Consider the following 144,179-nt stretch of genomic DNA (forward strand, 5'->3'; position numbering starts at 1 on the left):
TGTCCGGACCTCGAGATGTTCACGATGTTATTGCCGTTGGAAACAACGGTATAATGTACTATGGACATCCAAGTGGCGGCGGACATTACCATTATGAAGCCATTTCAGAGATATGCTGTGTAATAGATATCGCTATTGACGGGGAGATGGTAATTGGCGTAGGGACAGACAACCGTTTATACACGAAGGCCGGACTATCAGAATTATGGGTAGGCCCATTACCTTACAGTTGTTGCGTTTTTAGCGTTACTGTGCTACCAGATGGTACTTTAATCTTAGTTTCAGAGCACAATCGCCTGTTGACACGTGCCAGTCTCACTTCATCATACAGTGCAGCGATACCAAATAGCCAATTCGTACGTAAAGTTAGAATTGCCCCAGATGGGAATCGTATCCTGGGTATTGATTGCGAGTTTAGGGTTATCATACGTGACTCTCTTTATGATTCGTGGAAGAATCTACCAATCACCAACAGTCATGTACCAATATTGGACATTGCTGCTGCAAAAGATGGCACATATGCGCTGTTGTTCATGGAAATCGACAATACCAAACAGTTCATGTCTGCAATTGCGTATAAATCGACAACGGCAGAGGATGGACCGACTGCAGGGCCCAGTGAAGGTATGATTTGTTATTGAATACCCCTAGAATACGTGTTAATCATACATTTTTGCATGACACCACCATTAAATGTATACTCAGACGAGTATATAGGCTCGTATGTATATGCACTGGCAGTTAATTGTCTACTAGGGATGTTTGTGATATATGTTATAAATATCATTCTGTATATACCCTGGCAGTGAATTGAAAATATATTTAAATTCTGTTCAAAACATGCATTTTTATTCCAGTAACTGTGTCAGTCAACATGACATTGCTTATAACCTATTTAAGACACTCGAGTAATGTCCGCCGACTAAATAAATTATTTATGCAAATATTACAATGGAATTGTAACGACAGAAATAGAGGGTGTTATGACAAAACACATCTAACGACATTCGATTGAGGACATGGCCAGTGAAGTAACGTATGCTGTTTGTGTGTTTGGTTAAGACAATATGCCACTATTGATCGATAAAAACACAAAGCAATTAATCGCCGAGCACATGTGTACGATGTACGAGAACCTAAATTCCGGTATTTTGTGACTAACTTCATATTATTGATGTGTTGGCGAACGGTTTACTCTTCATCAATTCTTCGAATTTGAATGTTTAAATGTATATAACGATATAGCCCCGTCAGAAATGTAGCCACAGGTCGACCATCTTGAAGCGAACCACGGGGGGGGGGGGGAGATAACTGTGAAATACTTTAATTTTATCTGGAACAATTTTTCGCTGAAACGTTTTTGGCTGCTTTGCACGTAGTTTATTTTCACTGATTCATTCCTTCCTTCCATTCAAAAAATGTCGAAAATAAATTCCAGGTGGAAATAAAATAATATGACAGAACCCCACACCCTCCCCGTGGCTTTCGTTGCGTATGGAAGTTATTTTCACGAGTGATGCGGTGTATCCTGCGGCCGTACTTTCACGAGCGAAGCGAGTGAAAGTACAGCAGAATACACCGCATCTCGAGTGAAAATAACTTTCATACGCAACGAAAGCCACGGGGAGGGTGTGGGGTTCTGTTATTATTACATATGTTCCATACTTGATTATTTCGTATTAAAGAAAGAACGTGCAAACCAGGATGGAATTTAGGTCAAAGAACCCCATTGCCCATTAATATGTTCCAATATAAGTGTTACGCCCTAGCAGCGCGTGTCAGTGTAGAACGCGCCCGGAGAACGCGTGTCACTGTTTGTATGAAATTAAAATAATCAGACGTCTAATCTGAGTCACTGTCCGAATAAATAACTCGTTGACGTTTAGTTGGGAACACGACAGAACCAGAACTTGAACTGGACGACTATGATACACAGTTTATGTTGAAGTTAAAAGTTCCGCAAACATGCCGTGCAACTGCGGTACTCCACTGACGGGATGACTTTCGTCGACAGCGGTTGTCGCTGAGCTGCACGCTACAACTTCGTGTGTGATGTTGCTTGCTGGTCGTGGATTGACTGAGTCTTGATTACCGGTTAAAATGTTGCTCTTTTGGCGTTGGTAATTTTTATTTGGAACTGAGTAACGCCGCAACGTCGCCAGCAGAAACCTGGTATCTCGATGCTGATGGTTGCGGCTGCATAGTAATCGCTGATTTTACTGCGGGTGGATCTTCTGAGAGCCCTTCAAGGTTTATAAAACTCAGTTTCCAGGTGATCAATATACATTAAGTTCTCCCAATCGTAGTATTCCATGTGATGTACACCTGACATGCCAAAAATGCTGTTGAACGATTTGAACTGGATAAAAATAGCAGACGAAAATGTGTTTACAAAATAAAAATAGTTCGGTAGCCAATGAAAATACCATGTTCATTTGCATATCGACCGTGAAAATACCGAAAACATTATTGCATGGGTGATATGCAAATTAGTTTGGGCCAAAATAAGTGACTGCCTAAAAGTATCATTATTGTTGTTCAAATTTCATTTCACTCGGCAAGTATATTCATGTACCCCAAGGGGAAAATATCATACTTCTAAATATTGTTTATTTCGAAAAACTGTACTCCTGAAGGGACTACTTTGTTTGCTCTCAGACCTCATTTGCATATGGGTTGTGGAAATACCGATTTTGATTTCATGGACGAATCAAAATAAACTGCAGTACATATGTAATAATTTACAGTACGTCTTCCAGCGTTCTCACGGAACCTGTGTGTGTGTTGTCATCAGTGTTTGATTGCAATCTGTTGACATGTTCATATATCGGTATTTAACGATTGTACAACTAAAATGCTGCCAGACAATCAGATCACAAAACGAAATTAAGTAAATATATATTATAGTGTCAGTGATCATAACTTTGATCATAATTGGACATTGTGTTCCAGAGAAGCACCTAGAAATATAATGGGATATGGTGGCCGCCAGTCGTCCATTTTGGTATCGAATTTGAGACGAATTATTTGCACCTGCATTTCAATACAACTTGTCTCTTTATTTAGTTGCATGCCGTATTCAAGATGGTGGTCCCCATATAGTAAATATCGCATTTATTGTATTATCACTTGTGTGGCAGCTGGCTGTGCATGCACCAATTAATAACTATGTTCATTAATTTCATATGAACAATTTACAGAAACCAGGGTAACCACTACTAAAGCAACACTGGCATCAACAAGGAAAGTCTCAACTACCAAACATGCCCCAGAGGAACTAGAGACAGAAGAAAAGAAGTCAACTGCTGATTTTAATAACTTTATTGTAACAAGCACACAAAAGCAACGACGAACACGGGGTCGTGAACAACAAGTAACACGTGCTCGACTGAGTACACAATCTACTAGTACTCTACAAAAAGAAACGTCGAAAAGTGCCTCCAGCAGCGAGTCTCTAGAATGGAGTCAACGTTCAGGTACATGTATTATAATAGACCATTAACATGTTTCAGGTGTGTTTTCGCCTACGTCAATAACGCTACAGGCTCGTTCGTGTTTACCAAAATTGTACAAAGCGACTGCACATTTCCAGGAGTTTGCCTTCAAACACGCGGTGTTATGTCAAATGGATATTTGGAGGATCATTTTAGTTGTTTTCAAACAACTAACTGCGAACGAGGACGACAAAATGGCAGATAATTATGACGTATTCAGACAAACAATATTACGTCGACACAAAAACCTGTAAATGTGTTATTGGGACCGAATCGTAAAATCCATAAACTGAAAGTGGGCTTCCCAGGATAGATATGTTTAATAATATGAGGGGTACTTCTCGTGGGGCAAGCTGTACCGAGTAATATTAAAATCAACTGAAGTAATTTCCCGGGAGTATGCATCTGCCCGATGAAAAAGTACTGCAGACTACTAATGATAATTATCTTATTTGTTAAAGCGGGGGGAATAGTCATCTGCGCATGCAGCATACGGTCATAGCGTGTCGTTGTTTACAAACAAACAAACAAACGTCTACACAGTTTTTGCGTTTTTAGCGTGCGTTGGAACTCAATTCTCGCATGTGCGCAGGTGATGACTCTTCCGCTTTAACATACGAGATATATAGAATATTAATAATATTTCCAAAATATTTTGGGAGTTGCATTCCATAAAAAATCACCTCTCGCATATCAGCTGTTCATAAGGTGGCGTCCCGACGAGATAAAATAAATAAGTAATCTTATTCATAACATGTTTTGTTTGTTTTTTAAACGTTTGTTAAAACATGTTAAGAATGAATGTAGGGAATATGTATTTATAATAGACCATTTTCCGTTCACTGCGAGAATCACGCGTTATGCGTGAAATCGAACGTAAAAACAGAACAAACAAAGGTCATAGCGTCGTAGTGGCGTCAAACATCGCGTGGGATTCGACAAACGCGAAAGTATTTTGGGGGACATTTCCATGCTTAATAATGTGCTGTCCACATTTGATGATAGACAATTTCGATTAAGTGAAGGTATTCGGAAGCAATATTCCTCTGTCGAAGATCGGCCGGTCGATGTGAGCTACGAAATAAAGAAATTCGAGTTGAAAATCAAATCGTTCGATTTTTACAGCAGACGTTCGACGCGCGTCTTTCGTGCATCTCGCGAGATCTCGCAATTGTACGGAAAATCACCTATTCCGTTGTATTATATTATAATTAATTCGCACTCAATGATCGTCTTTCAGATAACGTTGGTCCTTACATGGCTATTCCCGTGGTGCTCGTGGCATTCATATTGATGGCTGTCTGTTGCCGAATATACTGTGGGTCTGACATAGACGACGATAATGGGAATGGTTTAACTCGGAAAGGTACAGACTCAAGATGGGACAACGTAGGGCGCCTATCTCGCTCTGGTAGCGTTTTCTCGGTGTATGGTGGTGATGACGTCAGCATGAGTTCCTATAATGACTCTGTCTCATCTGTTAGAACCACACGAAGCTACCTTGACTATGTATCTACTCATGACAATATTAACTGACCCCATGCAAACATATGACCATGGTCCCGACGCACGATTAGCAGATTTTACAGCGATTGCCCGATGATAACAACAAGAATTGATATTACTAAAACCTTTCTCACAATTTTAACAACGTAGATGCAAGTGTTAGCTGTGATTACAACTATTATAGTATAATATAGTAAAGAGGGAACTTGTGGTGAAAAGAGTATACAATCACACTGGAAAAAGATTTATTTGTCATTTCTTTTGTGTTAGGAGATATTATAAGGGTTCTTCGTATACTACAATGAGTTTCATCTAGACATGAACTTAAATATTTGCTATATAAAATAATTATAAATGTTTTAAAAATTTCAAATGACGGGTAAAAATGACTTAACCAGTCAAAAGCCGCATGAACGGATGCATGGCAGTAAATCTGTCAACGATTGAAAGAAATCCACAAAGTTCCCGGAAAAATGGGTTTTACCAAATGACAGCGTTTTTTTTTTTTTAATGAAGTATGGGGGGGGGTCTGATTTATGAATATATATATTATAAATTTATATGATAAAATATTCATCATAAAATTTATGAAATTCACAGTATAAAGTGATATATTTTGAAGCTGACTTATTATTGATTGCACAATATATTTAGTTATCTTCATATTAATGTTTATCTTCTGACGTATCATATATGTTGTTTTATTAGAGATTATATTATAACATATTGTATAATTTATATACACCTGTCATAATGTTGCTCAAGTGATAGTTGTAGACAAATCCTGTTTCACAAAAGGCGATGATCTTCAGGTTGCCGTGTAATTAGGCAGCTCACGTATGCCATGCAAATGTACATGCTCACCGTCGCCGTCACCACCGCTCGTTATAACACTTCAATCGACATGTATATGTAAATATATGCAAATGTCGTTACACTTGTGATAGTTTTTACTTTCGCCCATTCTCTCGATAAATATTTATAAACCTTTTCAATTTGGCAAATAGATTGAGATTGTAACATTTTCAAATGACGTCAAATTTCGATCTCTGATCGCTGATTGGTCAGTTGAATTCAACTGCCATTTGAATTAATGAATATTTAAAAAAAATCAAAGCAATATTTTATATTTTATGCGTGTGTTCACTATACAATCTGTGCAAACCATTGACAAACCTAGTTGATATAACTAATATTTACGTACTCTCTGTTGCAGCTTAATTATCTGACCGTTTTATGAGCACGGGTCATTTTCTTTTTATGACACCTTGTAAATTCTTCATTTGTGTATTACACGAAATATAGAGAATGAAGAATAAAATATGAAACGTGATTAAGTTGAACGTCTCTGTTATTGATATCTACAATTTAAAGCCGCGCCCACAGCTTCGTATTCGATTTTTACATGTGTCGTATAGGTTGGATGGAACCCCTATCGAATACAACGTAACGTTGGTGGCGCTTTAATGTAACACTGGGGGGAATGATGCCGAAAGTAAGGTGTGTTAGGGTATTCTCGGAGTAGACGCTTAATATGCTGAGCTATATCTGACGTCAGAGATTTGACTTGCGCATATCCATCCAGTCATTGTAGGTCACGTGGTTTCGAATTCATTTCAGATGTATTTTTTTGAGAGGCTCAGTGTGGCCAAGTGAGACGTTATGAACCTTTGCGTAAAATTCCGTTTAATTTTGAAATCTCTTCTCGAAGTTTCAATTTTTAACCACGTTAAAACAGTGTCAATTTTAGTACTTATTTTATTATTAATTTAATGTTTTGTATACTTACATGTGTGTATCTACTTGACCAATGATCCACACAAATTGAAGAAAAACAACGTGATATTACCCAAAATATAAATAGAATTTCCGTACAATAATGAAAACATTATATTGCCATGGTGTTGACGACATGACAGTGTTCCAGAACTCTGGAACTAATTACTGGTTTGGTACGCATTGGACAACTAGAGCAAAACAAATGCGTTACGTTAACGAGACTTTCGATATAACTAAGAGGTTGTTTGTCAGGAAACTGTGCAAAAGCTTAAGAATGCATGTTGGTTATATATATATATATGCTTATCGTTTAGATAGGGTATAGTAAAAATAGCAGCATACTCAATCGCCAAAGTAAACTTTTGTCAACTTTTACAAAATAAAACCTAAATAATTGTTTTCATATTTTTCTTACAATTTTGAATAAAATTATTATAGTAAATCATGTCCATTTGGTCTAAAATTATTCATAAATATATAAGAAATACAAAAATGTATATGAAAATATGCACAATATTGCACCTAAAGTTATGGTGGGAAGGATTATATAGCCCAATGGATTAAAGAGGCAAAGTAACTTTCAGCGTTTTTGAGCATATATGAATAATTTTGTTAAATATTACATCTTGATGGAAACATTAGTGTATGATTCGTCTAATGATAAAATTGCTAGTTTGCCAGTACACATATCATTATTCGCTAGCGAGAATAATAAAAAACACTAGTCCGCGTGTGCTTCGAATTATCCGTAGGCAAGGGTAAATCAGGAGCGCAAGCGTAATGGAGATTCATCTAATGGAAACTGATATGTTTGTTGCCAAAATTACTACATTGCCACTTTTACTAAATTGTTGGATATTGATAACGTCTGCCTAATTGGTAATCAGGATTTTAAAGCGCGGTGGTCGTCGCGCAGCGCATGTTGGAATTTCGTGTAAATAAACAATGTATTTCACACGCGTTGTACACGTCGCTATGAGTCCCATAACGAACAGGACGCGGCGCGACGACTGCCGCTCTTTAATCACGTTTAATTATTTAAAAAATATACTCCATGCTTCTTGTGTGCTAGTTTCTCTTATTTTTTAAGAGCGATGTCTGGTGCCTTCCAGCTGATAAAATCGTTCAATTTCAGAGTCTCATTTCTTCGCACTTGTCGCCCACGATTGGCAAAATCCGACCATGATGAATGTAGAGTTCGTATGAATAATTTTGCACCTAGGGAAAAAGTCACAAAATTAACCAGTCAAACCACCACGTGATTAAGCATATATTGATGTAGTCACTCCTTTGCGTTAAAGTTATGCGTGAAGGTCCTGAATCTCGCGCCCATTATTTTCACAACAAAATGTCTCAGAAAACAAAAACAAATCTCGTATAATCACTACGACAACATGTTTGGGACCAATGACAGTTTCGAATTGCACTACGAGCTCGAATTTACATTCTATTCATCGGACTGAAATAATTGAACAATTGGTTTAGACCTAGGGGGTCAAAATTAATGTTTAACCCGACAGACAGCAGTGTTTTCGGTGGGTTACGATAGCATCGTTTTAATATGTATATACATGTTTAAATACGATTATTGTTTCATAAAATCACTGTTTCATTTCACCCTTATGTAGAATGGACTATTCTTCTTGACCTTCAATCCCTCCTTGGAGAATGGAGTGTTCTCCTTATAGATGTGCTACTTCATACGGGGTAAGCCAAGCAGGGAAATACAATTAAATTGTTCTCTTAATCTATTTTGCACAAATATAAATTGATGTGGATTGTATTAATAACATTAAAACTTACGATTACATATCTCCTGTTCCAATATAGAAAACATGTAACCATCGTTTTGCAACTTTGCAATTTCGGGATAGTCTTTATTTTTGATATCAGCAGCGCTTCTGACCCTTGGAATTTTAGCATCTTTGAGTATCTTGACCATCCTCTGAGAAATAATGATGTCAAGGCGAAAGTATATCGATATACATGTATATGATATATCGATGTTCACAAGAATTATCGTTAACTACTATTTTTTCAGCGCTAACGTTTTTGAGTGTTTAAAAGACTTGGATAATCCTAAAGTATTATGTAATGTTACTGTTCTGTATGCGTTCCAGAAAGAATTATATTACATGACAGGCGATATAAATAAATACATATATGTAACAGGCGATATAAAAGATAAGATATATGTAACAGGTGATATAAATGAATACATATATGTAACAGGCGATATAAAGGATTAGATATATGTAACAGGTGATATAAATGAATACATATATGTAACAGGCGATATAAATGAATACATATATGTAACAGGCGATATAAAGGATTAGATATATGTAACAGGTGAATACATATATGTAACAGGCGATATAAAAGATTAGAAATATGTAACAGGTGATATAAATGAATAAATATATGTAACAGGTGATATAAATGAATACATATATGTAACAGGTGATATAAAGGATTAGATATATGTAACAGGTGATATAAATGAATACATATATGTAACAGGCGATATAAAGGATAAGATATATGTAACAGGTGATATAAATGAATACATATATGTAACAGGTGATATAAATGAATACATATATGTAACAGGTGATATAAATGAATACATATATGTAACAGGCGATATAAAAGATTAGATATATGTAACAGCTGATATAAATGAATACATATATGTAACAGGTGATATAAATGAATACATATATGTAACAGGTGATATAAATGAATACATATATGTAACAGGCGATATAAAAGATTAGATATATGTAACAGCTGATATAAATGAACACATATATGTAACAGGCGATATAAAAGATTAGATATATGTAACAGGTGATATAAATGAATACATATATGTAACAGGTGATATAAATGAATACATATATGTAACAGGTGATATAAATGAATACATATATCTAACAGGCGATATAAAGGATTAGATATATGTAACAGGCGATATAAATGATTATATATATGTAACAGGTGATATAAATGAATAAATATATGTAACAGGTGATATAAATGAATACATATATGTAACAGGTGATATAAAGGATTAGATATATGTAACAGGTGATATAAATGAATACATATATGTAACAGGTGATATAAAGGATTAGATATATGTAACAGGTGATATAAATGAATACATATATGTAACAGGTGATATAAAAGATTAGATATATGTAACAGGTGATATAAAGAATTAGATATATGTAACAGGTGATATAAATGAATACATATATGTAACAGGTGATATAAAGGATTATATATATGTAACAGGTGATATAAATGAATACATATATGTAACAGGTGTTATAAATGAATACATATATGTAACAGGCGATATAAATGATTAGATATATGTAACAGGTGATATAAATAAATACATATATGTAACAGGTGATATAAAGGATTAGATATATGTAACAGGTGATATAAATGAATAAATATATGTAACAGGTGATATAAATGAATACATATATGTAACAGGCGATATAAAGGATTAGATATATGTAACAGGTGATATAAATGAATAAATATATGTAACAGGTGATATAACTGAATACATATATGTAACAGGCGATATAAAGGATTAGATATATGTAACAGGTGATATAAATGAATACATATATGTAACAGGTGATATAAATGAATACATATATGTAACAGGCGATATAAATGATTATATATATGTAACAGGTGATATAAATGAATACATATATGTAACAGGCGATATAAAGGATTATATATATGTAACAGGTGATATAAATAAATATATATATATGTAACAGGCGATATAAAGGATTAGATATATGTAACATGTGATATAAAGGATTAGATATATGTAACAGGTGATATAAATGAATACATATATGTAACAGGCGATAAAAAGGATTAGATATATTTAACAGGCGATATAAATGAATACATATATGTAACAGGTGATATAAAGGATTAGATATATGTAACAGGCGATATAAATGAATACATATATGTAACAGGCGATATAAAGGATTAGATATATGTAACAGGTGATATAAATGAATACATATATCTAACAGGTGATATAAAGGATTAGATATATGTAACAGGCGATATAAATGAATACATATATGTAACAGGCGATATAAAGGATTAGATATATGTAACAGGTGATATAAATAAATACATATATGTAACAGGCGATATAAAGGATTAGATATATGTAACAGGTGATATAAATGAATACATATATGTAACAGACGATATAAAAGATTAGATATATGTAACAGGTGATATAAATAAATACATATATGTAACAGACGATATAAAGGATTAGATATATGTAACAGGTGATATAAATGAATACATATATGTAACAGGCGATATAAAGGATTAGATATATGTAACAGGTGATATAAATGAATACATATATGTAACAGGTGATATAAAGGATTAGATATATGTAACAGGCGATATAAATGAATACATATATGTAACAGGCGATATAAAGGATTAGATATATGTAACAGGTGATATAAATGAATACATATATGTAACAGGCGATATAAAGGATTATATATATGTAACAGGTGATATAAATGAATAAATATATGTAACAGGCGACATAAAGGATTAGATATATGTAACAGGTGATATAAATGAATACATATATGTAACAGGTGATATAAAGGATTAGATATATGTAACAGGTGATATAAATAAATACATATATGTAACAGACGATATAAAAGATTAGATATATGTAACAGGTGATATAAATGAATACATATATGTAACAGACGATATAAAAGATTAGATATATGTAACAGGTGATATAAATGAATACATATATGTAACAGGCGATATAAAAGATTAGATATATGTAACAGGTGATATAAATGAATACATATATGTAACAGGCGACATAAAGGATTAGATATATGTAACAGGCGATATAAAAGATTAGATATATGTAACAGGCGATATAAAGAATTAGATATGTATAACAAGCGATATATATGAATACATACATGCAGCAAGCGATGTAAAGCGATTTGTACTATATTAAATGAATTCAAGATTTTGATAGGCGATTTTGATATTTACAACAGGTGATACAAATGGACATATACTTACAACAGACGCTATAAATTAACAAATATTTACAACATGCGATATAAAATAATGCACATACGTAACAGAAGATATAAATGAATACATGTATACAACAGACGATATAAAGGTTTACACTGACGGTAGATATGACTATATATATATTTACAACATGCGATATCACGGATTACATTTTGGCAAAACACACGAATACATGCGATATAGCAGGCGATATCAATAAATACATAGTTGCAACAGACGACAATATATAGTAAGCTCATAATTACAGCAGACGTAACCCAACTAGCATTTCAATTAACTTACCACAGCAAAAGGGGGCACAGCAACATAAATACATGTCATGTTACGAGTATCCATTAGCTTTTTAACGTCCTTTGCAGCCACTTCGGCTGTGCGATTAATTTGTATGATTCTATAGATTGCATCGCATGGCTGGTCTGTATGACGACCACATCTGCACAATAAAATATAATAAAATATAATGCTTTGTCACTGACAGAGTGTTATTTATGGTACAAACATATGGTGTATATCTAAAACCGATTCTATGATACGTATGTGTTTAACTATTATATATGTACGGTTACTGATTTATACAAGCTGAATTACATATATAAAACGTAAAGTAAAACGAACAAAATACGTTTACTTCAAGAAACGGGGATCATGAGCAGAGACTATTCGTTGTTTGTTCATCTTTTCAAATATATCGACATCACAAAACAAATCAATTATGTTTCGTTTTCGATATTGTATATCGTATTAACATGTTGTGTAACATGTGAATTTTACACCAAATATAATTATGTTTCCTGTTTTGTTTTTCTTAAAGCGGGGGAGTCGTCACCCGCACATGCGTCAGATGGCCATAGCATGTCATTGTTTACAAACAAGCATCTACCCATGAGCCTATGCGTTCCAATGTCATTAAAAATGTACTCACATTTCTCCGGATCTATTTCTCCAATGCATCGCCACAAAGGGATCGCCGTCACACAGTTTCTTTTCCACTTCGTCAACCATTTTCATTATATTTGGCGGAGACACAATATGAGTATTAACTGTATCAAAATGCTTCGTCAGAGCAGGAAACAGCCATTTTGTATCAATACTTGGATCTAATACACCAAGACATTTTGTCTTAGGAGGATTTAACAATAGCGCTTCTGCTTCCTCACTGGATTGGGGTATGTGGGAAGGTCCCGGTAATGTAATAGCGTATCTTTTTTCTAGACCCTTTTGTTTCCACAAAAATCGCTCAAGATATTGTGCTTTTGTCCTACCACCCATTCGATGGTAAGGGTGCATAAGTAATGCATCGACCGTACTATTGCAGGCCTCCTTAAATTCATTCACACTTGCCACGTCAACAATCTCTTGAAGTTTAGCCATGTCAAAAGTCTCATTAACGTAGCGTATTTGCTTTGCTCCCGTAGTCCAATGCGTACTAAACCAGTTTTCCACAACCGTCCGGTTGTACGTTAATGCAAAGGCAACCCCAAAACGAAAAGAACTATACTGCACATTGGGACCATTGTAATCGTAGTGTAAAGGAAATAGATATGTTTTCTCCGACAAGTTTGGAGTCGTAACTTTCTGAATATGGGACTCTTTCGGTGGAACCACGTTTTTATCTGAATTCGGTAACTCCTTTCCGCCAGCATGTTTTAGTTCCGTCAGATTTCTTTCTTCTGTCATTTTAATCTTAGATGAGTTTTGTCGAATGTCGTTCTCAGTAATTGTTTTATTTGATATCGATTTGCCCTGTTGAGTTTTGGTTTTTTTTGAACCACTTTCCGACTGTTCGTGTTTATTTATTGCCTTACTTGGCGTAGTTTTTCTATATTCGGGTTGATTCGTAGCATTCTTCTGTCCGTTCACTTGGACTGATTTATGTTGTTTTAAACTCCGAGATTGGTTTCTTTCATTCTATTAAAATATAAGAATTTAACATAATGTTATATTTTATCTTAACCCCGCTATATTATGCCTCCGTTTAATAAAGCAGTGCAATACTTCTCCATATCTCAATATGTAATCAGACTTCACCTTTTACATCATGGTTGGCTGTCACAAAATACATACATCTCAATGTTAGGGGTTTTATAATATACCGCTTGGAAGACTGGAATTATAAAAATTCTAGACTATTCAATCCTCAAGTACGTGCACGATAATTTTGTTTTACCCAAAGGCGTTCGTAAACTTGCCTGGTTCAAGTTCGTTCTTTGTTCGAAGTCAGTGGAGTAAAATGCGTTCTGAATGTCGAAGCCCAGAAAATCGAGTTATGAGAAGAAGAGACATTTGTACTTTTTTAGGATTATCGGTTTCAGAAATGTCTGAAAATGCCATGAATATAACACATATCCACTTCGCTCATTATATTTGCACATTTCAACAAGAGTTAACAATTCCTACAAACAAGTGCCTGATTTCCATGGAAACGGAGATTATATATATATCTTCGCATGAACGCAGTTGCACAAGGGATAATAATAGATATCTCAAAACGCCGCTGTTCAACAGGAACTAGCGTCAGCCCGGCCCTAGTATATTTTATGATGAAATGAAATGATGACTGCACGTTTTGTAATTATAGTATGTCGTTTATTGAGCATATTCGATTTTCCCCCACAAATGAAACAAGTTGAAGCCCACTTAGCAGCGATCTTTCACAAAATAACAAGCGACTACGTATCAACTTTGGATACACATAGCAAATATTACGAGATCTAAAAACGTGATAGCAGCTTCTTACCTGATATGATCGTTGTGATACATGAACACGCTAATATTTAATGTGATATTTAATGTAATCATTTAATACTGTTCTTTACGAGTTGATATAATTGTATTTATTTATTTACTCCCTACTAGATGTGGAAGCCCCATCCCCGTACATATGGATGAATGAGTTGACAGGATCACTGCGCTGAACATAGTGTAAAGTCACTGACACCATCAAAAGTGAAGGTTAATTTCACTTACTTTATTATTCGAGTTGAGTATGGCAGTAAAATTACTCCTAGTTTTCACTCTTCCAGCGCCATGATTACTGTCATTTAGAGACGTTAGCCGGTGAGTAGTGTTAAGCCTGGCGTCGCTTGATTCTGTTCTCTCCCTATATGGATTCTCCGTATCCCCCATGCTCCGATTGGTAACAACGCCATGCCCTGCCACAGGTTTGATTGATCCAAGAACTTCAGGCAATGAACCCCACATCACATACAACTCCCAGATTGCTATGGTAAGACAGAGGCAAAGTAAAATGTTAAAAGCCCTTCTCATGCTTACAATATAAAGTGAAAAACTACGCTATTCGCAATGTCTCTACTTATCAATACATGCAGCAATCTACTGAATAGTTTCATGGTTCGCTGCACACGTCAGTTATCACAGTAGCTGTTACATGTTACTGCTCTGAACACTAAACGTTTTTTTTTTTTTAAATATACTAGTAGCTTCGCGATGAGTGGCTTTGGTAGTGAGTAGTTTATGCAGTGGGTAGAGCTTTGCCGCGATAACTGGTCCTTTCATATCGCTGTTGAGAATTAATGTTTTATGTGCTATGAGCTATTGGTGTTGATCTGTGAATACCATCCGTGGGAGCCATTCTTAACAATGTCCATTAAATTGTCCACCGAATGACAAATGTCATGCCAAACGTCGGATAGCATAGTTCAGCTTTAAACACTACTGCTAAAACCATGAAAACTAAGTTTTACACGAGCCGTTAGTTTGTCCTTATGATTTGTGCAGTTGTTCTGGCGTGAGTTCCTAAATAAGATCCATGCTCTGATATTGCCCCTAGTCTCGTAATACGACCAATGAACATTTGACCATTTATAGAATAGGCTTTGCTGCATGCATTCTTGTTATACTGCTTAGTGACATACTATAAGTAATGATCGTATTGGTGTTGCAGAAGAAGAGTTGAATATTGTTTATTGAAATTAATAATGCCCAAAACAATTGTCCTATATGTATAAATTATAGCATGCAAAAAATGTATTACTCATTCTCAGCAATGAAATAAAAAATATATATATCTGTTCTATTTTTATAGAAGAACCTTCCCAAATAATAAAAAATTCTAAAATTTAAAAATATAAGAGGTAGTCACTAAACCATGTACTTTCACACTCAAGCAAGAGAATAGACATGTTGGTGAACTAGCCTTGCACTGTGAGTGTTTTATTGTTTACACTCCAATTTTTTCACAAATAAAAAAATTAAATTAGCCATGTTTCCACAAATAAAAATACACATAATATTTCTATTTAATTTATTTTATTTAAAAAAAAAATATTTTAGAAGCATAACAATACAACGACTAGATTTGGTGTCACAGTTTGCTCCCAATTCATACTGGAATATTGCCAGCAATAATTAATAAAGCTTGTTCAGAAAACCATTTATTCCCGACATCATATTCAATGGCTAGTTCTCAGAATCTACAACAGTAAATAAATAAACAGAAATCATTTTGATGCGTGGTTTTTAGATGACACTGCCATATCGCACATATATTCAACACCACCATATCTCGAATTTGGATTTGGACCATACCATTTCAAGCTGCAGGGTGTCTAATAAACGACTCAACAAACAATAAACATCTTCCACTCACCACATAAATTTTAGCCACAATTGAACAACCAAGAAAGCAACAAATATCAGGCTGCATCTTGAAAACAACGAGATACCACATTACAACCAGTCATTACAAACATGAAATCCTCCACCCCTCCCAGTACACCCTACAGCATTAATGGTTCCTATACTCATTTGCATGCACCTGACTCATCAGACTTTTGACCAACCACTCATTCTAAATATTGTGGTGTGAGGGCGCTATTTACTAATGAGAGGAATCTTTTAAACGAATTAAACAGATATATATATATATATATATATATATATATATATATATATATATATATATATATATATATATATATATATATATATATATATTTATATTATTACTTATGTATTGTAATACAGCAAATTAAAATTGAAAGTAGTGGCAATATAAAATATCCCAGTGACACTTTAGTGCTGCGAATGTTCCCATGACATTTGCTTGAAATCAATAAAAGATTATATGAGATGAGAAAATGTGAATTTTTATAGATAAATTCAGAAATATAGCAGGACATTCCAGGTTGATTGTAACGTTCGCAGCTGTGATAGCTGTATCTCTACAGCAATTATTAGATAGGAAATCTGCTTCAAAACACTTCGCGTTATTCACGAAAATATTTGTTCACAATTTTATAAACTGTCTTGGGAATTCCCATCGCCAATAATATATAGTGTCACAGCATTTCGGCTAATTTTTACAATCCAATTTTACATTCTCGATAATTTTCGTTAGTTTGCATGTGTACTATGATTGCATTTGAGGTGTACATATTTTTATACATACACACTTAATCAAAATATTAATAAGAGAATTTATTCTATAACCTAGACAAAAGAAAGCATTATTCTTGCTTACCAAAATGATGCAGTTTTCTCTATCTGTGTAAGTAACTTCATGCGGAAATCCTAATAAAAAATATTTAAAGTTTACAACTGGTGGTTTAACAATATCAGGGAATGTCAACTTGTCTATGGGGGCTGCAGGATTATTTTTAAAAAAATTGTATTCACATTTATTTTGTACTTACATTTTCATGTATGGATGTAATTTTTGTTTTGGTCGATTATTGTCAACAACAACAAATACAAATGGTGGGTGCAGCATATGGAGCAGAGTGCCACGTGCTCAATCTTTACGACGAAACACCTGTACACCACGGGGTCAATTTGTTTCACTGATCATGTGCGGACTTAGCACCCCTTCCCTCCGTTAAGCTGGCAAAACTATGACAAATCAATTGACAAACCCAAGCCATGTCATTTGTAGATTACATAGCAGTAACGCCCGTTACCAAATTTATAGATCCGCAGTACTAAATAATTCGACTATTTTGCGTAGTGTGGTCAGTTGTTCTATTTTTTGCTATGAATTGCTTTGTCCATTTTTGGACTTGTAAATTTCCCTATGCAACTTTTATATAAAAAAAACTACGGTTTGGTGTGTTATTTGTTTCACTTTAGTGTGTTCGCAGCAACGGAAGTCATCCGTTTGACGAGATAACAATAAAAAGATTGTTTATTGTTATTAGTGGTTTGATACGAGACGACTCCTTCTAAAAACTTTCTCGGGATGACGAAATGCTTCTGTGACGTCATTGGATGACACGAAATCCGTTCAAATCGTCGAAATCGTCTTCCATCAATGTTATTGGGAGATTTTACTGTATTCTACAAAGTTTTGTCGAAAACGTCAATTCTTGAGTCAAACCGCGCCCTCAGTGTCTATCCTTCTCGAGTCCTGTTTTCAGCTGGTTGCAGACTACTCCATCCTAAAATCCAAGTGAGCACACCGTTTCCCGACTCCTGGGAACGTTGCATTCCGAAAATATATACAAGCCAATAAATAACCCAAATGGGGGTGCTGCTGGAGAAGTGTGACCTGTGTATTTTTTTGTCACGGTGCATGTGGTAAACAAATCTTCTAGACACCCCGCGAACGATTTATTCAAATACACCGTGACAATTGCTTTGATTCCTCCATAGACCCTCATACCGACGTTTTTTTTGAGAATTCTTAAATAAAGACCAAGTCCAGGGTGAGACGACAAGAAAATTTTATATACTGAGTAATTGTTTTGCATGGATGGTGAATTTGTTGAATTGTGATTGCCTAAAAATCCCATACCGGAAGTTATTAAAACACTGACTACCATAAAAAAAGATGATCAGATTTCCTTAACTTATACTTGTTTTATTTTATGATGACATTCACAGGTTTATATTGGGAATAATATATCATATTATATTTCAAAATTCCGTTCCGGTATTTATTATAAAAAAATGCTATTAAAAAAGCCTGTATAAGCTGGGTACTCTTGGTTGTCATGAATTATTGGGACATTTTGATTTCAAACGAATACAAAAATTATATTTCAAACTTTCAATTCAGTTTTCACATTACTGTTTTTTAGTACGACTTCATAAACACAATGAAATGAATTTTTCTGTGGCCACTGTAAGACTGGTTGTCGTCGGTCATTATTGTGTAGCGGTTTGGGCTGTTATTGCGTGCCAACTTCACATAAATATCGGCAGCGTGTTTTCAAGGTTCGTTTAACCTTTAACCTCTAAGCTTAAGTCGTATCACGTGGTCACAACGAGACTTTGTCATATTTAATAATTTAAGGTGGAATTCTTAAGTAGATGATGATTAATCATATTTATCCATGCATACTTCGTTCTGTGAGAGGGTATTGCGCGCCATTCTCTTTATGTTTTCATTTAGACTACCCCATGATTTCACTCCGGTATGTACGATCTCGCGAGAAGCAGCCATATTGTTATGCGGCTCACGAGGAATTGTTAGTCGGGGATCTAGACTCCTAAAAACGCTACTAAATCAGCTAATTTGATATCATTTCTGTCGTCTCTTCAACATATTCTTGTTATTTACAGTCTTATGTCGTGATTGCAGTAAAATGCAACATTATAAACTATGGACATTTACCTAGATTCCGCTTAAATGTGTGAGCGGAAAACCAGAAGTTGACGCAGTGTTCCATCGCTTCGTTTCTCCTTTATCAGCGGAGAAACCCTGCTTTTAAAATACATTATTTACATCGTTTATTGAACCGAAGATGCCTGCAATTCGGAATATCGAGGCTTTAAAAACGTGGCTGACAAAGAAACTAGAGCCTATGTAAGTAGTTTTTATAAACAAGCGTGGTGTATCACATTGTGAAAATTAGGTCGAACTACAGTATTGTACACCACAGAACTTCGTTGTAGTTTAGATTAGAATGTGGTATTTCACGAGCGTCTACTACACAGTTATTCCACACACATATCGTCAACAATTATTTTTTTTTAAATTGTAGAATATATATCATCTCATCAAACATAAGTTTACGATTTGTCCAATTCCTTTTGTGGGAATGGTATCTATATTCTCAGAAAACTGAATTTGAAAGAGTTACTGCACTTCATATGAACCGTGTGCACATGCCTGATTTTCAAACTAAAATATTTTTGAGACCTGAGAACATTGTTTTGATGTACCAGAGTGGTACGTGGTTACATCTAGCTCTGTGTACATGTCTGTGAATGTGTAGGTGCTAGTTTTCATTGTGACCTTGTCCAAGTCCTAATGTAAATACCCCCCCCCCCCCTCCAACAGTCGTGTATGGCTGTTATTACTGTAACTGCTTATTTTCCTTAGATTTCCAATTTAATATTTTCTATGTCCATATGGGGTTACAATTTTATCAGTATTTCTAACTCAATACCCCTGCCTTATCCCAGTTATACTATATCCATGAAGTTTTCAACTAGCTGCTAACATTATGGTGATAATTACATAACCATGTGTCTTTTGCAATTAAAAAATTGCATGCATATTATCTACCATGCTGTGTTGGTATATTGGCCATTATTGGTATAACAGTAAAACAATACTATTTTGTAAATAGCTACGTGTCATTTTAACAAATGTGACTCAATGCATGAATTAACAGAAACTTATTAATTTAGCTAAAGTGTCAACAATCTTATTTTGAGAGTGTATTGTTTTAAATTGGCAATATCTTAAATTAGCGAAATAAGTGTAGGAAACTAATTTCCATACCGAGGCTAACAGTGTTCTTCATGAAGGAATTTTGGTGTGCACCCGTCTTTTTGCAACAACAGATAGTATTACGATTAAATTTTCTTTTTTAATTTGATTTTCCAATTACAAGACAGCAGAATTAGTAGAGTAATGCTGCTGAAACTGAAATAAAATTGAATGAGTAACACAATTGTTGCACGACCTAATAAAAGATTGTAACTGCAATGCTGCATATGTGTTCTGTAAACATATGTCCTTTGTATTGTCTCCTTGCTAACAAAATCCTGCATAAAATACTGCTGACATGATCCATTTCAATGACTTGGATGCTCTAACTGAATTGCTTCATTGCCCCTTCAATCAGTCTAAGGCATTTTGGGAATGTAGGCCTTAAAATTGGGTGCCTTGAAAATATTGAATTCCAAGCCTTTAAAACTGCAATGGCCAGTTATGAAATTGCTAGAGGTTTCTACTGTATAAAAAGGTATGCTGAATATTGTAATATTATGTCAACTTTCTTTTTGTAGTTGCGATGCTGATCCAGCTGCTTTGGCAAAATATGTTGTTGCTTTGGTCAAAAAAGATAAACCTGAAAAGGAACTTAAAAATATATGCGTGGATCAATTAGATGTATTTTTACAAAAAGGTAAGACTGCTTCATTGTTTAGTATCAATAGACTCTGGTGCTATTCTACTTCGCATGCGCCATCCACGACAGCCAGTTTGCCTCGGTTTTTCACAAGTTGAATACACTTCCCTGAGATATCCTACAGAGGATAGCAGCTTCATTGTATGTGTTCTAATAAAAAAACATGTTTACTATATTTTAAGACGATGCTTGGTACAAAATTGAAACTAGTATAGTAAAATACCCGCATAAAACTGCATATTCCTGCTGACCAAAAGCTGTTGATCTACAACAGTTCCTTTTGCATGCATGGTAGCTAAGCAACCAAATAAATCAAAACTTCACTTTGGTTTATTACCTATTCTATTGTCATATAGAATGATACAATGTAGCTACTATTGTCAAACCTGTATTAGTGACCACCCAAGGTACCAAAAATATAATTGATTATTTAAATATGTGTGTTTTGGGACAAAAAATGTTTCATGAAAAAATACTATTGTAAACAACTTGTTTTTCACTTGGAATTTATTTTGCTGAAGAGGGTGAATCAGTGAAAATAAATTTCATACAAAACTGTCAAAATCTCTTTTCAGCGAAAAATCAATTCCAGGTAAAATGAAGTATTTTACTATACCATGTAAATACATTGGTTTTTATACACTGGCATATTTGACTAAACCAGTCCCAAAAGGGTTGGTCACCGGTCTCATCTGACAGGTGCCATTTATTTACAGGTCAGTTTACATGTAAAGTGCGTTGGGTCTGTTCTAAGCTGGTCACTTTGGACAGGTCGTCTCTAAGACAGCTTTGACTATATCAGTCAAACCTGTCTATAAAGGACAGTCAGTGGACTGAGCCAAACTGTCCTTTATAGACAGGTGGTCTTTATATGGAGGTGGCCTAATTTATTCATGTAATCATGAATATTAATTAGGGTGGGAATTTTAAGGGAGATCATCAGCAAAACAAACCTACAATGAATTGGTCTTTTGTAATAAGTCACTCATTTTCATCTGGATAATTACACAGCTTTATCTTTTTACTACAAATTATATCATGTAAATTCACTGAAACCAAGTGATTCTGCCCATGGATTCATTGGTGTATTTAATGCATAAGAACGATTGTCAACGATCGGCCGCATTGGTGTTTCAGCTCGGACTTTCACACTCTCGCCATGCAGTCTTATTCCCCAGCCCATCACAGGCGGTAATCAGTCCCATCGTTAGTATTGTCGATTGTACACTGTGACAAAATGCACAGGCAAAGTTGCCGTGTTTGAAAAAACAAACCAGCATTAAAAATGAAGAAGCATTGGTAATAAACAAAATTTACCAAACTCGTAACGATTGCTCCAACTCTCGGCGTTGAATCAGAAAGTCAAACGAACCGGAAATGAAACACTATGATCGTACACGCAATTTTACAGTTATTTGTTGCAAGCATAGACGCATCAAAACTGCCCAAACGAAATGAATTTTTCTCGAATTATTGATATTACCGTTTATAAAAAAAGAGGATCAAAATAGAAATCATTTTTCGTTGAGAATAACCCCGAGATGACCCCTCAGTTTTGCCCATGCGCTAGCTTCATTAGCATAATTTATAACGATCAACAACAAACAACATGGCGGCCAAAGTAGGTCGGATTTTGCAATCCCGCGATGAGAACGAAATAAACGAATGTTTTATTATTTTGTTCGGGTATTTCATGTCGACAGGGTAAATAAAACATCTCTCATTTAATTAATCTGGTTCATTTTTCTTGTTTTCGGGACGGGAGGAATGTGCTCTTCATGTGTGAGACAGTCCACAGAAGTAGCTATTGTCTTTTTGCTGAGACCGTCTGATGGACATGTTGGTGGTCGTTATACAAAGGTTAAAGTATGAATAGGTCTACAATAGGGTGGTCGCTGGTCGCGTTGGACAGGTGGTCGCTATATCCAGTGTCTTTAACGTGTAAATTGCGAAGGGACTGTACTGAGGTGGTCGCTATGAGCAGGTGGCCGCTCTGCACAGGTGGTCGTTAACACAGGTTTGACTGTATAACGTATTGCTTAAGTGACTAATCTTCTAAAATATCCAGTCAAATTGTGTCGAGCAGTGTTATAATGTCACAATGTTTATCCACAATGGGTTCTATATTTATTATGTTTCCAGATACTGCCATTTTTGTAGATACTTTATTTGAGACATTACAGAACAAGGCATACATGTCTTCAGCAAATTTGTCTCCAGAAACAACCAATGCCAGTGAAACTGCTTCTAAAATTGAAACAATTTCTTCTTCAAAGTTCAAGACAGATGATGTAAGTATAAAGATCTGGTGCATCCAGTGTAAATAATGTGTACTGAACAATTTTTCACAAGATTATGTACCAGTGAACATGCTAAGACAGGTAGTCACTAACTTTTAGAGCTTTTGTTTGTTTGTTTGTTTGTTTGTTCGTTCATTCTTACTGATAAAACTGCATTCATATCACATCTGGTTAGTCTTCTACCCATGCTGATCAGTGTGTTGATATTTTTCTGAATGCTAGAATAAATTTCTTTATAATCAACAGAGTTGTATCAAATATTGTGTACAGGGCTGTCAAGAATGAAGAGACATAACAATTTCTTTTATTTACTCTGTTAACTATGGAGGGCTGTTACAATCCAAGTCCTAGCATTAATAATGCAATCTCTTTGCCATCTCCATTTTCATTTTCATTCATCCAGCTACATTTTAATAATCAAATTTAAACTTTTCCACATACCAGTCACAAACATAATCTTATTTGATCCAAGCATAGTAAAGGAATTGATTGCAAGTACCGTTAAAGTCCTATTATAAACCGCGGTTTATATTACAATGTATCAATTTAAAAATTGGGATCAAAAGCTCAAGTTCGGGGTGCGGTTTCTATTACGTACATATTGCAATCACTAAATGGGCGTGGTCATTTTTTGTCCTCAACACATGCACAAAACAAACAATACACCGTACAATCTTTTGAATAGGCGTCGGGGAAGAGTGAAAGGCCTTATTTTGGTTCTAAAATAGGCGTTACGAAATGTTGAAAAATTACAGTCAATCAAAACAAAATTCTATATGATACAAAAAATACTCAGTATTTTTAACGTAATATGCATTTTTTTTTTTTAATTTTCTTGGTAACGAAAAGTATATTCTAACAGAAGTTTCAAATAAAAACACGAATGCACTGCTTAGTAGCAAATGATCACATAACGGTAGCTCGATCCGGCCATGCTGCTGGTCACAAGCACGGTTACTAGTAACCGTGTCACAAGTGAATAACTTACTTGTTTTCGAAGTGTTGATATTGGTGATTATAATTTAGTAGTGATTACAATAACGCACGAAAAATAAGTTCGTTGAATTGTTATAAAATGCAAGTAAAATTCAACTTAGTTTCCCCGTAAGCGAATGATTTCAGTCACATGTAAACAGCCGATACGATATCCGCCATGCTTTTGAATGCTCACGTGACGTTTTATTGACCGGATGGGTCAAGTCGCTAATTAACCAATCAAAATGCTGGATGGTGCCCACGTGTCTAAATTACATAGCTCATTTAAATATGTTAATGACAGTTCAGCGACCTCATGGTGAACGCAACACGGAAGAGATTTACCGATAATGTAGTGCGATCTTTTGCCTTTGATTTCCATGGGAAAACGGCATGATTTTTTTTTTAAATCAATAAATTATTTGTTTTCGAAAGATAAATTGTTCTTCAATGCTCAGTTTAACACTTTTACGGTGATAAAAGCTCATTGTCTAAAACTTACGAAACACAGACGTATTCAGAAAGAGTATTGACAGAGGTCGCCGCCAGAACAAAAGCAGTTTCATTGCGTGTCTGACATCTTATCACCGCTGAACAATAAATAGGTGTGAATATTTTAGGCACGTCTTCGAAACAGTTGAATAGGATTAGGAACAATGCCATTTTGGAACAGCTGGTTGAAACAATGAAGTCAGTCACGGTCTTGTTGAATTGGGTGTGCAGTTAGTAATAGGTACTTTTCAAGTTTTCAATTTTTGTTAAGAACTCTTTAACCCCGAAGCCGGAATTGGGGGTGCGGTTACTATTACGTATGCGGTTTATATTAGGACTTTAACGGTACCTATAATTAAAAATTATTTCTGTGTAGGTACTTGATGATGACGATAGAGATTATCGTCGTAGGAGAAAACACAATAATAGTGCAAGTAAAAGCAGAAGTCGGAGTAGAAGTCCAATTAGGCCAGATATTATTAGGTAAGTATACCATACCCTATCAAGTCCTATTCTGTATTTCTGGGAGGACAACAATATTGCTCCTATTTGATCAATTCAACAATATTCTCTGAAACAAGTTCTGAAAGTGTTGTAGCATTAACTATATATTTTACACATCATTTTTGTGAAGCTGTTGATGCTAGCCAAGAGAAATTATCATGATCTTGATGGCTATCATCTGATATGATTATTGTAGGAATAGAGATGATAGATCACGTAGACGTTCTGATGAAGACAGACGTGATAGGTACGATAGGTCTTACCATGATAGACAAAGTGGCTCAAGATGTAAGTATCATTTAAATGCTTCTATTTACGTGGCTCATTTCTCTGATGCCAATCCTCAGAAAACCCTAGAGCTTCCAGATCTTTAATTGATTAGGATTAAGATATTAATAGATGACAGCAATTCCTGAAGATATTGTTTGTTGTACATTGTAAGTGAGCTTATTGAAACAGCATGCTTTTATTTTCATGCAGCTAGAGGAAGGTCTGATAACAAAAGATTTGACGCTAAAGACTCAAGCCACGGAGATGTCGATGAAAGACACGGTGACATTGATGAGCGGGATAGGTACTCGCTACCTTCCTCGTCTACTACATCCATACCGCAGTCTACATCAGCATCCTCCATCGGTAGTACTGTGGCGGTTGTCACCCACTCTCAGCACAGTGATGTGGATTGGAGATCACAAGACAATGGAGGTTATCAAGACAGGGTTAAAAGTCATGAAAATCAGTCTCCAAAACCCCCTCCCCCTCCTCCATTGCCTCAGCGGAAGCAGCGATGTAGGGATTATGAAGGCAAGTCACTTACATTTAATGTTTTTTTGGAAGATATGGGCAACATCGTTTCCTGGGTTCTATACATTGGATGGGAATAAGGTGTATGTACATAGTTCAGGCAAGCTCTCAGTTGTAATGCTTAAAGAGCTAGTAAAAGAAACAAGGAGCCCAGACTTGTACATTTAGTCAAGTCAAAACGGGGTGTAATAATGGCAAATGAAGATTCAGAGATAACTAGCAGGTGTAATAGTGATTACCCTGTTGAAATTGATGGTAAGAAAAGCATTATAGAATGAAGATGATTATAAAAAGAAGATGATTATAAAAAGAAATTAATGTGGCAGTGATAAAATGTTAGAGAGTAATGTGGGGTTCTTGGGAAGTCATGCTTAGAGATAATTCTAGAAGGGATAAACTGCATTCAATATCACATCTGGTTAGTTTTCTACCCATGCTGATCAGTGTGTTAATATTTTTTCTGAATGCTAGAATAAAATTGCTTTATAATCAACAGAGTTGTACTAGTTTTGGTGTACAGGTCTGTCAAGAATGAAGAGACATAACAATTTTATGTTATCCTGATTTCAGTAAAAGAAGTCTTTTGGCCAAGTTGTTTGAAATTATGGTTCATTGCCCTTTGCTGAGGTTGTAAGCAGCCAACTAGTGGCCATTTTGTTTTTTCACAAGTCTTCTTCCCATAACTCTGATAAACCATTTTAATAAATCAAGACGTACTGACTTACCTGATCCTCTCGGGTTTTTGGGGGTTTTGATAAAATCTAAGAAACTGACAGCAGCTTTCATCACAAAAAATTGATAAATAAAATCGCAAAATTTGAACAGATTGTTTCTCAGGTGTTGGTAATGTTAGGTTTTATTATGTTTGTTTTTTTTACAGAGAAAGGATTTTGTATGCGAGGTGAGCTCTGTCCATTTGATCATGGCAGTGATCCTGTTGTCGTGGAGGATATTAATTTACCAAATATGCTGGCATTTCCTGCTCCACCTTCTGTTGGACGTGGAGGGCCAAGAATGCCATCTGGACCTCCACCACGACATCCACCACCACAACCCATGCAAAGAATGGGAATGAGAAGGCCACCATTACCATCATGTCCGCCTCCGCAGAGGCCACCCCCACCCCCGCCCCCTACTACAGGTCAGTTTTTTTAAATTGGTGTTTTTGACATTCACTTTGTCATGTGTTTGGGAATTACACTGTTGATTTCATCCTGTCACATTTAAAAATTTATGCATTTTGTCAAGTAACAACTACACTGTAACCTTTTTATAATTAACATCCTTAATAGTTAATTTGAGTTTGGCGTGCAAGATAGTATATACTCAATACACAAGCATACCCCAGCAATAATCTTACATTAGTTATCCTTATACCCATTGATATGTGTGAACTGTGCTACTGGTGTGACATGTTGATCTTAATCCAATTTTATTCATTTCTCTCAGGTGGCCCCCCTCCTCCTCATGGACCACCCCCCTCACAGCCGCCCCCTCCCCCTCCACCACCTCAACAACAACAACAGCAACAACCACCTCCACCGCCGCCACCGTCAACAACCACCTCCCAGGTGCAGCATATTAGGACATCAAGCAGCAGGGGGACACCCCCACCTCCTGGGACTGTGCCATCACAGCCGTTACCTTCAACAGCAGATAGGCTTGGCCATAGAGGACCTCGTTATCAACAACCTCCATCAGGTAATTTAATTAATACCTGCATACCTAATGTAGTATGCTCCTTACTCAGTAGAAAAGTTATTGGTTTTTTTATAAAAACAAAAATTAGCTTGGCATGTGTACCGTATTACCCCGGGCACGCGCCCAGGGGCCTGAACATACAAAATCGGTGAAAAATGGGGGTGGGCGCTTACCCGAGGACCACCCCAAAAAAGATTTTAAAAAGTTGTTTTTGTGATCGTATGATAAAGTCAAATAAAGGAATGCTTTCGTACACTTTGTACACGTACTTATTCCTTGATTTATGCGAGGTTTCAATAAATGTGAGCACTCGGTCAAGAACTGTGGGAACACTAAGACACGGGGTCGAATTTCGAGAATAAAACTTGTTTTATGTCAGCGAATGAAGTTGTATTACTCACTGAAATTGGCTACAAAGTATGGTAAGTATTGTAATCAATGCACGGTTACTTTTTTAGTAACCGTGATCAGTGCATGCAAGTCGAAACGGCCGGGGAAAAACTACCCCTTGTAATCCAAGATGGCGATGACCTCATTAGCATAATTTTGTTCACCCACGTATTGATACATCGCATCGTAATTACTGAAGAATAGCAGACAGGGTTATGAAACAAATAAACCTTTTATTACTGATGTGAAATGTTTACAAACTATTGTAAATACATAAACATGTCCAAATGGCGATACATAAAAAACAGACTGAAAATAAACTCTGGTCAACCTCATCAACATGATTTATTCACGCACCCACACAGTGACAAAATTACAAAAATAACGATGATGCAACAAGTTCCCATCGTCGGCATGCCTCATTATGGTTATCGTAATGAACTTGAGGTCGGCAAAATGTTTTTTCTTCAACGACAGAAAAATAATCCACATGACCGTAATGCCATAGCTGTGATGAAGGATGGAAAGAAAGTAGCAAGTTTACGTGATGTCTCAAAAGTGCTAGCTCCCGTTATGGATTGACTTTCAGCGAAATACTACGTTTTGAAACCAAGGCTAAGTGCTTCAAACCACTCACCAAGGTATGGATCGTTGCAATATTGCAATATTGGATTCATCGTGAATGAAGAGAAAGCAGAACGTGTGCGCCACATGCTGCTTGGTTCATCTTACGTCGTTAAGTTCCAATGAGTTTTTACGTAAAAACAGAAACAAAGCGGCCCTTTTCAGGGCCACCACACACTCCAAAAAGAGAACTACCGTAACAAACACACTATTTAAATAAATCGAACGCGTTCGTTTTTGACAAATTAAACTTTATTGTTAACCCCGTTCTTGGCTAAAAATCACCCTGGGCGTTTAACCGAGGATGTCCCCAACATGTAACTTTTGTGAAAACAGGGGGTGGGCGCTTGCCCAGGGAGGGGCGCGTGCCCGGGGTAATACGGTAACTTTTCAAGTTACTCAAATTAAGATCTTTTCTTACCACCAGAAACATTCAACTGTGAGCAAGTTTGAATCCAATTGCATAGCAACAGAGGAATGTTTTATTTAGTGAAAGACAAAAAACATTTTTTTTTGCAGATCATTTCCAAACAGATGGTTATAATCCTGAACATCCAGGTTTAGATGAAGGTATCAGTGGTAGATCGTACTGGGGTGGTAATACCAGACCTGTCAGATCACGAGAACTGGTTGCCATACCCTCTGCTGTAGAAGGTAACTAGCCGTTTTGTCACATGCGTCTCTGGTAATTGTTGATGTCAATTATAACTAGTTTACCAAACAGCCAACAATTATTTCTTAAATCCTGGTTAAAATAATACTGGGCATCAAGAAAAAGTAGCTGATTACATGTCTGTAGTATAAGTTTATGTACTTTATTTTGGTGTTGGGATGGAGGGTGGTGGAGCCAACACCACCAGCTTAGTGTTGTATTTGAGATGTAATTGTATCACAGCAAATTATTCCCATCATGCTCTAAGTGTCATTGTAAGAAACGTACACCTGTTAAAATTAAAGGTCTGCATTTGCCCTGTAAATAAATGTGTGTTTGGTAATTATACAACCAAATAACAAGAATAAATTCCTAAAACAGCTGTTGTTTCTTTCTTTTTCTTTCTACTAAATTGTAGTATAACAAATATTTCACTGTTCATGTTTCCATACAGGATCAATCACCATTGTAGTGCATTTCATGTATATATTGTTGTCGTAACTTTTACAGCAAAATTAAGAGAGAAAGAAAGTACAAGTGTGACTTCTAGCATATCTGATACTGCAGTGGACATAGCATCGCAGCAAACGTTGGTTACCTCATCAGATAGTGGTAGAACTGTAGTGGATACACGTAATGTTATCAATAGTGGAATGAATCGTAAACGAACATTTAACCAATCTGTAGGGGGGTACAATCGCCCATATTCACAACAACAGCATCAACAACAACAACAACAGCCACCGATGCAGGAACAACATCATCAAGGTAGATGGCAGGGTAATAAAGACTACAATCATCCTGGAGGTTTTGTAAAAAGACCTCGTTATGATCCTGATAATAGGAAATTGGAGATCAAGAAAATACCAAGGGAATTAAATAATATTGCAAAACTCAATGAACACTTTTCCAAATTTGGTACTATTACTAATTTACAGGTAAGTGTTAATTTAATTTATATTACACAATTCTTGCTTTCTTCTGAATTATCACATTTACCAACCCTCGAACAATCTCAGATAGCCAAGGTAGTGTTACCACAGTTATTTATTTGCTGTAAATGTCCTCCCAACTTATTCTAGGTGGCCTTTGATGGAGACCCAGAAGCAGCGCTATTACAGTTTTCTACCAGGGAAGAAGCCAAAAAAGCTCACAATTGTGAAGAAGCTGTCTTCAATAACAGATTCATAAAAGTATTTTGGCATCGTGAAAAAGATCAGGTGAATATTCTTCTGCTGTCTTCTTCTTTGTTTTTGAACATATTTTGTACAAATAGATATTTGATGTTATATTTTTACTGCATGTATATATGTAAATTTCTGGTGAAAACACTTCATAAACTGCAATGTTTCATGGCTGAAGTTCAGTATTCCCATTGCACCCATTTTCAAGGCCTCTCACAACCTCACTAAAAATGGTCTAGAGAGCAATTATGAAATATTTTACTACTGTAAAATCTGTATTAGAAGCCGTGGCTTCTATTAAAATGGTACAATGCAACAGAAGGGATGCGGCTTCTATTAGAGCATCTACACATATGAGAAATGATGAATTTTTGGTTCTCAATTGTACAAAAAGATTGAGTGCGACTTCTATTAGGGATGCGGCTTCTAATACAGATTTTACGGTATTTTGAAGGGCATCAATGTATTCATGGATGGTGGACCATCTAAACATTATCTTCCCTGACCTCTGAACTTCAAGCCTTGCAAATGTGAAGTTGGTGTGTTCCATTTCAATCAACCTCATTTAGTTTGTAAAGACTTCTAATACTTAAAAAAAAAAATTTTTACTATCTTCACTATTATTTCACTGGATTTAAAGTTCACAAACTTGGCAGGGAAAAAATGAAAACAGCGAATTATAAATGCTGTAATTGACCAAACTTTATAACTGAAACCCTCCCCTTTTCATTTCTGAGTTATTCTGTATTTCTGTCTTTAGGGTGGAAATCAAACTCTGTCAGATCAGTCAGGACAGGCACAACCACACATCAAACAATCCATTAAAGATCGTCTTGGGACGCTACCAACCAGAGAACAACTTACGCTGGTCAAGACCCCAGACTCTGAAAAGGTAACACTACATATTGTGATTTTCAGTTTTCTCAGATGAAGCTTTAGGTGAATCCTTCTTGCTTTGCTTTTTTAATTTTTTTTTTTTTTTTGTTTCATTATGTTGCTTTTCTGTCATGGCACATTTGCATTTTTTATATATTTATGGGCACCTGTATTATTGATAACATTCTCAAAAACTTATTTTGATGTTTTTTTATGATTTCTGTTCAATATGTCATTAAATATGTAACGTATGACTAAAACTGTGGTAAAATGCATGCAAATTTGGTGCATGGCATGAAATAGTACAGACACCACTACACTGCTTTTAGCATCACAGAATACTGTACCAGTGTTGTACCCAGGATTGCAGTGCTGATTGCCCACCACAGTGGTCTGACACTCATTGCGGTGAATATATTCAGACTGCCACAGTAGGTAATTTCCAGTGTTTTCAATAAGTATGAAAATAGGCATATATTAAATGTTTTTGATCAATAATAGACATTTGGCCCAATATTTAATTTGCTATTGATATCACTGTAAAGATATAGACAACATTAAATTGAAGTTCAAAAACATTTTGTGACAAAGTTTATTAAATGTTAATCCAGTGTGTTTAATCGCTGTTGAACATACAACTGAGATTATTCCTGCTAGCTTACCTCATTCATAGACCACAGACCATCTTGCCTCATTCATAGACCACATACCATTTCCACTGTAATGGCAATAGTGCATTCACAATAAAAAGTCATATTGTGTTTTTGGAATGGATTAAATTCTCTCTCTTCTTGTTTGGTTGCTGCCGTACAGGCGGATATGTTTCCAACCAGCCCTCGACTGTCTGTCAAAGATAGGCTGGGATACACTGGTCAAGCGGAATCAAAAAGTAACGAGGATAAGGTAACACAAAAGTCCTTGCCTGCTTGTCTTAAATTTGCAATGCTTGGCCAAAAAAAAAAACTAGTAACCTGCTGAAAATGTGGAATTTTCTTTGCATTTTGCTTAATTAAGGTATTCTTAGACTTTTGACTTGCGCTGGGTTTTGAAGTGCTTTTGAAGTGCTGTGTACAATAATTATTCCTGATACTAATCACTAATTCTAGACATAATAAAACTATTAGTATGAGTTTTAGATTTTCCCGTGGTTACCCAGTGTGCTGACTATTTTCATCATCTTTTCATTCAGGTTGTTCTACATTCAGCCGGCTTGTCAAAGACTGTTTACAACCCCTCTGCCCTGAAAGGAAAAACAGTAGCCCAAACGTCATCACAAATAGTTGCTGCCCAAGATGCCTTAAAAAAACAGCTAGAAGAGAAATCTAAGATGGCGGAGAAGAGAAAAGGCGCTATCAAGATGAAACTGGACATACAAAAACAGAAACAAGAATTACTCAATAAACAAATACAACAACAGAAGGTAAATGTTTAATTATTTATATTTGTGAAAAAAAAAAAAAAAAAATTGTGCGATGTGTTTGTTGAGTGGTACATGCAATACTTTTTTGCTAAGTAAATGATAATAAATGATTGTTTGGTGAGATTGTAGTTGAGTATAGGTCATCAAACTTGTTCAGGTAGACTTTTCATAGCTGCTAACTTAATTTTTATGACATGGCAGTCGACGATTCAACCATTTTCTGCTTTTACCACTATAATCTATTTTTGTGACCAAATGCTTTATGTTATTTCTCAGCTTATGGTGGCTAAATTGGAAAAGAGTAAGAACATGAGTGTTGAAGATAAGGCTGCGATTATGAAGTCGTTAAAAATGTTATCAGATCATATAGGCGGTATAAAAAAGGATCTAGTTACCAAGAAGACTGGCATGACCTCAAAAACCAAACAAGAGGTGAGCCTGCTATAAAAGTTAACACAAATGAATTGGCGTTGACTGATGCCAGAAATGAACGAACCATTTCTACAATGCTGCATAGATAGATTTCATACATTCATAGAACATTATGGGATTTACAAATGTACACTTTTATGCACATCTTGTTGTGTTATAGATGCACTTCTAAATTTCCAACTGACAGACATTTCATTTTTGTTTATTGCCAATTAATTTAATGCTTTATCATGACAGAGAACAAATCATTTAAAATCATAAATGCCAGTTAAGCACCAAACCCTGTTTCATACTTTAAGGTTTGAAATTATATTACAGAGTACTGTCAACCCTACCTCTTTGACTTATTCATGTTATTCTATTTTACTAGGCTGAGAAAGAATTGTTAGATACTGAACTAGAACTGATTTCCCAAGAGAGTGCAGGTCTAGACACTACTGACTTGAAAAAGCGTGTATCCGAACTTAGAATTGAAGTAAGTACCATCATTTATTTTTCTGATAGTATTTATACACAATTTCATTTGAAAAACATGGGACAAATGATTTTGTTGGACATTTGTAAATATAGCATTGCCATTTGTGAATTACTGGGAGGACAGTTGTTGCCATATGAAATTGTAGAAGTATGTCAAGATAAGTACAGTAAATACTTTTATTTTGTTGGATTGTTATGAAATGCAAGTAAAATTCAACTTAGTTTTATCAAAAGCGAATGTTTTCAGTCACTTGCAAATGCTTATGCGGGACGATATCCGCCATGTTTTTTTCTATACACGAGTTGACCTGAAACTGTTTTTTGACCTTAGAGGTCAAATCGCTAATTACCAAATCATGGTGAAACATGGAAGAGATTTATCGATGTTGTAGTACTATCTTTTGGCATTGATTTTAATGAGAAAACTGCATGATTTATTTTCTAAATCAAGAAATTAGTTGTTTTTGAAAGATATACTGAGCAGTGAAGAATTTAACACATTTTATGAAAGGAAAAGATTGAAATCTTTTAAAAATTATGTCTAAACTGGAAATTCGCACAAATGAATAATTTGATACATTTCACACTGTTGATATTATGATGCATGATATTATCAATACATCTATTCAATATAGCGAACAACTTGTCACAGCTAAAATAAATAAATCAATAGTAAAGAAAAAAAAATGAAAATTGAAAACCAAGAAATTTACATGGAAATTAAATCATAGAAAGACATGACTTTCCACATTAATATATAACTCCTTTGACTTACTGCTGTTAGACGGCTTTATCTCGGCCTCCTGCTATAAATTATAAATTACAGTTTGTAACCAAGCCTGTACAGCAAACATCTTGAACTTACTTGTCCTGTGTCCTGTCCTTTTTCTAAGTTCACTGTATGCATTTATACAATGTTTATACAATGTTTTTGTCTCTTGCAGGCACAGTCACTGGGTCTGATAGGTATGGGAAGAGGTAGAGGCCGAGGTAGAGGCCGTGGAGGATGGTCTAGAGGAAGAGGTGGTCGTGGCAGAGGGTACGCTGCCAGTGGGCTTGGCAGACCTAGAGTTGGCACAGTCTTAGATAAACGTCCGCGTAAATTGACTTTAACTGGTTATGAGGAAGACGATAAGGATGAACTCTTTTCACATTTTTCAGTAAGTAGAGCTGTGGTTGTGGGCATTTTGGCATGATTTTTTTTCAAAACTAGTTTTTTAGCTGAGTGTATTATGGCATTCATAAGAACACAATTTTTCAAAAGTTGCTGACACGTCATGTCATATTTGTAGGGCCCAATAGTTATCTTCACTGCTACACAATTTCACAAATTTGACTCGTAAAATTCACAAAAAAGGCTCTTGTAATATTAAAGCTGTCTACAGTAATACTGTGACAAATAATTAATCACTATATTTCACTGCACTCGTGACAACAACAGCACATATTAGTTTGTCACATTCTGTTATTGTTAATTTTCTTGACAGCAATTTGGTGAAATTGAGAGCATAGAACACCTTGACAAGTCAACAACTTTGAGCTTTAAAACAAGACAAGAAGCAGAAATGGTAAGTTATTTTATAGCATTTTCTTTATCCCATCATTTCCTCATTAAAATCACTTAAAATTCCTTGCCCAATTAACTCTTAGACTGCCATCTTGATCTGCCTACATTATGGTCTAAATATTTTGCAAATTTTGATGCATTTTTCTGCAATTTCTTTTATTAGTCTTATGATTTGACCTTGCGTGTATATGCGTCTGTCTTTTCTGCATCTCAGACATGCCTGAACCGATAAAGTTTAAACTGCACACTTACATTATACATCTTGGGATATGTGGGCTTGTTTTGTAATTCAATATGGCCAAAAAGCAGCCATTTCATCAAAATCAAATATTTCTGTCATTCTGGAACCAGAATAAGGTAGTGTATAGATGGATTTCACTCAGACTTTGACTTAGTGGGAGCTTGATCTCTCAGACATGTCTCAATCATTCACATTCAAACTTCACACATATATCATACTACTAATGTTACATATTCACTAGCTTTTTGACTATGTGATCCAATTCAAGATGGCTGAACAGCAGCTATTCTGGAACAAGTAAAGAACAAATAAGTTATATCTCAAATTCTGATTCAAAATAAACCATTAATATCTAGAAATTCTAAATATCAATTATATAAATCATCATTATCAGAACCGGTACTGTCTATATAAGTCTTGATCCAAATTTATGAAAAATATAAAAAAATTCTCTCTTGAAATGGTATATAGGAGTTCAAGCTCTATAACAACTACTGTTAAAGTCCTATTATAAACCGCGGTTTATATTACAATGTATCAAATAAAAAATTGGGATCAACAGCTCAAGTTCGGGGTGCGGTTTATATTAGGTACATATTGCAATCACTAAATGGGCGTGGTCATTTTTTCCCACATCACTTGCACAAAACAAACAATTCACCGTACAATCTTTTGAATATAAGCTAACTCCAATTTAGATGTCACGTCACAAAAAAAACTGTTCACATGAAAAAAAATACTCTGTATATTTAATGTTATATGTATTTATTTTTTTAATTTTCTTCGTAACGGAAAGTATATTCTGACAGGAGTTTCAAATAAAAACAAACATTAATGCATTGCTTAGTAGGAAATGATCATGGTACGGCACTAAAAAAGTACGGTACCGTGAGTACGGTAACGCAATCCGGCCATGCTTCGGCTCACAAGTGAATAACTTACTTGTTTTCGAACTGTTGAAATTGTTGATTATTACTCAGTAGTGATTATAATAACACGCGAAAAATAAATTCGTTGAATTGTTATCAAATGCAAGTAAAATTCAACTTAGTTTCACGGTAAGCGAATTATTTTGGTCACATGTAAACGATCGATGCGACACGACTTCCGCTATGTAGTTTGAATGCACACGAGACATTACTTGACCGGATAGGTCAGGTCGCTAATTAACCAATAAAAATGTTGGATGGTGCCCACGTGCCCACCTTATTTCATTTAAATGTGTTAATGACAGGTCACCGGCTTCATGGTGAACGAAACCCGGAAGAGATTTACCGATAATGTAGTACGATCTTTTGGCTTTGATTTCCATGGGAAAACGACATGACTTTTTTTTTAAATCAAGAAATTGGTTGTTTTCGAAAGATAAACTGAGCATTGAAAAAGAATTTAACAGTTTTTCGGTGAGAACAGCTCATTGTCGTAAACTTGCGACACACCGACGTTTTCATAAGGAGTATTGACAAAAGTTGTCACAAGACAAAAGCAGTTTCACTGCGTGTTTGACATCCTAACACTACTGAACAATAAGGTGTGAATATTTTTAGGCACATTGTCGAAACAAATGAATAGGATTAGGAACAATGTACCAGCTGGTTGAAACAAAGTCGGTCACGGTCTTGTTGAATTGGGGGTGCGGTTAGTAATAGGTACTTTTCATGTTTTCAATTTTTGTTGAGAACTCTTTAACACTGAAGCCGAAATCGGGGGTGCGGTTACTATTAGGTATGCGGTTTATAATAGGATTTTAACGGTATGTATTTTAGCATAAGGCCACACTGACTTAATTTTATGGATGACATCCGCGCGCGCATTAGTTTTTGCCTGTTCTAAAAAAAAAAAAAAAATCTCCGACGACGAGTCTCCACAGATCGGTTTTCTGTCCGGAACTCACATTGTTGCAAAACGCTGGCTTGTCGTAAAACTCATTTTTGACTACCTCAAAACGTGCCAATTTTGTCATACATGATCTTCTGCACATGCGCATTGCGTTGCCGGGAATTCCAACATGGCGACCGCGCCACCAAAATACGTGAGCATAAAAGTTCAGAGGAAAAACAAAGGGATTGTTGTAGACTGGTACGCAATTGACGTCGGCCAGGGGGATGTGACGTTTACACAGCTATACAAGAGATTGGTAGCGGCAAGCAAGTTTCGCCCAGACAACTTTAAGGACATATTGTCCAGAGTGGATGATCCGCATTTCTTCTGCAATGATGAGAGGAGTAGAAGTGTATGGTGACCTAAAAGTCGGTCAGGCGACAAGTCAGTTTGATTGCTTTGTTCGCAGTGAAGTCGACAAAACTGCAACGAAAGCAGCGGAAGCTCCTCGGCCGAAGTCCGCTTTCGAGGTAAAGAAACATCAACATGTGCCTCCTACAAATAAAGACTTTTTGTTGTTTTTTGATACACTGTGTTCTGTGGTTCAATTCGTAATACCAGCTTTGTATAGCAGCATTTTTTTGGGGGCAGGATTTTTTTTTTTCACCCTCTCGCATTAGTTTTGGGGTTTCCAGAGGATGTTATCCATAAAATTAAATCAGTATGGCCTAAGTCTTAAACAATAAAGTTATTTATGAGCAATGTCGCCGATTGAATAGACTTTAGACACAAATGTTGGTTTTATCTCCTAAATAGATCTCTGTAGTCATTAGCATGTATGTATATTGTCACAAATTGTTTTATTTTTAGGCTGTCACAAGAGGTGCAACATTTAAAGATAAGAAGTTATTCATGTCTTGGTATAAACCACCTACAATAGCAGTAGATGAGGCATTAGCTTTAGATGATACAGAAGATGCTGATGAAGATGTAAGTACAGCACAATATCATACCTCATTTGTTTCCTCTAAGATACACTTAGGTTAGGCTCGGCTCATTCAGATTTGTGCAATTTCAACACAGTATCTACGATTTTTGTGGATATTTTTGGCACAAACCTGATATTCTGACAATTTGCAAGCCTGATTGCTTTTATTTTAACAACATAGATTCTTTGGGGAGTTCCCAGTCAGACTTATTCATTTCGTCTGCCTGAAGGGGTTGATTTCACAACGTAAATGTTCCTTAGCTCATCAGAATGCCGGGAACCAGGGAATCCAGCAAATAACCCGCTATAACTTGAAACTCTATTATAGCACATCATGAGATTTCACGAACTTGAAGTAAAAAGTCATTTTGTTTCTTGAGAAATTTATTAAAACCATTCCTTCTACAATTATTCCTATCACTGCAGGCAACAGAAGAAATTGATGAAGAATTGTTGCTAGGATACGATGATGAAGATGAAGATGATGAATCAGAAGCCAGATCATGGAGGCGGTGATACTGACTCTCATATGTACAGCAAATTTAGGCATACAGAGAATTTTTGTTGTTCTTACCTAAAAAATTGTACAGTGAATTTTTTTTTGAGAAAGCAAAAGAATGCTTGTATAATCGTTCTTTTGATCTTAGTGTGACATAATGTAGCGGGGATACATTAGAGGAACTGTTACGCTAGAATGTATATTGGGTTTGGTTTGAGTTACTGTGAATTTGTGTGCCAGCTGCAGCTTGATACAGAATATCATGAGATACTTCATGCTGTGAAACGTACTCAGTGGTTGGCCTATAGTTTGTTAATCAATCACAGTCCATGTATTCTGTCAGTTTTGGTGATGTCATTACCATTGATGGGCAAGTGACAAGTGTTAAAGCCAATTGAATTAATGTAGAATTCTGTTTACTTAATTTCATGGTTACAACAAAGTCTAGAATGTCTTAAAAAAAAGTAATGCCTTAACAACTCTTTGAACACCAGAGTCGACTTTTGGCATCAATCACAGATTTCGTCAATATTTTTTCAAAAGTTTAAATGATGAACTCTAGCAAATGGGAAATTATGTCCATTTGTTCCAAAATTAACAAAGACCCTCAAGAAGTCTAAAATTTTGTTTTAAGGTCTTTCAAAAAACAAATTGCAGCAATTCCAAATGATATCCTCTTCATTGGAAATTCAAAACCAGTTGTTTGTTTTTACTTTGACTGTGATTCATTCTTTCCACTGTGTTTACTTGTTTCAGGCCAGGTCTACTAAGTGTGTTTTGTAAGGAATATGCTCATGCACATAATTTGTCATTTTCTTTTTTAAAATCTTAAATTCATAAATAATTGATCTTAAAAAGTCTGTAAAACAGTAAGAAATTTGATGAGATGATATGTAAGAATCTTCGGGGTTGTTGGAGAGAGGTTTTGTCTACTGAGCGAGTAGATCTGTCAAGAGTCATTGATAGGAACCAGCAATTAAAGATACAATATAGATGAACACATTTATTTTAAATATTGTTTGATACTCAATACTCTAGACTAAATCAGATTTTGATTTATTGCCAACGATATATGTTGCATTTGCAGGATACACAAGAGAATTTTTTCGCTAATATACGCATGTGCTGTGATTGTTATTGTATGTACCCAAACAAAGAGCACACACGTGTATTACAGAATTGAATTGTTTTACCGAAACAATACTCGGATATGTTGAACAGCATTTTCAGGTCATAGTCCAATGTATCTATCAATATACAGTATCCAACAATACTAAAAATTGCATGTTATCGTCTATATTCACCCTTAAGGTGCAGTCCTAGAGATGGGACAACTATTTTTGGATTTTTGAGCTTAAATAAGCTGATATTACATTTTACACTGTGTTGACGAATGCCATGACTGCAAGTTGCAGACCACATCTGGAGTGCCTAACACGTTTCCATGACAAGTGAATAACTTTTATGATATTCTGTTTTATATTAATTATTGAATTGTAAGAATAAGATTGAAGTGAAAGATTATTATTTGTGGCATGATGTTTGACAAGAACAGTGTTACATGTTTAAATGCAACCTGCAGGATATCGTGAGATTGTTTTATTCTTGAAAATGGTATATGACACTAACGGCCAGAGTTTGGTATCATGGATGAAGAGAAACGAACAAAGATGCAGTGTGTTTTGATCTTGATGTTGTCTCCTATGCCTCCTCTGACATATTTACTCGCAACTTTTTATGTATTGCTATCATATGTTTCAGATTCATTTCTCTGTATCTTTTTAAACATTTTGTAGTTCTTTTATTGTCACATGACTGAGAAGATATGAAGAGATTATGAACATAAAGTGCCCTGTGGCACAAACTGGGTTATATGATATATTGAAAGAAAAAAAATAGTACAAAAAAAAATATCAGTGAAAAAAAATGAACCCAGAAAAAAAAAAGAGAACAATGTTGAATAAAATATAGCCCAACCCCCAAAAGGTGAAAAGAGAATACCGTATACCGAAAAGTGTAACATACTTATACACGCATACATTGTACACCTGGTATTGTGCCTGGTGTAATATGCAAATTGACATCTTGTGCCTGGTGTACATTGCACTCATGCACATTACATGTAGATTAACTTGGTTTAACATGCTAGCCAGTAAACATTGACATGTGGTGGCTGGTGTAACATACAGATGTACAGTTACATTGACGTCATATGGTGCCTGCTGTCATCACTTGGATTGCACATGTGAATATCAACTTGGTTATCTGCTTTAAATGGAATTTTATCAAAAATGTTCACAGTTGAGGTAAGTGTGAATTAATTTTTACATTTCCATTACGAGAAAAGGGGTATAAGTGGCAAAGATGTTTCTGATGCAAATTTATCATTTCCTTATGAGAACTAGAATAATTTGTATCCAATCTTTCACTGGTATTGTCAGTTTCAAAATGTTTATTTTGGTAATTCTTGTAGATACAAGAAATATAGATACATTTTGTTTGTTTTTTTACTCCTGTGTGGAAGCACAAGGAGAGTCTACGTTTACCCTGTCTATCAGAGTCTCTGGTGCATTAAGCTGACTCCACCATGGATATTGTTTTAACAAGTCATTGTCAAATTGGCTGCGAGTTGGTCAAGTTGTTGAAAATTGGTCAAAAAGTGAAATTACCAAGGACACTTGAAAATAAAACCATTATGGCTTGCCAGTCAACCATTTTGAATCAAAATGAAATTACACATATTGGTAACCATGGCGTGTGGTGTCAAATACAAGTTAAAATGAAATTTACCTTGAAATTTGTTCGACATATTTGGACAGTGTTTTTTTTTTTGTAAAAAAAAATTAGTCTGACAAATGCTAACAAAAACAAATTGCATATGTATAATAAGATTTGTCCAATTTTTTTTATAAACAAAATCAGTCAGTCATGCCAGAGTACCAGTAATTGTTAAGGACACAACAAAATAAAACCAACATAACTGCCAGTTAGCTGCTTAATTCAAATTATTTTTTGATGTTAAACAAAGTTTCAATGGAAGCATGCATGAAAAATGTTTGTTGAAATATTGTGATTTCTGATTTGTTGGATGAAAATGGCTGCCAGTGAGTCAAAGGTCAAATTGACGACCATATGTTTGATCTTCGGTGAAAGTGTATCTAAATGGGGGGGGGGGGGGTGATGTGTGCATCAGTAACCTAGCATGAATGATGTAAATATTCAGTTTGAATCATGGGGTTAAAATAATAGTCCAGCCATGGACGCTACAATAGATTACATATATGGTCCGACGAAAAATTGCCACGACTGGTCTGTTTTGTCGTGGCGAATTCTACATATGGTTTTAATAGAATAGGTCAGATCAAAGGCTGCTTTCTCATTGGTCGGCAGCTTACAATCGCGTTAGTCGTAGCACAAGATTCACTAAAACGTGGCATCTCCGTTAGAGGGCGCAGCAGAATAGATCAGTCGTAATTTCGTGTTTTTTCTGTTTCACAACGTTGTTCTGGGGATCCAAATCGACCTTTAATGAATGTTTTCGAAAGCATCATGTAATTTATGTTATTAATCTTAAATAATTTTGTAGTATTGGATAATCCTATTACAACAACAATCAATTGGCCTAATATTTAAACTTGAGATACTAGTATTAGACACCGGGGGGGGGGGGTACTTGCAAAAAATACTGACAGGGGTGTGTAGCTAGTTGTTTGAAACCCCTACCCTTTGTTAGACAGAAATAAACTCAAATTGCCTACCCCTTTTCAGACAAACTGGATATTTGACAACCACACCTTTCCAGACAGTAAGCATAAATCTTCCCAAGGGAAAAGCATGTGGGCTTGAAAGATAAATTGCAAAATGCTTTGACGATCAAAATGAAGTTACAGAAAGAAAAAATCAGCTTCATTCTCCTGATTGTTGGATCACTCAAGCTGTAGAGACAGTCTTTGGAAAAAAAACGATACCCCTTTTCAGACAGACAGGGTAAAATAACATACCCCTTTTTCAGACAGACGGGGTAAAATAACATACCCCTTTTCAGACAGACAGGGTAAAATAACATACCCCTTTTCAGACAGACAGGGTAAAATAACATGCCCCTTTTCAGACAGACAGGGTAAAATAACATGCCCCTTTTCAGACAGACAGGGTAAAATAACATACCCCTTTTCAGACAGACAGGGTAAAATAACATACCCCTTTTCAGACAGACAGGGTAAAATAACATACCCCTTTTCAGACAGACAGGGTAAAATAACATACCCCTTTTCAGACAGACAGGGTAAAATAACATCCCCCTTTTCAGACAGACAGGGTAAAATAACAGCCCCCTTTTCAGACAGACAGGGTAAAATAACATCCCCCTTTTCAGACAGACAGGGTAAAATAACATACCCCTTTTCAGACAGACAGGGTAAAATAACATACCCCTTTTCAGACAGACAGGGTAAAATAACATACCCCTTTTCAGACAGACAGGGTAAAATAACATACCCCTTTTCAGACAGACAGGGTAAAATAACATACCCCTTTTCAGACAGACAGGGTAAAATAACATACCCCTTTTCAGACAGACAGGGTAAAATAACACCCCTTTTCAGACAGACAGGGTAAAATAACATACCCCTTTTCAGACAGACAGGGTAAAATAACATACCCCTTTTCAGACAGACAGGGTAAAATAACATACCCCTTTTCAGACAGACAGGGTAAAATAACATGCCCCTTTTCAGACAGACAGGGTAAAATAACATGCCCCTTTTCAGACAGACAGGGTAAAATAACATGCCCTTTCAGACAGACAGGGTAAAATAACATGCCCTTTCAGACAGACAGGGTAAAATAACATGCCCCTTTTCAGACAGACAGGGTAAAATAACATGCCCCTTTTCAGACAGACAGGGTAAAATAACATGCCCCTTTTCAGACAGACAGGGTAAAATAACATGCCCCTTTTCAGACAGACAGGGTAAAATAACATGCCCCTTTTCAGACAGACAGGGTAAAATAACATGCCCCTTTTCAGACAGACAGGGTAAAATAACATGCCCCTTTTCAGACAGACAGGGTAAAATAACATGCCCCTTTTCAGACAGACAGGGTAAAATAACATACCCCTTTTCAGACAGACAGGGTAAAATAACATACCCCTTTTCAGACAGACAGGGTAAAATAACATACCCTTTTCAGACAGACAGGGTAAAATAACATACCCCTTTTCAGACAGACAGGGTAAAATAACATACCCCTTTTCAGACAGACAGGGTAAAATAACATACCCCTTTTCAGACAGACAGGGTAAAATAACATGCCCCTTTTCAGACAGACAGGGTAAAATAACATGCCCCTTTTCAGACAGACAGGGTAAAATAACATGCCCCTTTTCAGACAGACAGGGTAAAATAACATACCCCTTTTCAGACAGACAGGGTAAAATAACATACCCCTTTTCAGACAGACAGGGTAAAATAACATACCCCTTTTCAGACAGACAGGGTAAAATAACATACCCCTTTTCAGACAGACAGGGTAAAATAACATACCCCTTTTCAGACAGACAGGGTAAAATAACATACCCCTTTTCAGACAGACAGGGTAAAATAACATACCCCTTTTCAGACAGACAGGGTAAAATAACATGCCCCTTTTCAGACAGACAGGGTAAAATAACATACCCCTTTTCAGACAGACAGGGTAAAATAACATGCCCCTTTTCAGACAGAAATGGTAAATTTAGGACCCCTTTTGGCGGCGCATATACATATAGCACTTCAATGTGAGTACCCCCCCCCCGGTATTAGATTTAATTAAATTAAAACTATAGTGTATTATTATTGACGGTAGTGCACTTCATTGTGGTTTTGAAAGCCACGTTGAACGTCAAGATATAATACAGTTGTGCTATACTCTTGAGCTTATTTTTGTCATGTGACGCCCTTTCTGCGAAATTTGAGACTTTCTCGATGTGCCGACCCGCCAATTGATAAAATGCATGATTAGAGGATAATTTAACAATTAGCTGGTCAGTCACTAATTTACAACTAATTATGGCATAATGTAATTTTGGTTTTTGTTACCAATCATTAATTACTTTAATCTAAAACTGAAAAAAACAACCTTCGATCCGAATCACTGCGTGTACAAGGATTTACTGAAATTTTCTATTATGACAAAGGCTTGTAATGCCTGCATTTCACATGTGTTGTCGTGCTTCAAGTTGTTATTTTTGTGGTTCTCGGATGTTATTGTTTTAATATTACTCTGAAAAAACAATGTATTTCAAACTCATGGCAGGCTAACATTCGTACGATCCGGTTATATTGTCTGTAATTACTAAGATACAAAATAAACGAGAACATGACACTATCACTTCTGTTCGATAATGCATTGGTTTATGAAGTGCGCATATTTTGACAACCAAATAACATAATTCTCGTATTTAGGGGGCGTTCTCTTTGTATGAACTTTTATGTTTAATATATATTAGTCCTTGTCTATTTGCTAGTTTGTCTGCACCTATATCTCAAACATGTCTGGACCGATCACATTCCCTGAACTCCGTGACTAAGATCAAGACTTTCCGTTTTCGACACTGTGATATTCTTTCGTTTTTATTAAAGTTATTTTTCATACACGAGTTGTCGACCACAATGCATAGTTTGTCGTTTCATTCAGCCCCCTCAGTCATAATTCAACTTCGAATGCAAAAATATAGAGAAAATAGCAAATTATCCTCTTTTTTTTTTTGCAATATTCTCGCGTAGTCGGTAATTATGAAAATCGTCATTTCTAGGTATATTTCGTTATGAATTATAATATATTTCAAAATCAGTTGTTTTCAGGTTCGTTCTCCAAAAAACAAAAGAATTTCACGATGTCGAAAACGGAAAGTTTTCGTCGTAGTGTTCCTGACTGACTTTATTCGCCTTCACATGTTTACATACATCCTATCAAATTATAACAACACTCGCTCTGCGATTGTCATAATAGTACTGTATTGTGTCGTATCATGTTGCATCTACAGTTTGCACAAATAAAATTTAGAAAAACAAAACAATAAAAAAAAATAATAGAAAATAAAAACAATAAATAAAAACTGTTTTCTACGCGCCTGCTTTCTGTTCTTTATATAACCTGTTTGTTCTGAGGTTGTTAATTTTGGGATTCATGTTGTTTTGATATTTTGTGATTTTAACCGGTATTGTATCACTACTGCAGCCATTAGTGGTGTCCATGCCCATTTATATGCAGATACAAAATTTGTGGAAAAAAAAGTTTTAAACTAAACATGTATGGGATTTTCGAACAATCGATTTTATTGTAAACTACCAAACCTTGTTCGTTTGCCGTCGCGGCCAATATTCAGACATGTATATCAACGGACATTTAGCATATACATACACGTGTGAGTAACATGTCTTGTGTAACATATTACGCACCAGAATTATCAACTATTTTCTCATTCATAAAACGTGAAATGTCGAGATTATTAAATATCATAATGGCGTGTTTCACAATTTAAATTGATGGTTGCATATCGTGGACACTGACTGTGTATCAATATAGAATGCGTTTTGTCTACAACCCGTCCTCAAGAGTCTGTCATGATTACGTCGTCCTTTTTCTCATAATACGTATAAGTTGTTATACATATAAAGTTGTTTCTTTCGTCGTGACTCTCCAGTATATATTGCACAAAGACGACTCAAAAACTGTCTCGAGTTACTCATCAGTTATTCATCTTCGATTGGCAAGATGTGAGTTTACTCGGCTACCATCTCACAATTTGTTGGTAGCCGTAACACAAGCTGCAACCGTGCGATTCGGACGATGTCAGACTTTTTGATACGGTTCTTTGACATTCATATTCCACCATTTGTACGGCAATGGTGTGTGCCTCTGTACTGTCACTGTGCTATCAATATCGTGGATCTCAGTGTTCCACACGTCCACAAAGTGTACCAATCGAACCACCGTCTGGGAGTGCAACTGTTCTTGGACAAAGTCTTCGAACATATCCATTCCTTTCACCACGGGACCGAACAGTCTTGGTACGACTTGTAACAAAAATACAACTATGTCAGAGATTCTATTACTTATTTACAGAATTTTCTTATCGAATTTTGATTTGATTTCCTAACTCGGTTGCTCGTAAATACAAAGCTTATATTTGCATTTTTTTGGGTGAATCCAAACGTGACACAACACAAGTTTTGTTTCGTAAGAAATATAACTGACATACACATAGAAAGCTTTCCATGTCCATGCGCAGCGAAACTGGTTGAATGCGGACAACGCGCGCAGACGATAGGATGATACGAACCCAAAACTGTGTTATTTCGATGTTTTTTTGTTCAAGGATTTGTTGTAAAATCCGAAGGAAGTGTGCTGCTATTACAACGCCTATGCAAAGTGATTCTAATGCCACGACAGTTTGTGTTTACTAAATAATTTCTTTGAATCGAACAACCTAAACGAATAATTAATCCATTACGTAATACTCAGTGACGTCATTTATGAACTGCACTGCTGTTTTCTTACCTGCGTGTTTATCCAAAATTATCATATTTACAGGGTTTGGAAAATACGGCACTGCCTTTTTTGGATTAATTTCAGATCTCATCCACATCATAGGTACTTCAAGAAAATCATTTGGTTTCAGATCCATTTTTTCTACGAGAATCCTTTTAATATCATCAATGAAGTGCTGGGAATAAAACACAAAAGACCTCTTAGTAGAATCTTAACTAGACTCGGAGTCCCTAACATCGTTGATTTTCCGCCACTGGATCCTACCCCGATATACCAAGAATAATAGTGTAGTATATCAACTGTAATGATGCAATATACTATTTATTTTAGCATATCAACTGCAGTAGCCTGGCATGTAGACGTGAGCGGCGCCCTCGCCGACCGAACGGCATGTGTTGGTTTGAAGCACCGCGGAGGGCGCAACTCACGCGACCTTGTCAGGCTACAACTGTAGTGGTGTAATATATTTGGCATCGTATATCAACTATAACGGTGTAACTATTTGGTGCAGTATATCAACTGTAATGATGTAATATATTAAATATAGTATATCAAATACAGTGTTGTAATATTTGGCATCGTACCAACTACAATGGTGTAAACATGTCTACCAGCTATGCACATAGTATTTGTGTCTCATCCTGGTATTTAGAGTAATATTAACGTAAATATTCTACCTGAAAATATTGACTGTCTTGCCAGATCCACCTGTTGTATTTCACATCCAACAGATGGTTCACTGTAATCGTGGCTGATTCTCTCCCACGAAATTTACCTGCCAAGATAGCATTACAAAATATGCGTAAGCGATCACGTGAGAATGCGTCCAAACACAGCAAAGCTAGCACGTGAAAATAAAGTACCAATCATATCATTTCTAACACGCGGCAATACGCATACCGTACGTCAAAATCAACACTTTTTATACCTTCAAAAATTCTTGTATCTCCTCTACCGCTGTCTTGTAAATGTTTGAGTATTGTAAATGCTTGTTTTGTACTTGATATAATAACCTTAAAGCCCTGTAGAAATATGACATACAATTATGATAAATATTGATATACTGCGATTTCATATCCGTGCCAGAGCGCTCCCGTCAAAAACACGTATATTGGTGAAGACAATGGCGTTTAAATCGACCGCTGTTCGTCATCACGAATATTGTAAAATCGCTCAAAAAACATAGTTTTCATTGATGGACGTCTACAGACCAATATTTTGAGCGGTCTTTGTGTCGCCATTCACATTACATGGCGTGATTTGTCAAAGGTATACCAATATTTCCCCAGAGCGGTCGAGTGTTTCGTATAAAATGCAACTGCCCGCATCACTTTTTTACCTTTTCGTGGTTTTCTCTTGGTGATTGTACAAAGTTGATTATTGATGTCATGCTTGGCTTTTTCATCCAATCCAATGGTATTTGAATAATTGGTTGCACTTTCTGTCTCCTCAGCAACTTCCTGAACCACACACCGCTTTAAATTGAGACGTGGAGCGGACAAACAGTTAGTATATAAAATCAACATATGTTGGTGAAATGATATATTGTTTCCTATGTTAGTGACATGTTATCGTATCGCTATATACTTTGGTAACGTGATATCATATCGCTGTATATGTCGGTGACGTAATATCATATCGCTGTATATGTTGGTGGCGTGATATCATATCGCTGTATATGTTGGTGGCGTGATATCATATCACTGTATATGTTGGTGGCGTGATATCATATCGCTGTATATGTTGGTGACGTGATATCATATCGCTATATATGTTGGTGACGTGATATCATATCGCTGTATGTGTTGGTGACGTGATATCGTATCGCTGTATATGTTGGTGACGTGATATCATATCGCTGTATATGTTGGTGACGTGATATCATATCGCTGTATGTGTTGGTGACGTGACATCATATCGCTGTATATGTTGGTGACGTGATATCATATCGCTATATATGTTGGTGACGTGATATCATATCGCTGTATATGTTGGTGACGTGATATCATATCGCTGTATATGTTGGTGACGTGATATCATATCGCTGTACATGTTGGTTACGTGATATCATATCGCTATATATGTTGGTGACGTGATATCATATCGCTGTATATGTTGGTGACGTGATATCATATCGCTGTATATGTTGGTGACGTGATATCATATCGCTATATATGTTGGTGACGTGATATCATATCGCTGTATATGTTGGTGACGTTATATCATATCGCTATATATGTTGGTGACGTGATATCATATCGCTATACATGTTGGTGACGTGATATCGTAGCGCCGTATATGCTGGTGACGTAATATCATATCGCCGTATATGTTGGTGACGTGATATCGTAGCGCCGTATATGCGGGTGACGTGATATCATATCGCCGTATATGTTGGTGATGTGATATCATATCGCTATAAATGTTGGTGACTGATAACACATCGCTGTATATGTTGGTGACGTGAAATCATATGGTAGCAAAACATCGTCCAATTGTAAAACATATCAGCTACTAGCAATGCTTGAAATTTCACATTTAACAATTCTTACCAATTAATTTCATCCTCTTTGATAAGTATACATCCTAGGGGATACCGGGGAGGGGTTGAAGGCATGGCAACCAATGGATGCATCGTGTTACACGCATCGTGGCAGTGACAAATTTGAGTGTCTTCCGTCTGCAAGACAACAATGAAAACAATAACTACGGTCTTCGCTTTCCAATTGCAAATACTCCTGTCATAAAATGGAATGATTGTTCAATGACTATATATTCTACGTATTTGAATATATATAATAAATGTTCGCGTGACTGGTAAATATAATTATCATCAAATGGTGGTAAGCATTTATTTATTCGTAAAACTCAGTAAAAATAAATCCCTAGTTAATGACCGATCGGAACTCTAAAATTATAATTTTAGCTTTTTTTTATTTAGACAGTGTTGACGTTACACTGCTCAAACTATACCACAAAAAGTGGTTTTAAATATCAAAACACTAACGCAAAAATGTTCTATTCTATTCTATTCTATATTGCACGAAAACAAACAAACTCACCAGATTATTCTGTATTATAGTTGAATATTTGAGTAGTTCTGCGGACGTCACAAACACTACTGGTAGTGTTTGCGTTGGAGTTTGTGTATACCCAAACAGCATATGCCCCTATTAAATATAATGTTAGCAAATAACAGTTAGAAATACTTTGTTGATATCAATCACCTACGGGTTGTCCATAATACCAATATGTTGCAATTAATGAAAGATGTCGGATTTATAGAATATATTTGCCCAATAATGTATTTGAAAATATGTGAAAAACAATGTGTACATTATATTATATTATATTATATTATATTATATTATATTATATTATATTATATTATATTATATAAATTATAAACAAAATATTTAGGTTCATAACAATATTCAGATCTCTAGCAATCGCACACATCAGTTAAAATTATGCTCTTCGAATCAAAATACAAGCACAATTTTAATGACTATTTAAAAGAAAGTTTTGAAACAAAATTGACCAGAAACTTGTTGAGGAAATAGTTTCACAACTCATTGAATTCATAATTGATGTTGATTTATTTCCATTTCGATAACTAAACTATGTAAATAAATTAGCATACCTGGAGGCTATCGTTCATTTTGTCAGAGTATTGAACGACATTAAGATCCGTTTTTCCTTCCGCGATCCTTGAAAGGGTATTAATGAGTTGTGTATTGCCTGGCCCCGTGTCAATGAATATATTAACAGCTGCTTCGGTTGATGAAGGGATGATAAATGGAGAGGCGCGAAGTTGTATGCTGTCCTTATATGCTGCGATGCCATGCTGTCAATATTAGATAAGCAGTTATGAATGGGAATACGCCTTAGTACCTTGCCCGTTGCGCCCTCTGGCGATACGGCGTTTTGGTGACGTCACAATGACATAGTTAGTTGTAAGCAATATATATGTTGCCTAAAACGACAACTCTCTTGGTAAATCTCACAAAAACATTATTTTTCTTTTGTTGACACACGACTACGAATCAAAACTTTCACCCATTACACCACAATCGGTCTTCGTCACGCGACAAAAGCGTATTTAATTACTGAATGAATATTCAGCGGGAGGGTCGTCACATGCGCACGCGCGGGAATTAAGTCCCAAGCGACGATAACAACACACGCCTAAAAACACAAAGGCCCATGGGTAGACGCTTGTTTGTAAACAGTGAAACTCTATGGCCATCTGATGCCTTCGTAGGTGACGACTCCCCCGCTTTAAGTGAAAAAAGACCAGGTGTAAAGCGAAATCAGATTAGACATACATTATCTGGTCAAATCCTGCGAGAAATATAGTATATTTCGTGCACAATGACGGGTGCAATCATGTATGACAATATAATGTGTGAAATTCTTTTGATAACGAATATTTCTTAGTACTTTCTTGAAAACAGCGTGGTTTATTTCAAAGTATTTAAAGCGGGGAGAGCCGTCACCTGCGCGTGCGCCAGACGGTCATAGCGTGTCGTAGTTTACAAATAAGCGTCTACCACACGTCTGCCGCATGCGCAAATGAGGACTGCCAGCTTTAAAGTAAAATCACTACTTGAACCCAGAAGAAGAAAAAAAAACAATGCGTATATGTTTTAATCTCACATATTTTAGTATCATATCGATAGAAAATACGCCATGTCCTTCGCCCATAGTACGCGGAAGCCCTTTAAGCCATAGAGGTATTTCGGAACGTTGTGGGAATTTGATATCTACAGTTTCCATTTTGATAATCCCTGGACCTAGAAGTCGTTCGTTTTCTTCCTGGAGTGGATTCTTTCTGTATATATAGACGCATCTCTGCGATTCCTGTGATTGGCAATAAACAGAAACGTGTGTACATAATGCCCTTCTTCGTCAAAGTGTTGTGTTTTTTGATTGATTGATTTTGTTAGCTAAGAACCATGGAATGTCGGCCAACGCACTCAGGCTTTCACTCATAATTATATATAATTGTGAAGTGTTTATATGGCACGAACAAATCGACGTTTACTTAGGGGGCTCTTTGTAAGCAATATACTATCAGGGATAATGTAGACCGTGACGTAGTGGAGTAGTACGAGCGATATGATAATACACTACTTCTAATTATCCCCAGTATACCTTCTGATTTGATTGGTGATATAGTAAAAGCGCATTGATAAAAGAGCATTCATTACCTACCCAGACAATGATAATACACACTCCAAGGGTTTCACGCGTGTATTCGCTGTTTGTGAGTAACTTGGGACTAATTAACTCGATTTTTTTCGGCGCTTTTTGCACCTATACGTATTAGGGTGGTGTGTTATTCGAACTGTCTGATCATGCGCGTTTCTTTATTTGAACTGAGTGGGAATGGCGCAATGCGTTATTTTGAGACTGTCTGTTATTGGTGCTCTGCTTTGCTTGAACTTTTGCTGAAATTGGTACAATAATTTATTCGAACTAGTTTTGTAGTTTAATTGTTTAGACTGTGTGTGAGTGCGATCCGTGTAATGATTTCGACTGGTAGCGATCATTATATTTTGGTTGGTGTTTTGTCCCTGTTCGTTTGTTTGCTCTGTATGAGATTGGTGTAATATGTTTTGAGAACGTTCCGACATTCAGCATTTCCGCCATATTCAACAGCTTATATGTAATTATAATTCGTTGAAATATCTGGATCTATTTTTGCGTTTAAGGAAGTATCGAAAATCAAATTTACCTTGTCGGGGAATGCCAGGTGTAAAGACCATCCTCCCGATGGTCTCGGACCACGTGACCTTATGAGACATTTAGTCATATATTTACGTTGACGACGTGCCTCTTGTATCTTCCTCACGCTCATTTCAGCATATGTCGTACCTGGCGGGTAATCCGGATGTTTTCGACGCGTTGAATAATGTCCGAAGTCTGTGATAACGATGGCGCCGTCATTCAAATATCCCCACTTCCACGAATTCTAAATTTTTAAGATACATTAATTTGTAAAACGTGTGTTAAAAATACATGATCACACGTGCTTTCGGAGACTGTGACGTCACAGTATACTTTGAGGATGCTAAACCTGGTTAATGTAATTATCAACGGAATCTATATTCTGAACTACTAAGCACGATTACACTTTTTAGTAACCGTGTACTAAGTACACATTTAAACGCACTGCATTTTTTTTGCCGAGGGGGAGGTTCCATAAAAACAAGAGCAGCTGAGAAATGGTGAGAACGTGTTTCCATGGAAACAATGACGCAGTGATTTCTCTCGCGGCGTTAAAGCCGTACAGGAGCATTTTGTATTGAAAACAATAGCAAACAATTCTGTTTGTCATTCACTTGTAACTCGAAAAAACTAATCAACCGTTGAAATATAATGACATTTCCTCCGTTACGTCAAGTTGCATGGGTGGAAATAAATAAGTGTTAAGACGAAGCCTATATAAACAAACCGCAGTGGCATGTGTTATGTATAGTGCTATTTAAGTTTGAGTTTACAATGTTACATTTTGAGTGGTACAACGTTGTTGTATTTGGGATATTATTTCCACATGTTGTGTTGATAACTATAGAGGTCGCCGTTCGTGGCAGTGAATACACCCTGAATATGTGTACTTGAGTATATGAAGTTATATTGACCAGTGTGGTGGAGTCTGAACAAATACTTTCTCTCTCACCTTTAAATTGCTGTCCTTTTCAATAACGCCATCGCGATCAGCGTCCACGTCAAGGGAGATAGAAATTATTCCAAGTCGCAGAACAGCTGTGGTTGATGAACGAGGATTGAACTCACTTGGTTCAAATGCCAGGCTTACCTGTGGCAATGTTGAAAAACATATATCAGATTCTTGAAATAAAATGAGTAATTTACAAAACAATATTACAATCAGAAAATATGAAATGGGATTTATATAACAAAATTTCGTTTCATGAAATGCAGCATGGAGTTTACAAAACAAAACTTATTTTTACTAATATTGCGACTCTTGGCTTGCCATAGTCAGTAGTAGTATAATATACATATAATAGTGATATCGCTGTAATATAACTATCAATAATAGCATATGATATATGTACATGTATTGGCCATGATACATGATAATTGTTTAGTAGTAATATAACAAAAAAATAACAAATATCCCAATTTAATAATGCAGTTTTCCCATTTGAATTGTATATTTTCACTGTGTCTTGATATAACATATAGTTTTCAGGCGAACTTACCGTTATGTGTCTAGGAGCGTCCCTCAATGCATCAATAAATATACGTGGACACCTTGTGATATCAAACATGACGGCCTTCCCGAATTCCACGTCGACGTCTCGTTTGTTACTCTCATCTGTATATCTTGCCTGTATATGGAATGGGTGGCTAGTGCGGAGGGTGAAACTGTGTGCCTCCTCCGGGGCCACCGCTATCAATAAAATCTCCAATGTCGTGCCGACAACGGCAACCTCTGTTATTGGTGTTCCCAGGGAAGGTGATATGGTCCTTATTCTACGGTCGTCGTCGTATTGGTGTCGTTTCGTCATTGTTTTTTTGGATGCGTCGGGTTTTATCAAACTCAGCCTGCTCAGACTGGATGACCTGCTTCTCAGGGATAACGTGGACCCACTCTGTTGAGGCAAGAAAACATCAGGTGAGTACGTGGCGCCCTCTGGAGTCCGTGGCCCGGGAATCAAGGGTTTGCATTCTCAGTTGTTCGAAACGAACGTAAAATGTATGTTATATAATGATTTATCAAAATGTAATGCGTGTGATGTTATTATATAGAAAGACTTGATTATTATTAAACTCCAATTTTGCTTTTGCAATACACACAAACACTAATGCACATGTACAGTGGTAAATTGTGTACGTACCAAACCAAACAATGCACATGCGTATTAGAATATTGCATCGTTTCATCGAACGAATAGTCAAGTTAGTTGTGTGCTACAAAAACAACGTATGATAAAGTATAAACCAATTTTATTAAACAACAATATTAAAAAATGACATTACATCTTTGAAAATAAAATAAAAAATACACTGGAATCCGGTGAAATTCCTATGGTGAAATGAAAATGATTTTTCGGAATGCTCACTTCAGGAAAATTATCTCAACTACACCTTTCTGGGGCCAGCCACTGATCTTTTATATGTTTTCCAACCCCATGCTCAGTGCAAAACAAGCAACTAACCAGGGTTTCCCTTGCCGTTTATTCGGTGTTATTTGCTTACTTTACTTCCTATGTCGACAGCAACTATGAGTTTAAAAAGGGTTTCCCTTAGACTAGAATCCCGATGTTCTTGTGTCGGTGCTTTGAACTGGGAAAGTCCTCGAATTACTTGGTTTCACATGTCTCATCGTCCATAATGAAGGTGAGTGAGATGGGATAGGGACGACTGGCGCATTAATCTCAATGCATGTAGTTACGTCGCTATGTAAAATACCAACACAGGTAGCTTTATTTACGTCACTTGTTATCTCATACCCTCGGTATGCTGAGTCGATTCAATTGGTCGTATTGCGTTGCACGTTCTGAGTAAGTTTGTTTTGTTTGGGACGTTCGATGAAAGAATGAATACCACGCTGTGTCGTAGCTATGCGATTTGGTGCCATGATCACGTGTTTGAATCACAAACCTCGTCTCATGAATTTACCGAGAAGACTTCACTAAAAATAGGCTTCCCTTTACTCTACTAATAATATTTAATATTTGTTGAATTTTATTATATATTTTCTATCATACGTGCATTATCTATTCAAAGAGGATTTATAAAGCGTATTATACTAAACAACGCCACGGTTTGTAAAAAAAACACCCCTTACCTTAAATAAGACCGTGCTGGTCTTCTTAACCGAAACTCCAGCGCCCATCTTTATTTGTTGTTGGTGCCGAGCAAAACAACTCGAGCTGCAAAACAAACGAAAGACAATAACTTGAATAGTTGAAGTGAACCCACTGGTTATTTCAATTAAATCATATCGTGGCAATAGTGATCGATCGGAATGTGTCTATTGTTGTTTGTAACCCCTCGTCTATTGTGGGTTTTTTTTCAGTCGTAGTCGATGTAATCTCGCCTCCAGCTTACTTTGTCACGTCATAGCTCATAGTGAGTCACAATCACGAAATTCGAGTCAATTCATCGAACACTTCTACCGTGAAATTACAGTAAGGTTGGAATTCAGTGAAGTATTATGTTTCTGACTATAACACACAGTGTTCTATGTAACCGTGGGGGTGATTCGGAGTAAATGTCTGATTTATGTTTTGATATTTCCAAAAGTCGATAGTAAGAGTTTATTATGTTGTCCATGAATGAGTATTTTGTTTGTTTGTTCTAAAACACCTGGCGTCGAGGGTAGATTTTGGGATAATTATACTGACCCCCATGGTTGGTAAGAGGATATAACTCCAGTAGCCACGGGTAGATCTGAACAAAAGTGGTTATGTATCTGTGAATAATTGTACTCAGTGTGTCTCATACTTGGGAATAGCTTAACTGATCTGGGCTCTGTATCCAACAATAATTCGAGTCAAAGGTCTTTGTATCTGACAATAACTCGTGTCAGAGGGGTCTATATCTGACCATAACTCGAGTCAGTGGGGTCTATATCTGACAATAACTTGTGTCAGATGGGTCTGTATCAAATAATAACTCGAGTCAGATGGGTCGCATCTCAGATTGATTATACTAACCCCAGTGTCTGGATCTGAGAATTGGCGACCATGTTCAGGATTTGAACTAAGGTATAATAATTGAAACATGATTCGTCTTCTTCTCTTATGGAGTTTCTTAATATCTGTTTTAACAATTTGCCTTGATTAATAACAGACCGGGACTGGTTGAGCACCGTGTTATGTACTGCAGCTCTCAAGGTTTCCCAAATGGCCAACACATACCAGACAATTCAATAATTTAGAAGATCGAACCTTGGTTGATTGTCGATTATGATTCTTACTTACCTCCCGTGTAAAACAGTACCAAGAGATTTAACCGTCTACTTCCTAACTTCAGGGATTTGTAGCGGGGTTAACATTTCAGCTATTACCATCTTCGCGTCAAGTTGCAAGCACGTTGTTCAGCCTGAGTTTGATATCTCAATTTGTCTCACCCTTGTCGTATTCCAATGACCGATTGACTCTTCTTTGTACTAAAATAACAACCAGTAAAACTGAAGAGCACAATACGGTATTGAGACTGTCAAGCGAGCGACTCTAGTTATATATTCATTGTACTTACATGAAAGGTGATCTGTATTATTAGGGTGAAGAGCGGCCCGGTTGTTCGAGTCATTTGCATAACAAGAAATTATGACCCGAGTGACCTCGAAGTAATCAATTGTAAAACGGTGTACTTCATTTTATGGCTATTATAGCCCACCATGACGGCTCAATTCTTGTGAAGTAAATTAAAGAAAAGTCGCCAGGCATGACGGTAAACTACACAATGCTATCCAATACTTGTATACAAAGAAGAATTGTCTGAAACACGTACGCCACGTTGGGTATTTTCGCCTCCATGGATTCCGCCAGTATCACACTCTAATTATTCGCATCGTATACTATTAACGTTCATCAAATTTGCTTACGCATAAGGTCCTATCCCGTATTAATGCGATGTTATATATAGTGGTAGGTCAGGAAAAAATCAAACTATTTATATGCGACCATTCTGGACGTGCACGGGCCCCTTTCTCCTATTCGCGTTGTTATTACTATAATTACACGCCACTGGCATCCATGCTCAGTGGGGTACTTGGGTAAAATTGGGTACTCGGCCTTGGTTTTAATTACACCCCTAAAACACGTTCTGTTGAATATAATAACACCTCTTTTCACATACAACGCACGACTCAAATCTATTGTTACGGACGCGTATAGGAATTGGAATTTTACCCCTTCAATAAACCACTTTTGCAAGTCGCGCCCTCTACAGACGAAGCGCTCCTATGACGTCAACATTCAATGTCGTCCAATTAGGTTACTGTTTAGTTGCGTATCCATTCGACATTTAAAATATAGTAAATCTATCAAAACAGTATTTTTTTTCATTTATTAATGGACGACTACAGATATACCACTTTCCCGGAAGTCTTTCATTTACGTCATGGAAGTGCTTTGTCACCAGAGGGCGAGACTGGGAATTGCGTATTGACTGTACACGTCGCGTTACGTGTATTGCCGAAATGTGTTCCCAACTTACTCGTGTTTTTTTTTTCAAGATTGTTTACCCACGTTATAGCCTATTAATGATCTGCATCGATCTTACATCAAATATACAATTTTTCGTTTATTGCGAGATCCCGTGTTATGCGTGGAATCGAAAGTTAACAAAAGACAAACAAAGGTCATAGCGTCACAGTGAGGTCAAAACAGGATTCGACAAACGCGAAAGTATTTTGGGGTAATTCTACGCTTAATAATATGTTATACATCAATTGGTGTTGGTCAATTATGATGAAATAAGGATATTTCAATGCAAAATTCCCCTCTTCAAAGATCGACATTTTGACATTCAAACACAAATTTAAATTCATAATCAAATCTATTTTCGCGGCAGACGTTCGGTCCGCGCCATACACGCAATAAGCAAGACCTCGCAGTGAACATCCATTGGAAGTACCAGAAATGAGCGTATGAAATAATACATCTAGAGTAAACTATGCTAGTGGAACTTTAAGTTATAAGTATAAAAAATTAATAGAAACTAGATTCAGATCAATCCCGGCCATAATACATGGTCATACTCACTTATTTTTTTCTTTTATTTTTTGTTTGTATTTATAAACTTTTATTGGAGTTTGTACTGAAATTAACATCTTACATACCTGGTTTATACATTACAAATTACATTTAATACGGCTGCATTGTGAAGCGGATTTGGAAACATTTTTCAAAAAATTTCCCCATTTCTTATTATGAGAAGTCAATCTATTCCGTTGGGCAGCAATGACGTACTCTATCTCCAGTATATATTTTACCTATCTTTTGTATGCCATGAACTTTTGGTTTTTATGTCTACACGAGCAAATATCAATTTTTGCTACCAGAAAGAGGAAGTTGACTAAACATGTAAACATTTTATCACAGAGCAGGAGTTGTTGTTCATACGGGAATGCCCTCAGGCCAAGCATATACATTGTTTCCCAAAAATATTGGGTACATTGACATTGGTAAAAGATTCAGAGCATGAAGAACAGAAAGTACACCGGTAAGACTCCACAATGGGAAGATTCATCTTGAATAATGTTTTGTTTGTAGTCCATGTTGTGCCCAGGCTGACAAGTGCATGTTTTTCTAAGAAAAAAAAGACGAATTGAAACAAACAAGAAAATCACGCAATTAATTTATTTAATTTCATATATTTGGTGTTAAATGTTATTTATTCATCACTCAAATCACAGCAATATCCCATAGCAACGTCTGGGCAATAGTGGGTGAAATTCGCGACTACGCCATCAACGACAAATAAAAGTATTATTATTGTAAATGTAGGTGAAAGATACATAAACGACACGCCAATGTTAGGAAAAATAAATAATACAACCCGTAAATAAACTGCACCCTCTAGTGAATATGCATCTCTGTAACGTTAATAGACGATTTTCCCGGAAGTAGCAAAACTGGGGTGCAAAAATACTCCTGCTTTGTCATGGCGGAAAATACAAACATGTCAGTTTGCTGATAGTCGATAGAAGGTAATTCTACTTTTCTGGCAACGATTGGTACACCGAGAAGCATAATATCACGCATGCAAGTTTACACCCCAAAACGACATGCGCTCGCATGCGGCGAAACGCCGTATCTTCGACTTCCGGGAAACGCCGTATCTTCGACTATGATGCAAGGCGTTCCTGATAATAACAAATCACAGTCCTTCTATAATCAGTCTATATTCTATAGAGGGACTGTGAACAAATACTATTTTGTGAGATTTGCTGTAATCCAAATACCGAACGACAACACAACCAAATTTGAGTTTTCTATTTGAACGATACACCCGTTTACGTCATTTTGACGTCACAGTAGCAAATCGTCGCTAGATGGCGCAATTAAAGACAACATGTTAATACTCCCGAACAAACAACTAGTCATTCACTGCCAAGTTAGCTTGCTACATACATGGAGTTCCAAGCTACTAACAATCCCCAGAATAACTTAAAGCGGGGTGTCGTCACCTGCGCATGCGTTAGATTGCCATGGCGTGTCATTGTTTACAAACAAGCGTCTACCCATAAGCCTTTTTAGCGTGTGTTGTTATCATCATCGCTCGGGACTCAATTTCCGCGCGTGCGCAGGTGACGACCTTCCCGCTTTAATGTACCTACCAACACAGTTCTGTACACATGCAGTAGTAATAAATGATCACATTCATGTTACATTCAAAGAATATTCGCTATAGGGAATTTAGTAAAATGTAAAATAAAGCAGAACCCACAATCTCAAATCGCCTTCCAGCCACCCTTTATCATAAACTTTTACAATTTATAAAACACGTAATACAAAGTACATGTTTCCATTCATGCGCACTAAACAGAACTAACCTTGGAAGTATTCTGATTATTTCAATGCAAAATGTTATAGTCTAGGTGAATTGTAGTTTTCTGTGACTATTAACATTTTGGTTATGTTCAAGCACCACGGTTTGAGCTCAACTCCATGTCGAAGGACAGGCGAAGAGACAAAGCATTTCACATACTGCCGTGTTTTTGAAGTAGGCAGTTAATTAATTAATTAATTAATTAACACTTAAAGGGGTTGTGCACTCAGACCAATGGAAGGTTCAGTAGTGAATGACTTGTGTGTTGGTTCATGGTATTATCATGCTGGGCTTTGCCTTTAAGTTATATGAAAAGTCTATTGTGATTTCATCAACCGAATGACCCAAACATACCCCCCCCCCCCCAGCGAGGTGCAGAACACAGCGTCAAATATCGGAATAAAGGTGGGTTTAGCTCATCTCAATTTCCCACCAAGCTGGACTCGAACCGGGTCGGCGTTGCACAAGAACGTGGCTTGACAGTGAGCTTCTGTACGATCTGGATTCGCGGCGGCTGTCAAAATATCGCTGCCAGTCGTCAACGAATTGTACATTTGCAGTGACTCTGTTTGATTTGAATTCATCTGAGGTGTATTTTTCGAATCTGTCCAACGTTTGATATTTTCTTTTCGGTCCATGAGGTTTTGGAATGACTGAAAATTAAAACAAAACCACAATTATTTATAATTGCCGGGATAACACATGTGCACCGTTATTTGTGCAGAAGGTGTAGTTTGGATATGATTTAAAGCGGGAGGGTTGTCACCTGCGCACGCCTGGGAATTGAGTCCCAAGCGACGATAACAACACATGCTAAAAACGCGAAGGCTCATGGGTAGACGCTTGTTTGTAAACAATGACACGCTATGGCCATCTGACTCATGCGCAGGTGACGACTCCCCCGCTTTAACACAAATATGCGTCATGGGGTGGGTGGGTGCTATGAATTTTTACAATCAGAAACCGTGCCCGCTCTTTTTTCAGTTCTATAGTTTTATATCCCCAAGTGTATTTTTGTGTGATTCTAGCCATGTGTAATTCTTACCGGATTAAGCGAAACACTGAATTCTACCCTCCCAGTTACATCGTCGCGCAAATATTGGTGTTTCGGCGGCGGCGGTGGACGCCGATCTTTCACCATTGTTTAAGCGGATTCAAACCTCGGGAATTTGATTGTTTCAATTCATCCTTCCTCTCAATGAGACGCTCATTTTACTCTGGCCGTCCCGTGCGCCATTGAATTTCGTGTAACCAAACACTGTATTTTACACGCGTTGTATACGTCGCATTGGCGCCTATATGGAACAGGACGCGGTGCGACGACCACCACCTTTTAAACAGAGGAACACTTATTGTTTACGTACTTATATTATCGCCAAGGCACATCATAGATGTCATATTGGGAAAGAACGGCACTGCCCGCATTTTGTCACCTTTACATCGCTGCCACAACGCCGGAAGCTCAATAAAATCGTCTGTTTGTAATCCTAACTGCCTTCGAAGAGTTTTTCTGTTGAAATCGATAAAGCTCTGCAAAAAACAATAAAATATATAAAATGTAAAAGCCAAACGAAACACTTTAAGGGTTGTCGCGGCTAAGTAATTCAGTAAGAAAATTTAAAACACGACAGATTCTTATCATATCATATTGCATATCATATTGCAGGGTGAAAGCGTTGTAAAGTTGTAGTGTCGGCAAAACTTGTATGCTCGCGTTGAAACCCCCGAAGCTCAAATCTGAAAGTTACGGAATTCATGAGTTAAACTGACAAAAACCTGACGTATCGCGCGATTTGTTCATTGTCACCACTACTATCAATCCCGTCATGCATTGCGGTTCAAACGAGTGCACACTAAATAAAAGTAACCTGGGGAGTATGTAATTTTCGAAGTTCGGGCGCAATGATAAAATTGTAAAACTAGGCACCCAGAAAACGCAAACCTCCGCAATAAGAATGCAAATTACATATCCGCACTCATACCTCTACCCTAATGATACATTTATCATATTCACAAAAGCTACTACTAGTAATTTCTTTTCGTATCTAATCCGTCTAATACTTGGTTAATGTTTGAAGGACAACTCTTGCTTAAAAACACAATATGTTTTTCATTTACTTTTTTACGAATAGTCTTTGAACACATTTTTGTTTTCATCGCATCGAGATCCAGATCTCAACCAATCTATTACTGATTGGTACCCTACTAAAAATGTCATGAAAATCTATCAATCATTCCCAAAATTGTTGTTTCCATGGCAACCAAATCCGCATTCATATCAAAATATAATCGATTGGTACTTGTATCCAAAGGAAACCCCTTCTCAAAGTTTTCGAGTTTTAAATGAAAACCACAAAATCCAACAATTTCTGTACCCATGACAACCCGCATCTCCAACATGCAATGGAAAATCCAATGAAATCCATATCTTTTGGGTGATAAATAAAAAATAATTCCCGTAATTGCCGTTTCCATGACGACCGGAGGTCAAAGGCAACCCTCTTGAAAACTACGAAAATTCATCTATTATAACTCGTTGCGCTATCCTGGTTAAAGTCAAATAAGCAGACAAACAAACAAACGTACGCAGGCAAAACATAACCTTTCTGCTTGTCGGAGGTCCTAAACGTCTATATTCTGTTATAACAGAATGGTTATTCAGGAAACAACTCCGAGTCAAAAATCTGGTGTGCATCTCAGACTAATCTTAATGGAAAATGCCTCACATCGAATTTGTAATATAGTCCACCTTCTATCGCTGAACAGATAATCCTGTGCCATACACAATTCGGCGATGACTTGACGACTCCCTAAGATGCTGAAAATTTAATCACAACTTAACCAACGGACCAGTTCGGTGATGTTCGGTTATTATGGTGCCTATTTTGAGTTAAAAATTGGCCATACAGTTGAATACATACAACTGCGATCATAATGCAAAAGTTAATCCCGATTCCTTGCTTCTGCCCTTCAAATATTAAGATTTTAAGAAAACTTGTGTCTCATAAGTGTGTTAGCCGCTTTCATCAATACAGCACCACTGTCATTGTGCAGTGCGAATTCGAATTTTATATGAACAAACAATTTCCTTTAAAATGTATACGTGTGTATATATGTGTGTCTGCCATTGTTTAAATCTGTGTTCCCAACTGGGAATGTTATGAACGTTATATAAATCCATTTTTTCTTAAATCAAAATGACAGGTAAAATTCAGAATCATGGCGAGCTCACCACGAGCTCTAATTAATATCAATGAGCTACGTATACTTCAACATCATCCAATCAGCAAGCCCTTCATTTTGAGTGGGCGGTCGCAGTTTCTATGACGCTTGTATGCTCGCGCGCGCAATTATGGTCGTAGACAATGTTGAGCTCTTGAACCAATCAATATTAAATATTTGAATTTGAATAAAAGCTGATTATCGGTGTTTACAAATTGTTATATATATATTTATAAACTAAACTAAACTAAAGTACAGGCAAGTTTAAAAGTGCAATATGAATGAAAACTTGCAGCAGTAGGACAATTGCCTTTCTTATCCATAATGCATGTTTTCATACCTACCTGAAAATGCTGGTTCATTTTCCAAAATTCTCTGTCGGCGAGAATATTAGACACTTTTATCGACGCGTCAATTCCATTCAATGTCTTGCCTGCGTGTGAATGGTAAATACAGTGTGACTCTAATGAAATAGACATGGTCACTGGTTATTTGGAAACAAAACAGAAACGAACCACACAAACAAGAAAACATCTTCCCACTATCCACACTCTAGCTTCGACTTGAGATAAAGTCTTGAACTTTGAGATCAGCCAGATGTCCGCTATCGACTAATACGGACATGCACACCGTAAAGACCCATCTGTCGACGCTCAATATGAATGGATTTTAAATCTATCACACAATCCACCAAACATCATAATTAAGGAAATTAAACATAGAACGAGAATAGAACTACACCTTCACAGAGAAATCCCTCTCCGTCTTTCCTAAAGTCCAATAGAAGGTCTCTGCATATATACATACTTGGTGTCACTGCCTTGAAACCCTGCAATTTAAAACGATGTAACAGTTGTTGTTGTGTAATAGTAGGCCATATAGAGTGGGGGTAATGATTGTGGGCAACTACAGGCGAATTGTAGGCTGAGGAGAGTGTAAAATAACTTGACGAAGAGCAGTCTAACTGAATAGAGAGCAGGCTAACCCGATGAAAAAAGGGCTGACAGGGCGAGGAGAAGATTGGATGAGTGGAGCCTGAGAGTAGTTTAACTAAGTGGGAAGTAGGCTAACTGGTCGGTGGGTCCATCTGCGGAAGAGTAGTCTGACTGGGCGAAGAGGCAAACTGGTCAAAGAGCAGGATAACTGGCGGAGAGTAGTAACTGAGTGGACAGTAAGTTAACTGGTCAGAGAGAAGGCTAACAGATTGATGGGTCTAACTGTACGAAGGCGGTCTAGCACGGCAGAGATCGGGTTAACTGATCAGAGAGCAGATAACTGGCGCAAGGTAGCCTAACTGGACAGGATGTCGGCTAACTAGATGGAACATTAGGATAACTGGGCACTAGAAGAGTAGTATAACAGGATGAGCAGAGAGTACACATAGCAATCGTATATTCCCACTCGCCTGCTCCGCAATCCCACAGATACCCAACTATTGTGTGTAGACATAACAACGCAGAAATAATGCAGCTGTACCACGCGCTCTCCTCAGCGTCCATATTGTTTTAATCTGTTGACGTCCGTCAATGAACGTTTTGACAGATTTGCCGCATTTGTTGCTTACACCCAGCTACATCACTTTGTCATCACATACGCATTTTTTCGAAAGACGGAGGGTGTGATTGTTAGGAACATAATTAGAGTGAATAACATTACCCTGGGTCCAGTAGCTGGCACAAAATTAACCACACTAGCAATGTCACCATTTGCTAACCAATCTGTGAAGACTTCCACAATAGGTTGGACTTTCTGTGAATTAATGAAATGGGTCATGGATTGTGGCAAATAACCCACGGGATAATCACCAAATTTCCAGTTTCTGAAACAAAGCGACAGGATAGTCTTTGACCGATGAGCATCAAATTACCAAACATATTCAGACAGTTCCTGACATATAATCACAGTTATTATTATTTAATCTTCACTCGCAAAAAATCACACTCTTTGTAGGTATTATGAAGAACTGTTAATTTAGCCCGTGGAAATCATGGTATCTTTAGGCGGGGCTAAAACTCTACATTGACTCCCACTAACGTATGTTACTCATCCTAGACTAACTCCACACTGACTCGCACTCGCATACATTACTAACCCTAGATTGACATACAATCACGTAGGTTACTCACCCTACCGAGATGAAATAATCCACATCGACATGCACTCACCCTAGCATTGTCCGAGTCGCATGGTTTTGCTAAGTCGGCTGGTCATTCAGGACCGGCCCAGGCTCTGGCTGAATAAATGGTCCTTGGCTGGCGAAGATGGCACCTTAGATGAACTCCACATTGACACGCACTCACCCTAGATGAACTCCGCATCGACACGCACTCACCCTAGATGAACTCCACATTGACACGCACTCATGCATGTTACTCACCCTAGATGAACTCCTAATTGACACGCACTCACCCTAGATGAACTCCACATCGACACGCACTCACCCTAGATGAACTCCACATTGACACGCACTCATGCATGTTACTCACCCTAGATGAACTCCACATTGACACACACTCACCCTAGATGAACTCCACATCGACACGCACTCACCCTAGATGAACTCCGCATCGACACGCACTCACCCTAGATGAACTCCACATTGACACGCACTCATGCATGTTACTCACCCTAGATAAACTCCTAAATGACACGCACTCACCCTAGATGAACTCCACATCGACACGCACTCACCCTAGATGAACTCCACAACGACACGCATTCACCCTAGATGAACTCCACATTGACACACACTCACGCATGTTACTCACCCTAGATGAACTCCACATTGACACGCACTCACCCTAGATGAACTCCACATCGACACGTACTCACCCTAGATGAACTCCACATCGACACACACTCACCCTAGATGAACTCCACATCGACACGCACCCACTCTAGATGAACTCCACATTGACACGCACTCGTGCATGTTACTCAACCTGGATGAACTTCTAATTGACTTGCACTCACGTACGTTACTCATTCTTGATGAACTCTACATTGTCACAAACTCACGTACATTACTCACCCTGGAGTTTCTCCACCGGGAGTCAGTGATGAAACCAGCAAGGCACCCAGTGGGAAATATGGATACATAGGCGGAGTTGCCATAATTCGATCAAAACCCCAGACCTTTCCGATAGTAAAATAGTTCAGGTGGGAACCCTGTTGAGAAAAAACAAAGACAAAACATCTCGTTTCTATATATTTGAAACCGCGATGAATTTTTCACCAATTCACAACAATTCATCACATTCGTCATTATGATAATATTGTTTTACAATTCAGTACTCCATTGGACATTACCAACACAAGATCTCTTTTGCTGTCTTCGTCTTGATGCATTGCAACAGCCACCATGGTCTGTGTTTGTTCTGTGGTCTGAGTAAACCCACATGCCATCCAAGCCTATGAAATAAACAGTAAAATGATCAACTGAATTTTTATTAAAGAGACATAAGCTGTTTTGTTTACATTTTATAATCTACGAGGGGCGTTAAATAAATAATGCCTCTGACCCACTTCCAGTTGTCTGTTCTAGATGAAATTTTGCATGTGTAATGATTTACATCTCTATGGGTTATGTTCAAAAACAGCTCTGAACTAATTGTGGTTTCTGATTTACAGGTGTTTGAACTGAGTCAGGGGTGAAATGGAGCCAGCTGGGTGTCGCGCAGTGATCCGGTTTTTGCATTTGAAAGGACGCACACCAAAAAAGACTTTTGATGAAATGAAAGAAACTTAAGGTGATGATGCCCCATCATATGAAGTCTGTGGAAACAACTCCCAGACATGGTCGTCCCTCTTCTGCCATTGATGAGGCATCTGTCCGTCAAGTTGAGGCAGCTATTTACTGCTTGCCAAATAGCCCAAGAGGTCAAGATTAGTACAGGGTCAGTGGAAACTATCATTCATGACCATTTGCATATGCATAAAGTGTCTGCCAGATGGATTCCCAGGTTGATCACACCTTTCCAAAAGCAAGAACATGTTGAATGCCCGAGGATGAATTTGGAGATGTGCCAAGAGGATGAGTCAAAGTTTTTCTGAATTACACAGGTTGAAACTTGGGTCAATCACTATGATCCAGAGACCAAAGCTCAATCAATGCAGTGGAAGCACTAGGACTCACACCTCCAAAGAAGGCAAGGGTGCAGCCCTCCGCTAGCAAGGTCATGCTCTTCTGGGACCAGGACGGAGTAGTGATGACAGATTTCCTGGCAAAGGGTACCCCAATTACGGGAGCCTATTACGCTTCACTTTTGATGAAATTAAGAGAAGTTATCAAAAACAAGAGGTGGGGCAAGATCAGCAAAGGTATCATCCTCCTGCAGGACAACGCTCCGGTCCACAAATAGCATGTCACCAGATCAGAAGCATGGGCGTGTGGCTATGAAATCCTCCTCATCCCCCTTACTCTCCTGACCTTGCCTCCTCTGACTTTCATCTTTTCCCAGCCATGAAGTTGTTTTTGAAAGGAAAACGTTTCCCAGATGATGCAGCCTTGGGTTTTCTACAAAAACGGTGTCCAGAGCTGCATCAAACGATAGAAGAAATACATAACTCTGGGTGGCTCCTATGTAGAGAAAGACTAATAACTGTACCAAGTTTCATTAATCTCCTTCTATGGGAAATGGGTCAGGGGCATTACATGCCAAATATGACGTCTGTGATACAAAATATACATACATTAGATAATATGTAGGGATGTTCATCGCATATGCAAAAATCAGCCTAGGAAATTAAATTTATATTTGTTACAACAATTCATCCACCAGGTATTTGCATGATATTATTATAAATATATACAATATCACTTGACATATCATCATCTGTGCACTCATTTGATACAAGGGTCATTTTAGCTCATTTCTGCATGGATTCAAAAATATGAAGAAAATGTCGAAACACACACATGCAATGTATGTGGGTGGTATAATGATGTTAAACCAATCTTATTGGAGGAATATATTTATACATAAACAGGTATTAACTAACCGACAGAACTTCGCCTTCTGGATGAGAGGTAACTTTGTGTCTCGGAATGGTCACTAAACTGGCACCTATCGCCTCAACTGTGTTTCTGAGATCATCTACTGTGGTTTCTGTGACACCCTCCGATTTGTCGTCCACTACATACAACGCGACTGGGGCAGCTAATGGCGAGGGCAATATCCAGGGACATACACGCAGGTATATTTTATCTTCATAAATGACTTCCTTTTTCTATGTGGATCAAACAATACTGGTATATTTGAATTGTGGTTTGATTGTTTTGGATGGTGTATTCAGGGTAAAAAAAATGACAAAAAATATACACTTCGAAGCAAAACAGAATAATGCTTATAGATATGAATGGTTTGTTGATGGAGAAATGATGTTGACCTTGCAAATTAAATTAAAGCTTAAATTAAATTCCAGTGTATACGTAACGAACACCACGGAACATCGGATACTAGTAGTTGTTTTGGGCTACGCCCTCACAACACCCCTCTGTTTTATGGTGTTTCCTACACGAATACAGTAGAGTGAAGAATATTCACTGGGTTTAATTCTGAGTGGGTTTGGCGCATTGCATGGACATTCACTATAGATTTTAAATTCAATTGTTTGTGAAAGAAATATATTGAATTATTAATTTTGCCTACTTCCTGAGTTTTAATTCAGTGCACTTATTTATCAGCTAAATACGCGAAAGTATTTGTAAAATTCTATATCTCTTGATGAAAACAATCTACGGCATTGTGATGTCACAGAAATGTTCGTCGGTAGAGGGCGTTAACATATCACGGGCGGATGTGAAGCGGAATTAGCTTCGGACCTTAGACCCTACCTTGTACAATGACAGCTTTATGGCTACAAACTCCTTAGATTGTGTAGAGCCGTCGTATAGTTGCTGCCCTTGGGCTAGAAGTTTTGTTTCAATGATATCTTCGCTCCTGGCGTTAGAGGACGGTGGCGGCCATCTTACAACTGCCTCCGTTTCGCTCGTCTCTGGTCCAATCATCTGTCTGAGCAGTCCCTCAATGGTGTATGTGTATATAGATATAGATTGCTTGCAATCCTGGGAAGACATGTAAAACGACATGTACTTCAAATAAAATGGTCTATAATATTCCTCTACATTTCATCACCACTCATTTCATTCAAGTATCCACCTGAAATGAAAAGTTATGCTGCCATTCTTTGAAGTGGTCAATGTGAATAATTTGGAGCACAATTTTGATATTGTATCTTACAATATATCGTAAAGTGAAAACATTTTTTGGCAGCAAATAGAGCGGTGTATTCAATTGATTCAATAATAAATGCTAGCTCTGTCTCTTGAAATTATGCGTACGTATCACGAGGTAAATCCGGGCGCACGTATACTAGCGTTTCCATAATGTTATCGTTTGATCAGTGTCAACGTATTGTTAAAGAGGTCGCGTTAACGCAAACATCTAGGACATAATGATTTGTGTCTTTGAAACGCACGCAGAATCACATTAACGCAGCAAACTATACTTGCGTACCAGGCACTGTGAATGCATTTATTAATATGACACGAATACGTAGATACATTCGCCTATGTGTTACATTCCTCCATCCAAAGATTTATGGGCGACCTATACAACAGTAAAATCATGCTCAGTCGATTACCCGTAATACACTGCGGCAATGATGTCACTCGGCTCGCGTGTAACCTTTATAGATGTGCGCCAAGAAAACATGTACGAGATAGATGTAACAATTTTGTTTGTGTTATTTCATCGTTAGTCTGTTTTGCTTTTGTGGTTAAAGGAATGTGCTGATAGATTGTCACAGTTGAGTATAAATAAATAAATAAATAAATAAATAAATAAATAAATAAATAAATAAATAAATAAATAAATAAATAAATAAATAAATAAATAAACAAGCAAGCAAACAAACAAACAAACAAATAAATAAATAAATAAACAAACAGACAAACAAACAAAAATATTTTAAAAAAATATGCGAATAGTTCGTTGAAAATGATGCACCGAAACTGTGTTTCTTAACGTTCTGTAGCGGTATCAAGAAACGAAATCACTAAATGCCCATTTAAATTCCGTCGGGATTTTCATTGTTATGAAACGAAAATGCTTCGCCTGGGAATTTCCAAATATTTCTGACGACGAGCTGTTTCAAGGAATTTTTATGTCACTACAATAATCACGTGACTATACCTAACCCCTCATTTATCAGCCATACGTGCAAACGACTAATACCTCTTCTAAGTGTCGCAATCATCCACGATCTATTCTCTTTATCGGTTTGTTGTTTTCTTCAGTTGGAAACAAAATCAGCGAGAAACACGGTACGCCGTCTGGATTTGAGGTGACGAACATAGTAGTCAGGTTAGTAAACCGCCACTTTATTTTGATGAACTTCCAGACATAACCATAGGTTCTGAACCATTGGTATAAATCTAGAGTCGTACTATATCCCGAGGAACATTCAAAACTAAACTTTGGTCAGATACAATTATTATATAATAATAGACTAGTATGTAATTATATAAGAACAATCAGTCCCCCCCCCCCTATAATGGGAATTTCCGCTAGTCTAGTCAGTACGTGCATGGGATTCAGTCATAGTAACACAATAACGGCCAGCACGTGATTATATTAGATGGGGTCATTGGATACGCCCATTCGCCCATTAAAAAGTACCACCGACACGCTTTGTCTTGTGACTTCCAAAAAGGTATGGCCCAAATTCGATGTATGAAAATATATTTCTGTGAAATTCAGTATGGATTCAGTGCGATTATCACACAATTAATACGTCTGGGCATTAGTATTTATTCAATAATTGGTGTCTTAATTTGAACATGCTGGAAATCCGATTGCAGGGAATTACCGTCCCGAGCGATTCCGAAGATAAGTGATGTTACTGAAAATTCATGACAAGTTGGCAAACACTGGCAGTTAGTAGGGATACCAAAGAAAACAATCTTCTTTGTCTCGGGTTGGATAGTTTTGGTCTGTTCACAGAACACAACCATAGTCACATTATTATATCGTAACACAGAGTGTATGCTTGTACAATATGCAAATGACCAAAGGCGAATGACCAGAGGCCAAACAATTAATAACAACTAAAAACACACAACTGTACGTATTCATGCCTGTTTATATATAGGTCACTGTGAATGCATTGTTTCCGTTCACTTCTATAATACAGTAACACGTGTGAATTTTTTTATTTTTTTTAAAAATCTGACCCATGTTTAGACATTTTCCAAATTAGTTGACCCATATCTAAAGAGTTTTCAGGGTAAAGTAACCAATTCATGCGTCTTATCATAAATACATTTTGCACATGAGAGTGTCCGCGCCTGAATCCACAAAAATAACTATAACACCTGTTTCCTTACAGCGCTTTTTCTCTGTGAGATCGAAAGCATCTAGTTTTGAATAGTAGTGCATGAAAGAATACAATGGCAACTAACGAAGTTCCCGTCGACATGGAAGCTTTAGCATCTGCCGATATCGAACACAGCGAAAGGATTGGGTCCGCAGAAGTACACGTATCAAGCCTTGTTACTGAATACAACAACCCCAAACTGAGTGATGTAGTATTAAAGATAGCGCACAAGAGTTTCTATGCACATAAGTTATTACTAGCCCACTTCAGCGATGTATTGTGCACCATGCTGACCGAGTCAAGATGGAATGACTCCAATTCAACGGAGATTATATTGGAGGAAACGCCGGAGTGTGCTGCTGTATTCCATAGTTTCCTGGAGTTCATGTACTGTGGTCAAATTGACATCTCGGTGTCAACTGCCCTCCCATTGCTGGTTTTGGCAGACAAGTATAACGTAGTTAATTTGAAAGAACTCTGTGAAAACTTTATGATGAGCCAGGTAACGAGCAGAGGCAGCGTAAGGGGAGCTCTGCAGTGGTGGGGACATGCTGACAGCTATAACTTGAATAATCTTGGCCAGGCATGTTTGGAGTTGATACTAACTGACTTAGACGAGGCTTTGTTGACCGAAGAATGGTTGGCATTATCCACTGATCAATTATGCCACATACTTGCGCAATCAGATGCATGGGTTATAAACGAATTTACTCTGTGTAAAGGGGTAGAACAGTGGTTGATCATATCTACTCACAGGATAAATGCGGCGGACACAATTAACCGAGTTTTGTCACTTCTCCGTTTCTGTCAGATGACACCGGCTCAATTATACACTATAGAGCAGTCGGACTTTTGCAAGACATCTCACGCTGCATTTTCCAGTCACCTATTTTATGCATATAGGTATTTGGCGATGGGAGGGGATGGGAACCCAGTTACCGATTTCGAAAAATCCGTGCCGCGGTATTACGAAATGCCAAATGAAAAGTTACGTGTGAGCATCAACTGGAATAAAATCGGCGCAACACAACAAGGCATGCCTCAATTCTCAGTCAACACGCGGGAATATAACGCCCGAACAGGCCAAACATGGCATCTTGGTATTTCCAAACAAAATATTTCTATCAATAACGATAAACGTCATAACTTATTTTTGAAATTTTCTAATTTGAAACAATATGTAGGTATGTCATATTCTGCGGCAATAAGTCTGCATGACGTATCATCTGGTTACATGTTGGCTAGATTGAGTGGTAGGGGTAACATTGGAGATACGAGTCAGCACGTATTTTATATCGGTGGGCGTGACCCTAACACCGATGCGTTACTAGACAAAGAATTCACATCACTGAGGCAGGTCACAGACCCTCAACACCTGTTGAGGGACTGTAGGCAGGTATATAATCAGAACAGAACACGTCTACCAGGTATATAATCAGAACAGAACACGTCTACCGCCCGGGCTACCGACCAGTGACCCCCATGCAGTGTTATTTGCGTTCTCTGGTATCGAAAACTGTCCCCAAACAATTGAGCTCGTCTCGCGTATCCGAGTATTCAGGCCAATCACTGTTTAGGAAATTAGGACATCTTGTGCACGTGTTTCGGCGTTTACGCTGTATAGCCAGACTGACATTAGTTTATTCACAGTCTGTGGTTTATTCCATATATTATGACACCTCATGTCGTACAGTACAGCCATATGCTAATTGCACTTTGAACGTTTGACGTCATAGGTTAATAATCTACATTGCTGTCTTATTCCCGCTTAATCTAGGGTGCCGCTACCCCAGACCATTCGTCCCGGTGTTATCGCTATCGCCACACGAGACTCCAGCTTGTCTCCTATACAATTTTCCTTCCGCCCACTTAATTGTAATATTCATATGACCTTTGCACTGACATCGATAGCCAATCGCATTCGACCGCGGACGTCACTCTAAATAAACAACTGAATAAATTAATATACCATATTTGGAAGATAGCGGGTAAATTCAACGTTGTTGGTGTGTTCCTTCGGGTTCCGAAGTCGCACGAAACGAGTTCATGTTCCGTTATCTTTCGCAAGTAAAACAGGTCCAAATGTATTAAACATGGCATTTGTTTTCTTGTTTTAACCCCCTTATTACGCAAGCTTCCGTCGAAGTGGTGTTTTTTTCGACGATTTGTGGCATGTTGCAAAACGAACGAAACATTGCGACATTCTTAGCGGTGGATAAGGGATCGACTATGTCGTCACATTTATGTCTCGTTTGAAGAAGAATAAACAACCGCTCAGAAAAATATGTTGCTAATATTTAAGTGCGGTGCCTTGAAATCGCCTGCCCGACGTCCAAATTTCAAAAGGATGTTCGATTTGCAATGACGACCGTTCATATGTACGAGGCGACGTTACTAATTACTACTAGGGTCGGTGTTTGCATTAAGAATTATAGAACAAAAGATCAGCAAAGCGGTGCTTTTGTCGGCGATTTTGTCAAAGGGAATATTGATAAAATGTTGCAAAACAGAATCGCGAGTTGGGTGAAAAATTGCGCCGGCGGCATTCTCAGCGATGGCGATACCCGAGAAACACCGTGTCACGGTGCATTCGTGCATCAGTACACCGAAGAAATACATACATATTGTTGCGGACGACTATTGTAGACTGTGTTCGTGTAGTCTTCGAGTTTGTGGACAGTTAAAGTCGTGTGTGAATTTATTCAAGCCAGGAAAAGCAGGAGGGATAACTTATGGAAATCGTCTTTCCAATTTGATCCAGTGCGACGTTGTGAAAGGAGCGACTCTGTCGTCTCATCTATGTCTAGTTTGTAAGAGAAAGATTGATAGCGCAGAAAAATCCGCCAATAATGTAAAACAGTGGCGTGAAATTGTCAGTCATTCTAATATCTCCCAACCTGTGAACAAAAGGGTTAAGCGTGCTGCCTTGAAATCACCTGCCAAAACTAAAATGTCACGTGACTTTGTTTACTAAAGATAGCGTGGGCGTTTGATTGACACTCAACTCATTAGTATTCCACCAATCACAGCTACATCTACTTTCTGGATGTGCGCAGTCAAATTGTATAGGAGACAAGCTGGAGTCTCGTGTGGCGATAGCGATAACACCGGGACGAATGGTCTGGGGTAGGGTGCCGCGAGTGTCGATAAACCGAGTTCAAAGAACGGTGCCAATGTAGAGCCTCTTCCTGTCACATTATTTGAACAAACTTTGATTTATAGCATGAGGTTACTTTAACCCTTGGACAAAGCGCTGCATCTTGTCTACGGCCGCAAAATACGACGTTGGTTTTATGGTATCAAATTTGTAACATTATCAAATGATGCAGTATTTAGTTAATAATACTCAAGCCCTTTATAGATTTATGCTACAAATCACTCTATAGATTACCATTACCCGAGTTAGTTTGTTTGTTTGCGTATAGCAATCCTTGTACACAAATCACTTGGAGCTGGATAGTCGTCACAAATAAGCGTCGACCCCAATCTGATTAAAATAAGATCCTGTTTGGCTTAATTTTTTTTTAATTTTGTTTTTATATAATTACTATAATTATTATTTATTTTAATTATTTACTATAATTATTATTATTTATTTTAATTATTTTTTAACGTTGCAATTGTTTTGCTGCAAAATTATTATTTTTATTATTATTATTATAATTATTAAAATTATTATTATTGTTCTAACAAAACCATTCTTGCAGCAAAATAATTGTAACGTCAAAAATAATTAAAATAAATAATAATTATAGTAAATAATTAAAATAAATAATAATTATAGTAATTATATAAAAAAAAAAAAAAAAAAAAAAAAAAAAAAATTAAGCCAACCAGGATCTTATTCAATAAGATTGCGTCGACCCATAAGACTTTGCGTGTTTTTTTTTGTGTACTAGTATGTTGTTATCGTTTAGGACGCAGTTTCCGCGCCTGTGCAGGTAACGACCCTTCTACTTTAACAAGTTAGATATGTGTATTTGTACAAGAGATGCCAACAGAATCAATTCTAGATCTGCGCGGCAAATGATTTTACCAATAGCTGGTTCCGACGTACGGAATAGTGTAAAGCAAGACGTCAGACAATGTCGAGTCCTAATATTTTGAAAGACAAATATCTAAAAAGTGTATAAGAAAAAATATTAACTGCTTTTTTATTGTTTCTGATTATTGTGTATTGGATGAGTAATATTTTGTGTTGTTGTAGTTACTTTTTTTTTGAGGACCACAAGAAAGATAAAGGAATACTTATTTCTTTGATTTATAAATGGTTTATTTAGTTAATATAATTTCACCACCAGTCCAATTTATGGAATACATCTGTAAATTTACTGTCAGTGTATTTATTTTAATGTCAATGATGTACATTTTATTTTCTGTAACTAAATACTGGAAAAATTGAAGTTATTAATATTTTGTCATTTGGGTATTATAGCTAAATTTTGTGAAATGTATATTATTCTCCACACATAGAGCGCCCATCCCTCCACCCAACATCCCATGCGAGAACGTGTATACTGTCTATTTATGGAGATTAATGGTGAAAAGTATCAGCACTTATTTTGACAAATAAATCGATTTGTGAATGGTTGTATTTGGTAGAAAGGACATACAGCCATTCGGAACTGGACCAAAAAGACGTTGGTGGCGCTTTTTGGTGGGGATGAGGTCTGGTTCTCTGGTACATGGAGTCTAATGTGATGATGTGAGTAAAAGTAAGAGCCTTCAAAATGCGCGACGTTCATTCATGTGTTGTTTACATGCGTACGACTACGATCCCCTCGTATATACAAACAATTTTAAAACGCTGAGGGCGCAACGAATGGACAGTGTATGATATTTCAACGTGGGAAGCACTAACCTCGTCCACTGAGACGCAAACTTGATATTCTGCTGGAGCGACATCATACATAATCAATCTGATTTTCAATATTGTGAATTCCTTTTCATCGACGCCTCGAACCACTGCATCCGACAGTTTAGGATCACCATCGGCCTTGTTCGACATCACACGCTCGTCGGAAATCGGTGAAAGGTTTCTAGTCTTAGTTGTTTTCATAGCTAACATGGGACCATATCCATCCATGCCCCATTTCCAGTAATCCTAGGTACGGAAACAAGAGAAACAGCATAAATCTACATGATAATGCGAGACAAGTAGTTAAACATCGACGAAAACAAAGCGTGTAAAACACATCGCTTGTTCATTGCATGACGACTGGGGCGCGTTTGGTTGTTACATTCACATCGTTATTGTGCCAAATTTCCATACTGAGGGCGCACTATTTGAAAAGATTTGAAGCATGGCGTTTAGCTAGAATCATGATATTAAGCAAGTTACTCATAGTTTCAGTTTTCTCTTGAATGTCCGTTTGCTGGTTATGTCAGAGCACAGGGACTGTGGTCAAAGCGTCGCAGTCGTCACGAAACACGCGTGTCTTTCACGAATCGCACATGTGGCATGGAACCTGCCTATCAAACACGATGCACGATGAGTTTTTTATTATACCGATTTTAACGATATCGATATCAAAGTATAAATTTGCCAATCCTACTGGGTATAAGTTCGTTCAGGTCAGATCTCTGACATTAGGTAGTACCACAAATTCGCAACGCATTATGGGTATGCATATATGCACGCTGTCTCGTATAAAATAGTTTACATAGTCCTAGAGTACAAAGTGTATTCACGAACCTTGGTGGCGCTGTTGTGTTCTATCTCTCCATCTCGATCACTGTCTACATCTAACGATATATATATCGCACGGAGATTCAACACAGTTGGGATGTAATGATAGTGTGGATTCAGTACGTCACTGCCGCCATGATCGATGAAGTCAAAATCAATTACTACCTGGAATAAATAAACACCGAATTAAACCAATGTGTATACTTTTCGAATTGATCAATGAGTGGCAGGTGTACGTACGTACTAGTATACAGTGACTAATTGCTAATTTCGTCGTACGACGTTTTTGACTTCAAGAGAATGCGCACTGCGACACACACGACAATATCGCTATAATTGTCGACAATATCACGCACTATGCATTTTATGTTACGAGAAGTGACATAAACTCACTCCTGTAAAGTTGTATCAACTAATCACTGTACTCACTAAGCCCGTAACAGTAAAGCAATGGCAAACACTGTTGAAATTATACCAGTATGTTGTCATCTTCAAGTTGTCATCGATGTGTTATTTCATACTCACACGTGACCTCGAATTCTCAGGTCAAGATTACACTTGTATAGATTTTTAATTTCTTTGCTAATCTTTAAAAAAAAATTGTCTTATACTGGGCGCGGATAGCTACGTAACTGTAGCGGAAAAGCGTCACCCACGTAGGTGTTACGTCACGCCAGAGAAAACCAAGTTTTTGCTATGGAGTGAGAATACCGCCAAAATTAGCTTGGTGTCATTATTTGAACATTCTTTAGTTGTTTGGTCTTTATTTGGAAACTTGTTTGGTTATTATTTGGTCATTATTCGGTTATTTAGTCTTTATTTAAACATTATTTTGTGCTTATTCCATTAGTGTGTTATTACTGCAGCATCGTATTGCTTTTGTTTCATTATTCCAACTTTATTTCTTAATTATTTCATTATTGTGTAATTGTTACAATATTATTTTGTCATTGTTTCATTCTATTACAATTGTGTCGTTATTTAGACATTATCTTGACATTCAATTGTCATAAGATTCGGTTATTTTCACGTCCAAATGTCTTGGCATTCGGTTCGCTTGACTTGCGATTACCTCAACATTCGGTTCGCTTGACTTGCGATTACCTCAACATTCGATTACCTGACCTACATTAGCTGACCCCGCTATACATGTAATATTCAATCCATTGTCCCGGGCCGCCTCCGATAAACGTTAGCGGGAATTTCTGAATGATGGCCGTTTCATCAACATCCAGGGAACTGACTGAGGTCGTCAGAACCTGTCGTGACGGAATATCAAATGCCGCAAAACTTGTTGTTGACACGACGCGCTCCTAGCGAAATTCGCGAGAGATGATCCGACTTGATCATTATATGATGATCAGAATGTGCTAAGAACCGTTCACAAGACTCGTTACCATGTCGTGAACTCGCGAAATTTGAAAGAGCAACTAATATTCTTCAAGCTGGTATTTTTTATAGATTTTATTTTTCATTCTTTTCGCCTATTTTTCCAGTTTAAAAATGTGAGCTGACTGGAGCCTTTATCTCTTGTCTATTTCTAATACACTAGATACCAGCCGATAACGCCCCCTCCCCTCGCCCATAGGTACCGCGTACAGTTTATTATAGTTCCTGGGCTTCCTGTGGTCTAAGCTCTGAAAAGTGAAATTAACAATTCGTTTCTGGTGACGAGGCAGCTTGTTGGAACTGGCGCCGGCATTACTAATGTACTACAATCAGGTGCAGCAAATGGAGCTGTTCATCGGAAAAGCTGGTCCAAGGGATTTTTGTTGAGGGCAGGGGATTTTTTCTATTTTTTGTAGGGGGCGGGAAATATCAGTACCCCCCCCCCCCGTGGGTCGGGCAGATTTCTTAAAAAAATGAACAGGGGAACATTTTTTAGTGGATAGGATACTTACAGCCAAAACAAGGTCAGCTTGGGCGTTCAGTTGCGAGACATAAAAAAAAAACGCAGCCAGCGATACATTTCGAAAATAAAAATACAAAATAAACTCAATCAGAGGCGTCGACCAACGCGTTGGAAATAAATATTACACATTGTGACACAGTCTCACCAGCCTCTTTCACTCAGGCAATATAATTATGCCATTCCCCAACGCACTTATATTTAATACCTTGACAAAAAAAACAACAACAAGAAAAATGTAAATCAGGCTTGTAATTACTAGTAACTCAACTCGAACGCAATATTCATCACTGTAAAAGTGGATAAATTTGAACCAGCCAGCTCATGACCGGAGACGTCAAGTCGTCTTCGTTGAAAACTCGCCAATTTACCATAATCGTGGTGGTGAACTGTTTAGCTGATTTTTCAAAAGATCTTATGGATATTCAATTCATATTCATCCCAACTTATTTGAATATATCCTTTCGGGAATTTGAGACATTGTTCAAACGATCCTGTACAGGTTTATGTCTGATGTCAACTAATAATACGCAATTATCCAGGCAGTACTAGAAACTATTGCTGATACTAATCATGTTTTGTAAGCTGGGAAGTTGAATACTTGAACGTGTAGTCCCCGGGCGTGTAGTAGACGAGAATAATCGTACTGTCACATGTTTTCGTCTTAGACTTGTCTTTTCGTTTTAACCGTCACAGTCCGCTTCATTCAATGTTTAGTTTGATAATTGATGAACATATATTCATTGTGAGTCTGTTGCTTTCAAGTTGTGTTAATACAAATATGATTTAAACTTGTCCCTCCGTTGCCAACGTATTCAATATATGGAAATAGCATATGTGTGTGCGTTTGCGTGAGTGATTGGGGGAAATAATAGCGAAAATTATTTCCAGCTAAAATATAATATTTTACTGTATATCAATTAGCCTGTGCGATCCCGGAATAAGATACTAGTAGTTGACCCTAAAGTACTCCTAACCTTAAGTCATAACATCTCAGACTACTATAGTAACATTGACATGCGTGCATCAGTTTTTTTTTTGTTTTTTTTATTTCATTCAAAAGATTTAGGGACACGGAAAAAACACGCAGAAATAATTCTTCCTTGTTTATACTCCACACAAAGTAATTTGTCAGTCGTGGCGAGTATGTGTAACAGTTTATTACTTCTGTGTGAATATAATAAAATTATGTAATTTTTGGTACGATATCACTCTTTTGGGAAGATAATGGTGGCTCTGAAAAAGACCGTTTAGTTTAGTTTCGTTAGAAAACGATATGAATTTACTCCAATCTATGACCGGCGTATGTGTGTGTGGGGGGGGGGGGTCGATCTTCTTAGCAGTGAAACTGAAACGGGCACGTGGAAATTACAACTCAACCTCGATTTATTCTTTAATAGCATACATACTCAGTGGCAACGGCAGCGGTAGCCCCACGAAGAAAATTTTGAGGGCCTCGCCCCTCCAAAATCAAGCGGAAACCCTTTGTGTCAGCAAAATTTCCCCCTAATGCAGGAAATAGCGTTTTAGATTGTCTAGATTTCAAATTTTTGCATCCCCCCGTACCCCCTAGAGGTTGTGAGCAGATCTCGCCCCCGATGTAAAATTTCGTGCCGCCCAATCTGAATTACAGATGTGCCAAAAACGTACAACGTTGCCATAGATCTCGTCGAGTAACAATTTTTAGGGCGGAGGCGTTCTCATTGACCTAATATAAATACGGTGTTTACTCCGATGTTCGAACAAATATTGGCCAAATTAATGCTCGGTGTGCTTACTGGTAGTTTCCTGTAGGATTACATGCATAAAATGAAATACGGAGAAAATGTATGGTTATGAAATGATGATTCTAAGAAGTATACTGTCAATAAATGTGATATGAATAAACACAAACGTACATTATACTATAAACCGTCAAAGGTTATATATAAAGATCCATAAAACGAATGAATCCCGCCCACACATACTGATATTTCTGGAAATTACGTAAATACATTGTGTGGTGATACTGAACAACAAATGTTTATAACCACAGTGTCATCTATCGAGAACCTTGTACAGCAAGCGAAATTTCACAGTTACAACTGCAACCCAGTTTATTTAGTTCATGGCGCAACTTATGAAAACCCGTTGCAACCGGGGCATGCATTTCGATGGAATTCAGCTCCCCGTCTACTAAATAGCAAATTACTAGTCAATTACAGAATTGGGTTTTGTCATCCGTCGGAATAAGCTACTTTGGCCAGTAATATATGGGGGAATTTGACGGAGGAGACATTTACAGCAATCGAATCAAAACAAAATTGAAACTGTGAAACTGCTTTGCGAGCGGAAGTCGACATTTACGAAAACCTCGAATACAGCATAACTATGATTACTGCAGATGCGAGGCATGGTTGGCGAAAAACTGTCGTGACACTGACGTGATTGCTATTTGCAATGAAACCCACAAATTCATTCAGTTGCCAATGCAGTTGTTACCAACGAAGACATCCGATTTCGTAGCGCCATGAAATGAATGGCGCGCTACAAATCAGCCGTACAAGTATATCGGCATCTTGACAATAACGGAGTGAACGTAAAAAAAATCACGCCCATAACAGGAATATGTCTGTCAATAAGTACCTGAGATAAGAGAAGCCGGGGAATGAGAATCAGAATGATACATGGTTCAACTTTTATTAAAAAAAAAAAAAAGAACCGTGGTGGCACTACCAAGTCCGCTGAAAGGCCGGTTATTGACCGTGTCAGCCGTGTCACGATCAAGTGTGTAATAATTCCTCCTCACTTCAGTCATCGCATTTGGAGAAGTAATATTCTCTAACCAACAGGCTCTGACGACCTCGGTTAGGGATTGGTCAGTTACTTCGGCCTAGGGGGGTCGGCAGATTCCATTTTGCCAGCTGTGAATCTCAGTTGACCCACCCCCTATCAAATAAAAAAAAGTGGGTGACCCCCCCCCCCACATTATATTTTAAAACTTAAAACATGTTGACCCCCCCAAAAAAACAACAAAGAAACATTAACAGTTTTGGCTCTGACATGATTACAAAATGTATTATATGTGCATTGAAAATATCATGGTTTGCCATAATTTTTACATAATCTTTAGCGTTCGCATTTAATAGACCTTAGGAGGGGAAGGGGAAGCATAATACCAAAAAATGACTACAGGAAAGGCTGCAGGAAGGAGGGAAATCTATGCTGCTAAAGATAGTAAATAAAAGCAAAGCTGTGGAGTACTTACTCGATAATCGCCCTTATAAGATAGGAAAAGAGGATTTGAATCTAGGCGGTTTGAACTCTTTGAAAACTAAGTTGGATTTAAAATATCTTTCATATCTTATAGACCAGGAAAGCTTTACACCCGAAGCACAGTCTATGCTTAGGAAAACAAAGGAAACTTTGACTTTTGCTTAAATTTGTGTTGGATTTCGGTATTTTACAGAGCAAAATATGCATTTTTAAAAGTTAAAAAAACAAAAAAACTATTTATTTAATTTTTCATCATGTATTTTAATTTATATATCAGCATTTTCACAAATTTAACTTTTTTGATTTGCTGAACAAAAACTGTCACTGCTCTTTGTACTAATTGCTGTGTTGTCTTTCCGTCTCCTGTTATGATGAGATAAATCCAGTAAATATCTTATACAATAGTGACTTCAGACTTTAAATAAAATAATCTGATATCAGCAGCACATGGACTTGGGATGTGTTTAAAACTTAACTGTATAATTGGGGTTCTAGCCGCATTGCATAATCTGTTAGTTATTTGGCAACTTTAATCTCAAAATATTTTGCCTATAACACTTTTTGCATCAACAAATTTATAGGCAATATAGGTAATAGTTATTATTAAGAACACATTTGTACGATTAACTTCTTTATCGTTTGTTCTGAAATACATTTTTTTTAAATATGTGCATGAGCGCGTGTGTGAATTCTGGAAAACATGATATCAAAAACAGGGTGACCCCCCCCTATTCGAAAAATCAAAAACAGGGTAAACCCCACCCCCACCCCCTACTGATCCACCGACCTTCGGCGGGGGTTATTGCTTAAATAATGTTTAAATAAAGACCAAATAACCGAATAATGACCAAATAATAACCAAACAAGGTTCCAAATAAAGACCAAACAACTAATAAAGAATGTTCAAATAATGACACCAAGCTATTTTTGGCGGTACTCTCACCCCATATTTCACCTCGTCACGCGTGAGAAAACGCAGGTGTTAGGTCACGCAGGAGATATGTACGTGTTACGACACGACAGAGAAAATATCGGTGTTAGGTTACGCTGGATATATGCAGATATGTAGACACTTATCGATGCCACGTGATCCAACTTGCCTCCTACTAACATTTAAAACAAACAAGAAGTTTTCTTTCCTTTTGAAATTATATATGCTTACGAAATCTTCATGATGAAGCATAAAATGCAATATGCATTTAATAATTGATTTAAAAAAATATTCTACAGTCGGCCATCTTGTGTCGAATCGCAACATAACGTTGTCCAAATGAAATATCTGCCATTGTTGTTCAGAGTACCGGTTATTATATAAGAAACAATCAACACGATTTAAGAAACGGCCGCTTGTAGGCCATGACATTCACATGCAATCGAGCATATGGATTAAGTTAATAGACCAAAATATTTCTTTTTTCCGTATTTTGTTTTCCAACAAATATTAATCATGATTTGTGCCTAATAGGAAATTGTTTCTATTTTGTTCCAAATTAAGAAAACAATATTTTACAATGTGCATAATTTCAATATTTTGACGTGAAAATTTATAGCTTTCAGAGCGTTAATAAATGCTACAAATTAAAAGTGAAAATGTCAGTGACGTTAAACGAATAAACACTCGTTTCTGGTGACGAGGCAGCTTGTTGGAACTGGCGCCGGCATTACTAATGTACTACAATCAGGTGCAGCAAATGGAGCTGTTCATCGGAAAAGCTGGTCCAAGGGAATTTTGTTGAGGGCAGAGGATTTTTTCTATTTTTTGTAGGGGCGGGAAATATCAGTACCCCTCCGCGTGGGTCAGGCAGATTTCTTACAAAAATGAACAGGGGAACATTTTTTAGTGGATAGGATACTTACAGCCAAGACAAGGTCAGCTTGGGCGTTCAGTTGCGAGACATAAAAACAAATAGCAGCCAGCGATACATTTCGAAAATAAAAATACAAAATAAACTCAATCAGAGGCGTCGACCAACGCGTTGGAAATACATATTACACATTGTGACACAGTCTCACCAGCCTCTTTCACTCAGGCAATATAATTATGCCATTCCCCAACGCACTTATATTTAATACCTTGACAAAAAAAAAAACAAGAAAAATGTAAATCAGGCTTGTAATTACTAGTAACTCAACTCGAACGCAATATTCATCACTGTAAAAGTGGATAAATTTGAACCAGCCAGCTCATGACCGGAGACGTCAAGTCGTCTTCGTTGAAAACTCGCCAATTTACCATAATCGTGGTGGTGAACTGTTTAGCTGATTTTTCAAAAGATCTTATGGATATTCAATTCATATTCATCCCAACTTATTTGAATATATCCTTTCGGAAATTTGTGACATTGTTCAAACGATCCTGTACAGGTTTATGTCTGATGTCAACTAATAATACGCAATTATCCAGGCAGTACTAGAAACTATTGCTGATACTAATCATGTTTTGTAAGCTGGGAAGTTGAATACTTGAACGTGTAGTTCCCGGGCGTGTAGTAGACGAGAATAATCGTATTGTCACATATTTTCGTCTTAGACTTGTCTTTTCGTTTTAACCGTCACAGTCCGCTTCATTCAATGTTTAGTTTGATAATTGATGAACATATATTCATTGTGAGTCTGTTGCTTTCAAGTTGTGTTAATACAAATATGATTTAAACTTGTCCCTCCGTTGCCAACGTATTCAATATATGGAAATAGCATATGTGTGTGAGTTTGCGTGAGTGATTGGGGGAAATAACAGCGAAAATTGTTTCCAGCTAAAATATAATATTTTACTGTATATCAATTAGCCTGTGCGATCCCGGAATAAGATACTAGTAGTTGACCCTAAAGTACTCCTAACCTTAAGTCATAACATCTCAGACTACTATAGTAACATTGACATGCGTGCATCAGTTTTTTTTTTATTATTATTTCATTCAAAAGATTTAGGGACACGGAAAAAACACGCAGAAATAATTTTTCCTTATAATACTCCACACAAAGTAATTTGTCAGTCGTGGCGAGTATGTGTGACAGTTTATTACTTCTGTGTGAATATAATAAAATTATGTAATTTTTGGTACGATATCACTCTTTTGGGAAGATAATGGTGGCTCTGAAAAGGACCGTTTAGTTTAGTTTCGTTTGAAAACAATATGAATTTACTCCAATCCATGACCCGCGTATGTGTGTGTGGGGGGGGGGTCGATCTTCTTAGCAGTGAAACTGAAACGGGCACGTGAAAATTACAACTCAACCTCGATTTATTCTTCAATAGCATACATACTCAGTGGCAGCGGCAGCGGTCGCCCCACGAAGAAAATTTTGAGGGCCTCGCCCCTCCAAAATCAAGCGGAAACCCTTTGTGTCAGCAAAATTTCCCCCTAATGCAGGAAATAGCGTTTTAGATTGTCTAGATTTCAAATTTTTGCATGCCCCCGGACCCCCTAGAGGTTGTGAGCAGATTTCGCCCCCGATGTAAAATTTCGTGCCGCCCAATCTGAATTACAGATGTACCAAAAACGCACAACGTTGCAGCCATAGATCTCGTCGAGTAACAATTTTTAGGGCAGAGGCGTTCTCATTGACCTAATATAAATACGGTGTTTACTCCGATGTTCGAACAAATATTGGCCAAATTAATGCTCGGTGTGCTTATTGGTAGTTTCCTGTAGGATTACATGCATAAAATGAAATACGGAGAAAACATATGGTTATGAAATGATGATTCTAAGAAGTATACTGTCAATAAATGTGATATGAATAAACACAAACGTACATTATACTATAAACCGTTAAAGGTTATATAGAAAGATCCATAAAACGAATGAATCCCGCCCACACATACTGATATTTCTGGAAATTACGTAAATACATTGTGTGGTGATACTGAACAACAAATGTTTATAACCACAGTGTCATCTATCGAGAACCTTGTACAGCAAGCGAAATTTCACAGTTACAACTGTGCAACCCAGTTTATTTAGTTCATGGCGCAACTTATGAAAACCCGTTGCAACCAGGGCATGCATTTCGATGGAATTCAGCTCCCCGCCTACTAAATAGCAAATTACTAGTCAATTACAGAATTGGGTTTTGTCATCCGTCGGAATAAGCTACTTTGGTCAGTAATATATGGGGCAATTTGACGGAGGAGACATTCACAGCAATCGAATCAAAACAAAATTGAAACTGTGAAACTGCTTTGCGAGCGGAAGTCGACATTTACGAAAACCTCGAATACAGCATAACTATGATTACTGCAGATGCGAGGCATGGTTGGCGAAAAACTGTTGAGACACTGACGTGATTGCTATTGGCAATGAAACCCACAAATTCATTGCCAATGCAGTTATTACCAACGAAGACATCCGATTTCGTAGCGCCATGAAATGAATGGCGCGCTACAAATCAGCCGTACAAGTATTTCGGCATCTTGACAATAACGGAGTGAACGTAAAAAAAATCACGCCCATAACAGGAATGTGTCTGTCAATAAGTACCTGAGATAAGACAGGCCGGGGAATGAGAATCAGAATGATACATGGTTCAACTTTTACTAAAAAAAAAGAACCGTGGTGGCACTACCAAGTCCGCTGAAAGGCCGGTTATTGACCGTGTCAGCCGTGTCACGATCAAGTGTGTAATAATTCCTCCTCACTTCAGTCATCGCATTTGGAGAAGTAATATTCTCTAACCAACAGGCTCTGACGACCTCGGTTAGGGATTGGTCAGTTACTTCGGTCTAGGGGGGTCGGCAGATTCCATTTTGCCAGCTGTAAATCTCAGTTGACCCACCCCCTATCAAATAAAAAAAAGTGGGTGACCCCCCCACATTATATTTTAAAACTTAAAACATGTTGACCCCCCCAAAAAAAAACAACAAAGAAACATTAACAGTTTTGGCTCTGACATGATTACAAAATGTATTATATGTGCATTGAAAATATCATGGTTTGCCATAATTTTTACATACTCTTTAGCGTTTGCATTTAATAGACCTTAGGAGGGGAAGGGGAAGCATAATACCAAAAAATGACTACAGAAAAGGCTGCAGGAAGGAGGGAAATCTATTCTGCTAAAGATAGTAAATAAAAGCAAAGCTGTGGAGTACTTACTCGATAATCGCCCTTATAAGATAGGAAAAGAGGATTTGAATCTAGGCGGTTTGAACTCTTTGAAAACTAAGTTGGATTTAAAATATCTTTCATATCTTATAGACTAGGAAAGCTTTACACCCGAAGCACAGTCTATGCTTAGGAAAACAAAGGAAACTTTGACTTTTGCTTTAATTTGTGTTGGATTTCGGTATTTTACAGAGCAAAATATGCATTTTTAAAAGTTAAAAAAACAAAAAAACTATTTATTTATTTTTTCATCATGTATTTTAATTTATATATCAGCATTTTCACAAATTTAACTTTTTTGATTTGCTGAACAAAAACTGTCACTGCTCTTTGTACTAATTGCTGTGTTGTCTTTCCGTCTCCTGTTATGATGAGATAAATCCAGTAAATATCTTATACAATAGTGACTTCAGACTTTAAATAAAATAATCTGATATCAGCAGCACATGGACTTGGGATGTGTTTAAAACTTAACTGTATAATTGGGGTTCTAGCCGCATTGCATAATCTGTTAGTTATTTGGCAACTTTAACCTCAAAATATTTTGCCTATAACACTTTTTGCATCAACAAATTTATAGGCAATATAGGTAATAGTTATTATTAAGAACACATTTGTACGATTAACTTCTTGATCGTTTGTTCTGAAATACATTTTTTTTAAATATGTGCATGAGCGCGTGTGTGAATTCTGGAAAACATGATATCAAAAACAGGGTGACCCCCCCCCCTATTCGAAAAATCAAAAACAGGGTAAACCCCACCCCCACCCCCTACTGATCCACCGACCTTCGGCGGGGGTTATTGCTTAAATAATGTTTAAATAAAGACCAAATAACCGAATAATGACCAAATAATAACCAAACAAGGTTCCAAATAAAGACCAAACAACTAATAAAGAATGTTCAAATAATGACACCAAGCTATTTTTGGCGGTACTCTCACCCCATATTTCACCTCGTCACGCGTGAGAAAACGCAGGTGTTAGGTCACGCAGGAGATATGTACGTGTTACGACACGACAGAGAAAATATCGGTGTTAGGTTACGCTGGATATATGCAGATATGTAGACACTTATCGATGCCACGTGATCCAACTTGCCTCCTACTAACATTTAAAACAAACAAGAAGTTTTCTTTCCTTTTGAAATTATATATGCTTACGAAATCTTCATGATGAAGCATAAAATGCAATATGCATTTAATAATTGATTTAAAAAAATATTCTACAGTCGGCCATCTTGTGTCGAATCGCAACATAACGTTGTTCAAATGAAATATCTGCCATTGTTGTTCAGAGTACCGGTTATTATATAAGAAACAATCAACATGATTTAAGAAACGGCCGCTTGTAGGCCATGACATTCACATGCAATCGAGCATATGGATTAAGTTAATAGACCAAAATATTTCTTTTTTCCGTATTTTGTTTTCCAACAAATATTAATCATGATTTGTGCCTAATAGGAAATTGTTTCTGTTTTGTTCCAAATTAAGAAAACAATATTTTACAATGTGCATAATTTCAATATTTTGACGTGAAAATTTATAGCTTTCAGAGCGTTAATAAATGCTACAAATTAAAAGTGAAAATGTCAGTGACGTTGAACGAATAAACACTCGTTTTTGGTGACGAGGCAGCTTGTTGGAACTGGCGCCGGCATTACTAATGTATTACAATCAGGTGCAGCAAATGGAGCTGTTCATCGGAAAAGCTGGTCCAAGGGATTTTTGTTGAGGGCAGGGGATTTTTTCTATTTTTTGTAGGGGCGGGAAATATCAGTACCCCTCCGCGTGGGTCAGGCAGATTTCTTACAAAAATGAACAGGGGAACATTTTTTAGTGGATAGGATACTTACAGCCAAGACAAGGTCAGCTTGGGCGTTCAGTTGCGAGACATAAAAACAAAAGGCAGCCAGCGATACACTTCGAAAATAAAAATACAAAATAAACTCAATCAGAGGCGTCGACCAACGCGTTGGAAATACATATTACACATTGTGACACAGTCTCACCAGCCTCTTTCACTCAGGCAATATAATTATGCCATTCCCCAACGCACTTATATTTAATACCTTGACAAAAAAAAAACAAGAAAAATGTAAATCAGGCTTGTAATTACTAGTAACTCAACTCGAACGCAATATTCATCACTGTAAAAGTGGATAAATTTGAACCAGCCAGCTCATGACCGGAGACGTCAAGTCGTCTTCGTTGAAAACTCGCCAATTTACCATAATCGTGGTGGTGAACTGTTTAGCTGATTTTTCAAAAGATCTTATGGATATTCAATTCATATTCATCCCAACTTATTTGAATATATCCTTTCGGAAATTTGTGACATTGTTCAAACGATCCTGTACAGGTTTATGTCTGATGTCAACTAATAATACGCAATTATCCAGGCAGTACTAGAAACTATTGCTGATACTAATCATGTTTTGTAAGCTGGGAAGTTGAATACTTGAACGTGTAGTCCCCGGGCGTGTAGTAGACGAGAATAATCGTATTGTCACATGTTTTCGTCTTAGACTTGTCTTTTCGTTTTAACCGTCACAGTCCGCTTCATTCAATGTTTAGTTTGATAATTGATGAACATATATTCATTGTGAGTCTGTTGCTTTCAAGTTGTGTTAATACAAATATGATTTAAACTTGTCCCTCCATTGCCAACGTATTCAATATATGGAAATAGCATATGTGTGTGAGTTTGCGTGAGTGATTGGGGGAAATAACAGCGAAAATTGTTTCCAGCTAAAATATAATATTTTACTGTATATCAATTAGCCTGTGCGATCCCGGAATAAGATACTAGTTGTTGACCCTAAAGTACTCCTAACCTTAAGTCATAACATCTCAGACTACTATAGTAACATTGACATGCGTGCATCAGTTTTTTTTTATTATTATTTCATTCAAAAGATTTAGGGACACGGAAAAAACACGCAGAAATAATTTTTCCTTGTTTATACTCCACACAAAGTAATTTGTCAGTCGTGGCGAGTATGTGTGACAGTTTATTACTTCTGTGTGAATATAATAAAATTATGTAATTTTTGGTACGATATCACTCTTTTGGGAAGATAATGGTGGCTCTGAAAAGGACCGTTTAGTTTAGTTTCGTTTGAAAACAATATGAATTTACTCCAATCCATGACCCGCGTATGTGTGTGTGTGTGGGGGGGGGGGCGATCTTCTTAGCAGTGAAACTGAAACGGGCACGTGAAAATTACAACTCAACCTCGAATTATTCTTCAATAGCATACATACTCAGTGGCAGCGGCAGCGGTCGCCCCACGAAGAAAATTTTGAGGGCCTCGCCCCTCCAAAATCAAGCGGAAACCCTTTGTGTCAGCAAAATTTCCCCCTAATGCAGGAAATAGCGTTTTAGATTGTCTAGATTTCAAATTTTTGCATGCCCCCGGACCCCCTAGAGGTTGTGAGCAGATTTCGCCCCCGATGTAAAATTTCGTGCCGCCCAATCTGAATTACAGATGTACCAAAAACGCACAACGTTGCAGCCATAGATCTCGTCGAGTAACAATTTTTAGGGCAGAGGCGTTCTCATTGACCTAATATAAATACGGTGTTTACTCCGATGTTCGAACAAATATTGGCCAAATTAATGCTCGGTGTGCTTATTGGTAGTTTCCTGTAGGATTACATGCATAAAATGAAATACGGAGAAAACATATGGTTATGAAATGATGATTCTAAGAAGTATACTGTCAATAAATGTGATATGAATAAACACAAACGTACATTATACTATAAACCGTCAAAGGTTATATAGAAAGATCCATAAAACGAATGAATCCCGCCCACACATACTGATATTTCTGGAAATTACGTAAATACATTGTGTGGTGATACTGAACAACAAATGTTTATAACCACAGTGTCATCTATCGAGAACCTTGTACAACAAGCGAAATTTCACAGTTACAACTGTGCAACCCAGTTTATTTAGTTCATGGCGCAACTTATGAAAACCCGTTGCAACCAGGGCATGCATTTCGATGGAATTCAGCTCCCCGCCTACTAAATAGCAAATTACTAGTCAATTACAGAATTGGGTTTTGTCATCCGTCGGAATAAGCTACTTTGGCCAGTAATATATGGGGCAATTTGACGGAGGAGACATTCACAGCAATCGAATCAAAACAAAATTGAAACTGTGAAACTGCTTTGCGAGCGGAAGTCGACATTTACGAAAACCTCGAATACAGCATAACTATGATTACTGCAGATGCGAGGCATGGTTGGCGAAAAACTGTTGTGACACTGACGTGATTGCTATTGGCAATGAAACCCACAAATTCATTGCCAATGCAGTTGTTACCAACGAAGACATCAGATTTCGTAGCGCCATGAAATGAATGGCGCGCTACAAATCAGCCGTACAAGTATTTCGGCATCTTGACAATAACGGAGTGAACGTAAAAAAAATCACGCCCATAACAGGAATGTGTCTGTCAATAAGTACCTGAGATAAGACAGGCCGGGGAATGAGAATCAGAATGATACATGGTTCAACTTTTACTAAAAAAAAGAACCGTGGTGGCACTACCAAGTCCGCTGAAAGGCCGGTTATTGACCGTGTCAGCCGTGTCACGATCAAGTGTGTAATAATTCCTCCTCACTTCAGTCATCGCATTTGGAGAAGTAATATTCTCTAACCAACAGGCTCTGACGACCTCGGTTAGGGATTGGTCAGTTACTTCGGCCTAGGGGGGTCGGCAGATTCCATTTTGCCAGCTGTGAATCTCAGTTGACCCACCCCCTATCAAATAAAAAAAGTGGGTGACCCCCCCACATTATATTTTAAAACTTAAAACATGTTGACCCCCCCCCCAAAAAAAACAAAAAAACAAAAACAAAAACAAAAAAAAGAAACATTAACAGTTTTGGCTCTGACATGATTACAAAATGTATTATATGTGCATTGAAAATATCATGGTTTGCCGTAATTTTTACATACTCTTTAGTGTTTGCATTTAATAGACCTTAGGAGGGGAAGGGGAAGCATAATACCAAAAAATGACTACAGAAAAGGCTGCAGGAAGGAGGGAAATCTATTCTGCTAAAGATAGTAAATAAAAGCAAAGCTGTGGAGTACTTACTCGATAATCGCCCTTATAAGATAGGAAAAGAGGATTTGAATCTAGGCGGTTTGAACTCTTTGAAAACTAAGTTGGATTTAAAATATCTTTCATATCTTATAGACCAGGAAAGCTTTACACCCGAAGCACAGTCTATGCTTATGAAAACAAAGGAAACTTGATTTTTGCTTAAATTTGTGTTGGATTTCGGTATTTTACAGAGCAAAATATGCATTTTTAAAAGTTAAAAAAACAAAAAAACTATTTATTTATTTTTTCATCATGTATTTTAATTTATATATCAGCATTTTCACAAATTTAACTTTTTTGATTTGCTGAACAAAAACTGTCACTGCTCTTTGTACTAATTGCTGTGTTGTCTTTCCGTCTCCTGTTATGATGAGATAAATCCAGTAAATATCTTATACAATAGTGACTTCAGACTTTAAATAAAATAATCTGATATCAGCAGCACATGGACTTGGGATGTGTTTAAAACTTAACTGTATAATTGGGGTTCTAGCCGCATTGCATAATCTGTTAGTTATTTGGCAACTTTAACCTCAAAATATTTTGCCTATAACACTTTTTGCATCAACAAATTTATAGGCAATATAGGTAATAGTTATTATTAAGAACACATTTGTACGATTAACTTCTTGATCGTTTGTTCTGAAATACATTTTTTTTAAATATGTGCATGAGCGCGTGTGTGAATTCTGGAAAACATGATATCAAAAACAGGGTGACCCCCCCCTATTCGAAAAATCAAAAACAGGGTAAACCCCACCCCCACCCCCTACTGATCCACCGACCTTCGGCGGGGGTTATTGCTTAAATAATGTTTAAATAAAGACCAAATAACCGAATAATGACCAAATAATAACCAAACAAGGTTCCAAATAAAGACCAAACAACTAATAAAGAATGTTCAAATAATGACACCAAGCTATTTTTGGCGGTACTCTCACCCCATATTTCACCTCGTCACGCGTGAGAAAACGCAGGTGTTAGGTCACGCAGGAGATATGTACGTGTTACGACACGACAGAGAAAATATCGGTGTTAGGTTACGCTGGATATATGCAGATATGTAGACACTTATCGATGCCACGTGATCCAACTTGCCTCCTACTAACATTTAAAACAAACAAGAAGTTTTCTTTCCTTTTGAAATTATATATGCTTACGAAATCTTCATGATGAAGCATAAAATGCAATATGCATTTAATAATTGATTTAAAAAAATATTCTACAGTCGGCCATCTTGTGTCGAATCGCAACATAACGTTGTCCAAATGAAATATCTGCCATTGTTGTTCAGAGTACCGGTTATTATATAAGAAACAATCAACATGATTTAAGAAACGGCCGCTTGTAGGCCATGACATTCACATGCAATCGAGCATATGGATTAAGTTAATAGACCAAAATATTTCTTTTTTCCGTATTTTGTTTTCCAACAAATATTAATCATGATTTGTGCCTAATAGGAAATTGTTTCTGTTTTGTTCCAAATTAAGAAAACAATATTTTACAATGTGCATAATTTCAATATTTTGACGTGAAAATTTATAGCTTTCAGAGCGTTAATAAATGCTACAAATTAAAAGTGAAAATGTCAGTGACGTTAAACGAATAAACACTCGTTTCTGGTGACGAGGCAGCTTGTTGGAACTGGCGCCGGCATTACTAATGTATTACAATCAGGTGCAGCAAATGGAGCTGTTCATCGGAAAAGCTGGTCCAAGGGATTTTTGTTGAGGGCAGGGGATTTTTTCTATTTTTTGTAGGGGCGGGAAATATCAGTACCCCTCCGCGTGGGTCAGGCAGATTTCTTACAAAAATGAACAGGGGAACATTTTTTAGTGGATAGGATACTTACAGCCAAGACAAGGTCAGCTTGGGCGTTCAGTTGCGAGACATAAAAACAAAAGGCAGCCAGCGATACACTTCGAAAATAAAAATACAAAATAAACTCAATCAGAGGCGTCGACCAACGCGTTGGAAATACATATTACACATTGTGACACAGTCTCACCAGCCTCTTTCACTCAGGCAATATAATTATGCCATTCCCCAACGCACTTATATTTAATACCTTGACAAAAAAAAACAAGAAAAATGTAAATCAGGCTTGTAATTACTAGTAACTCAACTCGAACGCAATATTCATCACTGTAAAAGTGGATAAATTTGAACCAGCCAGCTCATGACCGGAGACGTCAAGTCGTCTTCGTTGAAAACTCGCCAATTTACCATAATCGTGGTGGTGAACTGTTTAGCTGATTTTTCAAAAGATCTTATGGATATTCAATTCATATTCATCCCAACTTATTTGAATATATCCTTTCGGAAATTTGTGACATTGTTCAAACGATCCTGTACAGGTTTATGTCTGATGTCAACTAATAATACGCAATTATCCAGGCAGTACTAGAAACTATTGCTGATACTAATCATGTTTTGTAAGCTGGGAAGTTGAATACTTGAACGTGTAGTCCCCGGGCGTGTAGTAGACGAGAATAATCGTATTGTCACATGTTTTCGTCTTAGACTTGTCTTTTCGTTTTAACCGTCACAGTCCGCTTCATTCAATGTTTAGTTTGATAATTGATGAACATATATTCATTGTGAGTCTGTTGCTTTCAAGTTGTGTTAATACAAATATGATTTAAACTTGTCCCTCCATTGCCAACGTATTCAATATATGGAAATAGCATATGTGTGTGAGTTTGCGTGAGTGATTGGGGGAAATAACAGCGAAAATTGTTTCCAGCTAAAATATAATATTTTACTGTATATCAATTAGCCTGTGCGATCCCGAAATACGATACTAGTTGTTGACCCTAAAGTACTCCTAACCTTAAGTCATAACATCTCAGACTACTATAGTAACATTGACATGCGTGCATCAGTTTTTTTTTATTATTATTTCATTCAAAAGATTTAGGGACACGGAAAAAACACGCAGAAATAATTTTTCCTTGTTTATACTCCACACAAAGTAATTTGTCAGTCGTGGCGAGTATGTGTGACAGTTTATTACTTCTGTGTGAATATAATAAAATTATGTAATTTTTGGTACGATATCACTCTTTTGGGAAGATAATGGTGGCTCTGAAAAGGACCGTTTAGTTTAGTTTCGTTTGAAAACAATATGAATTTACTCCAATCCATGACCCGCGTATGTGTGTGTGTGGGGGGGGGGCGATCTTCTTAGCAGTGAAACTGAAACGGGCACGTGAAAATTACAACTCAACCTCGATTTATTCTTCAATAGCATACATACTCAGTGGCAGCGGCAGCGGTCGCCCCACGAAGAAAATTTTGAGGGCCTCGCCCCTCCAAAATCAAGCGGAAACCCTTTGTGTCAGCAAAATTTCCCCCTAATGCAGGAAATAGCGTTTTAGATTGTCTAGATTTCAAATTTTTGCATGCCCCCGGACCCCCTAGAGGTTGTGAGCAGATTTCGCCCCCGATGTAAAATTTCGTGCCGCCCAATCTGAATTACAGATGTACCAAAAACGCACAACGTTGCAGCCATAGATCTCGTCGAGTAACAATTTTTAGGGCAGAGGCGTTCTCATTGACCTAATATAAATACGGTGTTTACTCCGATGTTCGAACAAATATTGGCCAAATTAATGCTCGGTGTGCTTATTGGTAGTTTCCTGTAGGATTACATGCATAAAATGAAATACGGAGAAAACATATGGTTATGAAATGATGATTCTAAGAAGTATACTGTCAATAAATGTGATATGAATAAACACAAACGTACATTATACTATAAACCGTCAAAGGTTATATAGAAAGATCCATAAAACGAATGAATCCCGCCCACACATACTGATATTTCTGGAAATTACGTAAATACATTGTGTGGTGATACTGAACAACAAATGTTTATAACCACAGTGTCATCTATCGAGAACCTTGTACAACAAGCGAAATTTCACAGTTACAACTGTGCAACCCAGTTTATTTAGTTCATGGCGCAACTTATGAAAACCCGTTGCAACCAGGGCATGCATTTCGATGGAATTCAGCTCCCCGCCTACTAAATAGCAAATTACTAGTCAATTACAGAATTGGGTTTTGTCATCCGTCGGAATAAGCTACTTTGGCCAGTAATATATGGGGCAATTTGACGGAGGAGACATTCACAGCAATCGAATCAAAACAAAATTGAAACTGTGAAACTGCTTTGCGAGCGGAAGTCGACATTTACGAAAACCTCGAATACAGCATAACTATGATTACTGCAGATGCGAGGCATGGTTGGCGAAAAACTGTTGTGACACTGACGTGATTGCTATTGGCAATGAAACCCACAAATTCATTGCCAATGCAGTTGTTACCAACGAAGACATCAGATTTCGTAGCGCCATGAAATGAATGGCGCGCTACAAATCAGCCGTACAAGTATTTCGGCATCTTGACAATAACGGAGTGAACGTAAAAAAAATCACGCCCATAACAGGAATGTGTCTGTCAATAAGTACCTGAGATAAGACAGGCCGGGGAATGAGAATCAGAATGATACATGGTTCAACTTTTACTAAAAAAAAGAACCGTGGTGGCACTACCAAGTCCGCTGAAAGGCCGGTTATTGACCGTGTCAGCCGTGTCACGATCAAGTGTGTAATAATTCCTCCTCACTTCAGTCATCGCATTTGGAGAAGTAATATTCTCTAACCAACAGGCTCTGACGACCTCGGTTAGGGATTGGTCAGTTACTTCGGCCTAGGGGGGTCGGCAGATTCCATTTTGCCAGCTGTGAATCTGATCAGTTGACCCACCCCCTATCAAATAAAAAAAGTGGGTGACCCCCCCCCCCACATTATATTTTAAAACTTAAAACATGTTGACCCCCCCCCAAAAAAAAACAAAAAACAAAAACAAAAACAAAAAAAAGAAACATTAACAGTTTTGGCTCTGACATGATTACAAAATGTATTATATGTGCATTGAAAATATCATGGTTTGCCGTAATTTTTACATACTCTTTAGTGTTTGCATTTAATAGACCTTAGGAGGGGAAGGGGAAGCATAATACCAAAAAATGACTACAGAAAAGGCTGCAGGAAGGAGGGAAATCTATTCTGCTAAAGATAGTAAATAAAAGCAAAGCTGTGGAGTACTTACTCGATAATCGCCCTTATAAGATAGGAAAAGAGGATTTGAATCTAGGCGGTTTGAACTCTTTGAAAACTAAGTTGGATTTAAAATATCTTTCATATCTTATAGACCAGGAAAGCTTTACACCCGAAGCACAGTCTATGCTTATGAAAACAAAGGAAACTTGATTTTTGCTTAAATTTGTGTTGGATTTCGGTATTTTACAGAGCAAAATATGCATTTTTAAAAGTTAAAAAAACAAACAAAACTATTTATTTATTTTTTCATCATGTATTTTAATTTATATATCAGCATTTTCACAAATTTAACTTTTTTGATTTGCTGAACAAAAACTGTCACTGCTCTTTGTACTAATTGCTGTGTTGTCTTTCCGTCTCCTGTTATGATGAGATAAATCCAGTAAATATCTTATACAATAGTGACTTCAGACTTTAAATAAAATAATCTGATATCAGCAGCACATGGACTTGGGATGTGTTTAAAACTTAACTGTATAATTGGGGTTCTAGCCGCATTGCATAATCTGTTAGTTATTTGGCAACTTTAACCTCAAAATATTTAGCCTATAACACTTTTTGCATCAACAAATTTATAGGCAATATAGGTAATAGTTATTATTAAGAACACATTTGTACGATTAACTTCTTTATCGTTTGTTCTGAAATACATTTTTTTTAAATATGTGCATGAGCGCGTGTGTGAATTCTGGAAAACATGATATCAAAAACAGGGTGACCCCCCCCCTATTCGAAAAATCAAAAACAGGGTAAACCCCACCTCCACCCCCTACTGATCCACCGACCTTCGGCGGGGGTTATTGCTTAAATAATGTTTAAATAAAGACCAAATAACCGAATAATGACCAAATAATAACCAAACAAGGTTCCAAATAAAGACCAAACAACTAATAAAGAATGTTCAAATAATGACACCAAGCTATTTTTGGCGGTATTCTCACCCCATATTTCACCTCGTCACGCGTGAGAAAACGCAGGTGTTAGGTCACGCAGGAGATATGTACGTGTTACGACACGACAGAGAAAATATCGGTGTTAGGTTACGCTGGATATATGCAGATATGTAGACACTTATCGATGCCACGTGATCCAACTTGCCTCCTACTAACATTTAAAACAAACAAGAAGTTTTCTTTCCTTTTGAAATTATATATGCTTACGAAATCTTCATGATGAAACATAAAATGCAATATGCATTTAATAATTGATTTAAAAAAATATTCTACAGTCGGCCATCTTGTGTCGAATCGCAACATAACGTTGTCCAAATGAAATATCTGCCATTGTTGTTCAGAGTACCGGTTATTATACAAGAAACAATCAACATGATTTAAGAAACGGCCGCTTGTAGGCCATGACATTCACATGCAATCGAGCATATGGATTAAGTTAATAGACCAAAATATTTCTTTTTTCCGTATTTTGTTTTCCAACAAATATTAATCATGATTTGTACCTAATAGGAAATTGTTTCTATTTTGTTCGAAATTAAGAAAACAATATTTTACAATGTGCATAATTTCAATATTTTGACGTGAAAATTTATAGCTTTCAGAGCGTTAATAAATGCTACAAATTAAAAGTGAAAATGTCAGTGACGTTGAACGAATAAACACTCGTTTCTGGTGACGAGGCAGCTTGTTGGAACTGGCGCCGGCATTACTAATGTATTACAATCAGGTGCAGCAAATGGAGTTGTTCATCGGAAAAGCTGGTCCAAGGGATTTTTGTTGAGGGCAGGGGATTTTTTCTATTTTTTGTAGGGGCGGGAAATATCAGTACCCCTCCCCGTGGGTCGGGCAGATTTCTTAAAAAAATGAACAGGGGAACATTTTTTAGTGGATAGGATACTTACAGCCAAAACAAGGTCAGCTTGGGCGTTCAGTTGCAAGACATAAAAAAAACGCAGCCAGCGATACATTTCGAAAATAAAAATACAAAATAAACTCAATCAGAGGCGTCGACCAACGCGTTGGAAATACATATTACACATTGTGACACAGTCTCGCCAGCCTCTTTCACTCAGGCAATATAATTATGCCATTCCCCAACGCACTTATATTTAATACCTTGACAAAAAAAAACAAGAAAAATGTAAATCAGGCTTGTAATTACTAGTAACTCAACTCGAACGCAATATTCATCACTGTAAAAGTGGATAAATTTGAACCAGCCAGCTCATGACCGGAGACGTCAAGTCGTCTTCGTTGAAAACTCGCCAATTTACCATAATCGTGGTGGTGAACTGTTTAGCTGATTTTTCAAAAGATCTTATGGATATTCAATTCATATTCATCCCAACTTATTTGAATATATCCTTTCGGAAATTTGAGACATTGTTCAAACGATCCTGTACAGGTTTATGTCTGATGTCAACTAATAATACGCAATTATCCAGGCAGTACTAGAAACTATTGCTGATACTAATCATGTTTTGTAAGCTGGGAAGTTGAATACTTGAACGTGTAGTCCCCGGGCGTGTAGTAGACGAGAATAATCGTACTGTCACATGTTTTCGTCTTAGACTTGTCTTTTCGTTTTAACCGTCACAGTCCGCTTCATTGAATGTTTAGTTTGATAATTGATGAACATATATTCATTGTGAGTCTGTTGCTTTCAAGTTGTGTTAATACAAATATGATGTAAACTTGTCCCTCCGTTGCCAACGTATTCAATATATGGAAATAGCATATGTGTGTGAGTTTGCGTGAGTGATTGGGGGAAATAACAGCGAAAATTGTTTCCAGCTAAAATATAATATTTTACTGTATATCAATTAGCCTGTGCGATCCCGGAATAAGATACTAGTAGTTGACCCTAAAGTACTCCTAACCTTAAGTCATAACATCTCAGACTACTATAGTAACATTGACATGCGTGCATCAGTTTTTTTTTATTATTATTTCATTCAAAAGATTTAGGGACACGGAAAAAACACGCAGAAATAATTTTTCCTTGTTTATACTCCACACAAAGTAATTTGTCAGTCGTGGCGAGTATGTGTGACAGTTTATTACTTCTGTGTGAATATAATAAAATTATGTAATTTTTGGTACGATATCACTCTTTTGGGAAGATAATGGTGGCTCTGAAAAGGACCGTTTAGTTTAGTTTCGTTTGAAAACAATATGAATTTACTCCAATCTATGACCCGCGTATGTGTGTGTGTGTGGGGGGGGGGGGCGATCTTCTTAGCAGTGAAACTGAAACGGGCACGTGGAAATTACAACTCAACCTCGAATTATTCTTCAATAGCATACATACTCAGTGGCAGCGGCAGCGGTCGCCCCACGAAGAAAATTTTGAGGGCCTCGCCCCTCCAAAATCAAGCGGAAACCCTTTGTGTCAGCAAAATTTCCCCCTAATGCAGGAAATAGCGTTTTAGATTGTCTAGATTTCAAATTTTTGCATGCCCCCGGACCCCCTAGAGGTTGTGAGCAGATTTCGCCCCCGATGTAAAATTTCGTGCCGCCCAATCTGAATTACAGATGTACCAAAAACGCACAACGTTGCAGCCATAGATCTCGTCGAGTAACAATTTTTAGGGCAGAGGCGTTCTCATTGACCTAATATAAATACGGTGTTTACTCCGATGTTCGAACAAATATTGGCCAAATTAATGCTCGGTGTGCTTATTGGTAGTTTCCTGTAGGATTACATGCATAAAATGAAATACGGAGAAAACATATGGTTATGAAATGATGATTCTAAGAAGTATACTGTCAATAAATGTGATATGAATAAACACAAACGTACATTATACTATAAACCGTTAAAGGTTATATAGAAAGATCCATAAAACGAATGAATCCCGCCCACACATACTGATATTTCTGGAAATTACGTAAATACATTGTGTGGTGATACTGAACAACAAATGTTTATAACCACAGTGTCATCTATCGAGAACCTTGTACAGCAAGCGAAATTTCACAGTTACAACTGTGCAACCCAGTTTATTTAGTTCATGGCGCAACTTATGAAAACCCGTTGCAACCAGGGCATGCATTTCGATGGAATTCAGCTCCCCGCCTACTAAATAGCAAATTACTAGTCAATTACAGAATTGGGTTTTGTCATCCGTCGGAATAAGCTACTTTGGTCAGTAATATATGGGGCAATTTGACGGAGGAGACATTCACAGCAATCGAATCAAAACAAAATTGAAACTGTGAAACTGCTTTGCGAGCGGAAGTCGACATTTACGAAAACCTCGAATACAGCATAACTATGATTACTGCAGATGCGAGGCATGGTTGGCGAAAAACTGTTGTGACACTGACGTGATTGCTATTGGCAATGAAACCCACAAATTCATTGCCAATGCAGTTATTACCAACGAAGACATCCGATTTCGTAGCGCCATGAAATGAATGGCGCGCTACAAATCAGCCGTACAAGTATTTCGGCATCTTGACAATAACGGAGTGAACGTAAAAAAAATCACGCCCATAACAGGAATGTGTCTGTCAATAAGTACCTGAGATAAGACAGGCCGGGGAATGAGAATCAGAATGATACATGGTTCAACTTTTACTAAAAAAAAAGAACCGTGGTGGCACTACCAAGTCCGCTGAAAGGCCGGTTATTGACCGTGTCAGCCGTGTCACGATCAAGTGTGTAATAATTCCTCCTCACTTCAGTCATCGCATTTGGAGAAGTAATATTCTCTAACCAACAGGCTCTGACGACCTCGGTTAGGGATTGGTCAGTTACTTCGGTCTAGGGGGGTCGGCAGATTCCATTTTGCCAGCTGTAAATCTCAGTTGACCCACCCCCTATCAAATAAAAAAAAGTGGGTGACCCCCCCACATTATATTTTAAAACTTAAAACATGTTGACCCCCCCAAAAAAAAACAACAAAGAAACATTAACAGTTTTGGCTCTGACATGATTACAAAATGTATTATATGTGCATTGAAAATATCATGGTTTGCCATAATTTTTACATACTCTTTAGCGTTTGCATTTAATAGACCTTAGGAGGGGAAGGGGAAGCATAATACCAAAAAATGACTACAGAAAAGGCTGCAGGAAGGAGGGAAATCTATTCTGCTAAAGATAGTAAATAAAAGCAAAGCTGTGGAGTACTTACTCGATAATCGCCCTTATAAGATAGGAAAAGAGGATTTGAATCTAGGCGGTTTGAACTCTTTGAAAACTAAGTTGGATTTAAAATATCTTTCATATCTTATAGACTAGGAAAGCTTTACACCCGAAGCACAGTCTATGCTTAGGAAAACAAAGGAAACTTTGACTTTTGCTTTAATTTGTGTTGGATTTCGGTATTTTACAGAGCAAAATATGCATTTTTAAAAGTTAAAAAAACAAAAAAACTATTTATTTATTTTTTCATCATGTATTTTAATTTATATATCAGCATTTTCACAAATTTAACTTTTTTGATTTGCTGAACAAAAACTGTCACTGCTCTTTGTACTAATTGCTGTGTTGTCTTTCCGTCTCCTGTTATGATGAGATAAATCCAGTAAATATCTTATACAATAGTGACTTCAGACTTTAAATAAAATAATCTGATATCAGCAGCACATGGACTTGGGATGTGTTTAAAACTTAACTGTATAATTGGGGTTCTAGCCGCATTGCATAATCTGTTAGTTATTTGGCAACTTTAACCTCAAAATATTTTGCCTATAACACTTTTTGCATCAACAAATTTATAGGCAATATAGGTAATAGTTATTATTAAGAACACATTTGTACGATTAACTTCTTGATCGTTTGTTCTGAAATACATTTTTTTTAAATATGTGCATGAGCGCGTGTGTGAATTCTGGAAAACATGATATCAAAAACAGGGTGACCCCCCCCTATTCGAAAAATCAAAAACAGGGTAAACCCCACCCCCACCCCCTACTGATCCACCGACCTTCGGCGGGGGTTATTGCTTAAATAATGTTTAAATAAAGACCAAATAACCGAATAATGACCAAATAATAACCAAACAAGGTTCCAAATAAAGACCAAACAACTAATAAAGAATGTTCAAATAATGACACCAAGCTATTTTTGGCGGTACTCTCACCCCATATTTCACCTCGTCACGCGTGAGAAAACGCAGGTGTTAGGTCACGCAGGAGATATGTACGTGTTACGACACGACAGAGAAAATATCGGTGTTAGGTTACGCTGGATATATGCAGATATGTAGACACTTATCGATGCCACGTGATCCAACTTGCCTCCTACTAACATTTAAAACAAACAAGAAGTTTTCTTTCCTTTTGAAATTATATATGCTTACGAAATCTTCATGATGAAGCATAAAATGCAATATGCATTTAATAATTGATTTAAAAAAATATTCTACAGTCGGCCATCTTGTGTCGAATCGCAACATAACGTTGTCCAAATGAAATATCTGCCATTGTTGTTCAGAGTACCGGTTATTATATAAGAAACAATCAACATGATTTAAGAAACGGCCGCTTGTAGGCCATGACATTCACATGCAATCGAGCATATGGATTAAGTTAATAGACCAAAATATTTCTTTTTTCCGTATTTTGTTTTCCAACAAATATTAATCATGATTTGTGCCTAATAGGAAATTGTTTCTGTTTTGTTCCAAATTAAGAAAACAATATTTTACAATGTGCATAATTTCAATATTTTGACGTGAAAATTTATAGCTTTCAGAGCGTTAATAAATGCTACAAATTAAAAGTGAAAATGTCAGTGACGTTGAACGAATAAACACTCGTTTTTGGTGACGAGGCAGCTTGTTGGAACTGGCGCCGGCATTACTAATGTATTACAATCAGGTGCAGCAAATGGAGCTGTTCATCGGAAAAGCTGGTCCAAGGGATTTTTGTTGAGGGCAGGGGATTTTTTCTATTTTTTGTAGGGGCGGGAAATATCAGTACCCCTCCGCGTGGGTCAGGCAGATTTCTTACAAAAATGAACAGGGGAACATTTTTTAGTGGATAGGATACTTACAGCCAAGACAAGGTCAGCTTGGGCGTTCAGTTGCGAGACATAAAAACAAAAGGCAGCCAGCGATACACTTCGAAAATAAAAATACAAAATAAACTCAATCAGAGGCGTCGACCAACGCGTTGGAAATACATATTACACATTGTGACACAGTCTCACCAGCCTCTTTCACTCAGGCAATATAATTATGCCATTCCCCAACGCACTTATATTTAATACCTTGACAAAAAAAACACAAGAAAATGTAAATCAGGCTTGTAATTACTAGTAACTCAACTCGAACGCAATATTCATCACTGTAAAAGTGGATAAATTTGAACCAGCCAGCTCATGACCGGAGACGTCAAGTCGTCTTCGTTGAAAACTCGCCAATTTACCATAATCGTGGTGGTGAACTGTTTAGCTGATTTTTCAAAAGATCTTATGGATATTCAATTCATATTCATCCCAACTTATTTGAATATATCCTTTCGGAAATTTGTGACATTGTTCAAACGATCCTGTACAGGTTTATGTCTGATGTCAACTAATAATACGCAATTATCCAGGCAGTACTAGAAACTATTGCTGATACTAATCATGTTTTGTAAGCTGGGAAGTTGAATACTTGAACGTGTAGTCCCCGGGCGTGTAGTAGACGAGAATAATCGTATTGTCACATGTTTTCGTCTTAGACTTGTCTTTTCGTTTTAACCGTCACAGTCCGCTTCATTCAATGTTTAGTTTGATAATTGATGAACATATATTCATTGTGAGTCTGTTGCTTTCAAGTTGTGTTAATACAAATATGATTTAAACTTGTCCCTCCATTGCCAACGTATTCAATATATGGAAATAGCATATGTGTGTGAGTTTGCGTGAGTGATTGGGGGAAATAACAGCGAAAATTGTTTCCAGCTAAAATATAATATTTTACTGTATATCAATTAGCCTGTGCGATCCCGGAATAAGATACTAGTTGTTGACCCTAAAGTACTCCTAACCTTAAGTCATAACATCTCAGACTACTATAGTAACATTGACATGCGTGCATCAGTTTTTTTTTATTATTATTTCATTCAAAAGATTTAGGGACACGGAAAAAACACGCAGAAATAATTTTTCCTTGTTTATACTCCACACAAAGTAATTTGTCAGTCGTGGCGAGTATGTGTGACAGTTTATTACTTCTGTGTGAATATAATAAAATTATGTAATTTTTGGTACGATATCACTCTTTTGGGAAGATAATGGTGGCTCTGAAAAGGACCGTTTAGTTTAGTTTCGTTTGAAAACAATATGAATTTACTCCAATCCATGACCCGCGTATGTGTGTGTGTGTGGGGGGGGGGGCGATCTTCTTAGCAGTGAAACTGAAACGGGCACGTGAAAATTACAACTCAACCTCGATTTATTCTTCAATAGCATACATACTCAGTGGCAGCGGCAGCGGTCGCCCCACGAAGAAAATTTTGAGGGCCTCGCCCCTCCAAAATCAAGCGGAAACCCTTTGTGTCAGCAAAATTTCCCCCTAATGCAGGAAATAGCGTTTTAGATTGTCTAGATTTCAAATTTTTGCATGCCCCCGGACCCCCTAGAGGTTGTGAGCAGATTTCGCCCCCGATGTAAAATTTCGTGCCGCCCAATCTGAATTACAGATGTACCAAAAACGCACAACGTTGCAGCCATAGATCTCGTCGAGTAACAATTTTTAGGGCAGAGGCGTTCTCATTGACCTAATATAAATACGGTGTTTACTCCGATGTTCGAACAAATATTGGCCAAATTAATGCTCGGTGTGCTTATTGGTAGTTTCCTGTAGGATTACATGCATAAAATGAAATACGGAGAAAACATATGGTTATGAAATGATGATTCTAAGAAGTATACTGTCAATAAATGTGATATGAATAAACACAAACGTACATTATACTATAAACCGTCAAAGGTTATATAGAAAGATCCATAAAACGAATGAATCCCGCCCACACATACTGATATTTCTGGAAATTACGTAAATACATTGTGTGGTGATACTGAACAACAAATGTTTATAACCACAGTGTCATCTATCGAGAACCTTGTACAACAAGCGAAATTTCACAGTTACAACTGTGCAACCCAGTTTATTTAGTTCATGGCGCAACTTATGAAAACCCGTTGCAACCAGGGCATGCATTTCGATGGAATTCAGCTCCCCGCCTACTAAATAGCAAATTACTAGTCAATTACAGAATTGGGTTTTGTCATCCGTCGGAATAAGCTACTTTGGCCAGTAATATATGGGGCAATTTGACGGAGGAGACATTCACAGCAATCGAATCAAAACAAAATTGAAACTGTGAAACTGCTTTGCGAGCGGAAGTCGACATTTACGAAAACCTCGAATACAGCATAACTATGATTACTGCAGATGCGAGGCATGGTTGGCGAAAAACTGTTGTGACACTGACGTGATTGCTATTGGCAATGAAACCCACAAATTCATTGCCAATGCAGTTGTTACCAACGAAGACATCAGATTTCGTAGCGCCATGAAATGAATGGCGCGCTACAAATCAGCCGTACAAGTATTTCGGCATCTTGACAATAACGGAGTGAACGTAAAAAAAATCACGCCCATAACAGGAATGTGTCTGTCAATAAGTACCTGAGATAAGACAGGCCGGGGAATGAGAATCAGAATGATACATGGTTCAACTTTTACTAAAAAAAAGAACCGTGGTGGCACTACCAAGTCCGCTGAAAGGCCGGTTATTGACCGTGTCAGCCGTGTCACGAACAAGTGTGTAATAATTCCTCCTCACTTCAGTCATCGCATTTGGAGAAGTAATATTCTCTAACCAACAGGCTCTGACGACCTCGGTTAGGGATTGGTCAGTTACTTCGGCCTAGGGGGGTCGGCAGATTCCATTTTGCCAGCTGTGAATCTCAGTTGACCCACCCCCTATCAAATAAAAAAAGTGGGTGACCCCCCCCCCCACATTATATTTTAAAACTTAAAACATGTTGACCCCCCCAAAAAAAAAAACAAAAAAACAAAAACAAAAACAAAAAAAAGAAACATTAACAGTTTTGGCTCTGACATGATTACAAAATGTATTATATGTGCATTGAAAATATCATGGTTTGCCGTAATTTTTACATACTCTTTAGTGTTTGCATTTAATAGACCTTAGGAGGGGAAGGGGAAGCATAATACCAAAAAATGACTACAGAAAAGGCTGCAGGAAGGAGGGAAATCTATTCTGCTAAAGATAGTAAATAAAAGCAAAGCTGTGGAGTACTTACTCGATAATCGCCCTTATAAGATAGGAAAAGAGGATTTGAATCTAGGCGGTTTGAACTCTTTGAAAACTAAGTTGGATTTAAAATATCTTTCATATCTTATAGACCAGGAAAGCTTTACACCCGAAGCACAGTCTATGCTTATGAAAACAAAGGAAACTTGATTTTTGCTTAAATTTGTGTTGGATTTCGGTATTTTACAGAGCAAAATATGCATTTTTAAAAGTTAAAAAAACAAAAAAACTATTTATTTATTTTTTCATCATGTATTTTAATTTATATATCAGCATTTTCACAAATTTAACTTTTTTGATTTGCTGAACAAAAACTGTCACTGCTCTTTGTACTAATTGCTGTGTTGTCTTTCCGTCTCCTGTTATGATGAGATAAATCCAGTAAATATCTTATACAATAGTGACTTCAGACTTTAAATAAAATAATCTGATATCAGCAGCACATGGACTTGGGATGTGTTTAAAACTTAACTGTATAATTGGGGTTCTAGCCGCATTGCATAATCTGTTAGTTATTTGGCAACTTTAACCTCAAAATATTTTGCCTATAACACTTTTTGCATCAACAAATTTATAGGCAATATAGGTAATAGTTATTATTAAGAACACATTTGTACGATTAACTTCTTGATCGTTTGTTCTGAAATACATTTTTTTTAAATATGTGCATGAGCGCGTGTGTGAATTCTGGAAAACATGATATCAAAAACAGGGTGACCCCCCCCCCCCCCCTATTCGAAAAATCAAAAACAGGGTAAACCCCACCCCCACCCCCTACTGATCCACCGACCTTCGGCGGGGGTTATTGCTTAAATAATGTTTAAATAAAGACCAAATAACCGAATAATGACCAAATAATAACCAAACAAGGTTCCAAATAAAGACCAAACAACTAATAAAGAATGTTCAAATAATGACACCAAGCTATTTTTGGCGGTACTCTCACCCCATATTTCACCTCGTCACGCGTGGGAAAACGCAGGTGTTAGGTCACGCAGGAGATATGTACGTGTTACGACACGACAGAGAAAATATCGGTGTTAGGTTACGCTGGATATATGCAGATATGTAGACACTTATCGATGCCACGTGATCCAACTTGCCTCCTACTAACATTTAAAACAAACAAGAAGTTTTCTTTCCTTTTGAAATTATATATGCTTACGAAATCTTCATGATGAAGCATAAAATGCAATATGCATTTAATAATTGATTTAAAAAAATATTCTACAGTCGGCCATCTTGTGTCGAATCGCAACATAACGTTGTCCAAATGAAATATCTGCCATTGTTGTTCAGAGTACCGGTTATTATATAAGAAACAATCAACATGATTTAAGAAACGGCCGCTTGTAGGCCATGACATTCACATGCAATCGAGCATATGGATTAAGTTAATAGACCAAAATATTTCTTTTTTCCGTATTTTGTTTTCCAACAAATATTAATCATGATTTGTGCCTAATAGGAAATTGTTTCTGTTTTGTTCCAAATTAAGAAAACAATATTTTACAATGTGCATAATTTCAATATTTTGACGTGAAAATTTATAGCTTTCAGAGCGTTAATAAATGCTACAAATTAAAAGTGAAAATGTCAGTGACGTTGAACGAATAAACACTCGTTTCTGGTGACGAGGCAGCTTGTTGGAACTGGCGCCGGCATTACTAATGTATTACAATCAGGTGCAGCAAATGGAGCTGTTCATCGGAAAAGCTGGTCCAAGGGATTTTTGTTGAGGGCAGAGGATTTTTTCTATTTTTTGTAGGGGCGGGAAATATCAGTACCCCTCCGCGTGGGTCAGGCAGATTTCTTACAAAAATGAACAGGGGAACATTTTTTAGTGGATAGGATACTTACAGCCAAGACAAGGTCAGCTTGGGCGTTCAGTTGCGAGACATAAAAACAAAAGGCAGCCAGCGATACACTTCGAAAATAAAAATACAAAATAAACTCAATCAGAGGCGTCGACCAACGCGTTGGAAATACATATTACACATTGTGACACAGTCTCACCAGCCTCTTTCACTCAGGCAATATAATTATGCCATTCCCAACGCACTTATATTTAATACCTTGACAAAAAAAAACAAGAAAAATGTAAATCAGGCTTGTAATTACTAGTAACTCAACTCGAACGCAATATTCATCACTGTAAAAGTGGATAAATTTGAACCAGCCAGCTCATGACCGGAGACGTCAAGTCGTCTTCGTTGAAAACTCGCCAATTTACCATAATCGTGGTGGTGAACTGTTTAGCTGATTTTTCAAAAGATCTTATGGATATTCAATTCATATTCATCCCAACTTATTTGAATATATCCTTTCGGAAATTTGTGACATTGTTCAAACGATCCTGTACAGGTTTATGTCTGATGTCAACTAATAATACGCAATTATCCAGGCAGTACTAGAAACTATTGCTGATACTAATCATGTTTTGTAAGCTGGGAAGTTGAATACTTGAACGTGTAGTCCCCGGGCGTGTAGTAGACGAGAATAATCGTATTGTCACATGTTTTCGTCTTAGACTTGTCTTTTCGTTTTAACCGTCACAGTCCGCTTCATTCAATGTTTAGTTTGATAATTGATGAACATATATTCATTGTGAGTCTGTTGCTTTCAAGTTGTGTTAATACAAATATGATTTAAACTTGTCCCTCCATTGCCAACGTATTCAATATATGGAAATAGCATATGTGTGTGAGTTTGCGTGAGTGATTGGGGGAAATAACAGCGAAAATTGTTTCCAGCTAAAATATAATATTTTACTGTATATCAATTAGCCTGTGCGATCCCGGAATAAGATACTAGTTGTTGACCCTAAAGTACTCCTAACCTTAAGTCATAACATCTCAGACTACTATAGTAACATTGACATGCGTGCATCAGTTTTTTTTTATTATTATTTCATTCAAAAGATTTAGGGACACGGAAAAAACACGCAGAAATAATTTTTCCTTGTTTATACTCCACACAAAGTAATTTGTCAGTCGTGGCGAGTATGTGTGACAGTTTATTACTTCTGTGTGAATATAATAAAATTATGTAATTTTTGGTACGATATCACTCTTTTGGGAAGATAATGGTGGCTCTGAAAAGGACCGTTTAGTTTAGTTTCGTTTGAAAACAATATGAATTTACTCCAATCCATGACCCGCGTATGTGTGTGTGTGTGGGGGGGGGGGGGGCGATCTTCTTAGCAGTGAAACTGAAACGGGCACGTGAAAATTACAACTCAACCTCGATTTATTCTTCAATAGCATACATACTCAGTGGCAGCGGCAGCGGTCGCCCCACGAAGAAAATTTTGAGGGCCTCGCCCCTCCAAAATCAAGGGGAAACCCTTTGTGTCAGCAAAATTTCCCCCTAATGCAGGAAATAGCGTTTTAGATTGTCTAGATTTCAAATTTTTGCATGCCCCCGGACCCCCTAGAGGTTGTGAGCAGATTTCGCCCCCGATGTAAAATTTCGTGCCGCCCAATCTGAATTACAGATGTGCCAAAAACGCACAACGTTGCAGCCATAGATCTCGTCGAGTAACAATTTTTAGGGCAGAGGCGTTCTCATTGACCTAATATAAATACGGTGTTTACTCCGATGTTCGAACAAATATTGGCCAAATTAATGCTCGGTGTGCTTACTGGTAGTTTCCTGTAGGATTACATGCATAAAATGAAATAGGGAGAAAACATATGGTTATGAAATGATGATTCTAAGAAGTATACTGTCAATAAATGTGATATGAATAAACACAAACGTACATTATACTATAAACCGTCAAAGGTTATATAGAAAGATCCATAAAACGAATGAATCCCGCCCACACATACTGATATTTCTGGAAATTACGTAAATACATTGTGTGGTGATACTGAACAACAAATGTTTATAACCACAGTGTCATCTATCGAGAACCTTGTACAGCAAGCGAAATTTCACAGTTACAACTGTGCAACCCAGTTTATTTAGTTCATGGCGCAACTTATGAAAACCCGTTGCAACCGGGGCATGCATTTCGATGGAATTCAGCTCCCCGCCTACTAAATAGCAAATTACTAGTCAATTACAGAATTGGGTTTTGTCATCCGTCGGAATAAGCTACTTTGGCCAGTAATATATGGGGGAATTTGACGGAGGAGACATTCACAGCACGGTTACTAAAAAGATACGGTTACTAAAAAAGATTTTTTAGTAACCGTGTTCACAGCAATCGAATCAAAACAAAATTGAAACTGTGAAACTGCTTTGCGAGCGGAAGTCGACATTTACGAAAACCTTGAATACAGCATAACTATGATTACTGCAGATGCGAGGCATGGTTGGCGAAACGACCATTATTTAGAAATTCCCGATAACTTTTACAAAGGCCGCATTGCCATCTTGAGCAATGCTTTATCGGAGGCGGCCCGGGACTATGGATTGAATACTACATGCATAGCGGGGTCAGCTAATGTAGGTCAGGTAATCGAATGTTGAGGTAATCGCAAGTCAAGCGAACCGAATGTCGAGGTAATCGCAAGTTAAGTGAACCGAATATCAAGACATTTGGACGTGAAAATAACCGAATCTTATGACAATTGAATGTCAAGATAATTTCTAAATAACGACACAATTGTAACATTAAGAAAGAATGACAAAATGATATTGTAGCAATTACACAATAATGAAATAATTAAGAAATAAAGTTGAAATAATGAAACAATAGCAATACGATGCTGCAGTAATAACACAATTATAATGGAATAAGCGCAATTTATATTATACCAGTATATTGATGGTGTTAATTCATTGATTTGATTGGTCCAAACACAAAATTTGCATATGCAATCCATGGTATCCTCGGGGGGGGGGGGGGGGCGGAGCTACGTCACAGACGTTCTACGTTGCTAAGACGCGCACCACTGTACCACGTATTTCTATGGGCTCTGTGCGCGCTGCTGTGGAACGCCGGTGGAGCCCGTAAAAACTCGAGAAAACAACACAAACTCAACTTTGAAGTAATCCTGAACAACCAAATTCATATATGTTACACACGTAGGGCTAATCTTGTTACGCTGTTCAGGGGACTCTCAACAACCATCGCAAAGTACCGTTTTCTGCGAGTTTTTGGTCTTTGTTTTCACCGCGAGGGTTGCCAGACGGTAGAAAATGCCCGGATGTCCGCCCGAGGATATTGGCTGATAATGCACGGCTAAACCAAGTGGCCCTGGAACATGAATTGACTATAGGTTTAATACGGAAATACTCAAAACCGGTATTATTTGATTTTTAGGGAAATATAGAGGTTGAATTTTGAAAGCATATTGAAAAAATACTGAATTAAAAACATCTGAAAAGTTATATAACTATAATATTGCTTTTTGTTAATGGTGGGATCCAAGTTGTGAGCGTCGGTCGTTGGGTGATTGTCGTTCGCCACACAAACCTAAACCACCGTCCCTCAACACCGTGAGGTGCCAACACGAACGCCAGAACGCTGTGTTCTCAGTGTTGTTACTTTGAGATGGATTGCGAACTTCCAACAAAGAAAACATGATCTTTAAGTACAAGATATAATTGAGGGATTTAATGACAAAAAAATGCAAAAAAACTATGAGTCACAGGCAAAAATGTATGCTACCAACTCCACCAATAACAACCGGTGTCCGGTAGCGGCAGCTGACAAAATTGCAGTGCACCCGGGTAATTGCCATCTGTTTCAAAAAACACGGGACAACGCAGGATTTGACGACGATATATGGTATTGTAATTCTCCACTATGGGTAAATAAATTACAGGAGATGATGAAGGTAATTTCGAAAGCTACAGATTTGTGCCGAGTGTACACCAACCACTGTATTAGAGCGACGGCGTGCAAAGTCTTTCGGCCGGAGTTGAGACAAGGCATATCATGTACGTGTCACAAAAACGATGCGAAAATCCGATCTTACACCATCAAACTTACCCCAGAACAACGACAAAACTTGTCAGTCACACTGTCACAAAACTTTGGTTATACCAAAGGTATCCAGGTCAGATGTTGGAACTGAGGTCGCTGTGCCGGTCGCCGTACGTGATACACCGCGTCCCGCCGCGTCTCAAATTTCGGTCGAACCAAGTACCGCTGAACGTCAAATATCCACAGTTACAAGTAGTATGATGAGTCACAAAACCGGTTTATTTCACAACTGTACTTTCAATGGGCAAATTACAATCCAAATTGTACAAAAACCGGAATGAAAACGTGGAAAATCCGTTGTTTAAATCACGGTTACTAAACCCTGTTTAAATGATCCAAACTGTACACGACCCTGTATTTCAAATCGCGTTGTGCGTCAGTAAAAGGTCAGAAAGGTCATCCTTTGTTATGCTAATTTGTGTGTTTACGCTGCTCTATTCAACGTGGATATGTTTCTTTTTCATGTGGAATAAAAATTAGTTTGTATTCAATTTGAACTGTGTTGCTCATGTAATTTGTGTATGTATTCAGCGTACAACTACATACTATTCTTATAAATATTCATGTTCAAGGCCCATAATCATGATCTTTTAGTAGATGAAAGTAAACTCTTTTTTTACTAGTTTTATCGAATTGTCAATATACTGGTATAATATAATAGCAATACCCCCCCCCCCCGCCGAAGTTGGGTATACCACTTGATATTGCACAATATTGCATGCAGCTCGTGCATATATGTCGTGAATTGTGCAATATCTCGTGGTATACCCGCCTTCGGCGGGGGTTATTGCTTAAATAATGTTTAAATAAAGACCAAATAACCGAATAATGACCAAATAATAACCAAACAAGGTTCCAAATAAAGACCAAACAACTAAAGAATGATCAAATAATGACACCAAGCTAATTTTGGCGGTATTCTCACCCCATATTTCACCCCGTGAGAAAACGCAGGTGTTAGGTCACGCAGGAGATATGTACGTGTTACGCCACGACAGAGAAAACATAGGTGTTAGGTTACGCTGGATATATGCAGGCATGCCTTCAGAGGAAAGAATTTGTAATTTGTGTGAAGACAAGGCTATTGGTGATGAAATACATGCATTATTGGTTTGTAAGAACCAAAGGTTAATAACTAGTCGTACACAATTTATTAATACTTTGTCATTGTATAATGATAGTCTACTAACATTATCAGAACAAAACATGTTCAAACAAATTTTAAGTTCAAATGATGGTTTCATTACCAACAGCCTGGGAAAATTCATCAATGATATTTTAACAGAAAACAAAAATTAAACTTTTAATATTTAACATTTTTTTTTCTTTTTTTTTCTAACATTTATTTTATATTTTTACAGTGTTTGTTTATTTGTTATTTGTTTGTGTGTTTATAAAGTAATGTATATTGGCCATAGATTATGTATTTTCCATGCATTTTTTTGTGTCAAATAAAAAATATACTAATATGCAGGTGTTACGTCACGCAAGAGATATGCAGACACTTATCGATGCCACGTGATCCAAAGTGTTCGTAGTTATTGCGTCAGTGAATTAATTTGCATATTTGGACATAGGTAAGGGCTCACCTGCTGTGATAGTTTCGAGACAAAATTATATTTTCTTAGAATGGCCCTTACATATAATCCGCATCTCTGGTTAGTTTGGGTGTAGGATATGAGATTAGTGTAGGGTAGTTGAAAACCCGAGGGTGTTCACTTTGATTTTGGGTGGTAGTGCTCCGCTGCCAGTTGAAAACTGAACCCCAATAAGATCTCGACATTGGGGGTGCTTTTTGGTATGGGGTTGGACAGGACAGTCACACAACAGAGGGGTTAAATATGGGTTTGGCCTGGAGTATGCACAGTCTGCACACTATTCATTTACACTGAGTGGATACAACGCAAACGACACCATGTGACATTACTCACCTGTATCTCTGTGATTCCCGGCCTTAATATGTCAATAAGAAGACGGCTATCGGTTGCTAACGAGTGGAAAGACTGGGATGCAACATCTGAGATGGTGTCGTCATGGAGACACCTGACATCAATATGATACGGATGAGTAGTTTCAACGATAAATGATCTTGCCTCTGTCGGTGCAATTTTGTTCAAGGGTATCTCAAGAGTCGTTCCGACCACACAAAGGTCGAAGTTCACGGCCTCTCTCTTGAGATGTACAACTCTTGATACATCGTGGGCTGCCTTGTATCGCTTCAATGGATATCTTCCTTCCTTGGGCTGCAATACCAACATGAGTCAATTGGTTATTACTTTGTTTCAAATTAGAATTTTCCAAATATCTTTCAAAGGTTGTATTAAATGTTTATAGTCAAAGAATAAAAAAATTAATGTAAAATAAAAAATATACATAGATCATTTAAGATTACACAAGTGAGTCTGGTTGCAAATGAATTCGTGTATGGTAAGATTTCTTCCTCAGAAGCATTTTACAACTCATGTCGCTCCAAGTTGTTACTTTAAAACATACATTGTATGTAAGCCAGTTGACACACATTCGTGTTCGACTTAGGCTTCATTCTCATTAAATTGTAAAGTGCCATAATTTTCCGCCATGAAACATTGTTAGAAAAACTGCCACTGGGTAACGCCATAAATAATAAGCTGACACATGCTTACGATAATGATGGTGAAATGCACTTTACTTTTAATACAAAGAATTGCATAAATATCAGACATATAAGTTTGCAACCACATATTAGATTACACATTTATTCATTTAATAATTGTTTGATATTAGATTAGTCTTTTATTCAATCTCAATTACTGACCACACACTAAAAATTTATTCAGAAACAAATTGCCTGGTCACATGACCAGTTATTTACATATTCAATGCAGCAAAGCACATCTTGCAGCCAGCAGACTTGCAGCCATCTTGCCGTTTTTGCTAGATTATTTATCTTATGCACAAATAACATTTCCCCTAATTTCAAGGGGACTATGTGATTTACATTGAATTGTTGAATAAAAAATTATATATTCCTTCTGGCTTGACTAAGTATATCTTGAACACAATTTATTCCGTCGTTTTTTCACTAAATATAATTTTAATTTATTTAATAAAATATCACAATTATACCAAAATAACAGTTATTTTTCAAGTACCTTTGATTCCAAATGTTGAGCAACTACGTTCGTTTACTATTATTATCTGGTCTGTGATACTTACCTTATTCATATAATTTCTCTTTTCTAGATTAAATAAATAATTTGCATGTGTTTCCTCGTACCCCCCCCACTTAGCCCGTAATCGGGTTATTATTGCATCTAAATGTTCCTTCCTCAGGACGTTCCACTCATTTTACTCATCCAATTGTGCAATTACTTGAAGACTATGATCGAAACTTGTCAGCTCTTCTAATCTTTCAATGTCAATGTTACTATTTTCCCTTGTTTATTTTTTGTGTGAAAAACATTATGCATTAGACCAGTTTCTGTTCGCTGCTATTTCCTCGTTATGCGCAAAAATCGAACGTAACAATAGGATTCGACAAATGAGAAAGTATCTTGTACTATACGCATTAAATACCTATTGACCAAAATTCCTCCAGCCCCCTCCCTCCCGATTTCTATTAGGTCACCCCAAACGTTGTCGTTGTTCGTACTCGTCAGAGCTTATTTCCGCTTTAGGACTCTTATAACGACGTGAAGCTGCGCATGCCTTGGCTTTACGACGTTGTGGTTGGTCAACACGGGCACTATATCTCAGATGTTAGATTTGATGGGACGGATAGTGAGTTAACTCAACTGTGTATTATATTATAACTATACAGAGGATCAAATGAAGATTTGTATTGAGCTGAAAGCGTATAAGTGATTATTAAGATAGCAGTCGATTTCATTGACATGGAGCAAAACAAAAACGGTTCGTTATCATAAACAATATACACTATAATATGACGATCATGTGATATCTCTGAACTTAAGACGAGTTATATAGCTTTCCATATAGATATGAATTTTCGATCTGTCCTGCATTACGCCGTACTGTGGGGATATGCACGCTATACATGTGAATAGGCATCATAAATCCAACTCTGTGATAGTCACGGGGGAATAACAATTCCACGATAAATTTCCAAAATTAATGATTATTTGAAAAAAAACACCATACCACACATATGACCCGTCATTCAAGCACAATGCCAAAATGATCTCCATGTGCTTCAGTTTTAAGCCTAATTATATTCCTACCTTGAAATCGGATAGAACGTTGTCTATTCCCCCTGGTAACGAGACGCCAGATCCCATTGTGATATATCAGAATACGACTATACAAAGAGAAACAACCGGTTATTACGTGACTTGTATTCATTCGAGAATGTCGTGTAATATACTCGTACGTTTTTAACAGCTTTCAGAGTTGAATCTTTTATATACAAGCATACAGAGTTCAAGTTCGGCCATTTATTATACGATTATGAAATACACGTTTGGTCGTGCTTTTATTGTGTATTTAATTGTATCGTTCAAACACGATTGCTTTAATGGACTGCTGTGTATGCATAACTAGAACATCAATATCACAAAAGTAACACACATTGATCATAACACTGCGACATCTGTCATTAACTGCAGGTAGACCCCGCAGATGATAGCCGCATGCTTCCTAATAATATGTGTTTTTGTACATTATAGGCCCCCAAGAGGTCATAGCAGGACGTTAACCCCATAATGTATACAGAATATATCTATATGATTCGTATACTATACAATGATCTATTATATGTACCGAGAATCAAGAAGTATTGTTCCTATTTTAGGACAGAATATCTTCTGTTCAGTAGATATATTATATGACATGTACTGTTGACTTACCTGTGCGACCACAAGGCGTCTTGTCATGCCAGGCTATCGCTCTACCTTCATAAACAATGACATTAAATTTGGAACATCGAATAACTACGGTAACAGACTTGGTATATAGTTGAGTGTTAAGACGTCAGCGTAACTGCTACGTCGGTGTGTGTTATTCGTTGGTGTCGTGAAAGGGCCTCGGGTCAAAATGGACCACGGCGATAAAACACAATACCAGTGGCCACAATAGATTGAGAGCTTTTTACGGTTTTAACAAAGATTTACTGTTTAGTTCGATAAACAATGCGACGCCACCTCAATAAAGAAGAATCACTTGTTCTGCGTCACAGATAACGTGTACTTAATTGGGACAAGATGGCGCACTGTGTAAGGGAATACAAGAATTTTATTGTTCGACGTTATTATTTTTTTTTGCTAATCCAGGAACACAGTAGCATTCCATGATACTGATACTTGGTTGTTAAATCTATTTCTATTTCGCGCGTATATATTTGTGTATTCAATATACGGGTTGTTCAAACACGAGAATATATTTCCTATTGAGAAAACATGTTCGTTATTCATGTATATAAAGTGCCAATTCGGTACATTTATGCAAGTTACTTTGTATTAATCTTAATAAATATTAGAAGTAAATAACAGTTCACTTTTTGTTTTTATTTTTGGTTTCTCCACGCACCCTCATTTCGTACTATGGCTGGTATTGTTCAAATATACTGTAGTGATCAGTCAATCGATCACTAATACAAAATTATAAATAATTGTACATGTTTAGTTAAACGCAAGTAATGTTTTCAGTGTCGCTACTTTGTAAATGTGCCTTGTACTAATTATCATTGGCCTGTTGTACTGTATACTAGTACATATACCAGATGCAGTTGATAAGATACGAAGATTACGTATATACATCGTACGTCACTCATATCTGACCGACGTATAGTCTATAGTGTACAGTGCGAGCCGACTTCATGATATGTAAATATGACTTTCATCGAAAATGATAACGATAGTGATAAGGTTCCCCATATGGTTAACATCGCCAATTATTACGTCACACGGTGGACGCAATCAAACGCAAGCGGTGCACTTTACCCTGGGGAATTTTAACATCAATGCATCACAGACACTATAAATGAGAAGAGTTTTGCAGATTTTTCTCAATCCGATTTCACCGCTGGTACCTGTCTAGTAGCACCTGAATCCCACTTTGTTTCACTCGGTAAGTTTCAACTTGTTGTGATTTGTGTACCGGGTCGAGAAGGATACAATGCGATTTACGAGGCAATAGTTATGTATTTGCTCTCTGTATCATGTTAACAGTATATGATATACGAAACATGCAAGCGGTATTTGATATATGTAACATGCTAGCAGTATGTGATATATGCAACATGCTAGCAGTATTTGATACATGTAACATGCTTGCAGTATTTGATATATGCAACATGCTAGAAGTATTTGACATACGAAACATGCTAGCAGTTTTTGATACATGTAACATGCTAGCAGTATTTGATATATGCAACATTCTAGCAGTATTTGATACATGTAACATGCTAGCAGTATTTGATACATGTAACATGCTAGCAGTATTTGATATATGCAACATTCTAGCAGTATTTGGTACATGTAACATTCTAGCAGTATTTGATATATGCAACATGCTAGAAGTATTTGACATACAAAACATGCTAACAGTATTTGACATACGAAACATGCTATAGAAGTATTTGACATACGAAAAGTGCTAGCGGTATGTGATACATGTAACATGTCAGCAGTATTTGATATATGCAACATGATAGCAGTATTTGATATATGCAACATGATAGCAGTATTTGATACATGTAACATGCTAGCAGTATTTGGTACATGTAACATTCTAGCAGTATTTGATACATGTAACATGTCAGCAGTATTTGATACATGTAACATGCTAGCAGTATGTGATATATGCAACATGCTAGCAGTATTTGATACATGTAACATGCTAGCAGTATTTGATATATGCAACATGCTAGCAGTATTTGATACATGTAACATGCTAGCAGTATTTGATATATGCAACATGCTAGCAGTATTTGGTACATGTAACATTCTAGCAGTATTTGATATATGCAACATGCTGGAAGTATTTGACATACGAAACATGCTAACAGTATTTGACATACGAAACGTGCTAGCAGTATTTTATATATGCAACATGCTGGAAGTATTTGACATACGAAACATGCTAGCAGTATTTGACATACGAAACATGCTAGCAGTATTTGACATACGAACATGCAAGCAGTATTTGACATACGAAACATGCTACCAGTATTTGACATACAAAACATGCTAACAGTATTTGACATACGAAACATGCTAGCAGTATTTGACATACGAAACATGCTAGCAGTATTTGACATACAAAACATACAAGCAGTATTTGACATACGAAACATGCTAGCAGTATTTGACATACGAAAATGCTAACAGTATTTGACATACAAAACATGCAAGCAGTATTTGACATACGAAACATGCTAGCAGTATTTGACATACGAAAATGATAACAGTATTTGACATACGAAACATGCTAGCAGTATTTGACATACGAAACATGCTAGCAGTATTTGACATACGAAAATGCTAACAGTATTTGATTGAATAATAACATGCATGTGAAACAACATGTTGACAAAGTGTGTAATTTCAACCAGGTTAAAGCTCATGTTAAATATATGCCACGGGAAATATATGTAACATAAGCAGCGTCGCTACATCCATCCAATATGCCCATGGACCACGTGACTAACTAGCGTTTATCACTACTATACTTTACGTGGTGTCCATATCACAAACATGTTTTTCTTTCACCGCAGCTACTTGATTTCATCATTGTATCGTCATCATGGTACACGTGACATCCACGTATTCGCTTCTTTTGTTTACATTTGTAAATGGTAAGTATTTTTTTTATTTCTCTGACGCTCATCATAAGTCGCGCCCTCAAGAGGCAAAGCGCTTCTGTGACGAAAATAAGATTCGGTGAGGCTTTGATTTGAAAACAATTTGACGAGGCACTGCCACTCGAAGTCATAACATCGACCCTTGGAACAAATCACACACAAAAACACGCCATTTGAGGGGATGAAAAGGGTAGGTTTGGTAAAAATTACATCGTTTTCGGATTTTTCTTTCGAAATTTAGTCTAAATTTGCATATTGTTGTTACTTTTCCGAAATGTTCAGATATATATTTCTCGAAAAAAGTTGACCCATATGAAGGAAATGTTCAGAGAAAATTAGGCCATTTTGTGCTGTAGGTCACGCATTCCTTTCTTAAGGTGGGTGATAAAGTATAGAATATATGAAATCTCTAAAAACAGTACTTTTATTATTGACAACGATCACAGATCAAAACAAAACAATAGTAACGCTGTGATCACATGAATTTGTATTTGTATTGCTTCGTCGCTTGAGGTCGCTGCTCTGGTACTCAATATGGCATTCAATTGCTTGTGTTTCTACCTCTACAGCTGTGGGTTGTTCAGTGTTGTAATTAATATATATACAAATTTATTTATTACCACTGATTAGTCTATCCATGATATGATGTGATTTATCACGTATATTCGGTATTAACCTCCACTCTGTCTATTGTAATTATTTGAAGACTGTAAACGCTTTCTACCATACTAAACCGGTCATCAAATTTAACAAGTGCTTTCTCGTTTTACAATGAAATCTAAATGAGCTACGGCAAGCCGAAATAGGTCTCAATGATTGTATACAGCGCCACCAGTGGCAGTTCCCGGCTCCTTGCGTCAAGTTAACATATATAGATATTGTTATACCATATTAACTGGACAGCTAGCTACAGCTACATAATGAATATATATTATAGTTTTAGACAACAATAGGTGAAATAGACCATTTTCCGTTCACTGCGAGAATCACGCGTTATGCGTGAAATCGAACGTAAAAACAGGACAAACAAAGGTCATAGCGTCGTAGTGGCGTCAAACATCGCGTGGGATTCGACAAACGCGAAAGTATTTCGGGGACATTTCCATGCTTAATAATGTGCTGTCCACATTTGATGATAGGCAATTTCGATTAAGTAAGGGTATTCGGAAGCAATATTCCTCTGTCGAAGATCGGCCAGTCAATGTAAGCTACGAAATAAAGAAATTCTAGTTCAAAATCAAATCGTTCGATTTTTGCGGCAGACGTTCGACGCGCGTCTTTCATGCATCTCGCGAGATCTCGCAATTGTACGGAAAATCACCTATTTCACATGTCTCTGTGCCGATTCCTCACTCGAATACAACAGTGACGTCTGTGAAATTTATTGTTATAGGGCGGTGGTCGTCGTGCCGCCGTAGCGACGTACACAACGCGTGTAAAATACATTGAAATTCAACACGCACTGTGCGACGACCACCGCCCTTTTTACGTCCGCCGTGGTGCAGCGTTAATTTTCTATGTTCCCAAGGTGTTATTAGTTTTTCTCATCCTATACAATGGAGGCGGAGGGTCTCTCCCATAAATTCAGAAACATACTCAGTAGTACGATATTTTAATTTGACTCAATCATGCCATGCAGCTCATCTTTGTTATAACACAGCTGAAGTTGGTTGATATTACCCTTCCTTTTATATTACTCCAGGCGTTGCCGTTCTCACTCAACAAACTACTTGTAATTGGGGTCAGTTCTCATGTGGTGATGGTCAGTGCATTCCGGACAGCAACGTTTGCGATCAGGTGACGCAATGCAATAATGGAGCCGACGAAAGCGCAATATGCCGTAAGTATCGCCATACATTTTTTTGCTGAACGGAAAATACATGGTCACAAATTTCAAAACTGGTTAGAACGAGCAATTATATCATCATAAACTTGAATGCTGAACCTCATCATAAGCATTGTCAGGAGGGATTTTTTTATAAGAAAGTAGGAGAAGACAATGCTAAGACATCTGTTTACACATAACGCCATCCATTCGTGCTTGACAGTGGATTTACCTTACTATAATTATTGCTTACTTGTCAGTTTCATGGTGTTAAAACATATCAGCTTGATATATAGGCATGGTTATTTATATTTTACTGACAAACTTATCTCATTATTCCTCAGACCAGACGTTAAGTGGGTGGAATAAACTGCTTAGCGATAAGCTCAGTGCATTGGTTGACCCACGTCTTCTTCTGAGTAAACTGACAGCCAAGGAAAAGTGTTGTAAGTAACTTCATGTCTGTCGATTATCGCCCTTGTTAAACCACGTTAAGTTGACAGTCATTAACATTACTGGCAGCTAGTTGACATACGTTAACAGTGTCATCACCGTTTTTACGTTGTCGTTTGTTTTATGTTTTTTGATCTGTAAACTTTGATATTTTTTGACTTGACATATTTCAGCTCTAGATTCAGTTCCACATGGCTGTACCTGTAAATGGAACACCAAAGTTACGTGTACAAGTTTAAATCTAACAGAGATCCCAAAACATATATCCAGAGAGACAACTTCCCTGTGAGTACTCTCAAATTAATAGGCATTTGCGCGTCCCTTAGAAAACCAAGTTCGTATGAACCAGGTCATATTTGTTGCCTGAGAACTTTTGTTTTTCTAATAAAATTTGACTCGTAGTATATTTAAGACTGATAAAAATTACATGAGGCTTTCATTCGGGAATCAAATTTGTGTAATTATCATAGGTTTCTTGGAAATACGATGTCTAGTGTGTGTGTGTTCATAGAATTGAAAGAAAATATTCATCTAGCGGGTATTCGATAATGTCTATCAGTAGGCAGCTTCCATTTCTGTTTTGGGGTTTATTTGTGTCCGCCCGACATTTGGACATGCCTACCGGATTGTGTTCAATGTTTGTACAAGTACAAAGCAAGTCCGAATGTGAAATATATTCACGTCAATTATTTTTGTTGTTGCATGGAGCTTTGACCGACTCAATCATTTAACCCCCCCCCCCCAAATACTATTTGGTCATGTCATCAACCGTTCTACAGGCATGCCTGAACCGATGTAATTCATAATCGGCATTGGCATGCCCATAGCGGGTTACTAATACATCAATTTGTGTCGTGATTCGAAATGGAAGAATGGCGGCCATCTCTTTTATTGCAATTGTTCTTACCAATTTGAACATATCATCGCCTAGGCCGATTTTATTAAAACTTGGCGTGGACATCACACATAGTGGTTTACTGATGAACGTCCTTTTGTTTATTGATTCGATACATAATGGCCGACTTGCTGGTGTTCGTTAGTTTTATTTTTCATGTGACCTTAACCATTTTTTGGAACATGCGTTGATTTTGTTGAATGTGGGTACATGGAGAAGACATAATGCTCTACACTAACGCGTGTTGATTTTCTTCTAATTACATAATTAAATCGACTGGTGGCCATTTGCTCTTCAAAACAAAATGAAATGTATCATTGTCTGCTGCTCGGGCATTTTATTCAAACTCACATGATAGTTTTAATGCACGACGGCTTGCTCTGTGGTTTGGCCCAAAATGGCTAACTAGTGGCTATGTAAGCTATGTTTGTTTTACCATTTTTCAAACACAATTTGACCGATTTTGTTTAGAAAGTTTTTTTTACTAAGAAGGTAAGCACACTAATATGCTGAATTCCAACGTCACAATCCAATTTTTTTCATTGGTTGTTATAATTCACACAGTTACTGAAACTGAACAGAGACTATATATTGACAATGACTTTGACTTGACTGTTTCATGTGGGGAATATGATCACGAGTGTATAGTAGTAAAATAAGACGTAGAAATTATTGTTTCGTACAAAAAATAAAATGTATCAACTGCAAAGCATGCTGGGAAAATGTTCGTTCATTTCTTTTTCAAAAAGTAATCTTCCCTCTTTCAACTCCTAAATGCAGAAATAACGCAGCAAAATGAATATATATATATATAAAGTTACTTTTTAATGTACTACTATGATATTTATGGTTTAGTAATGCTTTTTAGACGTTGTTTGTTCCTAATGTTTTACCCTTTGTTGAATATGGGTCTTTTATTTTTTTCTCTACAATACAAAAGGTACATAACAAGTTACATTATTAAAAAAAAATCACAAAGTTACAAAAAAAAGAAGAAGTGATTTATTCAAAATATAAAATACATGGTCGCCATTTTTTAACAGATTTATCAAATGCAAAAATATGCAAGATCCCGCCTTCATGGATATTCGAGCATCATGGCCGGACTCTGGTTCACTACAGTTGGATTCCCAGTATTAACCCACAGGACATCCTAGTTACAGGTCATAGTAGTCAAAGGTCACGCAGGGTATCATGTGCATTATAATCGGTTGTGGCCGCATGAGAGCTAGTCAGATTAAGTTTGACACAAGTATACTGTGTGTCGAAACATAGGGGTGTCGGAACACAGGGGTGTCGGAACATAGGGTTATCGGAACATAGTGCAAGAATTCTGGAGCCATAATTCTAATATTTGGAGAATTTAACCAATGCTAAAAATTACATTACATCGTCAATAATTTGTATACCATTGTTGTATTCTAGGTACTTGGCAGGAAACGAGATAGAGCATATTAATCACGAAAGACTGGCAATGTTTGACAGACTCCGGGTCCTGTAAGTATGAAATAATGACTCTTGATTATATACTACTCAAATCAAATGTCCTCGGGGGAAAAGCAGATAATATTAATTATTAATATATTTGTATCATTAAGAGATTATGTATTGTATCGCTATTAATGAAAGAAAATAAATTAGAAATTCAGATCCTGGTTTGTTACAGCGGGGGAGTCGATACCTGCGCATGCGTCAGATAGCCATATCGTTTCATTGTTTACAAAAAAAGCATCTACCCATGACCCTTTGCGTTTTTAACGTGTGTTGTTATCGTCGCTTGGGACTAAATTCCCGCGCGTGCGCAGGTGACGACCCTCTCGCTTTAATGTCGAAGACTAGTGTGATCGTGCCTTATCTCGACTGTAGAAATACTTGTCGTGCTCGCGCGCTAAGGGTGCTCTGTTACGTTTCGTGTACGTGTTGACCGCGGGAACGCTCGTCGAGCACGCACGTCGGGGGTATTATCTTGTTTGTTGTACCTGCGACAATTGCGATTAACGTCTTGCTCACTCAGCACTGCCATCGCGATAAATATTGACAGTTAATAACAATACACATTGTGTATTGAACATACTCGCATTGAGCACGTCATTCGGTCTTCGCTATTACAGCCGAAGAAAAAACAGTTCGTCCATTGCACAACTTGATAGGGCGGCAGTCGTCGTGCCGCTTTCTGTTCGATATAGGACTCATATATAAAATATATACATTGTTTATTTACATGAAATTCGAACACGCGCTGCGCGATGACCACCGCGCTTGAATGTGCCGAGTCTTTTATCAAATTATCAATACTGTTTCTTGTGTTAATATACAAGGTTTAAATCACAACTATCGCAGATACAACAAATAATACTGCACCCTTAGCACAAGTGCATGATAAGAGTTTTTACAATCAGTGTGTACAATAAATTATCACGCTATATTGTCTTCAGTTATAGTAACTGACAAATTACTTATTTCGTTGAGTCGCTTTATTTAACTATCTATTGAATATGGATGTATACATACTAAACCACCCAGATGAAATGCATTTATGTTTCTAGTGTCGTGAATAATTGATCATATAACACGAATTTCTGGGTGTGATCGGTTTTTAAAAAGCAGGCGCCCGCGGCACTAGAAAGCGACGCGAAGACGAAACTCTGTTCTTGCCGGTTAAGGAATATAATACATAAAAAAAAAATTCATGTAAACATTTACTTCGAGGTAAGTGCGCTATGGACACTCGGTAAACAAGTAAGTTATATCTCAAGGAAATTTGTGCCGAAGTGAAAAAATTATATTTTTGAACTGGTTGCTATCGTAACATCTTGAAACTTTGTTCGGTGATATGAGATGGAAAAACATACACTATTACAATCCTAATTTGTTAAAACATTCAAAACATTTGATTTAATTTCCCGTTTTATAATAGTTTTCCATTATAAACATTATGATTAGAACAAACCACCATAGCTCGTAGTTCCTTACATGAAACGGTTTTATTGTGCAAATTATACTATATGCACTGGCATCACTTGCATTTTGCACATACACACTACTACTACAACTGGTCGGGGTGTGACTTCGAAAGCAAAGAAAGTCGAACACAGTCACGTGGTCAATATATCGGTATAACACAATTAAGTCAAGACACACTGTTATTTAATGATTAGTATAAGGTCTGTAGCGCTGACAGTTCAAGTGAGTTCTATATTCACAACAATTTGAGTTCAGTGTGATAAACTATTGTACTTATCTTGATTGATTTTAGGAGTCTTCAAGATAATCTCTTGTCCAACCTGACGTACAATACGTTTACATCGCTGGATAGACTAAGAAAACTGTGAGTGAAACCACGAGTACACATTGATGGTTGGTCATTTGTTTAGGCTAGTATCGATTAAATTACAAACCGATCCACGAAAGCAAGTCAGTTGCCTTGCATTGATTGATTGATTGATTGATTGATTACAGGTACCTAGGCAGCAACCGAATAAATACAATTCGTATTGCGGCATTCAGGGATTTAGAAAATCTTGAATGGATGTGAGTAACAAGTATAATATCACTAATATTACACGAAGTACAATATCACTAATATTACACGAAGTACAATATCACTAATATATTTCACAGAGTACATTGTCACATATAACGATATATTGCACAATAAAAACATACCACTCTCTCTATATATATATACATAACTATATAAATTTAGTGTTAGTCCTGGGTGCTTCATGATGCCATGTCATTGCCTCTGTTGTTTCAAAGTGTAATGTACCGGCATATATTATCTATTTTAGGATACTTGATAACAATCAATTACATAATATTAAAGAAGGCTTATTTGTTGGAATGAAATTGCTGTATTTTCTGTAAGTATCATCAACTTATCCACACAGCGTTCTGCTTGAATAAATAGGGGGGATGTGCTAATAACTGTATACTCAACCACCCTATCATAATATAATATAGCCAATGGTCATATTACCAGGCATCCAAACATGAATAAAACATTACTCTTTTTTAAAATTCCAATTCTGTGTTGTTAGCCCACACATGCATTTATAAAATTATCTAAAATATTAATATAAACCAAATATGAAATATGACCAACTACTTAATAGTAGTACAATATTGTTATTACATTATTACAGGTTTGTATTACTAAATATGGTATTATTACAGGGGTTGTAACACCAAATATGCACTGTACCCGATTGTATACTGGTATTAAAACACACCTAGAGCTTCTTGACCAATCAGAATGCTCCATTGCGGAACTGTATATACACTAAATGTCCCGTGTTCGATTTTGACTTGTGTTTTCTAGTCAAATCTTTGTTCTCATAAATTTTCTTAGAAGAACTTGTATACGTCCTATGTTCTCATACATTGTATAGAACATTTACATAGACGAGGTAACATAAGCGACGTAACATTGACCAAGTTTACTGAGCCAACAAGAAACCACAATGGTTGAGTTCGAAATTTGAGTTCACACAGCGTTCGATCTGACAGACACGTTGAGCTATTTTGAACCTTTAGCATTGGCTTTTGGAGTAATTCATTGTGTGATTTTCCGCGAGGCCTGCGGCTTCAACATTTTATCTCTGGTCGGACTTTATATCCCAGAGTCCTCGTAGTATTAGTAGTAGTAGTAGTATCCTATACATAAAACATAGTAAACTGACTGATTAGACTGAACAGATTAGTATTTTGACTCCAAATATTTTATTTTGTAGGCGTCAGTTGTATTTTTAATGGTAACTACATGCATATGTTTTTGTCTACATGTTTACATATTATTGTATATTGCAGAGATCTCAGCTCCAATCTGATTGAACAAATAGAAAACACCGCTTTCGAGCCTCTCGTTTCCCTTGAATGGTTGTAAGTTGAAATCTTCCATTGTATTTATATGGCTAATTTTAAATCAGCTACAATACGTCATGTCGTCGTACCAATCTTTTGCTTGGCGTTTTTTTTTATCTTTACGAATATTTTACCGATGTTTGTTGAAAGGGATGCCACATTCACGGTGTGTCACCTAATAGCATAATGACCATAACATGTTTAATGGCGGAAGGGGTGCCAAAAATATAATTTTTTTTCATATTTCTATTGTTGGGGGTTTAACTTTCCTAACAGTATAAGTGACCTGATTGTATATTAGTTCGTAAAAAGTTTTAAAAAAAGGTCCCAAAAATAGTCACATGCCTCATTAAGTAAACTTCTCACAAAAAAACGTATATTCTTCAATATTATTACAAAGATCTATTGGTTGTATGGAACCGTTCCATTCACTCTGTGGTGACTGGATACGGCTCCCGTTCAACGCGAAATTAAAAAAAATACAAGAATAATTAAAAATCTAAAAAATTGTTTCAGGAGTTTGGCTGATAACCAAATAACACAAGTCGACGATTGGTTTCCAGACAACTGTCGCCTACAAACTCTGTAAGTATATAGAACTTCGCTTTCTGAGTCAATGCGATGCAAGGTTGTGTTTGATTGTACATATGCTTCAACTCAACTGCGCATGCGCCTTAACGCACACTGTCTCGCTTGGAATTGATTTCTCGTTCTAGTATGTTGCTCCACAGTCCCTCAACAAGGAGGGGCTGTGATTGCACTAATTGTGCTATGTTGTATGCAATAAGAAAAAAATACCCAGTTTTGCATATTTCATTTTGACAATTAAAAAAAATGGTTCGATTGAAATAAAATGAATTAACCAAGATCTCAACTAATAATTCATGTTTTGATTATAGCTTTAATTAACATAATTAACTTCTGTATGCGCAAATATCCTCTTTCATCTGAAAAAAATAAGACGTTCGATTAGCTCTGTATTAGCCGGCAATGTGAGGGCGCTTACACTGATGGCAAGTCTGTTGAGATTTCGCGGTCACATGACTTTCGCGTTCACCCCTCGTTTACGCAATTTATATTTATACTTCGAATTCTTTGTGTGGAGTCCGGTCAAACCCTGGGGACTGCCATGTTTGTTTGTTTTATTATTATAAATTATTATTTTAAAAAGTGTACGTTTTCGTTTATATTGCATCTTTAATCACATAAACTAATATAATAATAATAAAACGATTACTAAGAAACGCATGACATTGTTCTAATGGTGTATATTATGTTGTTTTTTTTTCAAGAAATCTTAAACAAAATAAAATTTCATGGATAGACCAAGATGCATTTAGAAATGTTGAAAAATTGGTTGATTTGTAAGTACTCGATATTAACAAAATGTCTCGGTTCTTTTTGAATAATATTTTTAGAATGAATGAATTTGGCTCGTTATTTCAATACCAATTAATTAATTTATTGACAACAAACATGAATGATACGTGATGTAATCATTGTGTGTAGTCTGTCATACGACTGCAAATATTACTCACACAACAACAACTGCAACATATATATAATATATGCATATATTTATAAGATAATGTTTTATGAAATATATTTATATTTTAGAGACCTGTCAAAAAATAATCTATCTTCGTTGCAACCGGGAATATTCAATAACTTGGTTCATTTAACAGACTTGTAAGTACCCTTATATATTGAATTAACGTGCTGAGAGAGGTAGACGTGCATTATTTAAAAAGCGGCAGTCGTCGTGCCGCGTCCTGTTCGATATGGGACTCATAGTGACGTACACAACGCGTGTAAAATACTAGTACATTGTTTATTGACATGAAATTCGAACACGCGCTGCGCGACGACCACCACGCTTTAACCCCCTTGCCAAGAACCTTTTCAGGGAACAACGCGATATCAAAGTAGACTTGTTTCCATTGAAATCAAAAACATTTTTATATTTATTTAAATTTCGCGGTGATGTGGGGCTTTCAAATTATCTCCATTCTCTGTGACTTATCGTAACGCGTTGAACTCTTACAGAAATTCAGCTACACGCATGCGTTTGGAGGAGTATGAACAAATCGTTTTCTTATCCAATTATGTTAATCTTCTTGTAAATATTGTTTTTGTAGATCATTAGCAGGAAATCCATTGGAAACGCTCTCGGTAGATATCTTTACAGATGTGATAGAATTAATAAACCTGTAAGTATATACCAGGTTCATGAACCCCAGATCGCAGATTAAAGGGCGGCAGTCGTCATACCGCGTCCTGTTCGATATGGGACTCGTAGCGACCTATACAACGCGTGTAAAATACATTGTTTATTTACATGAAATTCGAACACACGCTGCGCGATGACCAGCGCGCTTTAAAAACTAATGTGTCAGATGAAGATGAGTTTTCTGCTTGAGATTCACCATTCTTTTTTCTCTTTTCAGGGACTTAACAGGGATTGAGATAGCGAATATAGATGAGCGCATGTTTCGTCATTTACATAAATTACGTCATATGTAAGTAATCGATACTCGTTTTGTTTCCCCATCCCTTATCTTAAAAATCAATTGATTCAGTATCCTGACTAACGTCTGGGTTGTGCCATAGTTCAAATCCCATATAAAAACCTTATCCCACGAATACATTAAGTAATACAAATATAGTATTCAATCATAAACAGTAAAGTAGAGTATATGATTCAATAGACCATTTTCCTTTTACTGCGAGATCCCGAGTTATGCGTGAAATCGTACTAAAACAGAACAAAGGTCATAGCGTCGCAGCAACGTCAAAACATCGCGTGGTATTCGACAAACGCGACAGTGCTTTTTTTTAATTAATTAATACACGTTTGATGGTGGCTAATGAAATGAGGGCATCTCAACGCAATATTTGAAGATCAGCATTTCGACATTGAGCTATAAATAAATTCAAAAGCAAATCGTTCGATTTTCGCGGCATATGTTCGGTCCGCAACTTTCACGCAATATGCGAGATCTCGTAGTGAACAGAAAATCACGTATTCAAACAATGTATAGGTAAATGTAACAATAATTATGATTTGCGAAAGTTACAGTTACAATTACGATCGTATTCTAACAGTTGCTTGGTGAGAATCCTTGTAAATAATAGAATGTTAACAAATTGTTACACAGGGAAACTATTAAAATTACGTGCAGTTATGTTTGCAAAAAAACATTTTAGAAGAATTGCTTTCATGGTTAGATTCCGCATTTGTATGGATGCCTGGAATTGTTTTGGTGTACGGATTAAAATACAAAACAAATCTTACCTGAGATATTATATTTCCGTGTAGTATTTTGTAACACATGTTTAACCTTTAACTTCCCATCGATCGATCAAGCAAATTTAAAGTGGAGCATATTTCTTTGCATATCGAACATATCGAAATCTTTTTCAGTTTCCCATTCCCTTATATTTTTATGGTGGCCATTTTGTTTTGCACACATATACTTTTGTAATTAAACTGGAAAAAAAACGGACGGGGACTGTGTTACCACGGACAGGGACTGTGTCACCACGGACGGGAACTGTGTTACCACGCGCGGATTTAGAGGGAGGCGAAAACAAAATTGACAAATCAATTGACAACCCCAGCCCACCGGAGGTCTACTTCGGCTACGTCAAGCGCCCCCTCTTACCGATATTCTGGATCCGCCAGTGGTTAGTATAAATTAAATATTCATTTTTTTGACTTGCATTTATAATGTGTTTATTTTTCTGACTTACAGTTTTGTAAAATACCAAGCGTATTGCTGCCATGTTCCTCATTTCTACTATTGTCACGTTGACGGTGAAGACACACCCTTAAATAAAGAACAAGTGAACACACTATGTAGTAATGCTAACGACTATTAAATAATATTGGCAATATTTTAGTGACAGAAGAAGGGCTACGCCATATATGACGTGATCGACGCATACTGCACCATTCACTTTTCCACGAACGTTTTTCTTTTCTGCGTTTTATTACATTTCGCTCATCGTTTTCGACATGTCAAATAACATAGAATAGCGACTGGTTCTTTCGTGTAGTATGTTTCACTTAAGTCGCGGATTGAAAATATTTACTAGCGGTCGGTAGCAGCAACATGTTGTTTGACGGAGTTAGAGGATGATCTGCTAAACGTTACGGAACAGAATGACGCGCGTGGAACTCTGTGGAAAGGTGAAACGTAACATGTGTTGCTCATTTCATTATTACAGTTAAAACATTTAAGTGAAAATTATAGAGAACCAAACTGAATTGTACATTTCATATTTAGTCCTTGGTTCTACAAATTGTTCTTAGGAATTGTTTCTGTAATTTTAGAATCTTTATGATATGTTTCATTAGTGATTAGACAAGTTCAACTATATCTTAGTATATTGAATGTATATGTAAATTATTTTTATTTGTATGCACAATTAATATCATGTTTCGTCAGTGATCAGATGAGTCCATTAATATGCTCGTATATTGAATATATATATATGTAAATTACACTTATGTTTATGCACAATTAATGTTATGTTCCATCAGTGATCAGACAAGTTTAATGCAATACTAATATATATGTAAATTACTTTATTTGTATGCACAATTGATTGTATATTTTATTAGTGACCAGACAAATTCAATGATACACTAACTAGTATTACATGTATATGTAAATTAATTTATTGGTATGCACAATTGATTGTATATTTTATTAGTGACCAGACAAATTCAATGATACACTAACTAGTATTACATGTATATGTAAATTAATTTATTTGTATGCACAATTGATTGTATATTTTATTGGTGATCAGACAAGTTCAATGGTACACTAACTGGTATTACATGTATATGTAAATTAATTTATTGGTATGCACAATTGATTGTATATTTTATTAGTGACCAGACAAGTTCAATGATACACTAACTGTTATTACATGTATATGTAAATTACTTTATTGGTATGCACAATTGATTGTATATTTTATTAGTGACCAGACAAGTTCAATGATACACTAACTAGTATTACATGTATATGTAAATTAATTTATTTGTATGCACAATAAATATGTTTCCATCAGTGATTAGACAATTTCAACGATATACACATGTACTAGTATATCAAATGTTTTAATTACTTTATTTGTGCGCATAATTAATATATGTTTCATCGGTGAGTAAGAATGTCTGATGTTTTGGATTCAATACATGGCTATTTACAATGTTGTTCGTGATTGGTCACCCAACGCCAAAACTTTACAATCAGTCAAATCAATTTGTCTGTTCTATTTTTGTAGATATACTTCGACTCAGTTGCAGTTCTATGGTTAAGGGCATTCTAATTGCTCGTTTAAAGTGAAAAGTGTCGTTTTTCATTAATCATCCTCCCTATCCCACGGTCCCGTTTCTTCAACATATAGGCCTCTACACGATAGAGGCTTGGCCGAATAAACTTCGACCTTGGCTAGCGAAGATGTTCATTAATATGTTATTCCGTTTTGTACTATAATAGTCAGGTAGAGGGAAAATAGGTAAGAGGAAAAAATGTCAAAATGATCGGACATAGTGGAACATTAAAATTCGTCTGTGTACAGTACACTCACTCTACACTACGTAGTAACATTTCCTATTATGAAATGTCTAACGTCTTCTTACCATGTGTTGTTATTATTATTATAAATATGACCTTATGACTTGGGTATTAAATGTGTATGTCCACGCTGCGTGATCTGCAGGGAACCTCCTACTGACCCCTATAAGCATAAAAAGAAATTTGGATTTTGTTCAGTTCGTAAGAAATCTTATCCAATGGAATCCTGCAATCGGATTTCGAAGTACCACATAAATAAAAGCGAAATTTGAAAAAAACAAACTGTGTTTGAGTTGGTTAGCTCCGACTAGTGCTCCAACATTAGAGGATTTGTTGCCAAAACAACTAATTTTATAATTGCCTTTATGGTATTCACAATAATCAGTGAGACCATATATCGCAGACTGGGCGTGCAATTTAGATTAACGGATTTTAAGCGGACAAAAAAATAAATGAGAATGATCTGAACTTTGTCCCATAACTGAAATGACACATGAACAATAGAATGCTGAGTAAAAAAATAATTTCCTGGAAAAAATAGCAGTATATATGGGCAAATCGTTTTTGTTTCGGATTCTAAGTCGATCAAGAGCTGTAAGAATTGTATTCCTAACATTACTGACATTCTTGGGGGTTTAGTATATTTGTCAACCAATATTCCATACATGATGAGTTGATGTGTTCCAGTGACGTGTAAAACATAAGTTCGAATGAAAATTACATTTCTATAATTTTATTCGGTGAAAATACTCAACGCCTTGTTGGCCATTTTGAAGCCAACCACAAAATAAACATGATGTGTATCAATATATCAAGCAATCAGTATGTCAAACGTCAACAAAACAATTACCAACTTTGACCCAAATCAGTCCAGAATTATTCAAGAAATGGCGAATGGGTTCTCATGAGTTTGGAAAGACAGACTGAAGAGACCCAAAGAAATATTTTTCAACATGTACAACACCTAAACTATGACTCAACTTTACACTTACCTAATAGTACCATCCAATGACCCTGTACAGACAATATCATCAGTTACTTTGACCATACAATCAATAGAAGTTGGATGTCCTGGAAACCGATCACTTAAATTGCCCCATTCTGACCAATTAAAAAGATTCAATGCTCCATCGCCCATTCCACAGACAATTTTTTGGCCACGCTTCCAGATCAATAAAAAACAATTGGCATGTTTCATACACACTCAAGATTTGAATGAAGTCTTCCACGGTATATAAATATTTTACCTTACAGTCAGCCAATTGCAAACAGTCTTAATTTCACATAAAAACAATCAACCAATGAGATTCACTGTTATACTGACCAGTAGTAATGTAATTGGTTACCTTACAGACAGCCAATGCCAACATCTCACTATCCATAGTTTCAGACTGCAAATCAAATCTATGTCTACGAATATTGAAAACAGATAGAGTACCATCTCCACTAACAAAAAAAGCAATAAACAAGGTTTCAAAGTAACGGCAGATAAAAAAGAAAAGTAAACATCTGTAGATACATAGAATCATCTATATTATTACTGGACATTAAAATGTTTTTCTCAGAAGATTTCATGACCATTTAAAAATACCAGCCCATTATTCATCTATCCATATGCAAATTAGTGTTAATCTTTGTTCTAAAATTTACATCAAAATGACCAATCAAGTAAGTACAACTCAGCAGGCACTGATAAGATTTCTTCAATTTTCCCAAAGCTGTGGTATATTTGAACAGCAATTATTGATAATTTTAAAATTCAAAAGATTTTGCTATCCGAATGTGGAAAAGAACCCAATAGTCCAGTAAAAACAATGATTTACTAGTATACTTTTTAAAAAAAGAGGTATTTAGAAATAGTTGTTTAGTTTATATTCTGCTGCACTGTTCTACAATTTTTGAAGAGCAATTTTTATTTTTATCCCTCTTAATTTTTTCACTTTATTTGTTCGAAAAACAGAGGATTTATTTAGCAATCATGTGAAATAAAGGTAGTATCTATGGTAACATTGATTGTTGATTAGATGGACGTATACATGTTCTATTGTGGAATCTTTTAGTGATTCCATTTTATAGTTATTGTATGTGTTCTGTCATTCTTTACGTTTGAACATTTTCTTATATACCATCGATAAAAAGACATTGCTCAAAATGTCTAGATGTTTTTGCATGGTTACTTAGGACAACAATTACCAAATATTATCTACTATTCATCATATTTATTTATTTAAAATTCTAATAAATCATCAAAATATTACAAATTATAATAACAGAAACACCTCTGTAATTTACATGGGCTTCTACTAGAGAAATGATCCCTGTATTTAGATACAAACACCCATATTCAATCAGTAACATATAGAAATATGTGTTTGGGTTTACTTACCATGTTGCAAGAAGTGTTTTTTGCTTATCGTCTATGGCTAAAGCACTAATGAAATCTTCATTTTCTCTCATTTCCATGATCACTTTTTCTTTTCTAGAATCCCAAAGCTAGATAATTTCATAATATACTGAGAATTAGAAATCACACTTCATTCATACTTTTCCGTGATATGCTCTGAAACTAAACTGAAACCATGTTATTTGTTCTATGGATATGGAATAGTCGTGTAATCAAACCCTCACATGTTTTGTATGTTATTTGTTCTATGGAATAGTCCTGTAACCAAACCCCCACATGTTTTGTATGTTATTTGTTCTATGGATATGGAATAGTCCTGTAACCAAACCCCCACATGTTTCGTATGTTATTTGTTCTATGGAATAGTCCTGTAACCAAACCCCCACATGTTTTGTATGTTATTTGTTCTATGGACATGGAATAGTCCTGTAACCAAACCCCCACATATTTTGTATGTTATTTGTTCTATGGATATGGAATAGTCCTGTAACCAAACCCCCACATGTTTTGTATGTTATTTGTTCTATGGATATGGAATAGTCCTGTAACCAAACCCCCACATGTTTTGTATGTTATTTGTTCTATGGATATGAAATAGTCCTGTAACCAAACCCCCACATGTTTTGTATGTTATTTGTTCTATGGATATGGAATAGTCCTGTAACCAAACCCCCACATATTTTGTATGTTATTTGTTCTATGGATATGGAAGAGTCCTGTAACCAAACCCCCACATGTTTTGTATGTTATTTGTTCTATGGATATGGAATAGTCCTGTAACAAAACCCCCACATGTTTTGTATGTTATTTGTTCCATGGATATGAAATAGTCCTGTAATCAAACCCCCACATGTTTTGTATGTTATTTGTTCTATGGATACAGCAACACAATAATAGTTTTGTGGCCAAAATAACAAAACAATAGCAAAGAACTTTTATGTACAAACTAAATTAAGAAAATAATTTTCAATTAACTTACTTTAATAAATCCATCATCATCCCCTGTTGCTAAAATATTTTCATCGATGACAAGTAACGAATAAATTGGACAAGTATGGGCATTTAGAAATTTCTGTTTAACTTTACCAGTAGTGACATCTACAAGTTGAATAGATTTATCTTTGGAAGCACTAAAAAAATCTGATGGGAAAATGAGCGAGAGCAGCATTACAACCATATATATTGTTTGTTTCAATGACAAGAACCTTCATAGTACCGGTAAACCACATTAATTTTGTGAATGACAAATTTCAGATTTTCACAAATCAGTGAAATCTTGTAGCAATGAAGAAAGTGTCAGTGACTTTTGCAGAATTTAGTCTTCCGGAATGCCATGAAATCATCAAATTGTTACAACTCCTAGAACCTCAAATTAAGAGGTTTATAGTTTTTCAAAAGAACTCAGATTGTAATTGTTGTCCATGGAAAAGAAGATACGTTTGTTTTTCCTCTTGAATGGTAAAGTAATAAAAAATTATTTATTAAAAGTTGATTCATGTCATATTGGTAACATATCCCTCCATAACTTTTGATTCACTGTTCTTAAAATTTTGATGTCATGATTGTAAAAGACAGAACTTACGATCCCCACTTTTTGTAAATGAGATGACCCTACAGGACTTCTTGTGATGAGACAGATTTAAAAGTACTTTATTCTCATCATTTGAAAAAGAAAATCTGAAAATGAAAACACAAAATTCTATGCATCATTCAATACACACTAAATAACTAAAGATTCAAGAAAGTGCTCCCATGTGTAGTGAAAAGTCTTTGATGCTTACCAAGATTTTAAATCATTCTGAATAATTAGTCAGTATGAAAATTAGGTAATTAACACATGCAGATTAATTACAGAGTAGTGTTCAACATTCAACTACAAAAACATAAAGCATGTACCAAGTTTCAACCTATTTAAGCAAACAGTTGTAGGATATCAACAAAACAAGTTTTTAATCAGTATGCAAATTAGGTAATTAATATGCACAGATTTGTTCGAACATCTAATCAGGTCTGGAGTTCATCACAAAGTATATGTGTACCACATTTCATCCCAATCCACCCAGTGGTTTTACAGACGTTGGTGGAACAAGATTTGACACATTCACACATCCTTTCACAGACAGACATTGGTATGATATTAGTCTCTTTTTTGCTCTGCACACAGGAGCTAAAAACAAACTAAAATCATTTCTTGCATACTGTAGAAAAGTTATAGGTCATCATAATCTGTGAAGGTCATAGGTCACCACTTTAGGAAGCTTCCTTTTGATTGGTACTTAAAATGCACCGCTTTGCAACATAATTCGTCATCTTTAGCTATGACCATATTTTATTTAAATGAATTATTTTGAGATAACAATAGAACAAATTTTGTTCACACATCACGCAAATACATCAGCACCCACGAGTACTTGAAATACATGAGCTTTCAAAATTGATTGAACTGGTGAAATGTAATTGCAAACACTATCAAAACTTACATATTGATTTCACCGTCTGATTTGCCAGCTGCAAAAATGTTTTCTGATGGATGACTACTCAAACTGATAACAGTCTATTGCCATGGGAACTCTTATTACCTAATAAGAGAAAATAAACATAGTTGAACTCTGGTGACCTTGCCCTTTGTTATATAATATAATTCCCTTTATCATAGTTTGTTCAATATAAATATGCATTTTCATAATTAATTTTGAATACAAACAAGTTTTGGGGTTGAACCAACAGTGGGGAATCAGTCTACCGAATGTCCTTAAAAGATGTAAATATCTTACAAAAACATTGGTGCCTTATTTGTTTAATTATTTTAAGGGACATAATTTCCAGCTTTATTCAAAGTAATTCAGATATTTTAGTATAAAAACAAATGTCTCATTGAAAAAAAAGTGCTGCATTTAGATGTGAATAGATTCATAAAACATGCAAGATAACAGAAAATTTTAGCTGGCTTTAGTCCAAGTATTTTGTACAGGTGTCTGTCAAAAATTAATGATTTACTGAGACAACTATGAACTGCCTCATTGTGTGACTACTGTATTATATGAAAAGTAAAAAAACACCCTTTATGAATAGCTATCATGTTGCAAGCTCTGCTTTGTATGCAAATCAACTTAAATAATTAGTTGGTGTCCAGTGGAGGGAGAAGTCAACAGTACTGTTGCCTCCTGAGAATCTACATCTTCAAACACTGCAATCTTTGAAGTGCGTTTTTAAACTAGTATTATAAAAACTCTATCATTCTGTTCTAATAGCTGAAACATATTCCTGTGAGTTTTCATTTGTCGAATGAACTGTTTGTCAAATACAGAATACATATATTTTAGAATAATTTTCTTTTTAAAATGTGGATGAAAAGTTTTGCTTTTAATGTATTTTTTATGTATTGTTTTTGATTTGATAACTTTGAACTAAACAGATTTTCTATTAGCTTCAGATCTTGATCAAAGTTTGGCACCCAGTTCATAGGAGTGCTTATATTGATTTTCTGACATCTTGTTTTCTGTAAAGATTTTATTGGTAGGTTTGCAAATGTGTATCACACTGTGCAATCTCTCCATGAGTTGGTTTTGAAACCCAGTATGGGATTCTGAGGATATTAATACAAGATAAATCATTTGCTTCATTGAACACATACAACAATGCATATTTCCACTGAGATCAGTGACCTTTGATGTGACCAGTGATCAGTCAAGTAGAAACAGTCAAAATATTTTATCAGATTTTCTCAATTTTTGCATGATATTTTCATACAGGACGACTGTTGTTCAAACTCAGGGAAGACTTTATAATGATGAATAAGGTGACCAAGTTTGATAAAGTTTGGAATAGAATTAGTAAAGTTATTATGCATACAATAACAATTATTAACGACGACAACAACAACGACGACAACGCCGGACAAAATTTTTCCCTTAATATACCTTTCCCTTCCATCTTTGATGGTACGGGCAAGGTAAAAATTGTTCTTCGTTGCCAGAATAAATAAATATTTGCAGTACTGTAAAAGCATTTATTTACACCTAACCATTTCACCACCGGTTTTCCTTGTCCAAATTTGTATGCACAGTTTCCTTATAGTCTTCAATTTCTGCAAATGAACACTAATTCTGGAGCCAACAGACAAAATTTGCATCAATTTCCAGTTTCCCCAATTTTCAACTATTTTTGTCCCAATCTTCTGATGGAATGTGCAGGACTATTTTGTTAATTTGTGATGAAAACAAGAAACTGGTGGTGAAAAGGTTAACTGGCAATTTAACTATTTATAGATTCTGCTCATATTCGCTGGGATTAAAATTCACACATTTTCGACAACACAATACTGGATTCTATTGAAATTTAGTAGATTTACCTTATATGCAAAATAAAAAAACAAAGTGAAAAAAGAAGTGTATTAACAGTATCAGCAAAATTAAAGATTAATGCACAGTAAATGAAATCTTTAAAAAATACTGAAAGCTGAAAATAAACGTGCTCATGCATGCTGTGACCCCATGTATTTATAAACTGTAAAAACATGTCTTTTTCGTGAGCATGTCTTTTTAGCGAATTTAGCGAGAGATCTGATTCGCTAATTCAAGATTTCGCTAATGATTTTATTATAAATTCAAAATTGTGTAAACAACACAAAAAAAATGTACTGACATGATAGATATACTTTATTGAAAAGTAAATTAACACAAAAAAATGAACGTATTCATTGTGTTCATTATTTCAATGAAAATAAATAAATGAAGTGATACTGATATATTATTTCGGAAATTAGTAGTACTTGAGTCCCAATATAAAAGGTCAATATTCTGAATGTAACGCAGCAACGATACCCGCTTTTTCAAATCCCTGTTGAATCACTTGACAGTTTTCACAGAGGTGATAACTGCGCATTTGTTTTGACGCGCGACAGACAAGTATTGTGAAAATAGGAAATCAAACATGACAAGGGGATTCGCTAAATTAACATTTCGCTATTACGTCATTTTACCCCAATTCGCTAAAATTGCATGTCGCTTTTTCAACATGTTTTATAGTATGTACTTACATATATATGTAGATTACTAATTAGTAAA

At 36.7% G+C, this 144,179-nt stretch overlaps 7 protein-coding genes across 11 annotated transcripts in view; 2 read left to right on the forward strand and 5 right to left on the reverse strand.

The window, feature by feature from the left end:
- Positions 1–6,117: 6,117 nt before the first annotated feature.
- Positions 6,118–15,307, reverse strand: LOC102801126 (uncharacterized). The gene is made up of 5 exons (XM_085497735.1): positions 14,907–15,307; positions 12,862–13,847; positions 12,222–12,372; positions 8,583–8,724; positions 6,118–7,997 (listed from the first exon to the last, which is right to left on the reverse strand). Exons 1-5 carry the CDS (start codon positions 15,204–15,206, stop codon positions 7,858–7,860), a joined length of 1,719 nt encoding a protein of 572 aa, XP_085353861.1. The 5' UTR covers positions 15,207–15,307; the 3' UTR covers positions 6,118–7,857.
- Positions 15,308–19,348: 4,041 nt separating this feature from the next.
- Positions 19,349–41,191, forward strand: LOC100373971 (RNA-binding protein 26-like). 2 transcript variants are annotated; one of them, XM_078010936.2, is made up of 20 exons: positions 19,349–19,704; positions 21,138–21,256; positions 23,402–23,550; positions 25,403–25,509; positions 25,727–25,818; positions 26,011–26,334; positions 27,215–27,475; positions 27,784–28,035; positions 29,569–29,703; positions 30,212–30,639; positions 30,784–30,921; positions 31,646–31,777; positions 32,575–32,664; positions 32,951–33,181; positions 33,458–33,613; positions 33,984–34,088; positions 35,035–35,250; positions 35,578–35,658; positions 38,590–38,709; positions 39,134–41,191. In XM_078010936.2, the coding sequence occupies exons 1-20, from the start codon at positions 19,643–19,645 to the stop codon at positions 39,221–39,223; spliced, it is 3,288 nt and encodes a 1,095-aa protein (XP_077867062.1). In that variant the 5' UTR covers positions 19,349–19,642; the 3' UTR covers positions 39,224–41,191. The 2 variants fall into 2 exon arrangements, with proteins under 2 accessions (XP_077867062.1, XP_085353862.1); XM_085497736.1 differs by lacking the exon at positions 32,575–32,664.
- A 5,311-nt stretch (positions 41,192–46,502) lies between these two features.
- Positions 46,503–58,022, reverse strand: LOC100373818 (protein-arginine deiminase type-2-like). Of its 4 annotated transcripts, XM_078010934.2 has the most exons (14): positions 57,704–58,021; positions 56,566–56,650; positions 54,974–55,366; positions 54,427–54,564; positions 53,482–53,718; positions 52,401–52,604; positions 51,385–51,588; positions 50,804–50,911; positions 50,294–50,421; positions 49,081–49,216; positions 48,670–48,763; positions 48,419–48,516; positions 47,751–47,916; positions 46,503–47,266 (listed from the first exon to the last, which is right to left on the reverse strand). In XM_078010934.2, exons 2-14 carry the CDS (start codon positions 56,611–56,613, stop codon positions 47,043–47,045), a joined length of 2,178 nt encoding a protein of 725 aa, XP_077867060.2. In that variant the 5' UTR covers positions 56,614–56,650; positions 57,704–58,021; the 3' UTR covers positions 46,503–47,042. The 4 variants fall into 4 exon arrangements, with proteins under 4 accessions (XP_077867060.2, XP_085353864.1, XP_085353863.1 ...); XM_085497738.1 differs by lacking the exon at positions 53,482–53,718; XM_085497737.1 differs by lacking the exons at positions 48,419–48,516; positions 48,670–48,763 and having other exon boundaries at positions 57,704–58,022.
- Positions 58,023–60,070: 2,048 nt separating this feature from the next.
- LOC102800549 (protein-arginine deiminase type-2) lies at positions 60,071–120,336 on the reverse strand. Its single transcript, XM_085497740.1, has 14 exons — positions 120,126–120,336; positions 119,502–119,578; positions 117,213–117,524; positions 78,577–78,735; positions 77,743–77,985; positions 70,339–70,569; positions 69,504–69,731; positions 67,812–67,913; positions 67,534–67,670; positions 66,159–66,321; positions 65,244–65,331; positions 64,847–64,935; positions 62,645–62,810; positions 60,071–61,933 (listed from the first exon to the last, which is right to left on the reverse strand). The coding sequence occupies exons 2-14, from the start codon at positions 119,556–119,558 to the stop codon at positions 61,692–61,694; spliced, it is 2,217 nt and encodes a 738-aa protein (XP_085353866.1). The 5' UTR covers positions 119,559–119,578; positions 120,126–120,336; the 3' UTR covers positions 60,071–61,691.
- On the forward strand, positions 72,955–74,316 carry LOC102800776 (BTB/POZ domain-containing protein 17-like). Its single transcript, XM_006818920.3, has one exon. It carries the CDS (start codon positions 72,955–72,957, stop codon positions 74,314–74,316), a length of 1,362 nt encoding a protein of 453 aa, XP_006818983.2.
- A 16,526-nt stretch (positions 120,337–136,862) lies between the features above and the next one.
- Positions 136,863–139,172, reverse strand: LOC146746610 (WD repeat-containing protein 55-like). The gene is made up of 4 exons (XM_085498232.1): positions 139,096–139,172; positions 138,056–138,155; positions 137,702–137,871; positions 136,863–136,872 (listed from the first exon to the last, which is right to left on the reverse strand). Exons 1-4 carry the CDS (start codon positions 139,170–139,172, stop codon positions 136,863–136,865), a joined length of 357 nt encoding a protein of 118 aa, XP_085354358.1.
- Positions 139,173–139,174: 2 nt separating this feature from the next.
- The window catches only part of LOC144363127 (WD repeat-containing protein 55-like), a 5,490-nt gene continuing 485 nt past the window's right edge, over positions 139,175–144,179 (reverse strand). The window contains exons 2-5 of the mRNA XM_085498233.1: positions 141,594–141,667; positions 140,696–140,790; positions 140,093–140,253; positions 139,175–139,222 (exon numbers count right to left, since the gene is read on the reverse strand). Coding sequence (XP_085354359.1) covers positions 139,175–139,222; positions 140,093–140,253; positions 140,696–140,790; positions 141,594–141,667 — 378 coding nt within the window. The remainder of the gene's footprint in view (positions 139,223–140,092; positions 140,254–140,695; positions 140,791–141,593; positions 141,668–144,179) is intronic.

Source organism: Saccoglossus kowalevskii, chromosome 4 (assembly GCF_978046115.1).
Source record: "Saccoglossus kowalevskii chromosome 4, keSacKowa6.1, whole genome shotgun sequence".
NCBI classification, from domain to species: Eukaryota; Metazoa; Hemichordata; class Enteropneusta; family Harrimaniidae; genus Saccoglossus; species Saccoglossus kowalevskii.

What these genes read in the sequence shown, in the direction of transcription:
- LOC102801126 (XM_085497735.1), bottom strand. Translation starts at nt 15,206, where the DNA reads ATGAGAAGGGCTTTTAACATTTTACTTTGCCTCTGTCTTACCATAGCA. An exon ending in TACTCAACTCGAATAATAAA is followed by an intron (nt 13,848 to 14,906) that starts GTAAGTGAAATT and finishes ATATTTTAATAG; the next exon opens with AATGAAAGAAACCAATCTCG. An exon ending in CTGTGCCCCCTTTTGCTGTG is followed by an intron (nt 8,725 to 12,221) that starts GTAAGTTAATTG and finishes ATTATTTCTCAG; the next exon opens with AGGATGGTCAAGATACTCAA.
- LOC100373971 (XM_078010936.2), top strand. Translation starts at nt 19,643, where the DNA reads ATGCCTGCAATTCGGAATATCGAGGCTTTAAAAACGTGGCTGACAAAG. An exon ending in AGATGTATTTTTACAAAAAG is followed by an intron (nt 21,257 to 23,401) that starts GTAAGACTGCTT and finishes TTATGTTTCCAG; the next exon opens with ATACTGCCATTTTTGTAGAT. An exon ending in AACTCTTTTCACATTTTTCA is followed by an intron (nt 35,251 to 35,577) that starts GTAAGTAGAGCT and finishes TTTTCTTGACAG; the next exon opens with CAATTTGGTGAAATTGAGAG.
- LOC100373818 (XM_078010934.2), bottom strand. Translation starts at nt 56,613, where the DNA reads ATGGGCGCTGGAGTTTCGGTTAAGAAGACCAGCACGGTCTTATTTAAG. An exon ending in AAAGAGGATGAAATTAATTG is followed by an intron (nt 49,217 to 50,293) that starts GTAAGAATTGTT and finishes CTCAATTTAAAG; the next exon opens with CGGTGTGTGGTTCAGGAAGT. An exon ending in AAGACAGTCAATATTTTCAG is followed by an intron (nt 47,917 to 48,418) that starts GTAGAATATTTA and finishes TTTTATTCCCAG; the next exon opens with CACTTCATTGATGATATTAA.
- LOC102800776 (XM_006818920.3), top strand. Translation starts at nt 72,955, where the DNA reads ATGGCAACTAACGAAGTTCCCGTCGACATGGAAGCTTTAGCATCTGCC.
- LOC102800549 (XM_085497740.1), bottom strand. Translation starts at nt 119,558, where the DNA reads ATGGGATCTGGCGTCTCGTTACCAGGGGGAATAGACAACGTTCTATCC. An exon ending in TAAAGCTGTCATTGTACAAG is followed by an intron (nt 69,732 to 70,338) that starts GTAGGGTCTAAG and finishes TGATCCACATAG; the next exon opens with AAAAAGGAAGTCATTTATGA. An exon ending in CCCGGTGGAGAAACTCCAGG is followed by an intron (nt 66,322 to 67,533) that starts GTGAGTAATGTA and finishes GCTTTGTTTCAG; the next exon opens with AAACTGGAAATTTGGTGATT.
- LOC146746610 (XM_085498232.1), bottom strand. Translation starts at nt 139,172, where the DNA reads ATGGAAATGAGAGAAAATGAAGATTTCATTAGTGCTTTAGCCATAGAC. An exon ending in AAAACACTTCTTGCAACATG is followed by an intron (nt 138,156 to 139,095) that starts GTAAGTAAACCC and finishes TTTTTTTGTTAG; the next exon opens with TGGAGATGGTACTCTATCTG. An exon ending in TGGCATTGGCTGTCTGTAAG is followed by an intron (nt 137,872 to 138,055) that starts GTAACCAATTAC and finishes TTGATCTGGAAG; the next exon opens with CGTGGCCAAAAAATTGTCTG.